At 37.0% G+C, this 144,179-nt stretch overlaps 6 protein-coding genes and 1 non-coding gene across 14 annotated transcripts; 4 read left to right on the top strand and 3 right to left on the bottom strand.

Annotated features, from left to right (window-relative positions):
* The first annotated feature begins 1,775 nt into the window (after positions 1 to 1,775).
* Positions 1,776 to 8,794, top strand: LOC114469314 (cathepsin L1-like). Its single transcript, XM_028456693.1, has 8 exons — positions 1,776 to 1,902; positions 2,618 to 2,752; positions 2,836 to 2,958; positions 3,671 to 3,823; positions 5,696 to 5,920; positions 6,647 to 6,815; positions 6,946 to 7,063; positions 8,376 to 8,794. Exons 2-8 carry the CDS (start codon positions 2,630 to 2,632, stop codon positions 8,473 to 8,475), a joined length of 1,011 nt encoding a protein of 336 aa, XP_028312494.1. The 5' UTR covers positions 1,776 to 1,902; positions 2,618 to 2,629; the 3' UTR covers positions 8,476 to 8,794.
* A 1,510-nt stretch (positions 8,795 to 10,304) lies between these two features.
* On the bottom strand, positions 10,305 to 23,898 carry fbp2 (fructose-1,6-bisphosphatase 2). The gene is made up of 7 exons (XM_028457949.1): positions 23,553 to 23,898; positions 21,931 to 22,093; positions 20,406 to 20,498; positions 19,175 to 19,315; positions 18,786 to 18,923; positions 14,268 to 14,387; positions 10,305 to 10,844 (listed from the first exon to the last, which is right to left on the bottom strand). The coding sequence occupies exons 1-7, from the start codon at positions 23,723 to 23,725 to the stop codon at positions 10,659 to 10,661; spliced, it is 1,014 nt and encodes a 337-aa protein (XP_028313750.1). The 5' UTR covers positions 23,726 to 23,898; the 3' UTR covers positions 10,305 to 10,658.
* Positions 23,899 to 25,216: 1,318 nt separating this feature from the next.
* LOC114470146 (fructose-1,6-bisphosphatase 1-like) lies at positions 25,217 to 34,903 on the bottom strand. Its single transcript, XM_028458159.1, has 7 exons — positions 34,581 to 34,903; positions 32,585 to 32,747; positions 32,212 to 32,304; positions 30,377 to 30,517; positions 30,139 to 30,276; positions 29,859 to 29,978; positions 25,217 to 26,576 (listed from the first exon to the last, which is right to left on the bottom strand). The coding sequence occupies exons 1-7, from the start codon at positions 34,748 to 34,750 to the stop codon at positions 26,385 to 26,387; spliced, it is 1,017 nt and encodes a 338-aa protein (XP_028313960.1). The 5' UTR covers positions 34,751 to 34,903; the 3' UTR covers positions 25,217 to 26,384.
* A 5,081-nt stretch (positions 34,904 to 39,984) lies between these two features.
* On the top strand, positions 39,985 to 98,620 carry kank1a (KN motif and ankyrin repeat domains 1a). Of its 7 annotated transcripts, XM_028456551.1 has the most exons (13): positions 68,765 to 68,830; positions 71,470 to 71,516; positions 74,100 to 74,224; positions 83,998 to 86,643; positions 88,323 to 88,451; positions 91,743 to 91,851; positions 91,975 to 92,193; positions 92,347 to 92,434; positions 93,410 to 93,629; positions 95,616 to 95,758; positions 96,635 to 96,835; positions 97,571 to 97,669; positions 97,781 to 98,620. In XM_028456551.1, exons 3-13 carry the CDS (start codon positions 74,188 to 74,190, stop codon positions 97,841 to 97,843), a joined length of 3,954 nt encoding a protein of 1,317 aa, XP_028312352.1. In that variant the 5' UTR covers positions 68,765 to 68,830; positions 71,470 to 71,516; positions 74,100 to 74,187; the 3' UTR covers positions 97,844 to 98,620. The 7 variants fall into 7 exon arrangements, with proteins under 7 accessions (XP_028312350.1, XP_028312356.1, XP_028312355.1 ...); XM_028456549.1 differs by lacking the exons at positions 68,765 to 68,830; positions 71,470 to 71,516 and adding an exon at positions 39,985 to 40,216; XM_028456555.1 differs by lacking the exons at positions 68,765 to 68,830; positions 71,470 to 71,516 and adding an exon at positions 49,908 to 49,927.
* Positions 98,621 to 100,247: 1,627 nt separating this feature from the next.
* Positions 100,248 to 106,711, bottom strand: LOC114469419 (cilia- and flagella-associated protein 157-like). The gene is made up of 7 exons (XM_028456927.1): positions 106,565 to 106,711; positions 104,866 to 105,137; positions 104,451 to 104,604; positions 102,574 to 102,841; positions 101,548 to 101,669; positions 100,580 to 100,730; positions 100,248 to 100,499 (listed from the first exon to the last, which is right to left on the bottom strand). The coding sequence occupies exons 1-7, from the start codon at positions 106,708 to 106,710 to the stop codon at positions 100,248 to 100,250; spliced, it is 1,365 nt and encodes a 454-aa protein (XP_028312728.1). The 5' UTR covers position 106,711.
* A 3,034-nt stretch (positions 106,712 to 109,745) lies between these two features.
* On the top strand, positions 109,746 to 142,728 carry dmrt1 (doublesex and mab-3 related transcription factor 1). 2 transcript variants are annotated; one of them, XM_028457415.1, is made up of 5 exons: positions 109,746 to 110,093; positions 112,091 to 112,256; positions 118,150 to 118,307; positions 127,303 to 127,474; positions 142,275 to 142,728. In XM_028457415.1, exons 1-5 carry the CDS (start codon positions 109,887 to 109,889, stop codon positions 142,424 to 142,426), a joined length of 855 nt encoding a protein of 284 aa, XP_028313216.1. In that variant the 5' UTR covers positions 109,746 to 109,886; the 3' UTR covers positions 142,427 to 142,728. The 2 variants fall into 2 exon arrangements, with proteins under 2 accessions (XP_028313216.1, XP_028313215.1); XM_028457414.1 differs by having other exon boundaries at positions 127,300 to 127,474.
* On the top strand, positions 115,807 to 115,878 carry trnac-gca (transfer RNA cysteine (anticodon GCA)). The gene has a single exon. It is a non-coding gene; the product is annotated as a tRNA-Cys (tRNA).
* Positions 142,729 to 144,179: the final 1,451 nt, after the last annotated feature.

The following is a 144,179-nucleotide window of genomic DNA, read 5'->3' as shown; positions in this document are numbered from 1 at the left end:
TAATTTATTTTTCTTTATTCTAGTTGATTGTTATTATTTAATGTTACACTATCTGAGAGAGCACAGGTCACCAAGACAAATTCCTCGTGTGTATTCATACACTCTTGGTCAATAAAGTTGATTCTGATTCTGATATTCTAACATTGTCTGTTTTTTTTTTTTTTTTCATAATTTACCAAATATGGAATCAGAGTGAAACAAGCTGATTTCTAGACAGACCCAGGCGCGCAAAAAAACACTTAAGTCCAGATGGGAGATTAGACCCCTAAAAGAGCATAGTTGAGGACCTGCCTTTTCCCCCTCTTCTTTCCTCCTGTTTTCCACTTCTCATCAGACATATGAGGGCGCCGCCCTTGTGGCGATCGACCCACAGTTCTCCCGCTCCCATCCTTCCATGTTATATGTGATTATCTTCTCACGTTTATTGGACGTAATGTAACTGAAAGGCAAATTTACCCTCGTGGGACGAATAAAGGTCGTCTTATCTTAACTGACCTAGATTTGAATTGTATGCCTGTTTCAATTTCATAAGTTTTAAATCGTAAATCTTATAAATCCACAAAATAAATAAAAGCAGATTGTGTTTGGTTGTCCAAAGTGTGCCACTTGTATTTAGTGAGATCCCTAACCCAGTGATGAGTCCACAAACTGCCTCAATAGAGAGCCTCATGGGGCCCTATGTGTTAACCTAGTGTGCATATAGCCAGAAACGGGCAGGAATAAAGGTGATGGTTGATTGTAATTAGGAATACAGTAAACTAATATCAATGTTAAGTCTGTGAACAGACGGTAAACACAACTTTGACCTGCTGACGTCTCAGGAAACAGTCGTACACAAACAGGTCAGCTTTAGTCAGCCTTTATCAATCACATGAGAGCACACACACACACACACACGCACACACACACACACACACACACACAATCTAACTAGTTTGTTCCAGTAGTAAAAACAGTAATCACACCTGATTATATTATGTTACATGTCCTTTTTTGTCCTTATCTCCACCTTAATACCACTGTTGTGTGGTTGTTTAACATCAGATACAGTACATTCTGATAGCAATAGATGGTCATTACTGTCTCTAACACATTTTGTTTGTTGTTATTGATTTACATTTAACACACATGATCTGTAACGGACTACAGAGTCTGACTCAGACCAGTTTGGAAGACAAATCTTTAGGGCTGATTGAGCTGCTTTGTTGAAGAATAACTTTATTTTGTTGAAACTTCCTTGTTCCCTAAAACACAAGGAAATAAAAAAAGAGCAAAGAATTGGACTTCGAAGCTAAAGAATGACATTTTCTAACAACCCAACAGGAATTATTAAACAGGGATTAAAATCAGTAACCCAATGGTATGACAATCAAAACTGGAGAAAAATAAAATGTCCCAAAAGTCTGGCAGAATAAATCTTCCATTGAAAACAAAGTATTGGTGGATGTTCAGAAGGAAAAAAAAAAGATAATATTTTTGTTTCCTGGTGTTACTTTGTTTTTGTTGCTTCATCTCAAAAGCTAAAAAGTGTAACAAATAAAACAATCTCAGTCGTCTTTTTAGTCAGGACCCTATTATGAACTAATATCTACCTTAACATCAGCTTAATATCTATCTAAGGGTCTTTAATAATACTAAATCAACAGATTCAATCATTTTAACACCTTTTTTTTTGTTTTTTTGCAACAATGGATCAACATACTTGTCCCCGAGGAAGAATCACGTGCTTCCCGGTGACGTCAAGTTATGTGGGCGGAATCCCAGTCGGGAAAAACAGGAATCTGACCAATCAGAGAGCCGTGTGGGAGGAGCCTCCTCCGCCACCCAGGCCTTTATAAACGTTATGAGAAGCGACTCCTGGACTGTTATTTTCCGTTTATCGCCTGAAGAACAAATTCAACAGTAAGTGAATTCGTTTCCAAAAGCTGTTGTGATTTAGGAAGAATGGAAATATTGTGTGTTTAAGTGTGCCTCGGTTTATCTGCTAATTTTTCGGCGGTTAACAATATACTTCAAATTTAATCTTTTCAATTGCAAAATGTGTTTGGTTTTATTATATTAAATATTTAGTCATTGCGTTTTTGGTCTGTTCGGTTGCTTTTTCCTCTTTTTTACTGAATCAACAGCCATTGTTACTGTCCTTCATGGGGGTTCACTGGCTCTCTGCTGAGACACGGATCCCGTGACTACGCAAACAAAAACAGGGTCGGGTTATTGTTGGGAACCGGTCGAGTTGGGAACCGGTCGAGTTTTCACTTGGAATAACAGCCACAAAATACAATATAAGTTTCCCCTTTTTCTGTCATGTGGACAACACATTATTATGTGTCTTTTCTGGTTGAATTCAGCATATATGGTATAGGTTTAAGGGGTCAGGAAGTGGGAATGACCGTACAGTAAAGAATGTGTTCTGCAGCGTCATTGCGAGTCTGGGTACAGCTTGTTCTCGGGAAGCATCGCGATAGCAGGACATTGATTGGCAAACAGAGAACATGTGATGTTTTTTTGTGTGTCATTTCTTACTTCTCTCTAAACATTTTTTTTATTTTATATTAATTAATTACTCTTTTTGACCTTGACTAATTTTTAGTGTGAATTCTGTTCTTTTTAACGATAGGAAGGCGTAGAAATGCTGTTAGCAGCTGTCCTAGCCGTCTGCCTGAGTGCTGCTCTCTCAGCACCGAGTGTGGACCCTCAACTGGACCAGCACTGGGAACTGTGGAAGGGTTGGCACAGCAGGAATTACCATGAGGTAAGTGTGTTTTTTTTTTTACACTGTGGAGTTTTTCAGCAGCTGTGTAGAAATAATCTAATGTGTGATTTGTGCACCTGTAGAAGGAGGAGGGATGGAGGAGAATGGTGTGGGAGAAGAACCTGAGGAAGATCGAACTGCACAACCTGGAGCACTCCATGGGCAAACACTCATACAGCCTGGGCATGAACCACTTTGGAGACATGGTGAGATTCAACCTCTTCTTCTTCCTGTTAAAATAATAATAATAATAATAATAACAATAATAATAATAAAAGGGCTTGGCTATAGACTGCCATTCTTTGCGTCTATTGACCAGTTTAGGTCACGTGTTATTGATAGTTGCTTCATATTTATTTTTAGCTACCCCGCTTACCCTTTTATTTTAACCCTAACCCAGGAAATACCCTAAAAAGTTCATTTTTAAAGGTGAAATTTGCTCTGTTAAATATGTTAAAATGAAAAAAAATATATATGTCAGAAGTGGGATTCGAACCCACGGCAGCGGAAAGAAGAATCCTTGAGTCAGGCGCCTTAGAGCACTCGGCCATCCTGACAGTGAAAACACAGGCACATTACGCTTATGTAGAAAAGGTCCGACGACATCATTGGGCGTACCCATATTCCCAGGGGTTATGGCTACGTTTAACGTATCTCTAGAGACTTTCTATAAAAAAAACATTAGTGTTAAATTCTTATTTGCAGAGGTGAAAGTAATGCATTACAAGTACTCGCGTTACTGTAATTGAGTTGCTTTTATGGGTACTTGTACTTTTTTGAGTATATTTCTAAATCAGTAATTTCACTTGTACATAAGTACATTTTATAAGACGGATTGTAGATGATATCAATCAAGTAGCAGTATTTTAGTAGGATGGATCACTATTTTTACACCTCTGCCTATTTGTTTCCCCACAGACTCACGAGGAGTTCAGGCAGGTGATGAACGGCTACAAACACAAAGCTCAGAGGAAGTTTAAGGGGTCTCTGTTCATGGAGCCAAACTTCATGGAGGCTCCAAGCTCTGTGGACTGGAGAGACCACGGCTATGTCACGCCCGTCAAAGACCAGGTGACTACGTGTGTTGGATCTCTCTGTTTGTTTTTGATGAGGAGTGCCAGTGTTGTGTGCAGGGAATCATAGGACAGGTTGTTTATTTGCTCTGTGGATGTTTCTGATTGGTGAAACTCAAGTCCTTCTCACAAACGTTTGGCAAAAAAACGTGTTTATCAGGAACTTTTTCTTCTGCCTTTGACTGTAGGTAACGGAAACATACAGTTTAACTGAAAGCCAATGAAAAATAGAAGTTGTAGTACTTTTTTCAATGAGGAAAAACATAATGTAACCTCAGCTGTTTGAGTCATTTGATAAACACCTCATAAATATTATTGCTGTGCATGTTTCTAAGCACAGAGGACTCGATCTACTCCAGTTAATGTTCAGCCCAGCCTGGCAGATAAGATGGAGGCTGTGGGGTGTTATCTGTGTGCAACACTACCCTCCCTGTCTGCGTGTAATGCTTGGTGTAACTGGAAACAGAGTGAAGCAATCATGCTCTAACGCATTAGGTCAAAGCACTGAAGTACAAAGGCTAAGCTGAAGTCAGACTAGTGAGTCCAATATCGTGTTCTTGCTGTATGTAGAACTAACTCATATTAGGTGAACATAATATCTACAATGTTCTACAATTGAATAAAAAATGAATTGGGGGAAGAAAAAAAAAATTGAATATGATATCCGATGTTTGTTTTCAGGCTGATATCGGACCGATATCAATATCGAATCGGGACACCCCTAGTTGTAAATCTTTGTCAGCGTTTTTTTCAACCTTGGGGTCGGGACCCATGTGGGGTCACCTGAAGTGTCTAGTAGTTGGTAAAAAAATAAAAAAGAACTTAGGTAAAACGGATTAAAATTCTATTTTAAAATTTTTTTGAACTATTATTTTTTTTTCAAATATACATCACACACAATAATTATCAAATAACTGTATCCTATACTTAAACATTCTCAAATATAAATGTAGTTCAAATAAAAAGCAGTATAAAATATGAGGTGCCGCACTAATCCTGGCTACTCTGTATATGTAACACACTTTAATAAACATGATCATGATCTAGAAGAAGAAAAAATGTCTCTGGGGTCACCGGACATTTGTCACGACCCGAAAAGGTTGGAAACCTCTGCTATATGTTATCTTTGTAAATGACCCTAAACAGATGCTCATAGTCTTGTATTAACACAAAGACCTTCTCGACATGCTTAATATTCATATTAGTCGTAAAAACAAGCTGAGAGCACGCTTTTTTTTTAAACTCCATTGATCGCAATTCCTGAGCCAGAAATAAATGACCCCACCCATAAACGTAACCTTCCTCTTGTTTAAGTGTGCTCATCATATTCGCACTAGTTATTAGGGTCTTATGATAGCCTTATATCAGAAAAAAAATGTAAATGTTTATGTTTTTATGCCTTGGCACTGACAGTTTTTATATAATTTCCATGACAATTACAATTACAAAACCAATTATCTGAACTTAATTACAACTCAATTATGATTTCAACAGCAACAGATTTTTACAATTATAATTGTCATATATTGTAATTAATTATAATTTATGTGATTACAATTATAATTGACTCTGATCTGCAGTGACCCAGTTGGAATTCCAATGACTCAGAAACCTGGTCCACTAAGCAGTGAGGAGCAACGTTATGATAAACCGCTGACTCAGGCACCTCAAAAACCTAAATAACACTGACTAACTGGTTAAATGTTGACCTATTTGATCCAACGCATAGGAAAATATAACAATGTGTCATAAGTCGGTCTAAAGTTTGCAGCTGAGGTTGATCCGTCACGGCTCAGGAATCAAACTGCTGATTGGACAGATTCCTGTGACTGGCGCTAACACATCCTTCCTCTCTCCGTGATGCATTCAGGGTCAGTGCGGCTCCTGCTGGGCGTTCAGCACCACCGGGGCTCTGGAGGGTCAGCACTTCAGGAAGACGGGCACGCTGGTGTCGCTGAGTGAGCAGAATCTGGTGGACTGTTCCCGGCCCGAGGGCAACGAGGGCTGCAACGGAGGTCTGATGGACCAGGCTTTCCAGTACGTGCAGGACAACAAGGGCCTGGACTCTGAGGATTCCTACCCGTACCTGGGAACGGTACGTACGCACCTTAAAGTGTTGATTCAGCACACATTTTAGGGCTTTTAACAGGGCTGGAGTCAAATACATGTTTTAGTTAGAATTACATTTTCATTACCCATGTTCAATTACAATTCAGTTATGATTACAGTGACTGGCATTTTTTCCAATTACAATTGTTTTTTTTTTTTTTGTCCTATAATTACATTAACCTTCCTTTTGTGTTAGCGTCTCTTATGATAACAGGTCCTAAATCAGCTGTAAAATACACTAAAAACAAATATTTATTTCTTATCTCTTGGTTACTTTGTTATGCTTCTTAATCAATGAAAATATAGGTTTTAATATTTATGGTGTGGGCGTCTGAGCCTTTCTTGTGTCAGTGTACCCCCTAGATTTGAATTTTTAAAATGGTAAAATGTGGGAAAGCTTGATATAAAAACATTTTTTGATCATTGTTTGCTACTTATGTGTGGAACTGTAACATGGTTCCCCAATTTAGTGATAAATATAATTGACAATTTTTTATAGAATTTTCATGGCAATTACAAAGTCTGAACTCAATTACAATTTATTTACGATTATGACAGCAACAGATTTTTAAAATTTTAATTACACCATAATTGTAATTAATTATAGAGTACGCGATTACAATTATAATTGACCCCAACCCTGGCTTTTAATTGCTGAAGTAATGTCTATTCGAGCCACTAAATACCCTCTGCCCTCGGTTTTGTCTTCCAGGACGACCAGCCGTGCCACTATGATCCAAAGTACAACGCTGCCAATGACACTGGTTTCGTGGACATTCCCAGTGGGAAGGAGCGTGCTCTGATGAAGGCAGTGGCTGCAGTGGGACCAGTGTCTGTCGCCATCGATGCTGGTCACGAGTCTTTCCAGTTTTATCAGTCAGGTCAGTGTTTGGCATTAGTTAAACTATCCATATAGTCTGAGATAAAGGACACACACACATCCTAAAGTGGACTTTAGTTTAAGAGAGGATTAGTTTGTTTATTCATGACTTTCATTTGTCTGCCTTGTAGGAATCTACTATGAGAAGGAATGCAGCAGTGACGAGCTGGACCATGGTGTGCTGCTGGTGGGTTACGGCTTTGATGGAGAAGACGTGGACGGCAAGAAATACTGGATCGTCAAGAACAGGTGAGTCCCCTAAAGAACCAGTTTGTGGAATCTTAAACATGCTTGGTATAACAAGGAGCCTAAATGTATGTTTCTGTCTTTAAGAGTGTTGTCAAATAGAACACTAGTTTCTTCAAGTTTGAAAATAAAACCACTTTATTTTAAATGGTGAAATGACTGTTGATGTTAGTTGGTTTCTGAGAAAACACATTTGCTTTGCCTCTCAGGGTGTAGACAGTCTAAACCAGGGGTTCTCAGTCCTTTTTTTTGCTTATTTTTCTGCAACTACACTAAACTTGCCATATTTTAATCTATTTTCATCAATTTTTTCTCGCCATATTTTTTTGTTACCTTTTAATGCATTTTTTTACTACATTAGCCCCATTTCTGCCACTTCTCCAGCAAATTTGAATGCCTTTTCTGCACATTTTTTCCACTTTTAAGACATTTTTGGCACTTATAAACCCTTTCCACCACCTTTTGCAAATTGTGCAAACACATTTTGTTTTAGCTTACACACTGAGCATACCCTGAATGCAAAAGGTGCAACAGTTTTTAATCAAAATGATCATCAGAAGTGCAAGTCACTAAACAATGTTGAACTTAAGGAATCTTAAAGTGCATAACATGACCATTTTCTTCTTCGTGGGTTCCTTGTAAGCAAGCAGCGCAAAGCACAGACATAAGATATGTAGACGCACTGCTATTGTGGGAGGCAGCAGTCGATGCGCCGTCTACATATATATGTCTATGGTGCAAAAGCCCACAGTACATCCTCCGCTACTTCCGTAGCAACTACAAGTGCTAAAATGCCAAAAATAACAATAAGCAGCCGCGCATTTGTGTGTTTTTTTTTTTTTTTTCCCAGCAAAGTTGTGGGAAAATTGCAATGCCGCACTGATTTTGTGGCGTTTGCTTGATTTTGTGTTAATAGTTGCGATCGCAACATGGTGAAATTCTGGAGGGACTGAATAATTAATCCTATGTTAATACTTTTTTTGTGGCTTGTGTTTGTGTAAATTGAAATGAATGAATGAATGTGATTGGATTAGAAATAGTCTTAATGATGTTTATTGGCTTCAAAACACCTGAATCGAGAGAAAAGCTTGTTCCAGGCTTTTGGCAGGTGGTGATGAAACCATTTCAAATTCTCACGTTAAAGTAGGATATCATTTGAAACATGCAGGGCTGCAGCCCTTGAGGATTTGAGTTTACAGCCTCAGCTTTTCAGATACAGGTTCAGGTGACTTTATTAGTCCCTAGATTTGTTTTGCAGTGAAAACAGAGGATGTCATCTGCATTGACATTAAATCTGATTTTTTTTGTGTTTCAGCTGGAGTGAGAAGTGGGGAGACAAAGGCTACATCCTCATGGCCAAGGACAGGAAGAACAACTGCGGCATCGCCACGGCAGCCAGCTACCCTCTGGTGTGATGTCTGAGCCACTCTAGTGTTTTTAATGCAACCCTTTGTGACGAAGACGACGACTGACTTCAGCCTGTGCAACACTGACAGAGATCCATCAGTGCATCAGCTGGGAACACTGTTTGTTTGCCATTTTTAGTTGTTTTTATTTTCATTTAGAGGAAAAACGAGCGATCATTTTCTGGCTGCTTTTATGCCACTGTGTCTTCTGTGGAAATTCAAAGACCTGAGCATTTTGTTGTTTGTAAATATGTGTATGCTACTTCAGTCATTGTAAATGAATGTTTTCTACTTTTACCTGTGATTGATTAAAAAGTGTCAAACACAGCTTTGGTGCCAGGTCTGATTATTATTATTTAAAATAAAAAAAAAAGCAAAAAAACATTTTCTATTACATTGCTACAGCGTTTTTTATGTACAAATATTTTCTTGCACAAAGTGTTCCACCTTCTCTACGTTGAAAAAATCAACATTGTTAAAGATAAACACAAAACCTCCATTTTCTGAGGGTAAAATCTTGTTGAAATGACTGGGAGTCACAACCAAAACAAAGATGAGTCGATCACATTTAATTTGAACTTTAATACCTGCCTTACTCTTCCCAGGTAACCTTTTTAAATACTAGTCTAATATATGCAGGCGGATATGTTTTTGCTCGGTCATCGTTGGTGTTTTCACAGTCACAGGAAGATGATTTGCATTCTGCTGCATGTGTGAAGCAAACAATCATTAATCATAACACTCCACCAAAACAAGCGTTATCATTCGGCTGAAAAGCTTCCAGAAAGTTTGTGTTTCCAAACTGTGTGATGTTTGAACAAAAATGTCTATTTATTTACGTTTTCAAAGTAGTTACCGGTAGTTAAACTGGTTTAATTTCCTAAATAATTAGCCAATAGCAGCCTTTCTGATCAATGTTAATGTGTGATTGCCACTTTTGGATCTTTTGTTCCATTTTTGACTGTATTTTATCAGACATATCGACAGTGTTTGCTTGAAGATTTCCAAAGCAGTATTGATATGATTCAGAATCCTTTCTTCATCCTTTGCTATCAAATACAACCACATTTCTGTTTGGTTTCATGTGTTTCTGTTGTGTAGTAGAACACAGTGAGGTTCATGATTGGCTGAACTCAGCTCAGAGGATTATTAATAGTAGAACAAAGGTGTTTATTCACGAGCAGAGTCGATCCTTTGACCCAAAATGACCCAGTCAGTCAGTGTGAGGCTAAGCCTGTTCACTCCACTGTTCTCTAAATGTGGTTTATAGGTGTGAACGTGTGGTGATCCAATAGTGTTGGTGTACGGTTTATAGTTTATTATCATGCATTAGTGTCAATAAAAGGTGGACAACATCATCACTGCTACAGCCAGTGGTTTCTAATGTTGGTGGTCTGAAGGATGATGGGAACATGTTGTACGATCATTTATAGAGGGCCACTTTTATCACAGTAGGGGCCACAAAAATGTGATTGCATTTAGAATATTGATAAATCTATACTATGACACTGAAAAGAAGGCTTTTTGTTGTTGTCGTTTTGTATTTTTTATAGAATCTTTGTTTTGCCGATTTTATGGAGTCATTTTGTATAATCTGTCATTCTGTGTGTTTTTGTTGTTTTTTGTGTTTATGATACATATTTTTGTTGCCATTTGTTGTTTTTGGAGTCATTTTGTGTATTTTTGTTCTGCTTTTGTGTCTTTTTTTGTCATTTTATGTATTTTTGCTGTGCTTTTGTGTATTTTTTGTCATCTTGTGTGTCTTTTGGTGTCATTTTGTGTATTTTGGTTGTTTTTTGTATTTTTGTTGCCATTTAGCACGTTTATCTGAATTTTTGTAGTCATGTATTTTTGAACTAATTTTGCATATTTTTGCTGTCATTTTGTGTATTTTTTTTTGTCATTTTGTATGTCTGTTGGAGTCATTTTGTGTATTTTTGTGCTGCAGATGTTTATATCATTGTGTGCAATTACTTTTAGTACCACAATAAACACACTGGGGCACCAGTTGCCCATTATTTGCTCTAATGAATCTTTTCGTTGTCAGTAAAGTGAGAGCAGCTTTACCAGTGTCACATTCCTGGTTTGGAAGCACAAAGTTGACCAAACGAATCTAACTCTGATCCTGAGATGCACATTATGAATGGATTATAATAGAACACTGGTGTCTTTTCGCCCAGTTTGTTGCAGCTTCATTGAAACTTCTTGACAAAGGAAATGTATTCATTGACGTCATCAGGTGAGCCGGCCACAAAGGGCACCCGCTGGTGCAGGGCCTCAGGCTGGATGTCCAGGATCCTTTGGGTGCCCGTGGTGGCGATGCCGCCTGCCTGCTCAATGACGAAGGCCACGGGGTTGCACTCGTAGAGCAGCCGCAGCTTCAATCCAGAGAGAAAAAGACAAAAGATTACACCAAAGACATATTTACCCTCTACTAAACCTATTGTTATTGTAATTACAAAAAAGTCATCCAGGTAAATCTGTCATTTGATGCCACACAGTTAAAAAGCCAAACATTTACTTTAATATACAGTATTTCATAATAATACAGTGATTCTTATATAACATCACCTTCCAATAATGAACCAAACATTCAAAAGAGCCAAAGTGAAAAAATAATTCCACTATAAATGAAAATATGGAGCAGTTTTTAGCTGAGATAATACAGAAAATGACAGCAGGGCAGCAAAAAGTGAAGAATAATCACTATTTTTAATGAAATTAAGACCAAATACACCCAAATAGATGAAAGAAAAAGTGCAATTTCTATTAAGCTCCAAATAAATTAATGAAAAGAGAGAAGTCACAACAAGAGAAAAAGGTTTTTAAGTTGTTGTTTTTTCCTCTGACCTGCTGAAAATCGGTGTGCAACATAATTTTGTTCCCAAACGCACACGTTGAGAACGTCTGTTGTAGTAGAAATATACAGTATTTTTAAAAAATCAAAATCCAATGTTATTTGCTTTGTAACAACATGGCTGTAGCGTACAACTTTCAGAAACTGTTGGTTTTATTCCAATAGGGCAGATATTTTCAGATACTTTTTTTTTTTTATTGAATTGAATATCTTTATATAAACTTGGAAGCTTAAACTTAACAATTGTTGCTTTTTTTGCTTGATTTTTGTTAAATTTATTAATTTATTTTTAGAAAAAAACATTTAATGAGTGAAAACAGAGGTGACCTGTTACAGGCAGACACATTTAAATCCTTTAGTTTCAGTTTTAACATCTGAAAATAACATTTACTTAGATTTATTCTTAAAGGGCCCATGTTACGCTAAATGAACTTTTCTGTGCTTTAAACATCATAAAGTGCTATTAGGGCTTCATACACATTGATTCCCTCAATCATTAGTTAGAGAATGATTTGCTCCTTTATTACTGCAGGGTGAGCTCAAACACTTCGCTCCAATTTGATGACGCGTTCCCACTTTGATGACGAATTTGACGCGGCACTGAGCTGGAGAAGCCACGCCTCCAGGAAGCTCTCTGCCGTGTTTGACATGTAAACAGACACGCCCACAAAAGTGAGCATGTCAGCGTCCTTTGCTCAGTGCTATGTATTTTCTCCAGTCTATGTATGTAGTCAGTGTCCCGTCTATAGACACGCCCACTCATGAATATGTATAAGTAGCCGCACATCAGCCTGTTTGTATAGAGTTGGTCAGAAAGTGACTTTTCAGAGGCTAAAACTCTGGAAAACAGGCGCTTTTGGGAAAATAAACCTCAAATACAATGTTTTTGGGGCTCTTAGAACAAATGGAGATGGGTGAAAAATAGCATGACATGGTACCTTTAAGTTGAAGGTCCTGGGTTCAAAGCCTGTGTTGGATATGTCGGCCCTTATGTGGCGTTTGCATGTTCTTCCCATGAGTGCACGGGGGTTTTCTGCTGGTACGTTGGGTTACTTAGAGTCTCTAGATTGTACGTAGGAGTGACTTTTATTTCCGTTTAAATGGAGACATTTGGAAGGGAAAATTGTTTTATTTGCGACTGAGAAACAGAAAGTTCAGCTTCACTTCTCCTTCCAACAGCAGATCTGACATCAGGCTGGGAGAATCACTTCCTGTATTTATGTTCATCACAATCCTGGTTTTAAGGGAGAGTTTGGTAAATGAAACAAGAAGTAGAGAGTTCCTGCTGTGAGCTACGACCAGCCATGATCATGAGGCAAATCCTTGATAAATAGGTCACTAAGGAAATCTTAGGAGGAAATGCAGATTATTTTCCCAACCAGTGACCCAGCGCTCAGGTTACACTGTTGTAAGATCCAGCGTGTTAAAGGTAAAGTCAGGACAGGACGAGGATATTATTAATAATAATAATAATAACCTGATTGTAGACTAACAGTAGGCAATGTAAAGCAAAAGGTTGTGAGTTCAAACCCTGTTTCTGTTTGTTCTTCCATAAATTTCCTCCTACAGTCAAATCGTAATAGTTGAAACGAGTTAAAGTTCTTCGTTCGTAACTTGGTTCGTTTTCAGAGAAGATGATTTTCTAATGTGAAGTTTGGTGGTTTGATTTCAGATGTTCCCACTTATCATGTCAGGGGTTTTAAAAAAGAAAAGGCTTTTTTGTTTGTTCGTTTCATTTTCCTCCACGTTGAAAAAAGAAAAAGATATGAATGAAAAGGAGCAGAAAGACATAAAAATGCCCTCCTTAAAAAAATAAATGACATTAAACAAAGTCAAGCTGCGACGCAGTCATTGTCAACAACACAGTTAGACTTTTGTCTCATGTCTCTTCCTCAACATAATACGTTTATTTTATGTGAAATATTTACACTATTCACCAAAAGAAAGAGAAGAAAAAAAAGGAGAAAAACAAAAACAAATCAAATCTCTAACATCTCATATTATTTATATTCAAATCTAATTTTCATATTTGTTTAACACTGCAGATTTGACGTGTTTCTTACATTTTAGGAGAGTTCCAAATTCCTGTCACAGTTTGTTCCATTGTTTTCCAGTTAAAGTTGTTTTTTTGAAGATATTTGTTCCTTTAAATAATTGTGACTTTCTCTTCCTTCAAACCTTTCGTGGATGTTCTTTGGCAATGTTTTTTTTATTGGTTTTATACAAAATCTGAGGAATATTACAATCAACGATATCATTAAATTTTAGTGACTTACATTTGATAATTTGCGGGTTTGATGGCTCTCTATGTCTAATGTTTATATATACTGTAGTTTTCAGAGCCCTTTTTTGTAACATGAACCGTTTTACTGGTCGAACCCCAAATTTACACACAGTAAGTTAAATATGGTACAATCATTGTGTTATAGAGTGAGTAGAGAAGATTGATTTAGATTTTATGTAATATTTACCCCTTTATACTGTATAATCTAGATGTAACTTCCATTTGAGGTCCTCATCAATGTCCATCCCATTTATTTTCATTGATACATGAACAGTGTTTCTTTTGTCATTGAATATTATATGTTTTGTTTTGTTTTGCTATTAATAGGGAGAGTACAATAATAAAATAATAATAATAATAATAATAATGTTCAAAACAAACTCCACTAAATGATTATGAATCTAATTGTTAAGTTTAAACAAAAAAAAATCAGGAATTCTTGCATATTGTCATATTTTGGTTATAAATACTGTTGAAAAGCCAGAAAAAAGCTTTAAAAAGGTTTCAGTGTATACAGACATTTTACAGTAAGTCCAACCCACCTGTTTGAAACAGTTTAAAATGTTGGCTTTATGGAATAAAATCAGTTTATTGTGAGGATGCCTCAATGGCAATTGTTATTTCTATTGTGCTGCTGGTATGACTGGTGAGACTGGTTACCTTCCCCTTTGGGCTCTTCTCATTGGCAGGATACATAAAGATTCCTCCATAGGCAATGGTGCGGTGAATATCTGACACCATGGAGCCAACATAGCGAGCTCCGTAAGGGGCGCCGCCATCCTGAGGGAAAAATAAGTGTTGTTACTGAGACAGATGAACTACAGCCTGGTTTACTTTCTACCATTTACTGTAAAGCAGTGATAGGAAGCTTTTATGACACCGAGGGCCAGAAAAAATGGATTGAGGGCCACTTTATCCTAATTCAAGTCAGTATTTAGAATGGTATTTTGTTTATTTTTGTTGACTTTAAGTATTTTCCTGTCATTTTGTGGATTTTTCTGTCATTTTGTGGATTTTTCTATTACTTCCGTGTCTTTATGGAGTCGTTCCCATATATTCATTCTAATTTTGTGCAATTTTTAAGTCATTTTATGTATTTTTGTTAACTTTGTATCATGTTGCTGTTTCATGGTGGTGTATTTTTCTTGGTGTGTATTTTTCCGTCATCTTTTGTATTTTGGGAGTCATTTTCTCAGTTTTTATGTCACTGTGTAATTTTCTATTAGTTTTGGAGAAATTTTGTATATTTTTTTGTTGTTTTGCGGATTTTTGAAGTGATTTTGTGTGGTTTTTCTGTGACTGTATTTTTCTATTCCTTCAGTGTCTTTATGGAGTCATTTTGCATGTTTTCATTGTAATTTTCTATCCCTTTAGTGTCTTTTCTGGAGATATTTTCAATATTTTTTGTTGTTGTTTTGTGCATTTTTGAAGACACTTTGTGTATTTGTGTGACTTTATGTCTTTTCTTCTCATTTCTGTGTAATTTTGTAAACATTTTGTAAACGTTTTTTGGAGTAATTTTGTGTATTTCTTTGTTGTTTTGTGCACTTTTCTTGACTGTGCATTTTTTTTTTTGACTGTGTATTTTGGGAATGATTTTGTAAATTTGTATGTCATTCTGCGTTTTTCTGTCACTGTGTATTTTTGTAATATTTTTGAGCTATTTTGTTGTTGTTTTGTACATTTTTGACGTTGTTTTGTCAGTTTTTCTTTTTGTGTGTTTTTGGATTCATTGTGTGAAATTCTCTGTCATTTTGTGTATTTTACTGACTTGTGTCTGTCTTACATTTTTTTGTGTTTTTAAAGCATTTTAGTTTTGTGGGCCACATAATTAGACTAAGGGTCGCTCGTGGCCCGAGGGCCACAGGTTGCCTACGCCTGGTTTAAAGCATTATGATGATTTGAAAGGACAGGCTGTTGTATGTGTTTGGTACTATTTGACTGAGTCATGGTGTGACTCAGGGAGCGAGGTGAAATACACAAAGGACAGAACACAATCCATCACTTACAGTAACAGTACGGGTACACACATTCCGTGCCCTGACACAGCAGGTAAAAGCTTTAAGGTCAAAGTTCCCTTGCTGAGATTACTGTAACATAGCCTGAATAAAACCTTAAGATTTATCATTATCCCATAGTTAGAAACATCCTAAACGTGTACATTTTTCAGTTGAATCTCTGAGTTCATGTTACATATAGTAACGGTAGTTTGTTCACATCAGTAAAGAACACAGTGGTGTTGTAATCCTCCCTGTTTCATGTTCAGACATTGGCAAAATGTGGCTCAGTCATGTGCCCTATTAGTCACACCATTGGGGTGTGTGTGTGTGTGTGCGTGTGTGACAACTTTGCTTGTCTGAGCTTAGATTTGTCAAATATTTAATCATACTGGGACAATCACACCCTGTTCCACTGTTTCAGTCACTCATAAATGTGCAATATTATATATATATATATATATATATATATATATTGTTATTGTTATTGTTATTGCTGCTCTAGTACTCTACTATTGTACATATTATTTCATTTTATTTATTTATTTCATTTCATATTTTTACTCGCTTATTGTGTTTTTATTTATTGGATACTCTTGCACCACCAGAGTTGTCCTTTAATTTTGTTGTACATTGTGTATGATGACAATAAAAGCCTTCTATTCTATTCTATTCTATTCTATTCTATTCTATTCTATTCTATTTTATTCTATTTTATTCTATTCTACAAGAATTTATAACCAGTTCAAAGAAAAAGAAAAAAAAAAGAAAAAGAAAGAAAGCGTTACCCGAAGACCAAAAACTATTTCATTTTTTATGATGAATTGATGGAAATAAATTCTAGTATGAATTATAAAATTATCAAATGTTTAGTTTCAGGTTTTATTAATCTATAATAATCTAAAAATCTCAGCATAATTTGATTTATTAGAATGTTGGTGTCATGGTTTGCATTAAAAAGAACCAGGGGGTTTGACTTCTGATTTTCTGATGTAGTTTGCATGTTCTCCTTGTGCCTGTGTAGATTTTCTCCAGATACTCTGGCTTTCTCTCAGTCTAATGAAAAAAACAAGAGTATTTGCAATGTTTGTGGAAGTCTCTCTTATATGAAATTCATTGTACTTCCAATCATCTAAACTTTATTGCCCCATGTTCCCCTTGTAGCTCATGTCATACATTATTTATTTGTGTCTAAAGGCTCATCTAAACTCTTTCCTGTGTCTGATCCAACATTAACCATGAATTTAGACCTTTTTTATTCATTTATTTCTGATGTTTTTGCTCGTTTTAGAATCTGAACTTCAATTTTTTGGTGTATTTTAAAAGAGTTGTGCCACAAATGATTATTGATGGATGAGAAAAAAAAAAGTCTGTGTGCATGTAAAAAAAGAATCTATAATGTTTCTGTTTACCTCCTGAGAGGTGTTCAAGTACCCAGTTTGGGAACCACTGATCTAAATGAAGTATGGACCAGCATGCCATTCACTTTGAAACAAGTTTAGCAGCTCATCATCATAATTGGTTCTTGCTTTCTTTGGCATAATGTGTTTACCAAGTTATTTATCACATTGCTAAGTTCTTCTGAATGTGTGACACAGCAGTAAAAAGAGGAAACCTCAGCAGGGCATCAGCTGATCTTCTGATGGTGGACAGGATGCCAACGAGTGTGTGGGGGTTTTTTGGCTGCAGGAGAAAAGCTGAGTGTGCGTATACAGACTTTAGTTTCCATATGATAACCCACTAACACAGGTGCTGCTCAGCTGACCTCCCCCTCCTCCTCCTCCTCCTGCAACTTTTATCGCAGCGGGGGCCACAAAAATGTGTTTGTTTGATCAGAGGGTCACATGATCAACATTCATGTCAGCGTTCAGAATAATGAGCGATCTGAGCATTAATACAGGAAAGAACAAAGAGTTTTTATAGTCATTTTGTGTGTTTTTCTGTCATTCTGTGCATGTTTGTTGTTGCCTTGCTCGTTTTGAGGCATTTTGTGTCTTTTTTTGTGTACAATATTAGTTTTTTGGAGTCATATTGTGTATTCGCGCTGCCATTTTGCTTGTGTGTTAGTACTGTGGGTTTGCGGGGTCATTTCTCGTGTTTTTCTTGTCTTTTGGTGTACTTTTGTTGTCGAGCAGTGTTTTTCCACCTTGGGATCGGGACCCTATGTGGGGTCGCTTGGACTTAAAATGAGGTGGCCTGAAATGTCGTGTAATTGTTTAAAAAATTAATTAATTACTGTTTAAAAATATGTTTTATTATTAGTATTAGTATCAATTATTAAATTAAAACAACATACTATCTTAAACAACTGTATTTCTATCCATTCATCCATTTTCTTACCTGCTTGTACCTTTTTTTCAGGTTCGCAGGGGTAATGTATAGCAGGGGTTCTCAACTGGTCACACCCTGGGACCCACATTTTGCCACGGTCATTACATCGCAACCTACTTTTTTTTTTTTTTTTAAACAAATCTATATATTTTCCTGTGCAACATGCATTTTACAGCATGCCTGTCAAAAGAAAAGTTTCTTTCAAAATAAAAGACAAGTCCAACATGCAACATTAAGTATTTATTTATATTTGACCAGCTGTCTGTGACCCACCCAGCACAGGTCCGCGACCCACTTTTGGGTCCCGACCCACCAGTTGAGAATCGCTGATGTATAGAACTGTAGAATACAATAGAATACTGTACAATACAGTATAGAACTGTATTCTATACTTTTACTTCTTAAAATGCAGTAAAGATATCTGAGCTTTCACAAGTTGTCAACCCTGGCTACTATTACTTTGTAATACAGTATGACAAACATGTTCTAGATCACTCAAATAATAATAATTCGAGAAAAAAGTGTGTTTACGGTTGCCAGAAGTTCTTGATCATCAAAATGGGGTCACAATCTAAAAAAGGTTGGCAACCACTGAGCTAGAGAGATGATTTTTTTCACTTCTCACACTTGATAAAATCAATTTAAAGTTCAATTCCACTTAACGATAAAAAAACATTTTTGTTCAGGAACAACCATATCCCACTTTTGAGGGGGTGGGTCATACATGGTTGCCTGAAAGGTCAACAACAATCTTTTTTTTTTTCAAGAATTGATCTCATGGTGTAGCTGAGGTTAGGTTTGATCAGTGATAAACCCACATGTGTGTGAAGGAGTTTTGTTGAGTTCTCACCTCGGGGTACTTCTTGTGTTTCAGATACTCGTTTATGGACGGATGGAAGTATTTGGCGTAGCCTTCGTTCAGACTGTAGATCTTTCCCTTCTTCTTGATCTTCACGTTCCTCTCAGTCAAGATGAACTCACCTATAGCCTGAAATTTAAAAAAAGCAAGTCAAAAATTCACAGATATGCAATATGTAAGCTTCATATGTGTGTTCTGTGCTCATATATAGAGCATTAAAGGCCTTCAGAGTATGAGAGGCTGTCTGTGGCCCATCATATGTGTTCTAATAACACATTTGGTGATAAGGAACCATAAATAAAAGGGAAATGGTCTTTAATATTCACATTTCCCACCTTGAGGGAGAGCGTAGCCATGTATGAGGACTGAGCAGTACTCACAGGGTCCAGCGTGAAGAAGTTGAGGCCTGCGCCGGTGCTGATGGCCACCAGACTAGCACTACCATACAGGGCATAACCTGCACACACTATGTTCTTGCCTGGCTGTAGAGCGTCCTGTTCTGTGGGTTCGTCCTCGGTTGTCTGAGCAATTACAGAAAACCACAAGGAAAACAAGTAAAGATATAATAAAACAATAAAGAAAGCTAAATAGAAAGGTCTAAAAAATATATACATGTGTCATATTTGTGAAAGAGAACACTCACATGATGATAAAAGTCCAATATGGATGCAAAAGTTCTAAAATTAGTTGTACTTTGTGACATTTAATATGTGATTTTCAAAGAAATTCAGAACAATATTAATCTAGTTCTTTTTGCCAAGCGTTTCTGAAACATTAAAGTCATAAAAACTGTGGCTGTTTCACTTTTGCTCTGTTCAAAGTTTGTATTTTACACTTTTCACTTTTATTACCATCACACAAAGCACATTATGTCTCTTTGTGTATGAAATGTGCTTCAGCACAAATGCATTTGCTTTGCTTGGGTGTGGAAACAGAAACCTTGACAGCAGTACCCTCCAGTGGTCATAAGTGGTTACTGCATGTCTAATATTTATATCTATTATATCAGAATCAACTTTAATGGCCATGTAATATTTGTTATACACACGAGGAATTGGACTTGGTGAACTGTGCTCTCTCTAACAATGTCAACATTAAATAAAAACAATCAGCTACAAAAAATATAAACAGTAGTTAAAGACTAATATGTGCAAAACTAATAATAATAATAATAATAATAATAATAATAATAAGAAGAAGAAGAAGAAGAAGAAGAAGAAGAAGAAGAAGAAGAAGAAGAAGAAGAAGAAGAAGAAGAAGAAGAAGAAGAAGAAGAAGAAGAAGAAGAAGAAGAAGAAGGAGAAGAAGAAGAAGATAATAGTGCAGTGATGAGTATTATTATTATATTACATTCCTAGAAAAAAGAAACATGATTTTGCTTCATAGGAAGCTAAATTTCAAATGTCAAATGTGTGATTTCTAAGACGGAGACTGTCATGTTGGTTGATTGGGAAAAATGGACAACACAAAATGGTCATCATGGACAAATCAGACTGACATTTTCCATTCCAAAGTCCATCGTTTTATTATTTTTGTTCTCAAAAACACACACTCACCCTTTAACTCTAAGCACTGTTTGTATGTGTGTGTACGCGCTGACATATTTCTCACCCGTTTGTAGATTGCAAATATGGTTCCAATGGAGGCCAAGCAGTCGATGTTACTGGAACCATCCAGAGGGTCAAAACAGACCACATACTTTCCCTGAGAGGGAGAAGACAGTTAGAAAATAACCTTGAGGCATAAAAGTTATAGTAGATACAGTGAATATAATAATGTCATCTGTAAAACATTCACTTCTTATGTTGATACCACTTTCCTCATGTCCTACCTCTTGTTTATGTATCTTAACGTGGTGCATGATAAAATGTGTGTTATCAAAATCTAATGAGCCGTTTCTGGCTATAGGCAGACTTGTGCTCCATTCACCAAAAGGTGGCTCCAAATCTAAGTTGTCAGTTTGGGAGGTAGATTGGTGTCTTTTTTATTCAATAAAAAAATAAAAAAAAATAAAATCACATTTTATCATCAAATGTAAGGGCTGTTAGTCAGGGTCAGAACTTTGCCCTCTATAGGACAGATTATGGATAGCTTCCTACCTAGAAAAGTACAGGTGTGGGTTATTAGGGCCTTTCTCTCTGAATCCTGGCTGCAGAGGTGTGCAGGTAAGGACGATTCTTGGAGAGGCAATGTCATGAATTCAGTTATTAAACAGCTATTCATATTTACAGTAGTTGTGCAGAAGTTCAGAGCTGACTGACCAGGCCTGAACTAAATGAAACACTGTGGTGAGGTAGGTTTCAGCATTGATTGTTGGTTGGTTTAAGGGAAAGGCCTTGGGTATGAAAGTAGAGATCTAATAACCATTTATCTATAGATCTAAAGAATGCAATTATTGGGGTCTCAAATATTTTTTTTTTTGCATTTAAACGAGTTTATTTTTTTATTTTTTTGTGATAGAAAAGTTGTTTTATTGAAGTCATTTGATTTTGATTGAAATGCTTTATTTACCTGCTCTTATGCCTAATACGCTTACAAAAAAAAGTAGAATATGAATATAATGAACTTCTACCAATAGCTGTGGATAAAATTTATAAGTTCATTTGGTCAAAATTGTTGGATAGTTTAAGAATAAAGTTTCTAGATACGTTAAACGTAGCCGTAGCCCCTGGGACTATGGCTACGTCTCCTGACCAAGGCGCCGCACTCAAGCATTCTTCCTTCCGCTAACATGGGTTCGGATCCAACTTTTGACACATATTTTTTAATTTTAACATTTAACACTGCAAATTCCACCTTTAAAAATACATATCTGACAAAAATAAACATTTTAGGTTTTTTCCTGTGTTAGGGCTAAAATAAAAGGGTTAGCGGGGTAGCTAAAATACAGCTGACGGAACTTAAAGTCACGTGGTGCACCTATCACGTGACCTAAACTGGCCAATGAAGGGTGCTGCATATGCATAGAGTGGTAGTCTATGAATTTAACGTATCCATTGCCTTTAAAGAATGTTCAAGTAAATTCTGAAGCCAAACCATCAGTTCAAACTGCGTTTGTTTTGTTCCTTAAATCATTGGATTCTACTTATTTCATGGTAAGGCTTTTGAGGAATGTTTACTAGTTTCCTGTCCTTACTCTCTTATCCTTTGGAGTGATGATGAGTTCTTTGTTCTCCTCTGAAACCATGCAGCAGGTGCTGTATGAGGCCCTCAGCAGGTTGATGACCAAGTCGTTGGAGAGCACATCTAGTTTCTTCACATCGTCCCCCGTCACATTGACGGAGCCGGCCAATCCCTGCCTGCATGGGCCCAACAGCAGCCAAATATCAGTCTATAATCAGGTGAATTTCATGCAAATGTTTCGTCCCACAATCAAAGAAAGAAGAGTTTTAATGGTGAAACTGGGTTTATTTAGTTTAAATCTGCTGTCATTCATCATTAATGCCAACCAGGAAAACTGCTTTAGAAACACCTGATGCAGCAGAAAAGCTTCTGTTGCTTGATGTTAAAAGTATCGTAGATACAGAAAATCGAGTAGATTTTTTTTTTAAGGTCGACATTTTAAGAAGGTAAATCAACATCTTATGATCTTACAATGAAATTTAAAGTTGGCATGAAAGAATATCAACAGTTAAACTAAAACTCTCTTTCAAACAGACATTCAGAGCCTAAATCTGAAGGAGTTTCCTTTTCCAAAACAGATACATTTCCTTTATTTGCAGTCATCCATCAATCTTCATGTCCTCTATCATCTATTCCCTGGAAAACTAACTTATTTTTCTTTTACCCATTAACACTGAGTAAAGAAGGTTTTACATCTTGGTGAAATTCTAGTTTGCATTGTTGTGTTCTCAAAGCCTAAACTTTGACTCACTGTCGTAACTCCCACGTAGAACAAATACCGTACATTTCTTCAAACATGGAACCAAAGGGGCAACTCTCCAAAGTTCAGTTCCCCACAAACAATAAGTTGCGTTTTTTGTACTTTTGGTCACAAAGCTTTATCGTACAATAGATAATATTCTAAACTGAGGTAAGCTGTGCAAACTTTAAACTGACTTTAAGATTAGGCTGTTGAAATGAACCTGCAAAAAAAGGTCAGCATCCAGTTTAGACTGGAGCTGTTTCATCTACTCTCAGCTAGGGGTGGGCATTGCAATGACACGATTTGCATGTCACAGTACGATATTTTCCGATACTAAACAATACAATACACATCGCAATATCATGACAAATTTCCCTTTTACAAGTACAAAATGCTATGAAATGGAATTTATTATTATTTTTTTAAACTTGCAAGAACAAGTAAATGGTACTGTAACTAAATAATGTCAAACAAGCGGAATGTTAATCAAACTGTCAAATTACATTTTTCAAAAAAAGTTCAACCTTTGCTTCTAATACAGATTCTGATTCTGTTATGTTTTTAAATTCTTAAAAGTCATGTTGGCGCAATTAATTGAGGTTTTCATTAAAACATGAATAAAAAATCTAATTTGACTTTTTTCTTTTGCATCGATACAATAATCGCGGGTGAAATATTGATTTATCGGTGAAAGGATTCTTTTCTTCTTACACAATCAATGCAGCTCTAGAGCCTGCACTGTATTAGTGTTAGAGATAGTGTGAAGGTATTGCATGCATTTATTTTACTAATCTCTCTTTGAGTTGCAGATAAAATCATACACACACACACACACACACACACACACACACACAGATCAGATGTGTCCAAGCCTTGAGTGGCTCAGTACTCACAGGTGGGCCAGACCAGCCTTCCTCACAGCAGAGGAAATGGCTTTGATGGCAGTCAGCATGGTGTTGATGAGCTGCGTCAGCTCGCCTGTTGCTCCTTTGGCCTGTCGACCCGTCTCCATGACGAACCGGGTCAGGGTCCATACGTCTGTGTCAAAGCCTGACTGATCAGTCATGTTTGGGCCTGCTCTGCTGGTTCTTCTCTGGTGGTGGTGGTGGTGTAGTGAGCTCAGCTGGTGTAGCAAACTGACAGTGAAGTCACATCCTTATCATTCCCAGAGCCATGAGGACAAGCCAGGGGATCTATTTGTGTGTGTGTGTGTGTGTGTGTGTGTGTTAGGAGTCCGGTGTCAGACTGGTAGTTTTAATTCTGCAGAGACTTTATAACAGTTCTTTCAGTGGAGTAGGTTGGTTGCTATGATGGATGGATGGACAACTGTTGTCACAGCAGGGCCACAAAAATGTGATGGTCTGATCCGAGGGCCACATTATCAACATTCATGCCATTAACAATGAATCTGAGCATTAACACAGGAAAGGGCTTTAAGTCATTATAGTTTTTAGTCATTTTGTATGTTTTTTGTAGTGATTTTGTGTATTTCTCAGGTCATTATGGGAATTTCTGCTGCCATTTTGTGTATTTTATGAGTCAGTTAATGTGTTTATGCTATTTATTGTGTTTTATTTGCATTTTGTTTATTGTTAATCTGGGCCTTTTTTTTTTAAATTCAGTATTTTTTTTGACATTTTCTGTAATTGTCGTTTTTTGAGTGCAGGTGGTTGTTTTGTGTATCTGATGTCCGTTTGTGTGTATTATGAGTATTTTTGGAATCTTTTTTTGTTGCTGCTTTGTGTATTTTGCTGCTGTTTTGTGTGTGTTTTTTTTTTTTTTTTTTTTTTTTGGAATTTATATAACTTCCAAATTCTTGAATTCCAATTTCTGGCAGATTTGTCTTGGGGGGCCCACACAGAATTAGACCAAGGGCCGCATGTGGCCCCTGGACCGCCAGTTGCCTATGTCTGCGATACAGTTATCCACCTTCAGGTTGGGTAACATAAGAGCTTCCTCAGAAATGCACCATGTTTGATATTGCACACAGCTTTCACACATCTGTGGCAACAGATGTTCCACCCAGCTTCATGTGAACATTACAGTGGCTACAACTATATCTTTAGATAGTATTCAAAAAAGATATTTATTTATTTATTTAGTTAAATAACTGCAAAAATCAGTGTTGTTCATTCAACGTGGTCGTTAAATGGATGAATTCAACATTAAATGTCATCAGGGCTCCATGAGCACCAGCTGACATTTAGCCTAAAGGTCAAGCACACACTGGACAAAGTATCCTGTTGCCTCTGCAGATGATGTGTCGTCAAATTAAAACACTCAAAACAACAACTTCACATATCATCTGAAGACATTTTATTTATCTTATCTCACTTGTTCACACTTATATCGAGAGCCAATAGCCATAACCCGAGAAAAAAAAAAGGTTTTCTGCTCACATTCCAGACTTTTAAGTCTATTTTATCATATGTATGCTTAATTCTGAGTTTGACATGCGAGAGGTAAACAAAAAGCAGTTTCTTATTCTCTTAAGTCTCCGAAAATGAGACAATTCTCCCCAAAACTCTAAAAAAAAAAATAATAATCTTGCCCCGTCTTTTTAATTCAGAATAATTTATTAAGACTTCATCATTCCAAACAGTCTTTATATCCTTCATCAAGTTATGTTGCATAGTAGCAGGAATTGTTTTCTCATCTTCAACATTCATTAATCTTCATTGTATATTTAAGGCACAGCTGAAAGTCGTCGTTTGTTCAAGTGCGGTTCTATCTTTGGTCACAGTAACAGTTAATGTGTGCATTTTAAAGACAACCGAGGTTTGAAATCACAGCTTTGAACCACCTGCGTTTCATTATAAAGGTTTACCTTAAAAAAAAAAAACGTGCTAAATGACTAGCCTACGGTTAGCTAACGTAGCGTAGCAAACTTTAATGGCCACGTCTCTTTTAAAAACAATTGGTTTATGGTTATAAAGATTAAAATATGTTTTAATTTGACAGCATAGATGTCTTCTTGCTCCAACACTACTAAATTTGATGAAATGTCATCGAGCAGCTCTGCGTTAATTCCGCTAATGAGCCTCCCAGGTGCGTAGGAGCAGGACGACAGCTGAAATAGTGGCTAATTGAACTGGGTTTGACACCTGTGAGTTAGCTTATGAAGCTAGCATTCTGAAACAAAACGCTAAAAAGGGTCATGGTGTCCACTCGCACTAGATTAATGTAAAAATGTAAGTTAAGGATAGCAAAATTTAGCACAAGTTTTCAACGCTGGCAGGTCCTAATCACTCATATTTAAGGAGTAAATTCACATTTAACTATAAAAGTAGTGGCTCTGTATTTGTCACTCAATCCACAGATTTGGACTAAATAATAGAATTTCTGGACTAAATAATACAATACAATACAATAATACAATCAAATATAATAGTTATTTTGGTCATGAGAATAAAGTGGAAGGCCTGTAGACACAGACTGCATGTTATTCCTGTAAATAAAGACATTTTAATGATGCCTAATCCTGGAGGGATTCAGTCCTTCATGTTTTTAAGCTCCTCGTGCTGAAACACACCTGACAGATGAATGACCGTTTTCACACAACACGCAGAGCAGAAAGACGAGTCATTAAAATCAGGTTTGTTTGGAGCTAAAAGGCTTTAAAAACAATGCAGGACCGCCGACCTTCACTCATACTATGACGTCTTCAATCTCAGGTGGTTGGAACATTTTAATGGAGGTGTTGAATGAGAGTGAAACGGTGTGGGTCACTTCTTGGCATGTTTCTGGCAGATGGCGACGTACTCCAGCACATCCTCACGGGAGCCCATGGCTACAGGGGTGCGCTGATGGATGCTGTTGGGCTGGATGTCCAGGAGGTTCTCGTAGCCGGTGGAGGCCAAGCCACCAGCCTGTTCTATGATGAACGCCATGGGGTTGCCTTCGTAAAGCAGTCGCAGCTTAAGACAAGAAAGAAGACCAATTATACACCAGACGTGGGCAACTGGCGGCCCCGGGGCCACATGCAGCAGTTGGTCTAATTCTGTGTGACCCCCAAGACAATTCCAACAAAAATTGTAATTCATGAAATTGGAAGCAATATGAAGCCCAACATAATACATGCAATAACTCCAAAAACACAAAGCAGCAGCAACAACAAAAACACAAAAAAGATTAAAAAAATACACACAACCATCTAAACGCACAAAACAACAATACAAATATAAAATGACACAAAAAAAACACGCAATGCTAACATTTACACAAAATGATAGAAAAAATACCCAAAATGACAAATACTAGAAAAAAATCCAAAAAGCCAAATTGACAAACAAAATGAAAATATAACATACAAGAAATAACAAAAACACATATGACATAAAATACACAAAGGAGGTATGTTACGAATCTAGATTACCTCTTATCGCGCTAACTTCCAGGATTAAATCAGTGTGTGCAGGACTACGAAGCTCGCTAACGTCTTACGAAGCTAAATCACCATGGAAACTTATGCTGAACGACTAGCCTGGTCACGTGCAAATGTTGCTCTGGCTAGGATTTTAACGAGCGTTAAAGTCCCGCCTCCTGACCAATCAGTTTTCTTAGAAAGCGAGCCGTGCAGTAAAAGGTGACGTGTGAACACGTCACTGTGTGGATCAGATGGCTGACAAATCAGATCCGCAATATTTAGACATCAATGCATTTACCGATGACACCCTTAAGTAAAGATATAGATTTATATCTGATGGACTGATCTACAATCAGCTGACAAAGCCTGTGTCTTGATCATATGCGGGATGGGTGAAGTCATATATTAATTCATTGAATTAATTCATATAAGACTTCACTCGTTCGGATCGAGACACAGGCTTTATCAGCTGACTGTGGATGCTTAAAAGTCACATTATTTATGCTATTAATTAGGGATGTAACGATTAATCGCAAGGCAGTTAAAAATCGATTCGTAGGTATCACGGTTGATATCGATTTTCTGAAAATTGAATCGCAGTACTTTTTTTATCCACAAGTGTAGGCGGTGGGCGGAGTCTGCTAATACTTTCTTTCTGGCCGCCTTCTACTCTTAAATATGTTAATAAATGATTCATTACCCCTTTAGCACCGAAAGAATATCTGTAATATTACTTGAATATCTGTAAAAGTCACGTTTTTCTATTAGCGCTGTCTGCTAGCATAGCTTCTCTTCTTCACTGCAAGATATCTGCATGCCAACCGACCACTGTGTTACCAGCGCCCTCTGCTGGTCCAAACAAATATGACGTAAATCAGTGTAATCACGGTTTTTTTTTTTAAAGTCCAATTGTTAAGGCACAAAATACATTTTCAGTTGCACTTTTAAAAAGAAAAAGAACTATTATGCAGTTTTGGATTGTTTATTATAGAACCAGAATTTAAATTAATAGGCTTCATTTCTATTATTCCTTTATTTATTTCATTCAAGATTTATTTTTAGTTAAATTGCATTGTTTTGAATAGTTTATCAACTTTTGACAATGAAATATAAAAGGAAAATAGTACAGTATTTTCTAGTTTTTTCCCAAAAAAAAATTTGTCTACATTCCCATTTTGTAAAATAAATCGTGAGAGAATCGTATCGTGAATCGAATCGTATCGGGAGTTGAGTGAATCGTTACATCCCTACTATTAATCCATTGGATGGGATGATGAATAATTTTACACATTAACAGTGTCAGCAGCTTCCTGCCTGTGTTCCTTCATTCCTGCCTTTTCTGTAACGACAGTGTTGTTGTTGTTCTGAATGATGGATTTTAATTTGAATCATTTTAAACTTAAGCAACACCTAACCGGTGAGGAGCAAGTTATGAAGTGAATCAGACCTGAGCAAGTATAAAAGCTCCGCCTCCTGCTGCGCAGCACTACTGTTGTTTTTCGTTGTCATCATGGATTTAAATTCATTATATTTATTCAAGATCATAAGCTGTTATTTACTCCATTGTAGTGATTGGTCAGACGCTGCAATCTCCACCCCTTTTATGTGAACGCACACGTACCCAGGCTGAAAACACTTAGTGTGTTATGATCAACCGTCGCAAAACGGCTTCTGTCTGACAGGGAATGTTTGGTTAGATGAAGCCTGCTAACGGACATTAATCCAGGATATAATTATCTAGATTCGTAGCAAAAGGCCAAAATGTCAGCGGAAATTCCAAAAATTACATAAATACACAAAATGACTAAAAACTACACACAAAGAAAACAAACAATGACAAAACCCTTTGTTCTCTCCTGTGTTAATGCTCAGATTTGGTTGTTATTTTTAATACTGGCATGAATGTTGATAATGTGGCCCTCAGATGAGACAATCATATTTTTGTGGCCCCCATTGTGATACTGATAAGAGTTGCCTATCCCTGTTTTACACAATCACTTCAGGCTCAAATTTTTCAAAAAATTAAAATGAAATCACTTAAATTGATCAATTTTTTGCAAAAGTAAACATCTTTAGTTTTAATTAAATTTACCATCCAATGTTTTCCCCTATTTCTTATTTGCACTGGTTGTGACGAGTCAAACGCTTTGTTGTATTTTAAAAACAATACAATGTTTCTTTTTACATAACAACCGTGCTGGCTTTAGTTAAGTCACATGTGGAGGTGATGAAACCAGATTGTGACACCATCACCACTTCCAGTGAGAACAAAAAAAAAAGAAAATGTGTTGCAGTTCAATGTAAATGGAAACTTGTTTATTTTAAACCACGACACTGCTCTGAATCCAGTCTGAGGATGAAAATAGTCCTGGAGTTTAATTTTCCACATTCATGACTTTAAAAGCAAAGGCATTCCTTGTATTTAGCAGGTTTAGTCAAATAAAATTAAGTGAGTTGGTAATAATATTGTAATATGAGAGCTCTGAAGAGGTTGGAATATAGCTTGTATGCAACAATTTTGAACCATTTTGTGAACATAAGCCATCAACACAATGAAAATTGCAGTGCTGATTGCTTAATATGTCATTTTCAAAAGATTTCCATTGAATTGCCAGTATTTGTAGAAATGTATTATTGCCAAACAATATCGGTCCTGTGACTGGTTGTCAACAGTGAAAAAGTCTGACCAACATTTTTCATTAAGTCATTCACAGTTAAAGTGCATTTCTTTAATTTTCTGTATTTCTTACTTCCCTAAAGTCAGAGAATCACTTCAGTTTTCAATGTTCTTTGTTTTTTATTTTGTCAGAACAGTTTAAATATAAGTGCTCACCTTTCCTTCAGGGTTCTTCAGATTTCCTGGGTATAAAAAGATTCCTCCGTACATCAGTGTTCGATGTACATCTGCAACCATAGAGCCCACATAGCGGGCGTTGTAAGGTGCGCTGCCATCCTATTACATATTAAAAAAAGATCAGATAATCCCTTCAGTTTTAATTGTTTGGTTAAATTGCAGTTAATAATGGATTATGTGTTCCTGCTTTTACATAAATAAATACCAATAGTTATAAAAGCAATGAAATAAAACCACTATGTCCTCCCGTGTTTGTTACCTGAGGGAACTTCTTCTTCTGCAGATACTCTGTGACAGCAGGATCAAAGTATTTTGCGTAACCTTCGTTCAGGCTGTAAATCTTTCCTCGTTCCTTAATCCTCACATTTTTATCCACCAGGATGAATTCACCGATCGCCTGACACAAACAAGACAAATAAAATATGTAGAGAGAGTTGTGAAGAGCTTCAGGAATGAATTTAGTACAAGGTTTTTCTGTTTCCCAGAAAGGTACTGACTGGGTCCAGCATAAAGCCATTGACTCCATTGCCGGTGGAGAGTACGATCAAAGTGGCGCTGCCGTAGAGGGCGTAGCCGGCAGCCACCAGGTTTCTCCCTGGCTGCAGAGCGTCTTTCTCACACGGCTCATCATCTGTGACCTGACAGAAAAAACACAAATGACTTTATTTTGCTGTTAGTGTAATGATATTGGAGGTGGACAGAACAATGGTCATGTACTATGCACTACCTTCTACTTTCACACTAGAGCCCGTTCAGCCACATCGGTTAATACAGTGTTTACATATAAACTTAGCATTGTGTTTACAGTTTGCCTTTTCTAATGAACTCAATGCGGTATCAGTGTAATCACTGATGTTTATTTATTTGTTTGTCAGAATTACGTCCAAAATAATGACAAATTTTTAACAAAAGATGGACCTTGTGTTGTGGAAGATGCCGTCAAATTCAGGAAAGGATTAATATATTGATTCCGGATCAGTTCATTAAATCAAAAAATGCCTGTCTCTCATCATTGGCGAAATGTCGAATCTTAATATCTCAGTTTGCAATTAGCAGTTACTGTATGTCGGGTTGGTTTTTCAAGTATCCCACTGAGTTTTGGATCAGTTTCAGATTGCACATTTCATCCTAATTTTTTGAAAAATTGGGGGGTATCCTTACATTTGTACCTACTGTATAATTATTAATTGTGATTAAAAATAAATAAATATTCTAAGCCTTTAAAGTGTGAATGATCATTGTACCATGATCAGGATCACTGATCCAGATAACTGCCAATATCTGGCAAGAAGGAGATTTGGAGCTTGGCAGAGGTTTGTTCTCTGTGTTTACAGTCCTCATGTGGATAGTGTTACTAGTTAAAACTCTTTATTTGAATTTTGTAGCTTTCTGCTCATTTGTCTTCAATCATATGCTGGTATTATGAGATGTCGTGTTCATGTACAGTAAATATTCTGTGTATATCAATGTTTATGTTTCATATATCGGCCGATATATCGGATATATTACTGTCGGCACCAAAAATGGAAAGGTTTGGACTAACCTAAAAAAATCATAGGTGACATAATTGCCGTTTGTTACTCGGGGTGTCCCGATCCACTACTGATATCGGATATCGGTCCGATATCAGCCAGAAAACGAATATCGGATTTTATCGGACTGCATCTAAACTCTCCAATATATATTATATTATATTTATTCAATTGTAGAATAATGAAGATATCATGTTGAAGGTTAAAATGTATGTAACTAATTGGTTAATAATAAATGGGTCAGTTTTTCTCATACCGACTATTGTTCTCTGTTTGAGTAACATCACTTGATCAAGCCTTTTCTAACATTCCACATGACAAAATAAGTAATTTTCTCGCTCTGTCTCTGTGTTTTAGCTTCATTTTTACTGTTGTTTTTATACTGTTTTAGCTTCAATTCTATTGTGGTTTTATACTATGTTGTTGTGGTTTTATCATGTACTGTTAAGTGACCTTGGGTGACCTGAAAGGCGCTGAATTTCAAATAAAATGTATTATTATTATTAATAAAAGTAAGCATGATTCATGCTGATGTAACATCGTATCGATATCGGTATCGGCCAATACACAAGGCTGCTTTATCGGTAGTAAAAAAAAGTTGTATCGGGACATCACTATTTGTTACAATGTTAAAAAATGAAAATAAATAGTTTACTGTCAAAAAAAAAAAAAAAAAAAAACTAAAAAAACAATAACTATAAAAAAAAAAGACAAACTGGATTCAGTGATGAAACAAAAACAGTGGCGTTATTGAGCCCTTCATTAAACTACCTTATGCAACATTAAAGCTTTGGTGTTACCTTTTTGTAAATAGCAAAGATGGTTCCAATGGAGACGAGACAGTCAATGTTGGAGGAGCCATCCAGAGGGTCAAAGCAGACTATGTATTTACCCTGTGGAAGGAAGAAAAAAGTCCATTACATTCAGGCAAACTTGTGATTTATGAATGCTAAAATCACCTCTGAATAAATAATACAATTTTGGATGCTGCCCTTAAACTGAGTCAGGCACAGAAACATTTTAAAACTGGATTATTTATTCTAATAAAGGGCATCTGTGATTAGAGTGGCTTCTTGCTTTTTTTCCACATAAATAAAAACAACTTCAGAAAAGTTTAGCTGCAGCAAATCTCTGTGATCTGATGTGGTTCTACCGTCCGTCCGTACTCCGTACCCTATTGTCTGGATCCACGATGATTGCCCGTTCATTCTCTTCCGACACCATCATACAGGATGTAAACGAGGACTTGATCATGTTGATAACCAGATCGTTGGATAGGATGTCAAGCTTCTTCACTTGGTCACCTGTCACATTAGTGCTGCCTGCGATGCCGTATCTGATAACAAACAGGAAAGAGGAACTCAGCATTTCAACAGTATTCAGTAAAATATGGATGTTTTCCAAAATATCAGTGCAAAATGCAGTAGATTAGAGCACAGTTCCAGCATTTAAAGGCTCAGTTGATGGGCATATCAGTGTGGCCAGTGTGCTTGCGATACCAAATATGAATTTGAATATTAGAAATAGGAAATTCCTTTATTAATCACATGTTTGCAACTTTGCATGTATGGCTTTCACTATTTCACAACATTGCTGCTGATTATAAAGACTTGAAATTGGTTTAGATTAATAAAAAAAAAAATGCATGGGTGTTTCACTGGTATGGTAAACTCTATTTGACCTTAAACAAATGTAAAAGGTGGATAAACTGTTTTGTTTTGCAAAGTCAATACTCTAAAAAGTCCCCAGGGCAAATACAGACAATAATACATTTTGGGCAAAATTACTCCCAAATATCTATAATACAGTATGTTAAATATTAAAGGTGGCACGATTTATCGTGCGACAAGATATTGCGATAGATGTCTCGTCAACGGTACGAGTGGTATCCCGGGGTGTGTATGTGCCAGATAAAAGAATATCCACACTATCTACTACACACTAGATTGTTATGGTTTGTTTTTATTCCTATTGAGTTGAAAAGGTCAAAGAGCAAATAAGTAAAGTAAAATAAAAATAAATTACCCATACTTATTTGGCCAAATATGATTTTATGGGTCTTTTTTCCTTTGCAAAAATATTCTATCATTATAGTGAACCCATCATCAACTATCGTATCATATCATTAACTCAGTGTATCATCCCATCCCTACTAAATATCTAAAGATGCAACTTGTGCATGACACTGCATTTTGGGCGTTGGCTGATGAATCAGGAAATTCTCAGATTAACATCTATTTTTACAATACATTTTTCTAGTGTAAAAAGTGACAGAATTGTTTTATTGCAAAGTCAATATTCAAAAATTTCCCAAGGGCAAAAACAGGTGACAATAGATTTTGGGCGAGATTACTCTTGGATATATTGTTCAAACATTTACATACAATACATATAGCAATTTATCGTGCGACAAGATATTACGATACTAAAACGTGTCAGATTATCTCTCTCTCTCTCTCTATATATATATATATATATACACTCACAGAGGTAAATAACACACCAGACCGTAATGGTTTGTTTTTAATTTTATATTCCTATGGATTTGAAAATGCCATACCGAGAGTAAGTATGTAAAATAAAATAAAAGCATAGTTATTTTACCAAATATATATATATATATATAGTCTTTTTTCCTTTGCAAAAGGTACTGTATTGTTATCGTGAGCCCATCATCATCTGTTGTATCAACTCAGTGTATCGTCCCACCGCTACTAAACTACCACAATCTAAATAAAAATGCAACTTATGCATGACACAGCATTTTGGAATATGGCTGATGGATCAGGAAACCAAAAAAAAAAAAAAAAAAAAAAAAACTGTCATCACCTTAAAAAGGTTTCAAAACGAGTTCTCATCAATGAACAGTATAGTTTATATTTAAAATACAAAAGCGTGCCTGTTCTCCAAGTTGCACACGGAACAAAGAATGTGTGAAAGATAAGTGGGAACAGGATCATGGTGTGGCATGTGTTTCCTGATGTGCGCCTGGAGAACCTGAATCTCCTGCTTTGCTGGTGGCGACGTGGATGCAGATGAGTGGATGCAGATGAGTGAGACTGCGTGTGTGCGGCTGGAACCGTGAAAGTTCTGACATAACAGAGTTAAATAAACCAATAAAGTGACGTTTCAAAGCAAACACTGTCAGTGGAAGTAGAGGCGAACTCACAGGTGAGCGATCCCAGCTTTACGCACGGCGCTGGAGATGGCTTTGATGGCCGTGCACATGGAGTTGAGCAGCGTGGTCAGCTCCCCGGTGCCCTTCGCCTTCCTGCCCTCGTGCATCACGAAGGTGGTCACCGTGACCACGTTGGTGTCGATGACTTCTCGCTCGGACATGGTGGCAGAGAGTCCTCCTGATGGAGATGGTGTGGGCTGGAAAGTCAAGGATTTATAAATCCGAGGAAACACGGAACTGAGTGTTGAAACGCACCAATCCACGCAGGGCGCAGAGAGGAGTGGCTCTGTGTGAGCACTGGACCGGGATGTGATGAAATGATAACGTTACCAACACTAGCGTGTGACCTGAACAAAGGGAGCTGCAGGAGCATTGGTTCATCGTGCGGTGGTGCAACACTGTGCGCGTGCACTTTTCAACAGGTTAGACAGAGATTGTGTAAAAACAGCCTGATATTCATTCACCAAAATCTGTTTCAATGCGTTTGGTTATTGGAAGGTCTGTTCAATTTAATGACAAAAAGTTATATATTTTTTATTTATTTCTATAATTTTTCATGTAGTGCATATGGAAGCCCGTTTCCGCCACTAAAAAAAATAAATAAAAATCACCAACAAAAGTCATAATTATGAGATAGAAAGTCATAATTATGAGATAGAAAGTCATAATTATGACTTTTCTTGGTGATTTTTTTTTTTTTTTTTTGTGGCGGAAACGGACTTCCATAAGTGCACCTGTGTCAAACTCGAGGCCTGGGGGCCAAATCCGGTCCTTCAGAGCATCCGATTCGGCCCGCAAGCAGGAGAAAGTGAAAATGACAGAGGAAAAACATGAATCATTGTGCAAATTACCAATTTACAATTCAGTTATAAATTGTTGTTGAAAGAACTCTAAATCTTTCTAAAATACTGCAGTTTTTCTCAAATTATTTCACCAAATCTCCCCAAATTAAATACAAATTTATATCCTGTTCCGTTCCCCCAGGCCCTAGCCTTTTTGGTGCCCTAGGCGAAATTACTTAAAGGCGCACTGTGTAACTTTTGGCCACAGCGCCACAACACTGTCGAAAAATCAACAGTCAGTCGGGCCAGCCTCCCTTGTCATTTGATTGTGTATGCAGACAGTAGTTGACCTGTACCTATGGGATAAGGATTGGCTCTGAGGGCTGGCTCGCGTCGTGGCTCCAGTCTATGGGCTGGAGTATGGACTGGAGGAGCAGCCGTCACCGCCGCCCTCCTCTCCCCGCCGCTGGAGGCCTGGCGCTCGGCCCTCCTCACCGTGTCGGTGGCACTCCCCCCCTACTCCCTGGCCTCGCTGCAGTCGTCGGTCCCCTTCGCCGAGGGTCCCGGCGGCGGCCGGAATGATCGGCGGATGGGTGACCTTGCGAATGCCGGTTTGCACGTCCCCTCTGACCCCCGGCAAAGGGAGCCGACAGCGGCGGCGAGGCCAGGGAGTAGGGGGGAAGCGCCACCAACGCGGCAAGGCGGCAAGGCACCGGGTCTCCGACGGTGGGGAGAAGAGTGCGGCGGTGGTGGCTGCTCTTCCAGCCCATATTACAGCCTATAGACTGTAGCCACGGCGCGAGCCCAGCCCTGAGAGCCAACCCTTATCCTAAAGTTACGGATCTCACATGACCTGGCCAAAGACGGTCCGTCTCTACAAAGTTACATGATCGGTATTTCAAGAGGGACGCCCCGCTCGCAGCATTGATACTGTCAAGCCCTGTTTATTGGCCTTAGGAATCATTTAAAATAACTCATATAGGTTAACTCTTTAGGTCAAAAAGTCTACCGTGTGCCTTTAATGCTAACCCTAATTTTAAAATTTAGAATAATGTACTATAATACAATACAACACCAATAGATATAGTGCAAATGTCTCGAGGGAACAATAACAAAAATGGGTCAAACTCCAACAGAAATGCAAAACAGTGCAATCAAAAGTTAAAATAAGATATAAAAGTTTCAGTACAAGGTAATTTCTACTTTCCTGTTTGGTTTTACTAGTCAGTAACACTAATCTTAAAACCATAGAACACAATGTGCAAACAACACAATAGAAGTATATAGAGTTGAACTACAATTAAAATAAAATAAATATGGGCAGAAAATTAGCAGGTATAGTTACAGATTTTTGTATTAATATTTAATTAAGAAAAAAACATGTACAGTGATTTTAAAGGGTGTGTTTCACGTTTATATAAATAAAACTGGGGGGTGCAAGTTGGTGCCCCTCCAGCAGATGGCGCCCTATGCGGCCGCCTGTGTTGCCTGTCGGGAAGACCGGCCCTGCGTTCCTCCTCCTGTCCACTAACCCCAACCAGTCGACGCAGATGGCTGCCACCTCTGAACCTGGTTCTGCTGGAGATTTCTTCTTGTTAAAAGAAAAACTAGTTTGAAAGGAGTTTTTTTTTTAACTTCCCACTGTCGCTTATGCTTGTTCATGTGGATTTGTTGGATTTTATTCCATTTTATTGCAAATTTTATATTTTGAAAGGGCTTTGAGATGACTTTTGTTGTAATTGGCGCAATATAAATAAAGTTGAATCGAATTGAAAGGAAAAATCAAAGGAAATTGAAGCATCTGTCATTTATTGTTCAGATATTGTTGTTGTCTTTCATTTTCTATCTATCTATCTATCTATCTATCTATCTATCTATCTATCTATAACCAACCAACCAACGAACCTATCCATCCAACAACCAGATCAATACAGGAAGATACAGCTGACTATTCATGTATTGACAATTTGTTTAGAAATTCCACGGTTTTTTTTGTCATAACTTTATGTTAGACACTAAACTTCCACCAGAGGGCGTCCTTTACCAATAAACCGATGTTGCCGTGTGGTTGCCATGTTGGCAGTGATCTGCGAAGAGAAATTGTTTATATATATATATATATATATATATATATATATATATATACATTTCTACACCATTAGCTATAGAATAACCTAAATGTCACACTGTATACACTGTTTTGTAGAGGTAGGAGAATATATTGTGCAACATTAAAACGTCACAAGATTTCTTGTTGAGAGTGTGAGTGATAATATTTTAATGTTTATTTTTTAATATACCATTTGAAACTTGAAAAGTTCAAACAGAATTGAGAGAGCAAAAATATTTGGTCTATAGGCCAGATATGCCAGGTGTCTATGGAAGACCAAACCTGCCAAAATTATAAATAAATAAATAAATGTGGAAATAAATAAACGTATAAATAAATACATGTTTAAATAAATAAAAGTAGAAATAAATAAATGTTGAAATAAATAAATGTTGAAATAAATTTAAGGTATTTATTTATTTATTTATTTATGTCTCATTTATTTACCAGTTTTTATTAATTTATTCACACATTTATTTATTTATTTGTTCATTCTTTCATTTATTTATTTCAATATTTATTCATACATTGTTTATTTATTTATTTATACTTTTGGCAGGTTTGATCCTCCAGTGGGTGTCAACCAAGAACAGACCAAATAATTATGGTGTCTTACTGCAGGGGTCCTCAAACTTTGTTGGCCTTCCTCTAACTTTTGAATAAAGTACCCGCCTTTACGTCCGACGAAGACATTTTGCTCAGAATTCTGTGAAAAAAACAAACCAAAGAGCATATTGATGGAATAAATGACTGATAGCACGTTTTAAAGAATCTCATTTTGTAAATAAGTGGAATGAAACAGTATTAGTGCCATCTAAGTGGGTTTATTTCTATAGTTTTTATCATTTACTGATGTGGGACCAAGACTGACCCTTGTATTTTCAGTTCATGTTCGAATGAAGATCATGTCTATCATAATCTTTTGTGTTTTTGGTGTCATTTTGTGTGTTTTGTCTGTTATTTTGATTATTCAGAATGTTTTTCTCTTATTTTGTGTGTTTTTGTTGTCATTTTTTGTATTTTTCTCTCATTTACTGTGTCTTTGTTGTTGCTTTGTGTGTTGAGGGTAATTTTTAGTATAATTATCAATTTTAACCAAAAGCAAACATTATAAAACCCCATATTTATAATGCTTTCATTTGTAATTTCTACAGTCTTTCTCTCAAATATCCCATGTAGGGCTATCATGTACCCCTACCCCTATTTGAGAAACACTGTCAAAACAAGCCCGAGCCCAAATGGGTTTCAAAATAACAGGCCTACTTTTGTAGCATCATCTGTGAGACGCTTTTTCATACCTATTTTTGTAAGAAAGCCAAAAGTGTTGGATCAGTGCCTGATGTGGACCACATCTTTATACTATAACTGTTTTTTTTTTGCGTCTTTTCAAATTATCGTAATGTATCGATCTAGTGAACTCAATATCGTGTATTGTATCGTGAATTTTATTGTCCGTCTCCCCACTGCTGTTCTGCATGTAGGGGAAATGGTAACGTAAGTATTGGAACAAACCACTGTGAGGCGTTTAGGAGTAGGGGTGAGTATTTGCAAGGATGTTGCAATACAATACGTACATATCACGATACAATATTATCAAGATGTCACGTCATATTGCGATATTCTACCCAGTTAATATCAAAATTAAAAGTAGAGATGAAAAATTAAGTGGCTGTATATGTTCATCAGAAGTTATTGATCATTCAGAGGTGAAATTGAGTGAAAACTATTTGCTTCAAAACATCCTATTTATTATTTATTATTAGTGTTTTTGCACATTTTCACTGAAAAAAAGAAAATGCAGTGTTACACGCTGCCATCATAAAATAAAGTTTCTTTTCACTGAAACTACTGCGTAGGAGTGTCAAAGTAACCATGACAACATAATGACGGCATTGTAACAACTGTAAAGTGAGAACATTAAGGATAAAGCACCCTGAGTTACTGACAATGAACGAAAATAAGAAAAAAATAATTTATCCTATTGTCTATTTAAACACTGATCTGAACAGATTAAATGTAAATAAAATGGCTGTGTAATGTCTCCAGCAGTAGAAAACACACACGTAAAAAATACATTAAGAAAAATGTTGATTAAATATCTGAAAAAAAAAATGTATTTAAAATCGACACCCAAAAAAATCGCGATATATTGTGAAATCGTTTTTTAAAATTAGGTTTAAACAGTACATGTTACATATGTAGCCTAAGTACCCTTTTATTTTCATTTTTGTAAATGTTCAAATTAATTAATTTTTTACGTAAATTCACCTCATTATAATTATGTTAATCTGACTTTTGCAAACTGAATTTATTAACAACGTTACAAAGGCCGCCAAGTAGTTTTCCTTGTGTTTTGACTCCGTTTCCTGGTTTGTCTGTGATTAAAGGAGCTAAAGCTGTCCCTCCTAAGCTCCGCCTCCCGCAGGTGAAGATCACCTGTGGTCGCTCCCACTTTCTCTCAAACTCACGCGCTCCACTCCGCTCCTACTGCGCATGTCTGCGGGCTGCCTGAGGCGGACTAGTACAAAGAGGCTGCTGGTGGCCGATGGTGGAGCGGGTGGACCCTGTGCTGTGCTTCGGCTCTACGTGTGTGTCCTCTCATTGAGAACTTTTTACACCTTATTCGCTTTCTATCTTCGGAGTTTTAACTCTTCGGGACAGTTTGAAGAGCGAAGAGGCAAAACAAGGCGGTCCAAAGTCCTGGAAGTGAGCAGGAGACACTGTCTGTGCGTCGGGTGAGTGCTTTAAACGCTTTAAAACTGCGCGAAACCTCATATTTATGGTAGTTTTTTGGTCCTCTTTGCACTTTGGATAGCTTCATTTTCCTTTTAACGCATGCACACGCATTCAGTTCGTTAACTTTAATAAGTTTAAGGTCCTAGTCCAGTCCCTGCATGGTGTGGGTCAGGTGGTGCTGCTACAGATCCCAGACTAGACAATCCCATGAAGCGCTGCTGCTTAATCTGGATTATGTTTAAAATCGTATGGTGTCTGTTGCACCTGCTCGTTTGTAGCGGATTTAATTTAAACAACAACAAAAAAAAAAACAATTTTCCTGAGGAGCTCTGATGCTGTCGTTCTGGTTGAATTTTGAGCTTGAACTGCAAGGAAATTAGGAAAAATGAGGAATAAAAGCCTTGGATAGTCGTGTCTACACCAGTGGTCACCAACAGGGTGTCCGCGGGCACCAGGTAGCCCTCATGGACCATGTAAGGGACCCTCAGGCCTGTTCTGGAGCTCTAGTCCTCAATGAGCTCCAACTAAAATCTGATTTACTTTCCAGGCTTCAAACTCAAAAAGATAAATCCAGATGACAGATGGAGTCATTCCCTTACTTTACTGTATTAAATTAATTAACCATCTTTAAATGTTTATTTTCCCTGAAACATTATGACATATGTTTTCAGGTGTCACATGTTTGGTATATGGGATTTGTGCTATGTTTTTAACAAAAATGCAAAGTGGATTTTTGTATAATAATACACAATGGTAAAATTGTACAAATATGTTGCATGTTTTAGGATTATTTAAAGTTGTTAGTTAGTAGCTAGTAAAATAGGAACATGATCATTTCCTGTGAAAGGTAATGGAAATGAAACAATTGCATAAATTAGGATAAATAAAGTGAAAAACCATGAAAATGTAGTATTTATTAGTAGTTCATAGTTTCAGAAAATGGTGACCTCAGACTGTAATTGTAATCCACACATTGTAATCTATCACCTCCTCTTCATCAGAATATTAACATAACTTGTTCTAAAATCAAGCCAAACACTTCAACCTGCCGCATGGTTGTAGGAAAGTGTTTTAGGGTCAGTGTGGTGGGGATCCAGACCTGGATGGTGGTCCTCATTGTTCCGCGGAAGAGTCTTGAGGTCAAACAGGGCCTTTCATCTTTATGAGCTCCTCACTCTTTCTACGTTTCTGTAGTGACAAAGCTCTGAATTGATATGTCAAAGGAGAATAATATGAGCTTTTGTGAAAGCAGGTTTAATGAAATTCTTCAGCTTCCAATTTGGGACCATTTGACACATCTCTGAATAGAGTTTTCTACACGTGCTTATAAGTAGAGATTAAATACAGCCATTTAGAGGGGGCTGGATTCATCCTGGAGGTTGGATACGTACAGAAATAAAACCCCACCAGATTTTCCTCCCAGGGTGAAGTAATTCAACATGAATAAAAAACATGTTGAGCAAAAGTGACAGGTGGATTTAGGTGAGGTGATAATTTAAAACTAAGATATCTCTGTTAAGGTCTTTTTATTTGGCAAAAAAAAAATATAATGATCAATTAGGGCTGCTCGATTATAGAAAAAATAACCATCACTATTATTTCAGTCAAAATTGAAATCACGATTATGTCAACCAAGATCTTACATGCACGTGCATTAAACAACTCAAAGTTAGTATTAATTAATAATTGTTTTTTTCTCGTGCATGCCAAGCTTTATTGCTTGTAAATATCTGAAATTGTGGAAGTTTGTTTTATTTAGCAAATAGAACAATTGTAAAATGTTGTTTTTATTTTTTGTTTTTTTAAATACATTTTTTTTTCTTGATCATGTTATTTTTGTAATTGAGTGTAACGACCAAAATCGTAATCGAATTTTGATTAATTGCACAGCCTTACGATATGTCTCAATATCTCACTGCGCGATTATCGTATCGATCTAAAAAATGTCCAAATCGATTTTTTAAATAATGTAAAAACAAACATTTTAATTGTGCTAACATACTTGCTTGGAAGTTGCGCTTTATTTTCATAAAACATATTGTTGTAGATGTATGTGGTTATTAATTTTTACGAACTTAGACTCAGAATCTGTTGTGGAAGCGAAAGTGAAAGTTTTTTGAAAAATTTATTTTGACAGTTTTATAAATATACCACTTTTTTTTTATATTTGTACTTGAATTACAGTTTGTTGCTATTTACTTGTTTTCGCAAGTAAAAAAAAAAAAAAAAATGAAATCAATTGTATTTCATACTAGAGGTGGGTTCCTCTGGGTACCTCACGATACGATATGGCGATACTGCGTTTATCGATATTTTGGTCAGAAATCAATCTACGATAATTTATGACACAACAACAAAAAAGATTAAGTGAAAAAATAAATTGTTTATTTTATATCTCTGAAAGACAATAAATTAAAAATTTGTCCTATGAACAGTGACACTATTTTAGTGCAACATTTCTTCGTAAATAAGTGTCAACATACCAATGTTAAAGAATAAGTATCTCCAATAGTGCTTTCTGTAAACAAAAAATAGGGTCTTTTTTTTTTTTTACCAGTTACACCATTATAGTGCAATATTCCAGTAAACAATATATTGGTTCCTTCAACAAACAGTGACAAAATTTCTGTGAAGACCTTCCTGCACATTTTTGTGACAAAGCAGAAAAGGTTTTGGAAAAAAAAGAAAAAGAAATTCCAAAAAAGAAAAAAATCGATACTAAGCTCGAGCATATCGTTATTCAATCGTGCGAAAAAATATTACAATATATTGCCGTATCGAGATATCGTCACTCTCATATTTCATACCATTTTGTACTTGTAAAAGTGAAATGTGTAACTATTGATATTGTGTTGTTTAGTATCAGGCTATATCATATCGCCTGATTCATCACTCCCCTAGTAACCTGGTGCGTTCAAAGTTTTTCCGTTATCACACTTTCCCTCTTTTTCAAAAACCCTTTTTACATTTTTTTTATACTACGCTAGTAGCATCTCACACTTTTCACTGTAAATCTCAAACTCCACAACTTGCCAGGCTCAAGATGCGACGTGACTCGCCCGGCGGTTATTCGTAATTTACCAGCGCCTGACAAGAAACACTATAAATCTTGTGGTGTACACCCATATTTGATTGAGCCCTTTAGGCCCTATTAATCTTCTTATAGCTTTAACGATATGCTCAGGCATGTTTGTGCTGTTTCCATCATGTTACAGTGTTTACCATACACACTGTTATGTCTCCAAGGTGTTTTCTGTCTTTCCTTGTCAGCACATTCATGGTTATCTATCTGTACGTCGGAACCTGTGATAATAATCTGCCAGTGTGCAGATAAATGGGCTTGACTTAAAAAAAAAAAAAGAAATGTAGTTAATGTGCCGTGTTATTTTTATACTTATTTATTAGTGACATTTTTTCTGAGTTGATATACAGTATATATTTTTTATTTATTTAAATAAATCTTGTTGTGTATACAGTTATAAAATCATCTATTGAGCTCATCTTCGTCATTAACCTCATGCTACAGAAAGTCTTTGGAAAACAATTAAAAAAATACCAAATTGAAAATAGCTAAACAGACTCGATAGGCCCTTCCTGTGATCATGGAAAAAAGACAGGAATTTATCTTGAAATGGAAATTTTTATGCACATTAGGCAGAAGTAGAACTGTGACACAGAACATACTTTCACATTTATGTTCTGGTTCAATATCATGCATACATACGCAATTTTAGATGTGTAAACGCGGTTAAATTACAGATATGAATTTATTTCTATGGTTTGAAGGTATAGCAAAGACACAAATGTCAAATCTTGCGAGACATAATGCCAGACTCTTGAAATGGAAATAGCTATAGGACACTGACTAAACTCTCACCTACATGTTTTGGGACGATCTTGCCCATTTTCATAAAATTTTCCTTGTAAAAAAAAAAAAAAAATATGAGGTGAAGGTTTGGTAAAGGTAGCAAATGGATAGACATGTCAAATCTCACTATGTAATCTGGTGTGATGTTCCTCCGTACATCTGATATGAAATCAATAACAATAGTTAATAGAGGTGGGAACCTCTGGGTACATCATGATACGATACACGATACAAAACTCACGATAACGATTGACAATACTGCGATTATCGATATATTGGTCAGAAATCAATCTACGATGATCTATGACATAAGAAAAAAAAGATTAAGTGAAAAAATACAATTTTTGTTTTATATCTCTGAAAGACAATAAATTAAAAGTGTGCTATGAACAGTGACACTATTTTAGTGCAACATTTCTGTAAATAAGTGTCAACATACCAATGTAAATGAATAAGTATCTCCAATAGTGTTTTCTGTAAATAAAAAAATAGGGTCTTTCTTACCAGTGACACCATTATAGTGCAATATTCCAGTAAACAATATATTAGTTCCTTCAACAAACAGTGACAAAATTTCTGTGAAGACCTTCCTGCACATTTTGGTGACAAAGCAGAAAAGATTTAAAAAGAAAAGAAAAAAATCAATACTGAGCGGGAGCATATCAATAATCGATCTTGTGGGAAAATATCGCGATATATCGCCGTGTTGAGATATCGTCACACTCGTAATAGTTAACTGAATTATCCCTTCAAAGCATGTTTGACATGATTTGGGGCAGTTGTAATTTTTCCTAACATGTCTGAGCTCTAACTCTGTTCACTCTGACTGAAACAGGCTTAACTCTTAAGTCTGTCCATTGTGCATGTCTTAGCGCAGCACATGTAACATTTCTCATCCGCTCTCCAGTTTCCCACCAACACATAAGCAGATCTGGAGGCGGTGCAGCCTGGTGTTGGTTGGTACAGCAGGCTTAAGCGTCCCTTGTGGGACCTATAGCTCCCTGTGGACATATGGCAGCGCTCTTTCAATTAACACCTTCGTGAGACTAGCGTTGTCCACACAAGATCAAAGCTGGACTTCCGCCGCTCACATGTGCCACCATCCATCCCTCCCTCCATCACTCCCTTCTCTGTTTGTTTGGAGAACACATCCACTACACAGGCCTGTGTGAACTTCATATCAACTCCTGCTTAGGCTGTCCTTTGCTTTGGGTGTTCAGTTCTTTAGCTTTGGTGGTTTCTCTGTAATTTTAACATTGAGTGGGGTGCTCACTTGTAATTTTCAGTTTGGTTTGAACATCTGTTCACACTTCAGTCTGTCCAGTTTGCCTCTTTTGTATATTTTAGAGCTGCAAATAGCATTTCTATGGCTGCAAAGGCATTCAGTTCTTTTGCAGGCTTTTTTGAAATATCCTTGAACATGTTACTTGACGCTTCTTCTTATGATTTGAGGCGAAGGGAGTTTTCACAGCTGCTCGTGTTCTAAAGTATGGGGTGAACACCCAAAGAACTGCATGGACTTCTTACCGTAGTTATTACCAGCTCAAACCTACTTGGAGTAGTAGATGCTCTGAAACTTATTTAGAAGACTGTGAGATTGGTTGGTGACATGGCATCTCCACACTTTCATAGGGCATCCATTTTCGGTCTTACACAATGTCCATGTCTGTTTCATTTCCATTTTATCATCTTTCCCTGTATAAATGACTTTACTGGCTATTAATCTTACCCATAACTGTACCAAAAGATAATAAAGCCAACTACTGGTATCATTTTTTACATTTGATTCACTTCAGAGAATTTAGAAAAACAGGACGATTCCCCTAAATCACACAAGATTAAATCATAAGAGCTACGTTAGCTACGCTGCTAGACCCTCAGCCACCAGTTTAATAGGAAATATACCATGAAAATGTGAGAAATGAACCCAAAGCATTATTTGTGAAAATTTTAGTCACCACCAGCTGGCGAATTACCCTCACATTTTGCACAAAATCTTGCTCGGCCATGTGATTGGAGGTGTAATGCTTCTGCCATGTTGTGTCATCAGGTAAACTCATCACTAGTTCAGATAATTTACCAACAGCTAAACCTGTCTATGTATCAGAGCCTTTTCAGATTTGAATTCAGTCATTATAATCTGCCCCGCTTGTTCATAACACATTGAAAACACACATCAGATGAACTTCAGCTCATCATTCATTTTCAATCACACAATAATGCGATCATTGATTGAACCTTAACACGTAGCGCAAGATTATGGGTGGGATTGAATATATTTGTTCGTCTATCAATGGAAAATAGCGTGTATGCGTGATATTGTCCCAAAACCTGCACAACAACCTGTCTTTTTCTGTTTCAGAACATGAATTTAGTTTTTTTCTGTCTGTTTTCTGTGATCACAGAAAATCAGAGGACCTATGCTGCTCTACGAATTCTTACAGTTGAGCCCGGGATCGTTACCATAAATGCCATGGCCACATAGGGGCACTGTGAGAGTCTTGGTGGTGGAAAGGCTTTGTATTGGCAAGAAAAATCTCACCCACTGACTAGCCAGTAACTATAACGTCATGCTAGCAGGTAGCGGTGTGCCAAAATATCGATACTACGATATATGGCAATATTTTATCTTGCCGTACGTTATCGATACACCGGCGCCAAATATCAATTTTTTTTTTATTATTGCAACATACAAGACATGTCGAAAACAATATATATATATATATATACACACACACACACACACACACACACATAATAGATATAATGCAGTACATACACTTTGCTTGGCTGTCATTCATGTGAAATTGATTGACAATGTTTTGTAATTCCTCTGACTGAAATGGATTCAGTGCAGACAATAATCGCAGAATCGTTGCATTGTGCATTATCGTGGGCAAAATATCGTGATAGTATCGTATCGTGCAGTACCTGGTGATACCCAGCTCTGCTAGCAGGTAGTAGTACACAGAAATACACAGTACTCTATGATTCCTGCACATTTGCATCACTAGCACCCTATGACATTGCATCCCAGTCACATTATTTAGTGATTTTGGAAAATTGAGAGAATGACTGTTTTTTTTTTTCTAAATCAATGATCAATCTTTAGTGATTTGTAAAATGTCACCTCTGAGACATCAGAGGAGTACCTCAATTATTACTGTCATTTTTCTTCCGGAATTCATTTATTCAAACTTCCTTTTTCTTTTGTAAGTGTTTAACTGCTGACTTTGTTTGTTTGCTAAATAGCTTTTCTCTTCCTTTGATAAGCAGATGTTTCTGTGTTGCTGATATAAGACTCAATGACCTTTTTTTTTTTTTTTTTTAGCCTTGAAGGCAGAGGTGAAGTCCTTTGTTTTGCTGAGCCCCTCCACCAAATAAAGGGAAATGCTTGTAAGATTGTCTGCATTTCTTATCAGGCTTCCATAAGACTAGACAAACGGATAAGAAAGCAGTCATTGGTGAAGCTCTCAAACAGTTAATGTAACACTGTCCTCAGGAGCACTTCTGACTGCTTGGATGTTTTGTTTGTGACCTGGGAAGCTTCTTGCTGTTCCACGTATAGGGAGTTCTTTTATTCCTTCACACATGCTTCAACTTGCAATAGATTTTTTTTTCACTGTTGGAAGAAGGAATGGACGTGAATAAGCAAAGCTGTTGCTCTGTGCACTGAGGATTAACCTCGGCTAAACCTTGAAGTGTGTTTCACAAAGATGTTTTGTTTCCTGGTATGTTAATCCCTTTCTTTCCGTGGCGCTCGTTCCGTCTTCTGTTTGCGGACGAGCAACAGGTATCATGCACTTTCCTTACTTCCATTTAACCTTCAATAGTTTTAAAAACAATGACTTTTCTCAAGATGATGAAAACAAAGTGCTAGTGTTACAGAAATTGAAGAAAACGAGTGCAGTTTTATTCATTTCTGTTAATTGTCAATCTAAAATAAAATATTTATTTAAGGGGTGTTCCAATGAAAGGATCACATGATGCGCAAAACCGCACTGAAGATTAAAATGATAGTGATGCCGCCACAAAAATAAATGATCGAAATTGAGAAAATAAAAGAACTTGAGAAATTTGTAGTCGTGTCTGATGGAATGTCTCCAGTTTGTTCAAAGAGACATTGCATTTGGATTAGCGCCCGACTGATTAATCATTGTGGTCGATTAATCGGGCCGATTTTAGCAATCGCCAATAATTAACATTGGTCAATAGTCACCCGATGAATTGGGGTATAATTTGTAACTGATATGTTCATTCTTTGGTTTTGTTTTACTGAATTTCCAAAACAAAATGGAAACACAAGAAAAACATAAACCAGATAAGCAGCGTGTTTCAGTTTTTAAAATTAGAATGAGAAAAGGCTTTAGTTTGCGTGATATTTATGCGGAAATTCATTATTTGAGGCGAAAAAATTAGTCAGTAATAAAGATACAAAATATAATCCATTAAAACTATGGGAACAGAGGTTGGAATGGTTGTTAATTAGTTAAATGGTTAGTGTACGGGGGGGGGGGGGGGTTTAGGGTTTGTGTTAGCAGGGGGCGAGTACAGAGTTCAGTGGGTTTGTTAAAGCATCTCATAGCTTGTGGCTGAAAACAGTTGATCAGTAAGGTACTACTGGCAGTAATAAATGCAATACCACATCTTTGTACCCGTAAAGTTTTACACTAGATTCACTAAAAGTTTTCTAATGGCACACAGTGGTTAGTCTGCGGAAGGTGATGCGTGCTAAAGGGAAGTGTTAAATTGTAGCTTATGGCTTATCCCAGCATGTCATTATCCCTTCAAATTACTTGTGAATGAAATGCGAGGGGAGGGAAAGAGGGAAGAGGCAAAGTTCCCGCCTGTTTTTAGTACGTCACGGTCACAGCAGAACGAGCTGGTGCTGAAGGAACTCGGAGTACAACTGTATCTGTGATAATCCCTCAGCTATGCAGACATGCACGGACTATGATTGTTTACATCAAGCATTCCATGGTGAAAGATTTTGGCTTCTAATTCCATTTAGTTGAAAATCAGGAAGAGCTTACCAGGTGTAAACAGTTTGTGCCTCCGGCTTTCTGTCTTCAAAGTTGCAATTTATGACTTTTTAATAGTTGATTGCTCACATTTTGAAAAACATTTTAATTGGTTTTAAATATCACAGTCAACATTGAAGTCTGCTTTTGTTTTGTTGCTCTTTTGTTTTCCACTTACAGCGAGTCTCTTTACACAGAAAAGCAGGGAATTGGCCACAGCAGGATTATAGTTGTCTAAGGTTTATTAATGCATGTGTGAGGTAAAGGGAGGCCCATGTGGTTCGATCTTACAGATAAACTACTGTCACCAAAGGCCCGAAGAAGCTCCTGCTTGTTTTAATAGAAAGGTGTTGATGTAGAATATCACAGTGCATTATTTAGCTTACTGTGGGTTGGAAAAGTTAGGGCAGTGCTTTGGCAATACCGGCACTGGTGATTGAGTGCAAATTCTGTGGATTAGTCAGGACAGCATTGGTTTGAATAACTAACTGGTTCTTCTTCAACAATGGGTGGAAAAAAAAACGACCCCCACGCGATTGTCAATCAACAAAAATAGCTCAGTTTGTCGCCACTGTTTATGGCTCAGAGAAACACCAAGGCCTCGACCTGCAAGTCACCGGGCAGCTCAGGTTACAGCCTCCCTCACTGCCCGCTATTGTCAGGTTACAATGTGCGTGCGTGCGTGTATGCGTGTTGGTTGTTTGCGCCGCTGCTCTGTCCGTGTGACGTCTTCATGATTTTCTGCTTACACTGGGTGTTGCATCGACGACAGCTGGGTGAAGTGCTTTCAAAGGAAAAGTCAACAGCATCGAAATGATGAGGCAGGTAAGCGAAACAAAAACAGCACATTTGCCATGTTGTCGATGATTTTTGAGTAGGATTAACTGAATTGTTGTTTCAGTTGATCCACATTTTTTGCAGAGCTGATGTTTTTAATTCTGGACAAAGTCTGTTTATTATTGGACATTTAAACCACCTCAGAAATGTGTTTTATTTTAAACACCTGTGGGCTGTGAGGTCATCAGGTGTGCCGTAAAAATTACTCAATTTCACTTGGACTACTTTCAGACAGCAGGTCTTAATACACAGTTCAGACTTTTTGTCAAAAAATAATTTATTTTGGTGTGCTCGTTCATATTTCACAATACATTGTTTTAAAAGATAATATTCTAATATTCCCTACTTCTAACCGGATGCCTCTCGGATTTTTAATTACTTGTTAAAGTTGATGTATATAACTCCTTTGAACCTGAGATATGGTAGAGATGGTATAAATGTGGGTGAGGGGGAGTCTGTTTTGTCTACAGCTGCTGCTCCTAAACATTCCAGGTTAAAGATCCAGTCAAAAGGCTGACCGGGGCTCCACCTTTTCGTCTGTCATCTGCAGCTGTTCAAAAGTGAATGTTTGAGGCCTTTATTTAACTGGAATGACTTATAATCCATGTCAGTGAGGGACTTCATAATGCCTTTTTTATGTGCTTTGAAATGTTTGAAGAAGACTGGATTATTAGTGATTTCCTGCATGATTTATTGGGAAATTGTGCACAATATACCGGTAAATATACTGTACATTTACATTTCATGTGTGAAGTTGCATTGAACCACAGCAGGATATGCAGATTTACGGACAGACTTGTTCTTACTTGTTTTATTAGTGAGGGTCACTATTGTTCTCTGCTTTTTTTTCTGTCTACAGTCTTTGTTAACTCATTCACACATTCACATTTGTCCAATTTTGACAAAGAAGCTATCAAAAAATTGAAAGTTCCTGAGATTTATGCAATCGCTTTTATAGTTTGTAACTTTCAAACTTTTTGACTTAATACATGTTTACTTTCCCATTAATTTCTACTGGAAATTTCAGCCTTTTCAACTTTTAAGCCCTTCATTCCCAGCCATTCTTCAACTGATTTTTTTTTTTTTTCTTTTTTTCCCCAGCTACTACCTTCAATCCATTTAAACCTTTTTCAATTTTTTTCAACTGTTTCACCTTTTTAAATTTCTACTTTTTTTCAACCTTTTTTTTTATACTTTTTCAACACATTTCAACCTTATTGCTAATGTTAAGCTAAAGTGTTACCCTTAGGCTAATGTTAACACTAGACTAATTCTAACATTGGGTTAATGTTAACGTTAATGCTAAGCTAAAACTAGCTAATGCAGTGCGACGAGAGCCAGCATCTGCATCCTCTCTTGCATTTTCTTCAGGAAATGCAAATATTCGAGTTATTATTATTGTTTAGGTTCCCAGAACCACGATGTCTCCCAGGCACCAGCAATCAGAAAATATCCTGTTGTAGTCAAGTTGGCATTTAGGCATTCTGATTTTAGTCAGGTGAAAAAATATATTTAAAAAAAGCTATAATAAAAAATAATGGTTGGAAATAACTTTTGGATTTCTCTTAAAGTTGCATACAAACTTTGTTTCTCCAACTTGTAGGCTCAAAGAAAAAAATCAATTGATCTAAAATTGGCACCAAATTGGAGACAGTATACTGCACAATAGTCATTCTACAATCAGCATAACTAAAGTGGCTTCACTCTGATGCTTCCTTTTTATGTCCCCCCTTACTCCCTTTCCGTTGTTTTTCCACCCCCATCCCCCCACTAGGGTATAACACTGCACTCTCTCTTTACTGTATATTTTCCCCTAGTTTAAAGTACAAAGGTAGGAGCTGACTTTCTGATTTTTTTTCTGTTTGGTGTAGAAATGTTTTGCTCTGGTTTTTAATTTAAAACTTCATTTTTCACTCTGAGGTCTTTCATAAAACCTGTTCATCTTGGAACGGCATCCCAACATCTTCCCGTAAAAGACCAGGCATTTCTCAGTAAACTGTTAAACTGCAGCAGTAAATGATTTCCTCTTCGAGGCTGAGTGGGGAAGTGTTTACAGTAGAGATTTGCTCCCTGGTGTGACCGTTGATCTTATCTCCGCTGGTTAAAGCTTCTGTGTGCATGAAGTCAGCACGAGGAAGCGTTTTAATGTGACGCTGCATTTTACTATCTCCGATTAATCAGCTCAGTCTCTTATACAGCACATAGTCACTGCAGAGATTTACTGAGTTTGTGACTTAAAATTATAAAATGTCTTAAGGAGTTACTTGAGCGACTTCGTGCCCTTTTGTTGTCAACTCAGTTTGACTATAATCGGAGGTCATCTTTGGTTTCAGTTTCCATACAGTCAAGGGCAGTTCACCATGGCGACGCTGCTCGCTCTATCCTTGAACTGTCCTACAGTGACCGGCAAGGGGTTTAGAGCACACTGTGGCTACATCTGGTGGGGATGGAGAATCACGATATTTTACCTGAGTAAAAGATACTGGATTCATGTTGAAATCAGATGTTTTCATAGTGTATATTTTTCAGTAGTAGTCAGTTTCCAATATGTATTTGACAGATTCGATTTTCAATATCAAACTATTCTGAAGGAAATAACGTGCAGCATTGTCATACAAACTACCGTATTGACCTATTTTTTTTTTATATATATATTACTCTGTGGGATTTCACAATAAAGTTCAGTTTTAAACGCATCAGATTCTGTTTTGTCTTTGTCCAGTTAAAGCCCTGGTGGGACGTTAAGTGGACAAGTATTTAAAAGGTCTGATCTATTAGCAACATTTTATAATGTACAGTAGATCTATTAGCAGTGCTTTAAAACTTGTGACTGATTAGTAATTGTAACCAGCTGCTTGTTTGATTAGTCATAGGGTTAAAGGACAAAATTGAGTTTAAGTGCACACTCGCACTAGGCAGGCATTCATGCTTCAGCACAGGCTGCTCAGATGCTGCTCTTAAAAAGCTAAAGTGCAGGCTCGGTTATCTATTATTTTAATCAATGTTTCTCTTAAAAGAATTATTGGCTTCAATGTTTAAGGTCTTGGTCAACAAAAATAATATAAAAAGCAAATATTGTATGGACTATCATTTGAGTAACTTTTGGATTTTAATCTCTTTTAATAACTGTAATGTTCTGATCACTTAATGCTGGAGTGAGTAAGTTGCAAGGATTTGTCAACAAGTAGGAAGTAATGTGAAATGTACATTATTAGAGCAATAAAACATGTAATAACACACATATTTAAGGCAGTTTGAAGATCTACATCTTGGAGGTTGTTCCTCTTCTTTGCTAATTGTTTGGATTGTATCCATTGAAAGTGGTCAAGGAAAAGTATAATTAAAGCTTTTAAGTAGGGATGTCTCGATACAACTTTTTCACTTCTGATACGATACTGCAGTATTGCAGCGTTGAGTACTGACCGATACCTATATCGATCCAATGTGATATCAACACCAATCATACATACTTTTATTACTTACTTTTTAGTGTGGAAGATAAGAAAAGGCTTGATCAAGTGATGTTACTCAAACAGAGAACAATAGTCAGCAACAGTAGATATGAGAAAAACTGACCCATTTATTATTAACCAATTGTATAAATACCTTCAACGTAATATCTACAGTATGAATAAATATAATATATATTGGAGATTTTAGATGTAGTCTATATATATATATATATATATATATATATATATATGTATATATGTATATATATATGTATATATATATATGTATATATATATAGTGAATGTTTTCAACAAAAAACAAATTGCAGAACTTTCAGTAAACACCTTCATCCAATTGCTCATAGATCAGATTTGCATAAAGTTTCTTTTCAAAGTAACATAATTTATTCCTAACAACCGTTATTGTTATTAGCTCTTTTCTCTCGCCATCCTTTCTATTTTTGCATATTTGTTGGCGTCTGCAGCCACACCTGCATGTGTTTTACCCTCCAGTGTAGCTGAAATAATAGCTGAGCACAGGACACAAGCTTGAGTCAATATTTGCTCGTGGATGAGGACTTTTGGCAGAAAGCCTGTCCTCCTGTGCGGTTTGTAATCAAGTCTGAGGACTTTTGAAGCCTGGTAACTTTAAGAATAGACAGGTTTGTCAATGCAGTGAAATATTGATCTTGTCACAGATAATTATGAGCAAACAGAGATGCTTCTTATCGGTTCATTGTTTAAAGCACAACAATGTAATACTCGTATGTAGGCGTGTCCTTCAGGTCAGTGAATTTCTGATGTTGAAGACAAGAAACGCCTGGATGTCTTTTCAATGATCTCACGCTAATTAGAGGTTGATTTTAATCCCTCAGCAATCTGGGACAAAGAAGCTTTCACTTTTCTTGGGCTTGACATTGCACTTTCTTTACATCCACAATTACTGAGTGATGGGAAACAGGAAACTGTGTTTTCTGAATGTAGTGGTGTATTATAATGTCTGAATGTGAAGATTATCGATAAGTAGCTGCCAAGCCTCCTTAACCCTCCCCAACCAGTGTTGATTGTGTTAATTGCAAAAAATATAAGGAGCAAACATGATGGGACAGGAGCTGGAGTAGGACCTCCAATTTTCTATTGATGTTTTCCCCAATTTCCTTTTATTAGCATTCCTCATTTGATGTCATTACGAGCCTTCCCCAAATTGTGCCAAAAATACTTAATGGGGCTGAATTAACGAGTTAATGATATAACTTTTCTATGATTACATTATATTTGCCATGTTTATCATTAGGGATGTCCCGAAACAACTTTTTCATTTCCGATATGATACCGATATTGCAGCATTGCGTATCGGCCAATACCAATATTGAGCCGATATATCAGCACAAATCATACATACTTTCAAAACAGAGGACAATAGTCAGCGACAGTAGGTTACTTTGTTGGAGTGTGAACCACAGTCAACCATGGATAAAAGCGCTGGAGCGGAAAATTTTATCGGTGAGCTTTAGAGATGTAACGATTAATCGTAAGGCAGTTAAAAAATCGATTCATAGGTACCACGGTTCACATCGATGCTCTGAAAATTGAATCGCAGTACTTTTTTTAAACAACAGAGGGCGCTATATATTTATCCTTCCAGAAGCGGACGTGACGGGTGGAATCTGCTACTATTTTCTTTCTGGCCACCATTTACTGTTAAACATGCTCATAAATGATTCTTTACTCCTTTAGCGCCAAAAGAATATCTGTAATATTACGTGAATATCTGTAATATTACGTGAATATCTGTAAAAGTCACGTTTTTCTATTAGCTATGTCTGCTAGCATAGCTTCTCTTCTTCACTGGTGGAATAACTGCATGCCAACCGACTACTGGGTTACCAGCGCCATCTGCTGGTCTAAACAAATATTTGACGTAAATACAGTAAAATGACTGTTTTTTTTTTTTTTTTTTTTTAAAGTCCAATTGTTAAGGCACAAAATACATTTTCAGTTGCACTTTTAAAAAGAAAAAGAACTATTATGCAGTTTTGAATTGTTTACTATAGAACCAGAATTTAAATTAATAGGTTTCTTCTTCATTTGTATTATTCTTTTATTTATTTTATTCAAGATTTATTTTTAGTTAAATTGCATCATTTTGAATTATTTATCAAGGAATTCTTTTGACAATGAAAAATAAAAGGAAAATAGTATAGTATTTTCCCCCAAAAAATAAAGTAATATTTTTCAGTCATTTGTCAACATTCCCATTTTGTAAAATAAATCGTGAGAAAATCGTATCGTGAACACAGTATCGTGAACCGAATCGTATCGGGAGTTGAGTGAATCGTTACATCATTATCAGGATCATTTTTTTTTAGTCCATATTGCCCATCCCTACTTTCTACGGTACTTTCATCGTCTGAATCATTCTCGAGGTGACGCAAAAAAATCCCCCCCAGCATTTTTAATCTCTTTTAGTGGAAGTGAAGTTCTTCCCAGCCAACAGAAGGCAGCCACAATGCCACACTGTTCCCAGTGGAATGTTGCTGCTATTGTGGGGTGTGGATGACTCCCACTGGGAAGACACCCACCACCCCTGCCCCCTCAGCTCTTCACCCAGCCAACACAATACAATGTGCCGCATTATACCTATAAAGGCATGCGTCTGTTTTCATAGCCTAAAGACCCTGTGCCCGCGAGTCGAGGCCAAAATAATGAAAAGGATGACACGGAAGTCATTAGTTAGTCCCACAGTTGTTCCAGCATCCTCTGATGATGCCTGGGAATGCAAAGGTTTTGTTTTCTCCCACACCGTGTTGATGGCCAACATTTGGTATTCAAACAAACTGATAATTGTTAGCAAACAGTGTTTGCCACCATTTTTTTATTTAATATGGGGTGTTGAAAAAAATCGACTCGACAATTTATCGTGATATTACATCTCATCAATTCAAAATGCATCCATATTGCTTCTTTTTTTTTTTAATTATTCTTTTTTTAACTTTTATTTAACCAGGAAAGTCTTTTACACTATAGGAGACATTGTAGCTGCACAAAGAAGTGCTAAAACCTGGACATGTTGACCAGCTTGTGTTTTTTAATAAAATCTAAAAAGAAAGTACTAACAATGCATTTATTTGTTGTTCTAATCATATACCTCAGTTAAGTTGCACTAAAGTCAAAGTTAGTTTAAAAGCGACAGACAGATTGTCTGTTGTTTTATATTTTAAGTTGTTGGCACATGGCATGTTAAAACCAATATTTTGAGTGTAAAATATGCCAATAAAATATATTTCATACATAATGTTATCATGAAGGTGTACATATTTACAGATTAGTTGTTAAGTCATATATAAAAAATAGCAATAATCGCCTACTTTAATATTGCATTGTATTGGGATAGGAATTGTATCGCCAGATGCCAGGCAATACACACCTCATATTAAATATATTCCAAATTATTAGGTGATAAACGAACTACATTCAATTAAATGTATTTTTGTTTATTTATTTATTAAAACCATAGACATTTTAAGCATTCATTTATTTCCCTTTTCATAAAAAAAACAATCCATGTTGAGATTATTGTGTGTTGGTAACCAAAATAAATTAAATAAATAATACAAATTAATTAAATAATAATAAATATGCAGGGTTGGATGGTTAAATAAGTGGTGTTGATTTACCCAATTTTTGCATCACACAATCCTTGGATGTATTTATTTTTATGGCAAAATATTATTGACATGGTACCTTTCACAATTAATAATCTCAAACCTATCACAAAAAAAATCAATACACAATTAAACAATTTGGAAAATCTAAAGTTGCTCTGGTAAGTTTCTTGTTTTCATTCTGGTGAAGAGCTGTAATGATGCTACTCTTCTTCTCAAACTCCCATTGAGCCAACCCACCATTTGCTGTTTTTAATGACTTCCTGAAGCTGTTGAGGTTTACAGTACGAGGGCACCGACACTCTTTGTTGTTTTTAGTTAGCGGAAACGGCCCATGTGTGTCACAGACTGGGTGTTGAAGGACACGCCCCTCAGAATGAGAATGTGTGATTGGTTTTTGTTCCATGGTGTTCCTCTTACCAAACACAAAAAGTGTTCTTTTTTTAATTTTAAGTTAGCGTCAAACTGTTTTTATCTGAAAGTGTGACTGTATGATCCAACTAAAGAGAAGCAGATTGTTTCATTATAATAATACAGCTATTGTTGAATGGATTATATTGGACAAAATGGTCCTCAGCCTCTTTTCTGTGAGGAAATCCACCACCGTTTAATTTTGTTCATATCTTTGAGTTTACTGCATAAGTGCAGAAATGTGGACAAAATGACTGAAGGCTACTTACGTACGGCTTAGTCTTATTTTGTATTCGTATAAACAGGGAATGAAATGACTGAAAAGCAGTTATACAAATATCTGGAAACCAAATGAAATGACTGCTTTTTAAACACTTGCAACAGGTACAACTTTAAAGCACTGAAAGTTCTTCTGACGTCTTCCTCTTTTATAAAATGAGGTTTTGAATCTTGCGGGATTTCCTTGAAAGCACCACTGGTGTCCGCATCTTTAATGTCTGTTTATCTGTGTTTATCCTGCAGCTCTGCTCTTTGCATGCTAATCAAAAGCTAAATGACCTAAAGTTTTCAGCAGCTGTATTAAAGGAAATGCTTTAGTCCATCACAGTGGGATTTCTACAGCATAATCTGCACCACATTTCTGTACAATCATCATTTGTTTGAAGTAAACTGACATCCTGCACTTGCTTCTGTTGCGGTTCAGACGCTGTCTGGCATTTCTTTGGCTGGAGGTGGAGGAATGCTAAAGTTATGCTTAATAGAGCTTGTTTCTTTGACATTTTAACCACAAAGATGTTGCAATTACACCTGTGTACTCCTGTATATAAATAAAATTAGACAAAATAATTTTAGGATTGATTTCTACTGCAATATATGACTAATGCAGGATTTTTATGAAAAAAATTGATGTGCTACTACTGTACATTTCTTAGATTTATTCCAAACATTAGGTCAGGGAAAAGGCTTACTTGACATTAAAGTGGTGAAAGTGCATGCATACGTTTATTTTACTGTTTTATCACTCTATTTGACCTTTTCTGAAACTTTACTCTATTTGGTGCACAGTTTAAAGTTTTGTCTGGTCTTTTCTGTGATGTTTAGACCTGGTATTTCCTGGTCCACATCCTCCTGAGAATAAATTAGACTTTGTATTTGGGGCATGAAGTGGACAGCTTTCAGCAGCATCAATGCTAACAGAGGAGGAATAAAAAAAAAAAAGAGTCCCGTCTCATCTCTGCTGTCATTTCCCTGAAACCCTCCCCTTTTCCTCCCCCGTATGGCCCCTTTTTTCAGCCCCTCTAAGAGTGGAACAAATCATTTAGCTAATGGGATTAGTCTTTATTCTCTCGCTTCCTTCGATGGCCTTTCTTTTCACAGTCCATCCTTGAGTTTATTTTTTTTCTTCTAATTTGTTTAAAAAGCACGAGTGGCTCTGAAGTGTGAGTTAATGAGTTTTGAGCTTTAGGCATTCTTTATTAACCGTATATTATTCATTTTATGATATTTAAGCTGCAAAATGTAGCCTTCAAAAATACTTATTTCTGTGCAAACAATAGGACCATAAAACAAGGTACTTCCTCTTCCCTACTGTAGATTAGCATGCTTCATATCCCAAAGCCAAATGGCCAATGGCACTGAAGCCTGTTAATCAAGACTAACTGCTGATGTCACCACATTAAGCAGTTATAGCCCTGACCTCTCGCCGTAAACAAAGACGCCAGCTGAGAGCACGCAGGGACAATGACAAAAGACGGCCAGCGTCGGGGGCCAGCTGGAGATGAGACGCCACAGATGGACATGAATATACTTTACGTTCCATTTAAACACAGTATACAAGAAGAAGCTTGCCATTAAAGCAACAGCTGCACTTGTTGTGGATGAGGACCCTGCAGATTTAATGAGACTACTGCAGGTAAATCATCATCATCAATGGATTGCTACTGCAGTTATGCATTTGACTTTTCTCAGCACCGTGCTTCCCCCTGGGGTATGTCTGCATGATTGCAGCTTGGGTACTATCACAGCAGAGGGGATTAAAATGCTCCAGGACCAGGGGTGTCTAAACTCTGGCCTGGAAGGCAACAGTCCTGCCACTGCAGGCTTTATTGCTGAAGGCCAATAGAAGACACCTGGTCTGAGTGGGAAACTTGCAGATATTTAAGGATTACATTTTTTTCATCATCATTTTTCACAAAGAACATAAAGAACAAAATGTGTGCCTCAGGGCCAGCAGCATGCTATAGTTATAATCAATAGATACATTTATCTTCAATGGTGAATTAATTAATTTAATTTTGAGGAATCAGCACAAAGCCACCACATTTACTGTAACAGTAAGAATATTTTTCAAACTTTGAGAATCATCCTATTACACCTTTTTAGAGAATAGAAGCAGACATAAGTCTCAGCAAGTATTTCTGAAGAATTTGGGTGAGAATTTGCATGTCTTAGTTTTTTTTTCTTCCAAATATTTATGCATCCAAGTTTTGAAAAATAAACCAGATACAATAACTACCTATTATTATTATTATTATTATGTTATTATTATATCTACCTTATTTGTAATATTTAATATACATTTTTTTTAAAAATCACTACGTGACGGCATTAAAAACGTCACCAGTGTTTCCAGTCTGTGATTTTCCTTCAGTTCCAGTATAAAAACAGCTTCCTTCCTGTTCTTCTTTCCCCTTAAGAACATAAACAATTTCTAAGGAAGTGTGTAGTGGTCTCACACTTAAGTCTTTTTCTTGTTGGTAAACTTATCACTTTCTAGCTAACTAGCGGTATCTAGCTAACGCCAAAGAGTGAAAAGGAGACTCCGCGGCTCCATTAACACTAATTAAATATTGAATCAAGTCTTTTTCTTCAGTTTAATTGAGTTGTTTCAGGCCTTAATCCTAGGTTGTCTTAAATTTGTTTGACATCATTCTGAATTCTTCTTTAGAGAGATTTCCCTTTTAATAACTTTAAAGAAAACTTTCTTCAGTAATTCAAGGACTAATATGAGAGAAACCCTTTCCCGATGTTTCTGTGATGTATCTCTAAATATCTCGTATGTTATAATATTCACTGCCTTGTCTTTACATCTTGGTGATAACGTTGAACGATTTTCATCATTGTGGTTGACTGCCCTCTTTTAAATGCTAAACTATTTAATTTTTCAATTAGGACGTTTCTAAAACATGGCGTCTGCTGAGGTTGCATTGAAAGAATCATAATTTAGCAGGTGTCTGTTGTTTCCAGCAGGTGGACTATAGCACAGCTTGACCTGCAGCTTCAAGCCATGGAGATGAAAAGATCTCACAAGGGAGTTGTAATTGATTTTAGCATTGGAGGGTGAATTGGTTTTTGGTTCTTGGGGCTAACGTGCATAAATTGTAGAAAAGGGGTGGTTAAAGGACAAAAATATAGACATCCCCATACTTTTTCTGCTGGATTTGGTGCTGTGTTGCTCATTCTAGATACAACTACTAAAGAAAAGATTGTTGGTTAAAGTAGGCTAAAGTACTAAAGTAAAGGTTGTGCAGCTGTAGTCAAAATGATCTTTTACACCAAAACACACAAAAAAAGCCTTTAAACTTTCTTTTTTCTTTGATCCACATAGCCTGGGCACTATATTTTCTAGGAACAGATACTAGAGTCATAATCTGTAAATGCCAGTGTTGCTGTGTCCTTGCACAACGCTACATTAGGACATGGATGCAACAGCACCATGTTTTATGTATATGCTCCAATGAACTACACACCACCTCCTTCTCCTGGCAGCCTGTCAATGTTGTGAGTCGTAATTGGTTTACTCACTCAAGCATTTAAAGAAGCCAAAACAAAAAAAGGTTTAAAACATCATACTGGGCTCCATCAACATGCACACACAGACTTTGTTTGACATGTTAAATAATGTTTTTATGTTTTGAGATGCCAGCTTTGAGGTCTGTCTTCTGCTTCTTTTCCTCTTCGTCTTGTCATCACGTTAATTAGCCTGTTCTTCATTGTCTGGCTGTCGTTGGCAGCGTTGCTTCTCACTGGTTGGTCCTCCAAAAGGTCACCAGTGTGGGCTCGCTTGGCACAAAAGCAAACACAGGGGCACTTAGGATGGGGGAATTTCTCACACAATGCCTCTTTCAGTGAACTGACAACACAAGGAAAAGCCTTTGAGTTGGAAAGCTCTCGACAGAAATCATTTGACTGTTGGTGTGTTTGATGAACTGTGACCGCAGGGGAAATTATGCTCCATTTTATGTCACGACCTTGAAAGGAATCAGACATTAAATCCATCAAATTGCTGAATGCACGAGACTCTTATGCAGCAAAAGTGTTTGTATCAAAAGTTATATGTGCATTGATTAGAACAATTTATTTTAGGATTATTTTGTTTCAAAAATGTAAACAAACTGATTCTCTGCACCGGAAACTTTTAAAATGCTTGTTCATGTGGCTCTTGTTGGGTTCTTTTTTTCTTACTATGGACTTTATATCTTAAGTGCACAGAGATGACTTTGTTGTAATTTGCGCTATATAAATAAAGTTGAGTTAAAATGTGATGGAAATAATCCATATCTTGTTAAATTATTGTGAATCTGAGCTTATTTCTGTATTGTTTTTTTTAGCAAATTGACCAGTTAATGCAAAGTTATGGAAAATAACAAAGCCGCAAAATGCCGCAACTTTTGCCGTAGTTTTTTGAAAAAACTGCTGCAAAATCAGACATTTTAGGCTGCAACAATCATCAAAATTGGCCGTGAAATCTCTCTAGGAACTGACTATTTGTCTTCAATCCAGATGTAGAACTTAACTCCACTGGCTTCACAGCTAATGAAGGTAAACAATGAGTGGAGCTCTACAGTGGAATGAGGGAGTGAGTCTGTGTCTGATGTGGTGCTGTGTTCACATGCCCGTAGCTCACTACGCCTCGGTGACTCCACTCGAGAACTAAACAAACACGTGGCTCCAGCCTGTCCTTTGGTCTAAAGCAGGCGGGTCAAAGAAGGGCATGTGTGGGACGGTGGGGGTACATGGACACAAATGTTGGGGAGGAATAGTCGAAACCCAACCAATGGGAAAGAGTGATCAGAGGAATGAATAAAGAAATGATTGTTTGTGCTGTGATTGATGCCAGTCTGACAAAGATGAAATGATAAAACATTGACAAGAGGAGGAGAAAACCACCATGAGTGCTGCTTTGGCTTTTGACTCATTTACCAATTGAATTTCAAACATTAAGTCTCATTTTAAAAGAATATTCTCTTCCCCCCTTTCTTCTGTCTTACAATAGTTCGGTCCTCTGTCAGTGTATGTGAGAGAATGAAAAAACACCAACCTCAAAACAAGCGATATATTGGATCATCATTTTTTTTACTGCTGCCTTTCAACAAAATAAAAGCCTTATTAGTAGTGTGAGACCTAAGCATTCCAAATTAGAAACAGGGTTTAGATTCCTGGATGTGAAAGAAAAGTAACTTGTAATAGATGTTTTTAATAATTCTGTTTATTGTTCCCTGTCGCTTAAGGATGATCGTAACATACACACACACACAAATGCAATTTATTTCTTTTTCACTTTCAAGCCCTCTAGCTGCTATATAAATTAAGCTAAATCTTGACTTGAATGAAACATGGTCATTTTTTTTATTGTATGAGGGACTAAAACTCAAGCTCCCAATTATTTTCCCCTAGGGGGCAGTGTTGTCAACTTAGATTTACTATGTATAATTGTGATGGGAACTCTAAATATCTACTTCATGCTTAATAGAGAGTTATTGATTGATCATCTGTCTGCACTAATGGTATAATGTAATACTGCCACATAGTTAAAATGATTGTAAAAGTAATCAAAGCAATCTTACAGCTCATTAGTGTTGATGTAATGACCAGCGATACCACAAATGAACTGGTGTGGTGTTAAATTGAATTACAAGCACTCAGGCCTGACAGGCTGGAGGACTGAGGTTTGAATCCCCTAAGCTGACTGCAGTACATTTGTTCATGAGGTTGTTTTATTGTTTCCGAAAAGTCTAAAAATATATCCATGTGTTTATCAGTCAGGATGTTTGGTATTTCATTGAATGCAAACAACGAAAAGATCTTAGTGGCAAACCTATTGGTTGCACACTCAGTGAGCTTTGATCAGCTTGAATACATCCATCTAAAAAAAAAAAAAAAAATTGACACCAACAAAGCTGTTTTTCTGGGGCAGAAGTGAGCAATGCAAAAGGATTGTGGGATGTGGGTTTATCCCAGGCTGGAATATCTAACAGCCAGAAGATGATTGAATACATTCAAGATGTGAAGCAATTCACAGAAAAGAACAACCAAATATTTGTTCAGTGATTCACAGGAAAGATGGATGTCTGTTCATGTTACAATGCAAACGTTTTGAATTATACAACCTAAACAAGCGCTCCTCAAATTCTGATATTAATACATATTTTTTTTATTTTTGATTCAAAACAATAAATAAGGATGAATCAAAACAAACCTATAACCAATGACAGGAGTAGACATTTTGTGCTGTCCAGTTATTGATTATGGAAAGGTAATTACAAAGTGAAAAGACCACTCTGTCTCTTCGTGTCCTGCTGTTCTTCAGAGCTGCCAGGGTTCATGTCTTTCCCACCATCTGTCTGTTAAGTACAGAGTAAGCTGCTGAAAGCCCTGAAATCATCATTTGGTAGAAGAAAACCACTTAAATTACTGTCCTCTGCTTCTTCTCCGACTCTGAGGTTTACATATTTTGAAAATCCCTTTCCCACATATCCAAAATGTTTTCACTGGGAGTGTATTTTAGCTGGATTTGAATCTATTGGCATGTGTTACGCAGATGTATCGGTCTGACACTATAATTTCAAATTCCTCATATAAAGCTAAAAGGTTTTGTGAACAAAAACCCAGAATCTGAGGTCAGTGAGGATGATTTTGTTTGTTTTCTCTGTGATTGCTGCATTGGAAAGAATTTGGAAGTGATGACTTGTTGGATGATAATTAAAGCACAATTTATAGATTCAGTGCACCGGCATTAAAGTCCCTGTGTCACCATGTCTGACATCATATTGTTCACGATCATCTTATTATATGAAGAGAGTCATTGCAAATATCTGGTAAGATGAGTGCCACACGATGCACAATTTGCTAGATATTGTTAAATAAACGTTAAAATTCATGCTATCTGCCTTTAAAGTAAAAAACAAACATTAAAAACGCTTCATATGTCGATGGAAAGCAGTAAATTAGAGCGGGTGTGAATGGATGTTTGAAGAAACCCACTAGGGCTGTACTCAACCAAGGAAATGGTTGGACGACCAAGACTATGGCACACGTAGTCGACCAAAAAAAAAAAAAAGAGAATGAATGAGAAGGTGCAGTGGAGGACAAGGAGAAAGAAGAAGAGACGAATATTTTGTTTTCGCTTTTTGTGGTGCCGATTTGCTTTTAAACACAGACCATTTATGATATGAACCTTATTCAAGCTTTGACCAGAACTCGACAAAGCAAAACTGAAACATACATGTCAGACAGACATTAGGTATTTACAGTGGAGCAAAAAAGTATTCAGTTAGCCACCAATTGTGCAAGTACTCCCACTTAAAAAAGATGAGAGGCCTGTAATTTTCATCATAGACATACCTCAACTATGACAGACAAAATGAGAGAAAAAAAATCCAGAAAATCACATTGTAGGATTTTTAATGAATTAATTGGTAAATCCTTTGGTAAAATAAGTATTTGGTCACCTACAAACAAGCAAGATTTCTGACTCTCACAGACTTGTAACTTTTTCTTTAAGAGGCTCCTCTGTCCTCCACTCGTTACCTCTATTACCGTCAAAATAAGGATGTGGTGTTTTTAAAACTTCAGGATTGTTATTCATCTGTTGCCTTACTTTCTATAATCACAGCACTGCTTCGCAGAGCATAATAATAATGATAATAATAACCTTTTATTTGTATTGCACTTCACATTTAAACATTCTCAAAGTGCCACAGAGCAGAAAACATTAATAAATGACGAAAGCACAATTTTAAAAGTTTTATTGACAAAGTTGATTGGCTTTCACTTGCTGTGTAGCCAATCACTGAGGGCTGTAGGCGGAACCTTGTTACAGTCGAGTGGTGACTTCAGGCAGAAAGAGACAACTGTATAGGAGCCAAAGGAACACATTTTAAAACAAACTTATTTTATCAGCGTTTGGTGGAAAACACGACTGATGCCCATTATTGTAAAAATATAATCGGCCGTGACGATTATTGGTCGATCGTTTACTCTGTCCACTGCTGACATTGTCCCACACCCTTTTTCATCACAGTCTCCTTAAGATGTGAGAGTTCAGTTCCAACATGCCAACAGCCTCTGCTGAAATTTCATTTAGGAATTCACTCTGGAGGCCCAGAGAGTTGACAATCGTAGTGTTTGGATACACTTTGTGCTCTCATTGTTACCTTATGTTCTGTTTTTCTTGGTTTTCTGACTTTTTATTACAGTAAAATAAATTAATGTATGAGCTTCAGCAGTCTAAAAATGTAGACTTGAGCTGTCGAAGGGCATTCGATTGAGGGTTTAATTTTCCCAACGCATATTTAATGTCCCAAAAATCATGCTACAAATGCTTCATTGACAAAAATTGAGTTCAATCTTTGTTAATAATTACATTTTTCTATGCTTCAGAAGTGACCAATGGCGAAAATGCATGATAAATTTAGGTGAGGGTAAATTCTTACAACCGTTTCAGGAAGTTAATTCAGTGATTTTCGTCCATTTTCCCTTATCACTGAATCTAGTCTACTGTCGAAGTGTCCCCACAAATTATCATTTGAGTAATATTTTTGGTTGATTACTCAACTCTTAACCGTTAATTCCTTACCTATTTTTTTAAATTAATTAAAAAAAAATGTTTTTGCTTTTGTATAAATTTACCTTAAAAGGTAACATTACCCCAACCCCACTTTTGTCTGCTGAATACATATGTATTTGGGTCTTAAAGATGCAGTCTGCAACTCTTATAAAAGTGACTTTTTTGTCATATTTGCGAAAGCTGTCACTATGTAAGGACAGCTTTACATAAAACTAGTAGTTTGTGTGAAAAAAACAGACTCATTGAGTCCCCCCTCCTGTTCTTGCAGCCTTTGGCAGATTGCCAGAATGCACCGCAACCGAGCAAAAAGAACCAATCAGAGCCAGGATTGTGTTTGATGGGCTGTCTCACAGCTGTTGCTCACAGGCCCTGCCCCTTTCCCGGGGCTGTAGCACCGTCTTTTTTACACTGTATGGTCTAGAGGAGTAGAACATGGAATTAGTGTAACAACAAGCAGAAGTCACCAATTGTTACACTAGAACTCTGTAGTGCATGTGTTGTTCACGTGCACGCAGCAGCCTCCATGTGGCTGCTGTAAGTGACACCGTGTTGTTGCTGTTGCTGCTGAGGTGTGTGCACATTGATAGAGAGAAGCGCTGCAGTAATATGCTTTTAACAAACCATGTTAAATTACTGTGATGTTGCTGTCTGGCTAACGTTAGCTTGTTAGCTCCTCTGAGGGAGGGACTTTGGAAAGTTTGGGGGCAGGGCAAGAGAGCAGCGGGGAGAGAGGGATCTGAGAGTCGCGGACTGCACCTTAAGTAGTGCTGTTGATTGATCCTGGTCCAATGCTTAAGATTTTAGTAAAATTGTTTTAATTTTGCATATTTAGTTCTAAAATGTCAGACTTGGTGGCCTCTAAGGGTTGAATTCCGGCTATTTCAGTTGAATTTTGCTATTGGCTGAGACGGATTCTGGTGAACATCGTTGGCTCCGCCCCTCCTATAAAAGGAGGAGGGAGGAGGGTTTTCCTTTGGTCGATTCCATGATTCTGTCCGCTATTTTAACGCGGATTTTATAGGGTCCTAATATAGTGTTTGTGGGGCTGTGTGCTTATGCTTTTAGGCTGTGTATTGTATGTAGTAGTTGAGCAGGCAGTGGTCTATCATTGTCAGCACTGACCAGCTGCCTGAGTGGGGGTGTCTCAGGAGCCCCGCCCACAATCAAGGCATTTTTTGAATTTCCCTCCTAGTGGCAGGTCATCAGACAGCAGGGGTTTAGTTACTCTTGAAATAGAGACCTTTTTTAAACAACCATTAAAAAATGAGATGTAAATTGGGAATAAAATTGCCCTAAATTATTTGACCCTTGACCAGTGGCTTATGGTGAACAAACCAATTTGGTCAATGGAGAAAGCCCAGTGTTGCAGCGTAAAGTTGAACATTGTCTTTGGTTTTGACATTTCTGGGACAAATGAATAAAATTTGAGAATGTCTAATAGTTTATTATAAAGCTTAGTAATTGTAAAAATGTTTGATAGTAATCACAGTAATGATTTTACACATTAGAAATATTTAAAAATTAAATACATAAACCGAACACATTCGGTAGAAACATTCATTTGTGTCTGTCTTGCATCGCAGTAAATTATTTAGTTCAGGTTACCTCCGACACGCACACCTCTGTGTGTGGAACCTGACCCGTGTTGTTGTAAATTAGCTGGAACGCACCTGCACCTCGTCATACCTCTGCAGACTAAAAGCTACACGTGTGTGTTTCCTTTTTATGTAACGGCTGAGGAGGAACCAAACAAGTCGTTCTGGTTTGTGTAAAACGTCTTTTTGTTGTCATTGTTTGCTGCTTGCGTTGTGTAAAGGTCCAGATCAGCTTATGAGTGCGTTGATACTGAGCAGTGGTAAGTTCTTTGACTTATTAGCTATTGTTAGAGTTGGTGTTTGTGTCTGTGATGGACTGCTGACTTGTCCAGGGTGTTCCCTGTCTTGTGCACTGAGAAAGCTGCAATATTTCCATTACAGCAGAACCTTGATCATAAAAAGTTGAGATGGACGATGGATGCATGGTAAAGTTCTGTAATTTTCCATTCAATTCTTCTGAATGAAGGGATTCCATATTAAATGAATGGTCTTGGTTATTACGGCTTGTTACGATACTCTTGACTTGATCACTACTCATTCTGTCAATCAACTTCTTTTTTTTGCAATGGTGCAGGCTAACTGCACTACTTAATTCACCAAAAATCCTTTCCATGACGCAGCACTGTTTGGCTCATTAGCCCCTTATCCAATAGACAGTGTGTGAGTAAGAATGACTGAAACCACATTAGACCCTCGTACGTTTTGACCTGGAGGCCCAGCAGTGGGGCCGCGCCTCCTCAAACAGCCTGAAAGTGACCGGCTCCTCTTATAGTGTGCAGATAGCTGGGCTGTCATATGAGGATTGTCTAATCTTAGCTGTGAAACCCATCCCTCTGCTCAAAGGGCTGATGGGTAAAGGCTGGCGTCAGTGGCTTGCAGACTGGGTTGTGGCAAGAAGCTAGAATGAGAGTTACAGGTAAGCACCGTAACTTGTTGGTGTGAGACTGTGTGACAGATGCTGCTGGCCTTTACCTGCAGCGTTTCAGTGCTATACCACTACACATAAAGATTTAAAGGTCCATGCTTGAGAAGTGAACTGTCAGTGCAAGGATTTTATGTTTAATGGTTTTAGAAATGAAATCAAAAAGAATGTTATTGACAACTGACAATCTTTTATTCGGGTGTATTTGGAAACATTTATTTCAGGCCAAATGGAACAAATTTAACGTTCTGCCGTTTGCATGTGACTAGAGTCCTTTTGCACTATACTATGGGTCGATCTGATTCAGGAGCATTCATACTAGTCTCAGTGAGGTAAATAAACCTTGTCGGTGTATTCCTCAGGCTGCCTTCACACCAAGATATTCCTGGACTTGGGCCAAATGTTTAAGGAACAGTTGATCATTTTATCACTTTGATATGGCTTGGTTTGGGTCAACTTTGGGCACTTTTTGTTGCTTTCCAATTGACAGTGAAACCCCTGTCACTTACAGAGCTGTTTATTTTTATGCACTGTAATTTAGAGCAGTAGTTCTAAAAATGTTTTGGCTCAAGTAGTACCCCCTTTTTCTTATTTCTGAATCCCTGTACCCCCTTCGTCCGACTACAACATTTTCCTCATAAAACTATTTAAAAGGGACATGTTATACCCGTTTTTTCCCCTTTTAAAACCGTTCCCTGTGGTCTAAAAGACATATCTGTGCTGGGGTTTGGTCAAAACATAACATGAATCAAGCAGAAGGTGAGGTTTAAGATCCGGTATAGAACAGCTCTTTCAGAGCGCTCCATTTCCTCCTCCCCCTGCCCCTCTCTTCCGCGGGGTGTCCCAAAAAGAGTTATGAGGTTATGGAAACAGTCCGGGGTGAAGTATTTCCCAACTACAGAGGGGACATTGCCATTAAAAATAAAACAGTGTCTTTGGCAGCTAGAGTTCGAAGCAAAGCCTGATTCAACTTGTGATGTCACAAACTCAGAAAACAGACTACAAACAAAGGACGAGATGGATTTATTCCACATTTTGTGTGCCGGTGGACACTCAAGTTACCTCATGTGTTCAAAAATACTGCAAAAGTGGATTTTGCATCATTATGTCCCCTTTAAAAACAACTATAGAGCATAATGAAGTGGAATGAAACAGTATTTAGTGCAGTGGTTCCCAGCCTTTTTTGGATTGTGAACCCATTTTGATATAAAGAATTTCTGGCGACCCCAAAGATATTTATTTCTAGAATTGTTTTTTGATCATGTTTGAGCTCATATATATATATATATATATATATTACTAAAATTTAGTTGAACTAAGTATATTCATTAAGTAAAAGTATAGAAATACAATTAAGATTGCTTTAATTGAAATATTATATAATATAATAATATATAATATATTTAGTAATAATTAAAAAAGATTCAAAAATCTTTTTATTTTTCAGAAAATACAGGCGACCCCACATGGGGTTTCGACCCCAAGGTTGAAAAACCCTGATTTAGTGGCTCCTGAATAGATTTATTGCGATAGTTTTTAATCATTTCCGGTCATTTCAAGCCTCTCTCTCTCTCTCTCTCTCTCTCTCTCTCTCTCTCTCTCTCTCTCTCTCTCTCTCTCTCTCTCTCTCTCTCTCTCTCTCTCTCTCTCTCTCTCTCTCTCTCTCTCTCTCTCTCTCTCCTCTCTCTCTCTCTCTCTCTCTCTCTCTCTCTCTCTCTCTCTCCCAATTACCCCTTGTAGTGCCATTTTGTACCCCCATTTGAGAAACACTGATTTAGATTGCTTAGATATTTTATGGCCTTTTGTTTTACACTTGGCCGAAAGAAAGACTCTCTCCTCTGGAATTTGTTTGCATGTTCACACCGGCCCAAAAGAGTCAACTTTCCTAGCAAACAAATCTCAGATAGGTTGAAACACTTTGGGTTTTACTTTTGTGAAGACGCCCTTAGTTTTGCATGAATCATCACATCTTTTAGTTCCAGCCAGATTAATTTTCTCTTCTTTTTCAACAGTATGTTAAGTTGAGGTTTTTGTTTATTCAGACGAGGTTTTTTATTAAGTTTTATGTCATGTTTTGACTGTCAACTGCCAGTCTCTCACTGGAACTATTACATGGCAGTCAAGTGAAACTTCAAAGAAACCATCAAAGGCGATCAGCAGAACTCCTCAGACGAAGACTGACAGTCCCAAAATGTCTGGAGAAAAACTTTTCCTGTAAAACCTTGTCTGAATAAACTATACCTCAACTTAACATTCCATCACATCTTTTGTCTACAGTCCAATTTATCTTGTCATCACTCTTCAGGATGTAGACATATGGTAGTTATGGTTATGATCACATAAAGATGATGCAGGGACATATGGGTAAGGTATGCGATACTTTCATATTAAAACAGAAGTTTGTTGGTCCTGCAACCAAAGGATAGTGGTTTCCCTCTTTGCCCTGAAACCAGAATAATGTCCTGTATCTTGTGGAAGAAATGGGTATTACAAGACCGATTATAACAGGCTTTGCCTTCGTGTAATGTCAACAAATGTTTTGTTTTCTCACTATAAGAACCAAAAGTTTGGATCCGATCACTGTCGTCAGTTTGCCAGTGTTGATTCTTAGGTTTTCCTGCTCCTTCCTGCAGGTTCACACTCTGGCAGCTCATGGAACAGGACACTTGGGAGATGTTGGGTCAGTCCAATGTGGTTTTATTGCAATGTGTGTGCATGGAGTTGGTAAAATGAGCTGCTCCTCGAGCTTTATTAAACAACCTGAGCCCTTATTTCCACACAGTTGCATGCAAGCTTTTAATTTGCTGTGCACATATAGGTGTGTGCTCGCTTACATTTGATATTTACAGTGTTCATACTTTAAAGTCCTCTGAACATTCTGAAGCTTAATGTAAAGCAGCTGAAGGAGATCATGTGCGACTCCCAGAGATGGGCTGGGATGTTTTTCTTTGTGTGGTTTGCATGTTCTCCTTGTTAATGCACATTTCTCTCAATACTTTAGTTTTCTCCCACAGTTTAAAAATAAGTACACAAGTTGATTAAGTCTCTATTTTTGCAGTTGGAGATTGTCCGTGTCGTCCTGTCCAGATGTAGCTGTGCTAATCACTAGCAGACAATGTTGTTTACGATTTCTGAATCTTGGAAGTATCTTTGGTCTGGTGTTTTGCTTCTGGGGGATCATGTAGCAGCTAGGGTACTATTTTGTTGCCATCTATTGGGATGTCCTTTCTGTTAAAGAAGTGCACAGAAGTGAAGAAATTAATCTTTTACTGCATTAGACGTGTTGTGGTCTGAGATCAGCGCCGTTTGTTTTAGTGCTGGAAAAGTGAAAGTCACGTGTGCTCTGCGATGCCTGCTCAGGCCTCTCAGTATCTAATCTATTATTGTTCCTGGAGATGAGGGACAGTCGGGGCTTGGGTGACATTGTTGTGCCTTGTTTTCTAGGTTTGTGTTGTAAACATGTGTTGCAGTGGAGATAAGGCTGCTCTGCAATGAAGATACTGACAGAGGTGCTTCTCCACATGTTGTATCTTTTGGATAACAGACATTAAGCTTAAAACAAAAGAGTTGTTCCTTTATATGCCTTTTCAGGTGGCTTGTAATGTAGTAAACTTGGCCTGTTTAGGTTTAATCTTTTTTACGCTCTGGTGGTAAGATTTACCTAGAATGTAAAGTTTGTTTTCAACGTGTTGCATTGTATTGAGGAGCTACTTAAAAGTGTTAATGTAGCAGAATGTGACTCGTTTTCATGCTAGGGATATTATCTTTAATATTTATGTGAAGATTGGAGAAATAAAAATAAGAAAAAATCTGTTAAATTTAATTTCAAAAATCAATTCACGGAATTTGACTTTAAACAATAGCCAACTACTTATTATTTATGATGTGAAACTGTTGTATCAGTTCCTGTTGCAGGGAAGAAGATTTCTTAAAAAAAACTATTATTAAAATATTAAAGGGATGAGAATTTTGCTTAATATTGGAATATGTGCCTAAGTCCTGGTGTGTTGTTTACAGGTTGAGAGGAAAGATTTGTGTTAAAGCCCAATGATTCAATCTACTTTAAACTAATAGTGGTTAATGTCCCTCACCTTGTTGTATTTTCTTAGTGAAATCCCTGCCCAATGCCTCAGTCTTTACCCCAAGTTTAACTTAGGGCTGCTCGATTATAGACAAAATAATAATCACAGTTTTTTTAGTCATAATTGAAATCACGATTATTCAAACGATTTTTCGTCAACCAAAAAGTTATTTATATTTTGTACAAAAAACCCAAAAATAATATTCTTTAAACATAAATAAAATTCTTCACACTAAAATCAAGTATGTCAAACACTTCTTGCATGTGATGTGTCTTTGCTCTAGATCTTCATCATCAAACCCAAAGTGTTCCTATAGAAGAGAATTTCTCCTGCCATGTTTCAAGACGACTAGCAACAACTTTCCTTATGTTGACCTGCAGGCTCGCTTTGGCTTTGAGAGGGGCGGGGCAGAGGGGAGGAGCTTGCATATGCGAGGATTAAACAACTCAAAGTTAGTATTAATAACATGTGTGTGCCAAGCTTTATTATTTGTAGATGTTTGAATTAATGGGTTTGTTTTATTTAGCAAATAAAACATACAGTAAGTAAAAAATAAAATAAAAAATAATTATTTTCAGTTATAATAGCCAGCTGCATTAAATTGTTCCTTTAGGTGTGTATGGACGCTCAATCATGGATGCAAATGATTTAGTGGCTAAAGAAAGTCTTCATCATTTCATATTGTTTTATCCTGGACAACAAAAGTAATTATGGTGCTGACACAGACAGAATACAGTCATTAGGATATTCATTTCCTGTCAACTGGGAGACTTCCAACAAACATGTTTTTTTTATGCCAAAGTACTGAGGAAACAAGAAGAGAACATGAAAACGTGTTCAAACATGCTCAGAAAGACATGACCATGAGTGGAATTGAACCCTTGTCTTCATGTTGAGGCCCGATGTTGCTAAACTCTGGACCCTACTTTACCTTTTAATGGCTGTAAATGTTGAACTATTTGAAGATAACAAACAAATGGGAAATCTTTTGCATACTCTTCTACTGTCGGTGTAGTGAAACCTGTGCAATGAACATGCAAACTCGGCACAGGAAGATGGGGGTGTGGCCTCTGGACTATGTGCACAGTTTTTGACTTGTGTTGTTTGACTTATTGTTATTTTCCTGTCCTCGTCTGTAACTGGAATTGTGAGTAAAATGCTGTCTTTGTGTTGTGTTCCAGCCTGCAGGTTGCATGACGTTCTGGACTTGATGCATGGCATTTGCATGACTGAGTCTTGTAGTGGGACCCAGAGCACACAGCTGCAGCCATGGCTCAAACCATGCACGTGAATGGCAGTGGCCCAGGTAATATTCACATTTGCTTTTATTTATTTCTGTCATACACCATTTTAAAGAAGTCTCTAGCCTGAGTCGCCCTGATTTTGTTGCATAAGTTGGAGATGGATGGATTTCAAAATGTCAAAATATTCCTGACTTGGTCTTATGAGCTTATATATAGAAATATCTGTCTAAATAAAGTTGAGCTAGGGAAGATAAACCCAGACTAAATTAAGATGAGGCGTTCACTTTGATGCATTATCGTTAAGTATCTGTTCCATCTTTAGCCAAATCGTTTGCACTTGATATTTCACTGTAGCACCAATTAGCAAACATTGGTTTATTCCAAATCATTGCATTATTGGTGCAACCAGGGATGTGTAGGAATAACAGAAATAGTTCTCCTTGACTTTTTGGTAAGATCAGTGAAGTTCAGTGATCATGTGGTGCACGAGTAGAAAAGATTTCCACGCTTTGGCGCTGAAAAAAACACTGTTGGCTGAGCTTTGAACATACACCTGCAGAGAATTCACATTCCTGCTTTGCTTAACAGCAGAGTGTGAATCTTCTTACTTCCAAATTTTCTCAGGAATGTGTAGCATGCGGGACAGTTGCTCGTGGACACACGTACCTCGTCCTGAATGTTGGAAATGCCACCGCTAGGAAATGAAATGATAGGTTAGAGAAAATGGGCGGATCCACTTCTAGAGCAACAGCACAGTGTAGGGGTTTTGTTTTTCTGTGATATTAAAAACTACTGTTATAATCTATCAATTGTAACTTTTTAAATAAAAACACAGGGTTTGGCTAACGTGCGTCAACGCTGAATGTATATTAAAAAAATGCTTTTGGTCTCCTGGAGCAGTTAGGACCAGTCTGTACTGTTAAATCTCCAAAGATCAGTCTTTCTGCCAGTGTTTCTCAAATGGGGGTATGTGTACCCCTAGGGGTATATAATGGCACTACAGGAGGTACTTGAGAGAGAGAGGGAGAGGAAAATTAACAAATGAAAGCAATAAAATAATGGGGTTTTAATGTTTATTTTTAGTTAAAGATGATAATCATACTTAACATTACCAGCAGCCTACAAAACGACAGCAAAAACACACAAAATAAGAGAAAAATATACTGAATAATAAAAAGAATTGACAACAAAATCCACAAAATGACACCATAAACACACACGCTAAGAGAAAAATATGTACAACTACCAGCAACACACGAAACGACAACAAATGCACACTAATTGAGAGAAAAACGCATGAGATAAGAAACAACCAAACGACACCAAAAACACACATTGAGATAGAATAATATAAAGTATACCAACACACAAAAATGACAACAAAAACACACAAAATTAGAGAAAAATATACTGATTGACAGACAGAACGACAACAAAATACACAAAATGACACCAAAAACACTCAAAATGATGATTGAAGTGATCTTGATTAGAACAGGAACTGAAAATACAAAGGTCAGTTTTGGTCCCACATCAGGAGGGCGATAACTGGAAATGACAAAAACTGAAGAATGAAATCTATTCATGAGGCACTAAATACTGTTTCATTCACTTATTTCCAAAATGAGATTCTTTAAAATGTGTGTTATCACTCATTCATTCCAGCATTATCCTCTATATTAGTTGTTTTTCACAGAATTCTGAGCAAAATGTTGTGGTTGGACAAAAGGGGTACTGTACTTGGATTCAAAAGTAAGAGAAAGGGGGTACTTGAGCCAAAATAGTTTGACAACCACTGATCTATGCTATGTTAAGTACCTACTCAATACTTACTATAGCTCTCCATTTAAAATTCTCTCAATCCAACCAACTCACCACAGATTACAGATTTGACAGGTGCTAGTTTTTAGATTAGGGGCGGAGCCAACAGTGGTGGTTCGTGACGTAAGAAGCCATTCAAATGTCATCGGCCTTCATCTCAGCCAATAGCAAAATGTGAGTGTAATAGCTGTGTTTCAACCCATTTAGGGCAACCGTACTGTATGCTGTGTACTGTATACTGTACTAAATGCCAAATTGAAATACTTTAATTGTAGTCCAACTCAACATTATTGTCAATCAACAGCACTACCTCATGACCAAATACAACAACAGCAATAAATGTAGTTTTGACCTTTAGTTACTCTAAAACTATTTTGCTAACAAAAATGCTGTACAACTATCGGTACAAAGCAAGAAAAACAATGTGTTTCTGGTTGGTTGACTTTCATAAAGGTGAACGGTGTCTAACCATGAACTAAGCTTTCAGTTCATCATCTTATGAAATTTATGTGCAAATAGAAACTGAAGAAAATAACAGTTTTATTTTGTATTTAACATTTTTGTTTTGATAAAAAAAACCGTTGCTACCAAATTCCCATTGATTCTAATAAATAATTCCCATGAAAAGTTTTAATTTTTCAATATTCACCAAATTCTTGAACTAACATTCCCGTGGAAATTCACTGGAATTGTTCTGCCCTTTTGCGATCCTAGTAGTAGTTAATACTCTAATACTTGCAATGACATGTGAACACGGATTTGTTTCTGATGAAATGTTGAGTACTTGGTAATCCTGAATGATTAATTGCAATTGCGATATTATCGCGATATCATAAAATTCGATTTTCTAATCGCAAAGGCTGCAATTTTTTTTATTTTTTGTTTTTTTAGTAATAATTAAATTTAAGTTTGTTTGGAGTTTGTTTTACCTAAAAAACGTCCAATTTGTTAAAGCAGATATTAGTTCTCCTTACTTTTTCTGCACTTTAGTATGTGTGATGTTACTGACTGGATATTAGTAAGCTTTAGTTTTATTTTTTATATCCGTTTATTTTATTTATTTATAGACTGTCCTGTCCATGTTTACATGTTTCATGAAACGTGAAGTTGGTTAGATATGTTGAAGAGGTAAAGCCACAGATTTGTTTGCTTTGTTGTTGTAATCTGTGCTTTAAAAATGATATTTTATATTTATTTGAAGTTTAAATAAATTGTGTTGTAAAAACTTGTTTTTTTTAAATGTATGTTTTTAAACCGAAATAAAAGCGTTCATTCATTCATTCAAATAAATCTGAAATTTTTTATTATGAAACAGATTGATTTATTGACAAGAGGCCCTTGAATAAATAATCGTATATTAAATCGCAATATTGAGGAAAAAAATCGCAATTAGATTTTTTTCCAAAATCGTTCAGCCCTAGTACTTGTCCGTCCATCTATGACCTGACATGACTCCACCAATCAAGTGTTTGCTTCCTTGCATTTACAGACTTTCTAAAGAGGTTTTGTTTCTTATGCATTCTTTGGTACCAGTCACTCGTCCATCGTTAGAGTGCATTCACTGTGAGGTTATAATGGTGTGTGTTAAAGTGGTGAAGCACAATGTTTCTTTCAGCTGTTCCTTTACTGTTGCAGAAGCTTTTTGTTTGAACATAAATGCATTTTAAATTGCATGATTGACTTTATATGTCGTCTAAAGGGACAAATAATGTTGAAGTATTTTAGTGTAAATAGTTTTATGGGTTGAGGCAGTAAACACAGTAAACAGGTAATGTACATTTTTTTGTAATTCAAACCTTGTTGGGTTTTTTTTCCCACTGTGAGGCAAACTCGTGCTCTACAACTCAAACTTATTTGTGTTTTATTGTTGTTATATTGTAGTTGACATTACGTTGAGATGTAATTAGGCCTTTTCAGTCGTTGATAAAGACATACAGTACTCCATGTCTTGGCTGTGTTTTTTTTTTACTACTTACAGGGGAAGCCCAGGCATTTCCTTCGTCTGCTCTGTCGTGTACAACGCTGAGCTGTTAGATCTGGCAGCAGAGTCTGGCACTGTCCTGTGACTTTCTAGAAATGTCAGCCCAGCCTCTGTGGGATGAATGTGCCTTAGTTATGCTTCCAGAGTTTGTTTTTGTGCGGATGTGTCTCTGTGTGCAGAGCAAAACGTCGACTCTATTTTCCTTAAGAGTAATTAGACTCACAGGCAGAGTCAGGAAATACCAGGCTGCTTGAATAAGAAAGGGTGGGGGGGGTGTGTGTGTGTGTGTGTGTGTGTGTGTTACACACATTTTAGTTTTGTAATTGATGAAACATAAAGCTGGAAACATGGACAATTTGGGAATTCTTAGAGTCCCGTTCAGTGGCAGATGTTATGTTATTAAGTAGTATTGTCGATCTGCGTGTAGAGTGATTATAGTGCATGTGATTTGTGTTGATATAAGCTGTGCTGCAAATCTGGGAAAAAGTTCTAGAAATCGATCTAGATAATATCTTTTAGAGTCCCAATCCGATATTGATATCTGGTATCGATCCAATATTAGCCAGAAAATGAATATTGGATTTTATCGGACTGCATCTAAAATATTTGATATAAGTCTTTTGGATTTATTTTTTCAATATCTTCTATTTTATTTTTTCATTTCTTTCAGTCAGAATATCCTTATTTTAAAAGGTTAATTATATGTAATCCATTGGTTTATAATAAATGGGTCATTTTTTTTTTAAATAATCAAGCCTTTTTTAACATTCCACACTACAAAATAATTAATAAAAGTATGTATGATTTGTGCTGTTATTGTATCTATCGGTATCGGCCAGTACTGAAGGCTGCAATATTGGTATCGTATTGGAAGTGAAAAAGTTGTATCGGGACATCCCTATTTAAGAGTGTCTGAAATATGTATGTTTTTTTTGTTTATATTTCCGCTATTAGTTAGACTACATTAAGGTTCAACACGGACAAAAAAATTCGTCTTACATTTTGCATCTTGGCTTAATTAAGAGATGAGGATTGAATGTCTATTGCAAACATAGGCAACTGGCGGTCATAGGGCCACATGCGGCCCTCGGCTTAATTTTATGTGGCCCCCCCGAAGTAAACACTCAAATTGACTTCAAAAACACATAAAAGGACAACAAAAATATACAAAAACCACTCAAAATACACAAAACAGAAATATACAAAAACACAAAACAACAAAATGTCAAAAAATAACCAAAACACGTCAAACATACATGAAATAACAATAAAATATCAAAAATTACGTCATAAATAAAATGTATAGAAAAAATACACCAAAGGAGAAAAAAATACACTAAATGACCAACAACAGCAACACATGGTTCCTAAAACATATAAAACTAGAGCACTCGGAGAGCGCAGACCTCCACCTAGTACACACGATGCACTTCCTTATTACTACTAGATTACCCATAATCCACCACGCTTAAATGCACAGCTATTTATTGGTATTCTCTCATTTTTTCGCAATCCAGAACATCACCAAAATTGAATCACCTTTTCCTAGGTCCCATTATCAACCTTTCCTGAAAATTTCATCTTCAAGTTATATGGCTAACAGACAGATAAACGCAGGGTAAAACATAACCTTCCGCTCTGCGCTCGGCGGAGGTAAAACCCACAAAATGAGAGAAAAATACATTTACACTAAACGACAAAAACGAACAAAACGGCAACAAAAACACAAACCCTTTGTTTTATTCTGTGTTAAAGCATAGTTCAGTCATATTATTCTATATATATATGTTGACATGAATGTTGATTATGTGGCCCTCGGATCAGACAATCATATTTTGTGTGTTCAAACTCAAAGTTGCCCATATCCAGTCTATTGGATAAAACAGATGGAGCTGCATGATGCTAAGGTGGAAACAAACCTTTAAGAAGTCTTAGAACGAAGAAATATTAAATGTCTCAACCACTAGCTGAGCATTTATATCCTCACATTTGTCCAATTACCAAGCACCTATTTTTGCTTTATTACCTAAGGTCTTTAACTTAACTTATAGTATAAACTAACTATTGTGTTATGGTAAGTAGAAGGGTAACTTCTCTCGTTGTTAATCTTAGTTGAAACTGTCTGATGTGTTAATCCAGACTTCAAGAAGCACAGACCTTTTGAAAAAACACACTGCCAAAAGTGAAATCTTAAGATAAAATATTTCAAATTTTAATCGATATATACTCAATTCTTTGCCTGATAGGATTTTTCCTATCACCAGTTAGTTTTACTCTATTATATCCTTAATTTTACTTAAAATAAGCAGAACAAGTAAAATTGAAGTAAAAAACCAACTTAAGTCTAAGATATTTCGTCTAACATGTCACTTTTTGCAGTGCATTTTTTTCTATATTTGTAATTAAGCACTGTGCTGTGTTGGCCTTTTTGAACGTCTTCATTTGTAATGCTTTCATTATGGTGTTTTTGTGAAGCGAATAGGTGTATAAATAGCCAAATGTTGTTAAAGGTAGGTGTGAATGTCTGGGTGAGTTGTTTAGTTTTCCTTATTGGAAAAAGTGTGGATTAGAGTGAAACACTCTGTGTTCTGGTTGAATACCAAACCAAGGACAGACAGATTTAGACCAGTAGCCTCGTTTAGTCTGTCTGCAAGAGTTAGGGTTACTGCCGAAGGGAAAAGGCTTTTGTCAGCTCTAAATTTAAACTTTCACACAGTCGGTGCAGAGAAAGCAAAGCTTCTAGCATATTTTTCCTCTGAGGTGTAACATTCAGGGCCTGAGTCCATATCCAGAACAAAGGAGACAGAGCTCACTGGCTGAAAATATCTGAAAGCACACACACAGGGGAAAGTGTACACCCCACAGTTTAAAGTTTAAAATATAAAAGGAAGCCAGAGTGTTTTTGGAACTCAGCCACTATGCCAGAGGTGGGGCAACTTTTATTACAGCGGGGGCCACAAAAATGTGCCTGCCTGATTCAAGGGACACATTTTTTTTAATTCATGTCAGCATTTAGATATGATAATAATAATAATGACCAATCTGAGGATAAATACAGGAAAGAACAATCGTTTTTGTGTGTTTTTGTTGCCATTGTGCTAAGGGTGTTCCGATCCGGTATTTTCGATATCAACAAAAATAAAAATGGATCAGCTGATATCGGCCTGCATCTAAAGTTTTCGTCAAATACAAGCACTGTGATAAAAGCAGTTTATTCCAGACCCGCTCCAGCTCTTCTTTAGAGCAGCTGATAGAACTAGATACTGACCGTAAAGAAATAACTCACTTTGTATGTTTTTGGAGTCATTCTGTATGTCTTTTGTCATCATTTTGTATGTTTTTGGAGTCATTTTGTGTTTTTGTTGCCATTTTGCTCATCTTTCTCTCAATTTGTATGTTTTTGTCATTTTCTATATTTTACTCTCATTTTCTGTATTATTGGGTTCATCTCTTTATGTTTTTGTCATTTTGCATGTTTTTGGAGTCAATTTGTGCACAAAATTAGGCCAAGGGCCCGCCAGTTGTAAATGTCTGCACTAAGCACTAAAACTCTAATTTACCAAGCAAACCGTCCAGTGCAGTCTGCTTGCTTAAAGTTCACGTCCTTTAACAGATAACAAAACCTTAGTTTAATCAAAAGACAAACATAACCCTACAGAGGAGTGCAGTGCTCTTTAACTGTGATGTAATCCTCTTCTAACTGACGATGTCCAAGTTAACCATGATCAGATCAGAGCTCACGGCTCCCGTCAGTGTGGCTGCAGTGGGACGTACCTCTGTCATCTCATGTTGGTGAGGTCATTGCTCAGCTGTTGGGGTCTCTGCTGTACCATGGAGGAGCCTGTTACTCCTCTGTAAGGGGGGTTAGTGTGGCTGATCTGCACATGGAGTCCCATGAAGCGTAGGATTGTGTAGGCTGCTGGAAAAGAGAAAACAGGAAAGGATTTTTTGGGGCGTTGCAGCTAAAAACACAAGCAGGGCTTTATATCAAGAAGGAACTCTCCTAGAGTGAAGGAAATCTTTGATTGTGGCTGTATCGACTGAAGATTTTTGCAAACCAACTTGTAGCTTTTTTTACAGTTTAGAATTTATTTTTAATTGGGAAAGTGTGCAATTTTTTTCCCAGGTATTAAGCCTTGCACCTACCGGCTTCCTGCAGAGGTAGCAAAAGTAGTAGTCTTCAGTACTCAAGTAAAAGTATAGATAATTGAATTAAAAATTACTCTGCTAAAAAATTAGGGCTGGTAGAAAACTGGTACATGGAAATAAATTAAATATGTTACTGTTTATGACCACCTGGATAATTTAGCACTCATTATAGATACAATTTGCAAATAAAATGTTTCAAGAAAAAAAATGCAATTGCTCAATTAAACCCACATTTTTAATGTTAACCATAAAACTAAGGGACCTGCTTAACAGAAAAAAGCTTAAACTACGAAAATTTTTCATTTAGCCTCAAGAAAATCATGTTCTCCAAGTTTCTGGAATGGTGACGTGCCCTTTTTGGTTTGAAAATAAGTCTGGCTGTGCTGAAAAGCCTTTCACAAGCCGCTGTGGCGGTTATTGGTTTGCGTCTTTTTACGTTGTGACGTATGTAGACTTTACCATCAACACAAAAAGTCTTTAAGCTCTAATTAAACTGGCTTCTATGAACCTCAGCCTTAACCATGATGAATAATAACAGAAGATGCCACTTATATTCATTGTTTTTCTAAAAAAGACTGTTTTGTTAGCTATGGCACATCTAAAAGAACTAAAAAGTATCTCCGTCCAATCAAAAGTTAGTCCCATTAAGGTGAATTTGATTGTCTGCACCCACACTAGAAACTGTGTCTCGGGTTTAAACCAGATAGTAAACATTTGACAAGTACATCAGCTCAGCTATTTGTCTCCGCAACAGACTCCTACTGTGCAGAGTTCACACACCACTCCACTGTTAACAGGACACTGGTAGGGAAGCGCCCGGCTCAAAGCCACACAGGATTGGATGAAGCAGCCGTCCAATAGTGAAGCAGAACAGTGCTGCCCTCAGTTCACACCAATAGTGTAACTTTTTTCCCTGCCTTTTTGGAGAGAGGATTGAGAAACGTTGCAGAGTTTGGAGAAACAACACTTTAAAGAGTTTTGGATCACTCAGTCCACTGGAGAACGCAGTGAGGACGGGGCAGTAAAGGGAAGAGAGTACTGTTGCTGTGTCTGTGAGGTGAGTGGAGCAACAAGGCAGAGACTGTTTAGCCACAGGCTTAGTCTTGTAATTCCCTCCACTACTGCAGCTGAAAAGGATTGACAGCAGAAGTTCAGCAGGCAGGAGAGGACGAGCTGTGCTGTTTATTTCAAGCCTCTCTATGCTTGGACACTGAGTTCCTAACATACCAAGAACAGGAGACACTTTTGAGGCAACTTGTAGTGAAAGCATTTGCCTGGAAAGCTGCAGACTCTTAAATCTGACGGAGGGAATCTCAGCCGAATTAGTGAAATTTGTTTTTTGGTCATGCAGTTTTAATTGATCTATAATTCTGTCTTCAAAACAATGTGTTCAGGCTCTATCGAATGTTGTCACAAAAATGGATTTTGGACCAAAAAATATTGACATTCTCTGCTGTCTGGCTCTCTGAGCCCTTTGGAACTTGTCTTATCCATGCTGCGTAATCATCAGGCTGTTTATCTGCATGACCTTTTTTGTTTCACACACTGTCGGGGATCTTCGCCATTAAATTCAACATTTGTTGCGGTGATTCTTGATATTCTTTCGTAGCCTTGCATAGTAGGATTGCACATAGTTTTCCACTGACTCAAAGGCATCACTTGCCAATGGAATTATGACGAGCTTTTCTAGAAGAGACTCCAGCAACGTGCTACTTGTTCATACTTGTCCTCTTAAATTATGGCCGAGTGCCCAGAAAAACATGCACGTCACACACAACACACTGCATTGATTCTAAAGAATCTATTTAAGATTAAAAAAAAAAATGCCATCTCAGAGTCTCATCTCTGAAAACCATTAATAAAACTTTTTTGTTTCTTTTTCAGAAAGAGGACAAAGATGCCCAAGCACAGGAGACGAGAAGGACTCTGTGGCTCCTTACTATGTTGAAACTCCCTATGGTTACCAGCTAGACTTGGACTTCCTCAAATATGTTGATGACATTGAAAGGGGCAACACCATTAAAAAGCTGAGTATTCAGAGGAAACCCAAACTGGCCAGACCACTGCCACGGAGCAGCACTGGTGGGGCCAGCACTCAGGCTGAATGGACCTCCACAGACTCCCTGTCCTCCTCCAACAGCGACGACAAGCATTCTCCAGTTTTCTATTCCTGCAGGCCTCAGGCCACTGTTCCGCTGACCCCCACCCTCTCCCGGGCGTCCTGTGAGGGACCGCAGTCCTACTCGAGCATTACGGAGCAGAAGCAGCTCCTTCCACCTCCCTCCCCCAGGTTTACCCCTCGTCACAACCCCCTGGTGGAGAAGACCCTCATGGAGACCCGGCGCCGACTTGAGCAGGAGCGTCTGCTCATTCAGCCGTTCAGTGAACCTCCAATCCCCCGCCGCCGCCTTGCCAGCTTTGGTGGACTTGGCTCAAACAGCTCTTTGTCTTCATATTCAGGCTCAGTGGCTCCAAGTCAGATATCTCCAAGCACCCATCAGCCTCTCCCTATCAATGGACACCTCCCTAATGGAGAATATACCTCGTTCTACCTTCCGTCGGTGGGCAGCTCCATCCGTCACAGCCCCATGAGCTCAGGAGTGACCACTCCTGTGACAAATGTCAGCCCCTTACACCTGCAACAGATTCGGGAGCAGATGGTTGTAGCCCTGAAAAAGCTGAAAGAGCTTGAAGAGCAGGTGAAAACCATTCCTATCTTACAAGTAAAGATTGCTGTACTGCAGGAGGAAAAGAGACAGCTCGCTGCTCAGTCCAAAAATCCAGGTCTTTCCAGCTTTCGGAAACGCTCCTACAGTGTAGGCAGTGCTGACCAAATGGAAAATACAGGGCCCATCCCAAAAGAACCTGAGCTGCAGATTTTGGAGCCGGAAGCTCAGGAACAAAGTGCTCAAAGACTGGAGGAGTTTCGACGCCTGGCTGCTGAGGTCCAGGCGCTTGAAAGGACGAGCCAAGACACAAACCTAAAATTAACATCACCTCAGAACCAAGTGCAGAACCAAGCCCACCAGAAGTCCATTGGAATAATTACAGATGAAAATATGAACAGTCTTCCTTTAAATCAAAGCACATTGCAAAAGCAAAGCAACTCCCAGGATTTGGCTGTTGCAACGGAGCAGCTGGAAACCAGGAGTTTAGCAGTTGGAGTAACTGAGGCCATGCTGGGCATGACCTCTGAAGCTGAGAAGGAGATTGACCTCCAGCAGCAGACCATCGAAGCACTGAAAGACAAAATTTACCGGCTGGAGGTTCAGCTTAAAGAAACAACTCATCAGATGGAGATGAGTAAGCTCAAACTGGAGCTCCAAGCAGCTGGTGGATCGAGCAAGAAGAAATCTGACAAAGGCTTGATGGTCAGGCCAGAGATGTACAATGCCTGCGTGGAGGCCAAAGTTGAGACCCGCAGCCAGAGCGTCGGCGGAGATCCAGAATTCAGCCATGCAAGTACAACTGAGCTTTTGCAGAGCCACAGTGTAGGAGTGTCATGTCAACCCTGTGTGCAGAGCATCGCCATTGGACCAGAAATCCCAATGGAACAGTGGGTTGTGCATGAGCGTGTAAAGGTGCACGATCAGTGTGTGGGGAGGTGGAGTGAGACTCGCCATCAGCAGGTGGGGGTAGAGTTGGAAACGTGCGAGGCTGGGGTCAACACAGAGGAGTCATTGGTCACATTGCCATGTGCTAAACCAATGACGGAGCTGAGCAAAGACTCCAGGTCTGTGGGATGTGGGGACTGTTCTATAGAAGTGATAGTTAGTCCCATTAAGACGCTGGTTTCAAAAGGAACTGACCCTGAGCCAGTGAATAAGGTGGACTGTGGAATCATGGCTGCTCCTGACTTAGCAACTCAACAGACAAACACTGTGACACAAGTGACCAATCAGGCCACCAATACAGCAGTGGCTACCTATACAGACTCATTTACAGACATGGTCCAGATGACCTGTGACAGGCATACCAACACGGTTAGTGTTGAAACCAGGACAGTTGGTGCTGGAGAGGGACTAGTCAAAGACATCCACTCGACAGCAAGAACTCGGTCAGTCGCCGTCGGAACCGTTACAGAGATGGACTCATGTCTGAGTAAACAACTAACGACTAAAACCAAAGAGTGTGGGGTGGGACCCGTCGGCATCCACGAGAACTTTTTGGTCGGCCTGAAAACTAGAAACATAGCTTGTGGGCCATCGGGGCCGACTGATTGCGTGACGGGAGGTAGCCCAGATACTGTGGAGGTACAATGTGAGGCTGCACCACTACAGGTGCAGCAGCCAGGGGGAGCCGGACTGGACCATTACATCGAAAGGGTGCAGAAGCTACTCCAGGAGCAACAGATGTTGCTGACGGAGAACTACAGCGAGCTGGCCGAGGCCTTCGGACAGCCACAGTCCCAGTTTGGCTCCATTAACAGTCAACTCGTGAGCACGCTATCCTCCATCAACACCGTCATGAAGTATGGAAGTAGTGAGGACATCCTGAAGCTGGAGGCAGACTGCATCAACTCCAACAAAGGTAAGGGGATGGTTTTTAAATTAAAGTATATGCCCTAAATGCCAAGTAAAAAAGAAAATAATTTGTGGGGTGGTTTTTACGTCATAATTCTGCATTTACAGTGAAAACTTTAGGAAAAAACAAGCAACCAATAAACTTATATAACTGCTATATTATTAAAAACAACTCCAAAAAGTTCTAAAACCTTGCAATTTCTTAAAACTATTCCACAAAATGTCCCAAATTAAATAAATATTGCTCACAACATCAAGGAAAAATTGACGTGAAGATCTTACAAGAACTGATATGTCTCTTCTTGTTGAATGTTGTTGGTGCATTACATACATTACATATCATTTATACATGGAAGCGCAAACTGGGGCAGAATAATATTGAAATGTTGTTTTTTCAGCCCTCAATCTGTGGCCCACTTGAGATAAAACTAGCTTGTATTTTCCCCTGACCTACTAATGAATTTGACTCCACTGATTAAAAACTCATCTCCCACCCTTTTCACGATAAACGTGTTTCTACATTGGTATTTCTGTATGTTGAGAACAATCCAACCCAACACACTGGGAGTCATCTTTCCCACAGCCACTGGTTGGGCTTGGAGCTTTCACACATGCTCTAATGGGATCCCTGATGGGATCAGACAGGATGAAGTTATCTCTGACCCTGAGAAATGTGGCAGGGGGCTTTGGACATGAACCAACAGTGAGTTCACTGCTGTCAGGAGCCAATCACATTGCAGCGATCAACCAGTCACTTGTTGTTTTTCTAGCAGCCTGTCCTGCCCGCTCAGTGCTGATTCATGACTGCCCCGAGTTGCATAACAAGTGTTGACGGAAACAAGCTGAGATGATTGTGCAGTGATGCATTAAAGCCTAGTTATGGTCCATTTATTGGGCCCCAGTTTCCCCAAACCAGTGACTGTACAATGTTGTTTGCTGCTGTATGAAACCACTATTTTTAGAAACTCTAGAAAGAGGCTTGTTTGGACTGTTGGGGAGTTAATTCTTTCTTTGCCGTTTGCATGATAAAGTATTGTGGTAATATATTTTTTTTATTTTTCTGTGTGTTGTAGCAGCTCATTCTCAGTGCATTGTCTGAGCAGAACTTTATTCTGAAACGGTGTCCAAGATCTTTCAAGTGAATCTGGTTTTTGCATTGTTTTCATACCGCTTTAATTCCTCCTGGAGAAAAACCCAAATACTGTTCTGCTGCTCTGGCGTGCAGATGCTGAATAAAGGTTAATCCTCCACATGTGCTGGTCCATATGTTTGTCTGACATCGTAAAAGTTTTCATCCGTTTCCAACATCTGTTAAACAGAAGAGTTGATGATCGTCTTTCATACGTCTGATAGTATGTAGAGGTCAAACATGCCTGTGGTTGAGTTCACCTGGGGATCAGGTCATGTAGTGATCAGTTTCTGACCTTAAAAAAACTAGCAGTGGAATATGTGGCTTTTGTTAAATATTCTGCTGAACAAAAGGTGTACAATAACTTTTGAACATTCTGTGCATGACAACATTAAGGCTACATCTTTTTTATAGTCTAAAAAATGACAGCTTACTTTTCTTGCCCTTATTTCCTGTTTTAGAATGATTCTGGTTGTATCTTTTTCAACACCACTTGTCTTGTGCTCCAACCCAGTATTTCCCTCTTTTTTTTTATAACTACTCACTCTTCTTTGCAGAGAGCGTTCAGCAGCTGCAGTCAGTTTGGACCGAGCGGTCTCCGAGCGGACAGACAGATAAACCTGATCCCATCAGTGCAGCAGAGCAGAAGAGTCGCATGGACCTGCAGATGTCCACAGCGCTACATGGTACAACTACCTGTACACACACATGCACACTTGCAACAAACTTCAACAGAGCGTCAGTATTTTAGATGTTGGCAACACTCAGGGTTGGAAACAACCCAGTATTTTTAAAAGTAATTGTGGGAGAATGTGAAGCTTGAACTGGTCAGTACAGATCAGGTTTACATTTATATCAGCTGGATCCAAAGAAAGCTTGGTTGCCTTAAGAACTTGTGTGTGTGTGTGTGTGTGTGTGTGTATATATATATATATATATAAAGGGGCGCAGTTTGGGTCTGATCATCAGATAAGATCAGCCTGTGTTTCCTTTATTTTTATATATTATTTAGGACAGTGTTTTCCAAACTTTATTGCCCCACGTACCCCTTAGCTCATGTTATACATTATTTATTTGTGTCTGCGGGCTCGTCTAAACTCTTTTCTTTTTCTAATCCAACATTAACCTTGAATTTAGGCCTTTTTATTCGATTATTTCTGATGTTTTTGCTTGTTTTAGAATCTGAACTTCAATTTTGGTGCATTTTAAAGAGTTGTGCCACAAATTATTATTGATGGATGAGAAAAATTTCTGTGTGCATGTAAAAATAATCTATGTTAAAAAAAATGTACTAAAAAATGTTTCTGCTTGGCTCCTGAGATGTGTTCAAGTATCCCTACGGGTAGACGTACCCCAGTTTGGGAACCACTGATCTAGGAGAACATTTGTTCATTATTAACAGTGCTCAAGTTTTTTTGTTTTGTTAAATCAATACTGTTTCCCTCTAATGAAAGTGATGCTGCCAACTACAACTAAATATAAATCTTAAATGTCTTTTTTTGATTTTTTGAAAAAAGTTGATGTTTGTCAACTGTTTCAAATTACCTCTCCATAATTTGACACCAGCTTTGTAGCTATTCTCTGGGTCTCCACGGTCATGAAATTCCTGGAAAAGTTTTGGAATTTGAAAACTGATTTTCCAGTCTTAAAAAGTCATGGAATATTTGAACTGTTTTGGAAATATTGCCTGTTTTATTTTAATGTTTAAAATGTTCAACCCCAAAGATGTTACGTGATATCTCAAAGTGAAAGTGCTGCATACTTCAGCTGGCGTACGCTAAAAACCAGGAAATGCATACGCAAAAAAAAAAGATCTTAGTACTTCAGAACTAAGTCATGGAAATTTGGTAAAACATTTTGGAAAAGTTCTTGTTGTGCCAGGATCCACCACGTTGATTTCTGCTGTAATAAACCAAGCGTTTGCCTGAGGGGCTGCGTTAAACATTCCAGATACATCTGAACTTTAACCATGAACCAAAAGTGACTTGTTCACATTGAGCTTTCTATTGTGTGGAAGAGGAAGCGGTTTCCCTGTGCTGATGTAGTAGTGGTTTAAAAAAAATAAAACAAACAGGTAAAAAAATGGTACCTGATAAGTTTCCTTCTGATGAGTTTAAATATAAGTCGGGTCAGAATGAGCAGCGAGCAGACGTGATATTGACGAGCTCAGCTGATCGCCTCCAGAAACACCTGCTGTGACATGGCCGTCGTCATGCCCTGCTCCGTTCTATTCCCGCTCGTGCTCCCGCCTGTCATAACAAAAGAAGCGTGCTAACTGACACACACGCCTGCATGTGCACGTGACTACACGCACGTCTGTGCATGAGCCTCTTCCTCAGGCCTGCAGCGGTTAAAGAGGCCTCTCAGCAGGGACGGGCCTGGCAGATGTGCTGAGAGTTGGAGCTGCTGCTACTGGTATGTGAGGGTTTGGAAGCCTCTACTTAACATTACTGAGATACTTCAGGCTTTAGAGGCAGCTTCCACGACTTCACTGAGGAACAGGACAATCGCTTAATGGCTGCGTCTTCCTGTGCCAGAGACCTTAAACCAAGCATTCAGGCATTATCCACTGATTGTGATCAACCGACTGAGCACGGTAGTGAGGCCGTGGGAAACAACGGAGGGTGCAGGAGGCATTGTGGAAGGGTTTTGTGATGTAAAACGTTGCCAAAAAATACATATAAATAATATAAAACGAGGCAAGGAAAGATTAGCAGGATATCATGTTACAAAGGTTGACTAGACGATGTCCTAATGTTCTATTTTTATACAAATAAAACAAAGTTGGTTAGAATGTTATGATCAATTGATGTGTTGTTAATAGACTTCAGTCACCGGTATGGAATGTATACATTTGATATTAGTGATATCAACCACAGTGAAACTCTACTAGTACTCAAACAACTCAATTTTGGCTTACAAGTGTGTGAATAGACTAAATAGTAAAGAAAAAAGTGTTTAGACCTTGCTTTTTTCTTTTTAGCCTTGTCTGCACATGCTGTCCAAGGTCAACACTATATGTAGTGCAATATTTTCACAACAGCAATGCATGTTTTGTTATTGCAATTAAATAAATACATTTATTTTATTGCATATTTGTGACAGTGACCAGTCCTCCCTAAGGAGGGATAAGAGACACTTTATTACAGGGAGAATATAAACCTTGCTATATTTGTGTTACTAATAGTAATACTAGTAAAGCTTTGAGTTTTTACTCGTAACATATTTAAGTCTAGTAGTGCAGGATTTTGTTATACAAGTAAGGTTTACTGATGCACTAGTGGACCAAAAGCCTTTAAACAAAAACAAACTAGGAAACTAGTACTTATGTTGGGACATTTTGAGTGTACTAGCTGTACTAGTAAACCAAAAAAAATAAACAAGTAGTATTAGTAGACTGTTTTAGTCTACTAGTGGTAATGTAAATTAAGAGGGATTGTAACTAAATCCAGCACTCTCATTGATTGTAATATTTTCGAAAAGCCAATAGCTAAATTAGCTTTTTCCTGCCCCCTTATTAGCATATAGTGATTACGTGAAGTACTAGTGACACCTTTAGTCTCACTAGTAAAGTGTACTCACATGTGACACTAGTAAACCAAAATTGACTACATGTGCTCCAAATTAAAGCTGCACTACCTGAATCTTGAACCATGACAGAGGAGCATAGCTGAATTTAAACCGTAAATCCCGCCCCCCACTCTGATAATCCCTCCCAGTCTCCTCCTCTGGATGTGCACGAAGTCGTGCACGAGCGCTGAATGTGCACACGCATAGGTTGACAATCTGAAGTTGCATCCAAGCATCTCCAAGTTCGTATTTTGGTGCCGAAAATAAATGTCATCGTCACGGTTACGTGTTGCGCTTCACTATATATCGCGGCAGCCAATGAGGAGGCTCCTGAGAGTAACTGTGAGGTTCTTTACCAACAAACACAGTCTGCTGATCTAAGTCGTGCTGACTTGTTTGTTGTTCAGGTGAGCCCTGCAATCAGAACACTCTAAAGTCCATCATGAAGAAGAAAGACGGGCGATCCGACTCCAACGGAACCAAGAAGAACCTACAGTTTGTGGGCGTGAACGGAGGGTGAGTGAGAACACTTATAGTGCTTGACTGGGCTCCAAACGTAAGGCAGGTTTAAAAAAATGCTGCGGTATTTTTGTCATTTTGCCAAATTGTTGTGCTCTTTGTGGCCACCTGCTGACTCAGGTATGAGACTACATCGAGCGACGACTCCAGCTCAGAGGACAGCAGCTCCTCTGGGTCTGAGGAGGAGGACGAGGAGGAAGAGGGGGAGTATGAAGGAAGAGAGGGATGTGAGAGGAAGGAGGAAACGAGCAGCAGGGAGGAGTTCCAGCCTGAAGGAGCCGAGGATGTGGATAAGAGAGACGAAGAGGAAAACTCTGAGAGGCAGGCGGTTAGAGAGAGGTGAGACAGACGGGCGGTTGTTTTTAACTGACCGGCCTTAATGAGTCGGCCCTTAGAGTCCACAGGAGCACAAAACAGCATTGAAATAGCTTCTGAAACGATTGTTTATTGTTTATGCATGTGTTAATAGTATCCTCTGGTCTCTGTGTAAAGGTATGAGCTCAGTGAGAAGATGCTGGCCGCCTGCAATGTGCTCAAAACTCACCTCAGTGATCCCAAAGCAGTGAGCAGCAAAGACCTGGTGAGTATCTATGGGTTCTTTGCTGTGTGGAACATTAGCCATAATTACATGATGTTTTTCAATTTGGTATTAGTTATTCCAAATTAAAGTGTTCTGCTTTGGGTTTACATGGAAATAGTAATTCCGAATAGAGGTTTACATGGAAAACGGGTTTATTCGGCTATATTTAATTCCAGGTCTGGGGGTTGGGAAGGGTTCTGATTGGACTGGGGGAACCTTTTCTTTTCGGCTACAACATAGAAGACCACAAAATAAGTTCTATTTTCACTTTTATTTAGATTTTAGTTATTGCAACAGCTCGACAATAACACTTGGTTCTGCTTTTGTCCGCTGAGGAGGAGAAGGGAGACAAACAACCGTACTTTAGCCAATCAAAGCCAGCGGTTCGTGCAACGGCTGCCCTATCTCTGCTATACAGGATGTTGAGTGAAAGAAGAACTTTCAGACTACCTACGCATCATTAGTGAAGCATGGTGTCCTGCTGCAGGACTTAATGTCCTCCAACGATGCCTGTTTCGTTTGCCGGTGTCAGTGTGTGTGTAATAAGTACGTGTGAATGTCCACATGTTTATACTTCTGTCCATCCACTCTTTTCATTATATCCATGTCTTAATAAAACAGTGGTCTCTCCATGTGGCCATCTTGGATTATGTCATCACCAGCGCATCGTCGCGACTGGCCGAGCATGCCCGGAACGCCCAGAATTAACTTAAAGTGGAAATAAACAATTACAAGATTGAGGAATTATTGAATTCAGTATTAAAATCAAAATAAAGCAGCCACTTAATTTGGATTTAAGTCTAAATCGGAATGGTCATTTTGATTTGAAATTAAGTGTTTACAAGGTCAGTTGAATTTTTGTTCTGAATTAAAGGGGAAATAAAGCTCTCATGTAAACATGGCCATTGAGGTGATTTTAGGACACATTTACACTGTGTGTGGACTTAAACATGTGATCCCTCCCTGTCCCAACAGAGAGCCTGTCTAAACACAGTCCAACACGAGTGGTTCCGTATCTCCAGCCAGAAAGCCGCCCTGGCCCTCATGGTGGACGACTATCTCAGGGCCTTCAGAGAAGTCTCTCCTGACATACTGCGTCACATCGTCAACATGGCCGACGGCAACGGCAACACGGCGCTGCACTACAGCGTGTCCCACTCCAACTTCCAGGTGGTGAAGAAGCTGCTGGATGCAGGTGAGCAGTGCAGAGAGCTCTGAATGGTTCAAGAAAACTCCATTAGCTTTTTAGAAATTCAACTCGCAACAGCTTCACCTTGTTCCAGGGTTGGTGGTGGCGTAACGGTTAAGGTAGTGGGTTTGTGATCCTTTCTAATCCAACCTGGACCATCACGGTGGGATGTTGAGCAAGTCCCTTAACCCTAACTACTCGTGTTAAACGTTGCTTTGGATAAAAGCGTCTGATAAATGACTCTCAATTCTGTCGAGTTGCTTCTGCCAAGATGGTTATATTTATAATGTGTTTTTTTAATTAGTTAACAGGATTATGTCAAAATTACAGAACTGGTTTTGACAAAAAATTTTAACCAAAGATAGACCTTAAGCCATTGGAAGATTGCATTACATTTTTGAGGGGATCCGGATCAATATAATGTTCTTCAATGGTTTGAAAAATCGATAAATCCCTATCTGACATCATTGGTGAAACTTTAAAAATCTTGTTTTTGATCGATCTTTATGAAATTTGACTTTGTAATGTTGGGTTAGTTCCTCAATTACCCAACCAAGGTTTATCTGGATCACATCCGTCTGTAATTTTTCAAACAAAATGGATGTGCCCATGCATTTGGACCTACTGTATCATTATTATTAATGGGGATAGAAATTCCAGATAACTGCCAATATCTGTCATAGAGAATTTTTTGTGCTTGGCGGAGGTTTGCACTCTTGTTTTGTTTTGCCATTCTTGGAATATAAAATATCATATGAAAAGGGATTAAAGAAACTTTAAAGGTAGGAAATAAATCTCTATCAATAATTGACAATTTGTAGGTTTTTCTATATATATATCTATGTTTTTTAATGGTTTTGGGGATTGGACTTGAAATCACCAGTTGTCCTACCAAATGTTGATAAATGATCAAAAGTTGCTCACGTAGATGCAATACTAAACAAGTTTCAGTTGTTGTTCTATCCCTGAGGCAGAGTTAAATCCACCCTCAGCTCTCCTGGATGATACCTCTCTATGCTGAGCTCTGTGAAGGCTCCATAGACTGAGGTGAGGTCCTGACCACACGCTGCTCTAAAAGCCTTTTGTCTCCTCCTCCCATTGTGTCATCGTCCTGCTCCATCGTAGCCTTTTGTCCAACGCTGGCCCCGTCGCTCTGGGCCTCCCTGCTCTTCACTGCCATCCATCCTCTGATGTCTCCACGATGTTTCTGAGGCACTGAACTGGCTACTTGTTTATGGTTGGAAAGCAGTGGTTCTCAGACTTTTTTTTGGCTCAAATATCCCCTTTTTTTTTAACTTCTGAATCCAAGTACCTCCTTCATCCGACTACAAAGTTTTGCTTAGAAAACTATTTAAAAACAATTATATAGAGCATTATGATGGAGTGAATGAATGATAACACACATTTTAAACTGTCATTTTGTAAATAAGTTTTTTGGATTGTGACCCCATTTTGATATCAAGAATTTTTAGACATTTTTTCTTGAATTAGTTTTTGATCATGTTTGAGCTTAGATTTTATTTAGTTTTTCTGCATTTTAGTTGAACTAGATTTATATTTCACAAAGTTAAATTATAGAAATACAATTGTTTAAGATTGTGTGGTGTTTTAATAAAAAAAGAAAAGAGCAATAATTTCAAAATTTCAAAAATCCATTCAAATTTTTCAGAAATTTCGAACCCCATTTAAACTCTAGGAGACACCACATTGGGTTCTGACCCCAAGGTGGAAAAACATCTCACGCCTGGTGTGGGACCAAGACTCTGACACATTATTAGATAATTTTACTCTCTCTCAAATACAACCTGTAGTGCCATAGTACGTACACGTACCCCCATTTGAGAAACACTGTTGTAAAGGATCAACTGTTCACGGTGCACACAATGTCAGGACTTTGAATGTAGCGTCACAACCCAGGAACCAGTCCATGGTGAGCCAGAGACGAGGAGGATAAGCCACCACAGTGACCTTTTGACCCGGTGTGTGTTTCAGACGTGTGTAACGTGAACCAGCAGAACAAGGCGGGATACACACCCATCATGCTGGCGGCGCTGGCAGCCGTGGAGACCATCAGGGACATGAGCATCGTGGAGGAGCTCTTTAGCAAAGGCGACGTCAACGCAAGAGCTAGTCAGGTCAGGGGTCAGAGGTCATGGACACAGCAGGCACACATCAGAGTAAAAAAAGAGATAAATGACCTGGTAAAGTTAAAAAAAAAAAAAAAAAATAGTGCTTCAGTGACACCAAGTGGTCAACGTGAATAACTGTCAGCTGCTTTTATGGCCAAATTGTCTACCAGTTTTAGTTGTAACATTAAGACTGACTAGCAGGGGTTGAGTCAATGACATTTTTCAATTACAATTACTTCTTCAATTATCTGTGTTAGATTACAGCTCGATTACGATTGTTTACCAGCAATTCTTTTTTCCAATTACAACTAAAATTAGAATTGTTTTCCACCTTAAAGTCAATTACAAGTATGTTCTCAATTAATAAAGTTCAATTACAATGAATCACAATTACTGAGCCTTTAGTAATAAATAAGCCCATAAAACCTAACCTTCCTCTTGTGTTAGCTTTCTGTTAGCATCTCTTATGATGTCCTAAATTAGCTGTAAAATACACTAAAAATATTATTTATTTAATTAGTTTTTACCTACCAAGTTAGGCTTCCTTATCCATGAAAATATTGGTATTAATGACTTGATATGAAACATATTTTAACTATGTATGTGTAAGCCATAGAACTGTAACATGGTTCCCAGGTTTTGTGTTTAATTAAATTGCAATTGACAGTTTTTGTAGAATTTCCATGCCAATTACAAAATCAATTATCTGAATTCAATCATGATTCAGTTATGATTACATCACCACCAGATTGTAATTAATTATCAATTACCCAATCACAATTATATTTGACCCCAGCCCTGCTGACTAGACACTACAGTGGGCTGAAATGTTAAAGAGGGATATGTGAAGGTGAACTGGTGTCCCTCACTGTGGTGTCCCAGGCTGGTCAGACGGGGCTGATGCTGGCCGTCAGCCATGGGCGGATGGACATGGTGAGGGCCCTGCTGGCCCACCAGGCCGACGTCAACGTGCAGGACGACGAGGGCTCCACGGCTCTCATGTGTGCCAGTGAACACGGCCACGTGGAGATCGTCAAGCTGCTGCTGGCTCAGCCCGGCTGTGACGCCACGCTCAGTGACAGCGTGAGTAACGCATCAACACAGTAGGAGGAGCCATCGTCACCACAGAGAGATTCACGCTTCCTTGTTAGCATTTTTATCTAGATTATAAAGAAATATTGATCTGTGCTACTATTTACTTTGGATCATGGTAAGAGTGTGTGTGTGCTACAGCAGGGGTCACACAGATGTGATTATCTGATTAGAGGGCTTTATTATCAACATTTATGTTATTTACAATGATGACTAATCTGAACATTAACACAGGAAAGAACAAAGGGTTTGTGTGTTTTTGTTGTCAGTTTGCATATGTGTTTTTAATTTTGTGTCTTATGAAAGTCATTTTTTCTGTTTTTGTTCTACTTTCTTATTGATTTGTTTTTTTTTTGTCATTTTGTGTATATTTATCATTTTGTGTAATTTGAAGCGTTTTTGTTGTGTTTTTGAAATCATTTTGTTCATATTTCTAATTTTTTGTGTTTTTTGAATAATTTTTGGGCTTTGTTATTTTTTGTGCATGTTTTTAAAATCATTTTTGTTTGTTTTTTTGAAAAAAAAATTTTTTTCGTTATTTTGTTTATTGTTCTCTTTAATTTGTAGAGTCATTTTTATGTGATTGTGCATTTGTTGAATTTTGTGTTTTTGTTGTCAGCCTATGTAGTGGAGCCTTAAAATAGATTGAAAATGACTATCTGTATACTTTTCTAAACTAATTTTTGTGAGTTCTGTAATATTAATGGTTTTCTCCTGTTTTTCCAGGATGAGAGTAACGCTCTGTCCATCGCTCTGGAAGCAGGACACAAAGACATTGCTGTGCTGCTTTATGCTCACGTTAACTTCTCCAAACCACAGTCACCAGTAAGAACCTGCCTCATGTTTCTAATCCAACACTGACCTGTGATTTCTCATTTAAAATAAATCATTTGATGATTATTCAGTGGATTAATATTCAATTTTTTTGTTTTCCAGGGAACGCCTCGACTGGGCAGGAAAACCTCTCCCAGCCCAACCCGCAGGGGTATATTTGATTAGAAGCTCCGCCCCCTGCCACAAACCCTGTGCTGCTATCTAGTTCCTCGCTGCCTTCCTCACAGCTAATGAGGAACTCAACAAACCAATGAGATGTGTATTTATCTCCTTCTTTATGGAAAGCCCATCTCCATGGAGAGCCCAAAGTGTCTTTGAATAGTGAATGTAAGCAGCTGCTGCCTCCAGTCGTCAACGCCATCACAGAGAAGGGTGTATTTTTTTTTTTTTCTCAGCATTTTAAACATTGCTTTTTTTCCTGAAGTTTCCTTTTTCATTCTCAGCTCAGTGTTGATCATTTATGAGCACCGAAACCTCTGTATTGTGATTTATTGCACAATGCAGCACTCTTCATGTTTCATGTATGTATGTATGTATATAAGTGTCTGTGTGTGGCTAACCTGTAAATCCCAACCTCACCAGTGAGCGCCCGTATCTTCACTTTATTATTATGTCAGGATGAGTGAATCAGTGAATAAACAATGTTAGACTGGAGAACTTGTACTTTTATATAAATCCTTTGTACCTATTTAAAAAAAAAAAAGCTAAATCACAGTATTTTCATTATTTCCTATGACTACTTACTGATCCATTACGTTCTATATTTATCATAGTCAGATATATATATATATATATTTCACTACACAGGCTGTGTCTCCTTTGTGTCAGTGCATCCTGCTTCTTCCTCTCTCCCATGTAACGTTTCGTCTTCATCAAATATGAGCTGAAGTGCCTGAAACGTTACCGTGCAACACTAAACGGTTATTAAAGATCTCAAATCATCTTCGTCTCTGGTCTGCTTTTCTGCATCCATCACATGGTACGCTACATTATCTGATCTGTTGATTCTTCTAACAAACTTTATTTGTATTTGTGCTCATTAAGATCATGGAAGCAGTGGAATTTTTCTTTTTTTTATTTTTAAAACTACACCTGTATTCAGAATATGATGGTGGACTGTAGGAGATCTCATCAAACATCACATTCAGGGAGAACATGCAAGCTCCGTAAACGATCACAATGGAACAAACCGTTATGTTGATAATTATACTGCGACGCAAACAACATGACTGGATTCATCAGAGTACACAGTAGGTGTAAAGTTGTGAACCAGAAAAGCCGCTCCCAGTATTTTATATTGGCTAAAATGTAATCATATGTCAGCCATTGTTTAGCTCAGTTAAAAGAAAATATGTCTGAAGCCTCATAAATCAGTAATGTATAGATATTACAGGCCTGTACTATGTAGCTGGATAACTATATCTGTCCATTAGCGGGCTTCACCTAACCATTCTGTTACACAGCATCTGTACCACGAAGCAGGATATCAACACGTTTGTTCACTTAAGCAAGATTTCAGCCTGGCTTCGTGTGCACTCCTGTGACGGGTGGAGGTGGCACCGTCAGACCAATCACAATCACGGAGAAACTGTTTAGAGCAACTTACGTCACATTTGAGGAATCGTTTAAAAATATGAATAAATAAAATGAATTCAAATCCATAATTCAGACCACAGACAATACTGCTGCTGCAAGTACTAAACTGTCACTATAGCATATGTATGAAAGAATGAATGACTTATTCCATTCGTGCATACGAAGAGCGTCCAACACAGGCTTCATCAGCTGACTGTAGATCAGTCCATCAGATGTAAATGTATATCTTTCCTAAAAGATGTCATCGCTACATGAAACGATTGCATTTATCCATTAATAAAATTTACTTCACAAACACAACTGTCAAAATTGTGCACCAACCAGGTTCTTTTAACAATGGGCAGGTTATTTTCTAAGAGAACTGATCGGTCAGGAGGCGGGACTTTTGTACTTGTGCAGATCTTATCCACTGGTCCCAGCCAGGTAAGCTGTTCAGACTAAGTTACCATGGTGATTTGGCGCGGTAAGAAGTTAGCCAGTGTCATAGTACAGGACGCCACGAATAAATCCCGCAAGTCAGTGCGATAAGAGGAAAATCCAGCTTCATAGTACAGGCCTTTGATGCTAAAATCAAAGGCTGGGACGGACACTGCACAGCTTCAGCATCCTCACATACTATGATTGGACAATCCATGAGCAGCAAATAACTGATGAATAATGGACGATTAGACCAGTTGTCATCGGTCCAGTGTTGGATGGAAGAACACAAGCACATCTTTCTAAAACTTTAAGGATGGATCTGAACATGTGCAGAAACTAAGCTTCACACACACAAAAAAATGATGGTGCATCTTCAATTTAAAGCATTTTGTGAATCAAGTCCACATCTTGATATAGTTGTAAGATCTTTTGAAAAAATGTTTTGCAAAAACTAAAGAGGGTATTACAACTTTGAAGGTATTAAAATATCACACAACCATGAAAGGATATTAAGGGATTTAAACTGAAAACTAAAGGTTAAGTTGGATCACATTTAAATAAAGTCATTCTGTAAGTCATCCTTTAGTTTGGCTCCTGGTTGTGATTTTCCAACACTGTGGTGCTTTGGGTGAGTTAGGGCTTCTTCCTCTGGCTGCTCAGGGATCCTGTTCCCGTCCTTAAAACTACGTGTGTGTGTTTGGGTGCTGCTGCGTATCCGTGTGTTTACGACGACCAACAGATTCAGCATCATCTTCCTCCATCGCACGAAGCAGTCCAGCTCTGACTCCTGCTCACTTGGAGCCTCCTGCAGAAGAAGCAAACAGGAAGGATGACATCATGACATCCAGTCAGAGGCTGGACGTGAACATCATCTGAATGTTTTACCTTCACGGCCTGTTGGAGGATGAGCATGGCTTCCTGCAGGATGCTCTTCATGTGGCTCCTTCTCCTCTTTTCCTCCTGTAGTTCCTCCTGCAGACGACGCTCCTCTGCCCTGCTGCTGCTGCACTGCTGCTGTAGGGAGACCAGCTCCTGACTGGGAAGAGAAGACAATGTTTAGCTCTACATTTAATATATGTTACATCAGACATGGGCAACTGGCTGCCCTCAGTCTAATTTTGTAAATGTACAAAATCACGTCAAAAGCATCCGAAATTACAGAAATGGACAAAAAAAAAAAAAAAAAAAGGAGAACAAAAACACACAAAACAATAAAGTACACAAAAGAATTTCAAAAAAACATAAAATGACTCCAAACACACGCAAAATAACAATAAATAAGTAAAAAAAAACACACAAAATCACTCCAAATGCAACAAAATGACCACAAAAATGCACAAAAAGCACCACAAAAACACACAAAACTATTTTTAAAAGTACAGGAAGGAATCAAGAACAGAATTACCACAAAAAAAAAATCAAAACAAAAAAATTGCATAAAACAATAAAAATATACAGAATGACAACAATAATACACAAAGTGACTGAGTAATGACTCAAACAATTTGATCCTGTTCATATAATTGGAATTTTACATTTACTCTTTAAATTATAGCATTTGAAAGCTGTGTATTGTAAGTTTTTATTTTAATTTAATGTGCACAAGCGATAATGCATTCTATGTGTTGGAGGTATTTAATACACTTTGAACTCACTTATTAATACTGAGCAATTAAACTGTACACTAATGCAAATACATACTGTATGTGTACATTCATAAGTCTTATTATGGCTTGTGAATTGTTTCTGTGTAACGTTATTTATATTTATCGCACAGACCTTGAGGAAAATCCTAATATATATATTCTTTTTATTTTTTTAATGTACCAAACACAAATGGGAATGTCTCTGACCTGATCTTCTTCATCTCTGTGGAGAGACTTGAACGTTCACTTTGGAGCTGATGGAGTTGCTGCTGCCACTGTTTCTGCTCTGCTTGAAGCTTCTGACACTTTTCTGTGAGATGTTCCACCACCTGGAGAAAAGATATGGCACAGGACCTTTGTGAAACCATACAAAGAAAGTTCAAAATGAAATCAACAATCATCCAGGACATCTATACGATGGTTGACTTACTAACTAAAGCTTAAAGGACATATGACAAGAAGAGGCAGTAGTGAACTGGTAACAAAGAAGCAAAGCCAACAATGAACTGGATCAGTGAGAATGAAAGGAAAATGCACCCAGGAAATGTTTAGCCTTTGGGTTTTTTCTACTTTACTTTGTTATATTTGCAAGTTGTTTGTATGTTATAAGTTGCAAATAAAATAAAAAAATCAGCAATTAGCTTTTGGAAATCTCTTTTGATTACATGCTCCAAACATGTCCAATATATATATATATATATATATGTGTGTGTGTTTTTTTCAGGTAGCTATATAGGAGGATAACCTATAAAGTAGGGGTGTGCCAAAATATCGGTACAACAATATATGGCAAGGTTTTACATATATATATATATATATATATATATATATATATATACTAGAACTTTGTAGTGCATGTGTTGTTCATGTGCACGCAGTAGCCTCCGTGTGGGCTGCTGTAAGTGACACTGTGTTGTTGCTGCTGCTGCTGAGGTGTGTGCAAATAGAGAGAGAAGCGCTGTAGTAACATGCTTTTAATAGAGCATGTTATATTGCTGTGATGTTGCTGTCTGGCTAACGTTAGCTTGTTAGCTCCTCTGAGGGAGGGACTTTGGAAAGTTTGGAGTCAAGGCAAGAGAGCAGCGGGGAGGGAGGGAGGGGGAGAGAGGGATCAGAGAGTCTCACCACAGATTTGTTTTAAAATGTTTCAAAACTATGGAATCTATTCTGCTTCTCCATCCAATGCAAATATATTTAGTTTCTAAAACCACATCCTAACAGTGTTTCCTTCACCTTCTTTCTGACACAGCTTGTACGTGATGTCTCCCGTAGTGTTTGCTCCAGTATGTCCACACTCAGGCTGAGATGACTCTTCTGTTCCCTCAGAGACTCGTTCTCTCCAGTGAGAACCTGAACGTGCTGGGAAAGCTGGTTCATACGAGTCTTCAGCTCCACGTTCTCCTGCAGGGTTACCTTAGTGGTCTGTGGAACTTTCTGATGGACCTGCAGCTGCACCTCAGCCTCCATAGAAGCTACGTGGTTCTCCATCTCCTTCTGTTGACTTTAAAACAGGAACATGAGGAGAAACACTATAGAGGGGATTTATTTTTGGTCAATGAAAAAAGATATTAAAAAAAAAACTAAACAAAACAATAAGTAGTTATCTGATTTTCATTTGAAAATTTAGATTGAAATTCATGGCATTCTTCATTTTAAGGACAAGAAGGGTTAAACGGGCCGATGGCGCACTATGGCAGCCTCGCTTCATCAGTCTGCCCCAGGGCAGCTGTGGCTACAATAGTAGTTTACCACCACTAAGTGTGGAGTGGAAGAATAATGCCTTAATTCTGTAAAGTACTTTGAGTGCTATGATATGCACACACAGCTGCTCCTGTGTGTGTCTCTGCTTGTGTATTGGTTGAGGTTACAAGGGCCGGGGTCAATTAGCATATGTGCGAAACATTTAGGTTCAACATTTAGATTTAGATTTAACATTTAATATTTAGATTTAGATTTAACATTTAGATTTAGATTGAACATTTAGATTTAGATTGAACATTTAGATTTAGATTGAACATTTAACATTTAGATATAAGATTAAGCATTTAGATATGATATATAACATTTATATTTATATTTAAGCATTTAGATTTAACATTTAGATTTAGATTGAACATTTAACATTTAGATATAAGATTAAGCATTTACACATGATATATAATATTTAGATTTAGATTTAACATTTAGATATAAGATTAAGCATTTATATATGATATATAACATTTATATTTAGATTTAAACATTTAGATTTTACATAAAATATTTAGATTTAGATTTAAACATTTCAATTTATATTTAATATTTAGATTTAGATTTAACATTTAGATATAAGATTTAGGATTTAGATATGATATATAACATTTAGATTTAGATTAAATATTTATACTTAGATTTAACATTTAGATTTAAGATACAACATTTAGATTTAGATTAAATATTTAGATATAGATTTAACATTTAGATATAACATATACCATTTAGATTTTGATTTAAATATTTAGATTTAACACTTTTTTTTTTTTTACCTCTATATATGTGGTTAAATGTTGTGTTAAATGTAGGAAAATGTGCTAAATATGAGAAAAGTGAGATAAATAATGAAAATGTGTTAGCCAGAACTTTTAGACTATATTTTTACACTTGGCACACCATATGCTCTATACCTAGTTTTCAACCTTGTTTATGTAATAAGATGGGTATTTTCACCGCTATGACATCCCTTAGGGGTCAGTATGTGACTCTGAACCTTTCTATAGCTTCAGCATTAATGAGAACTGTAATGCCAAACCTTTTTTATTCAATTCATAATACACACCCATATTTGTTGTTTGTTGCGTGTGCGTGTCAGATCTATCCTGTGTCTAGGATTTACTGTATATTTGGCTAACATTTTGACTATCATAGCATTTTGGCTTTTTGGGAATTTTCAGAGTTCTACCAAATTGTATTGTTGGCTGGAATAAAGGTGAACCTTGTTTTAAACTTAGGGAGTTGAAACACCCTGCGATCTGTCTACATGTGTGTCCCCTGTTTGTAAAACACTTGATCAGAAATACTGGCCCTGATATGGTTGATGCAGTGATATCTTACAGTCAATGACTAGACTTTACCTCCTCTTCTCCATCAGAGCTTTAATCTCCAGGCTGTGAATATCATCTCGGTGTTCCTCCTTCTGACAGGACAGTCGCTTCTCCAGAAACTCAATCCTGGTCATTAACGTCTCTTTCTGCTCCTGAAACTCCTTCAGACTGTTGAGCCTCTCCACTGCAATCAGGGACACGTGAACACACATGATATACTCCCATATACAGACCTTTTCAAAAAAAATTAAAATATCATGGAAAAAAATGAACACTTGAAATCGTTTAAATTGTGAGCCCTGAATCTATAATCTATGACAGTTGAACTTTTTGAATGGAATTATGGAAATAAAACAACTTTTCCATGATATTCTAATTTTTTGGAACGGGCCTGTACACTATAAAAAATGGATTTTCTTATTAGTGAAATAGGATAAAGTCGTACCCAGTGACGTGTTTTCTAGTGTGAGTGTGTTGATGGTGTCTTGGAGCTGCTGTGTGAGCTGACTGTGCTGCAGCTGCAGGGATTCAGTGTTCTGTTGTGTCGTCTGATGCTGATGCTGCAGTCGCTCTGAGAGCTCGTCCGCTTCTGCCTCCTTCTCAGCCAGAGAGTGCTTCAGATAGTCAACCACGTCCATCTTCTCACTCTGCAGGGCACTGTGCTGAGTCATCAAGTCTTTGTTGTGACTTTCTAATTCGTCACATCTCAGTTGATAACTGACGGAGAAAAAAAATGGAAAAACAATCAGTTTATCTTTATCATCTTGTCTGTTTATCTTGCATCTAAGATACCAGCTGAAAGCAGTAATTCACAACCAGGGGTAGGCGTACCTAGGGCTGGGCGATATGAACCTAAACTCATATCTCTATATTTTTTTTCCCCAAAATGATGATATACAATATAAATCTCAATCATTTTAATTTAAATGAAGTCTGATCACAAAGACAATTCTGGGATAAATTTGCTGATGCAATATGCCAAACAAGCTCATTTATTAGCAAACAGTTGCACAATATGTGCCACATTAGTCTTTTTCTCCTGTATGGGACAGCACGTGTGAGTGAGTTCTATAGAGTGGCTTGTTTAGGGGAAAGGTCTGGGTTAGGACACACTCAGAAATTCCAATAATTGTGCTTTTTTTATGCTGTTCTGAGAAGTAGTGAAAGCAGAGACTCATAAAACAAGTATTTTGATACAAAATAAGCCATAAAAAAATATGTTTTTTTAATATAGGTGACATTGTAATAATCTGGATATATATACTATATATAGCCCAGCCCTAGGCGTACCTCTTGGCTAGCAATTTTTTAATATAATAATATGAATTAATAAATGAATAAAAATAATATGTATTCATTATTTATGGATGGTCATTAAGAACCTAATAATAATGTAAATATTATGTATTAGTGAAACACCTTTTGTTTTGCAAACAAATAAACAAATAACATATGTATGAATTTAAAGAAAATACATAGGAAAACATAAATACACAAAAATGAGTCCAAAAACACACAAAATGACAGAAAAATACACAAATGAACAAGTAAAAAATAAAAAAAAAATCTAAGAATTACTTCAAAAACCTAAAATTATAATAAAAATGCACACAAATGAATCCAAAAACGCACTAAATGACAGAAGAACATATACTGTATATAAAAACAAAAACACACAAAACGACCCCTTTATTAATGCTCATATTGGTCATTCATCTTAATACTGACGTGAATGTTGATCACGTGGCCCTCAGATCAGACAATCACATTTTTTTTTGTGGCCCCCATTGTGATCCCGTTCTCTGCTGTATAATCAATGTTCACCATTAATATATATTATAAAATGCAACAAAACAGCAAAGCACTACAAAGTTACAAAATGACACTCAACAAACTCCCATTTAACATATAATGTCAGCCACTAAGAATGGAATTTCACTTTAGGATTCTTTTAATTATTATTAAGTAGCTTAAATGTAAATAAGCACTAAATATAATACACTTAATTTTGATGTCAGTAAAAAAAAAAAAAAAAAAAAAAAAAAAAATTTAAAAAAAAAGTCTAAATATATCCTTTAACAACGTCACGTGTCCACACTTCAGTGTTTAATTTTATAAAATAAAAATAAAATAATAAATCCTACCTGTCCAACTGATCGCTTAAATGTCTAATTTGAATCAGGTATAAATCTCTCTCCTTCTCGACAGCACCAGGCTCAGAGGTCGCGTTGTTTGGTTTTTTTGAAAAGCTTTTATTTTGTTCTGCTTTCTTTTCTTTCTTTTTCGGCATTTTATTGACGGTCTGAAGTTTCCCTGAAATCCTTCGTCCCGCGGGTGGAGTGAAGAAACTCTGCGTTGCTAGGTTACGTTGCCTGCAGGGACTTCTGGGAAATGAAGTTTTGCACTGACACTCAAATAGGACATTTAAAGTGAACGATGACATCTCATCTATAGAATACATCACACATTATATTTAACAAATATCTTAAACAACCAGGGACTTCTATATATTTTCAGCTTGGTTTAGACCAATGGTTGCCAAACATGGGTACGTGTACCCCTAGGGGCACGGGAGAACACATTACATTGGGTACATGGACAGATTTAACAATTAATATGAAAAGAATCTGGAAATGTTTGTAGTTCTTTTTTTTTTTCACCACAAACTAACAGTAGAATTGCTCAATTATTATTATATTTTCTTGTAATTTATTGAACTGTTGATGATATTTGATCACATTTCTGACAATAGGAGACAATAATTTTACAAAGGAGACTCTATTTCTCTACTATATTCCACTCATTGTTTTTATTTAATCTTTAGAGAACCAATGTTTGAGGTTTTTGAGCGCCTACTGTTCCAAAAATGAAAATGTATATGAAATTATAGTTAGGGTACTTATATGAAGAGGCGGGTACACATGATTTGACAAAAATGCAAAGGGGGTACAAAAAAGATTGGGAACCATTGGTTTAGACTACTTTGAAGTTTATTAAATCACAAAATACCAGATTACGTTAAACGCTTCCTTTATTTAGCGTTATTAACACATTTCATTAAAATGTCAAAAATAATGAATAAAAAACCAACAGGTTCTTATACATTTGACAATTTAATGTTCTATTATTTATGTATTTATTTATTTTAAAGTGGTAGAGATATGATATCTCTCTTTTTTTTTTAATAAACAAAGATCATTTGCTCTTTGACTCAATGTCTAATTTCTAAACTTTGAGTTGAGAGACTTTAAAAAAAAACCTAATGCTCATGTTATTAAGATGAGGTAGAAATTAAAGAGTACCAGGAGATAAATTCACACAAACAAAGGGAGAACATGCAAACTCCATACAGAATGCAGGTCTCAACACAGAATATTGTAATATCAGGACAGTCGGAAACAGGCTATAGTTTTATTAGGACCAGGGGTCCTCAACCTTGGGGTAGAGACCCCATTTGGTGTCACCAGACACACTGAGAGGGGGTTGCAAGATGCCTTTAAAGATCTACGTATATTTTTGAACAGTTTTTGCTTATTTTTGCCCTTTTTTTGCCACAAGATCAAACTTGCTATATTTTAACCAATTTTCATCAGTTTTTCTTATATTTTTTACTATATTACTCCCATTTCTGCCACTTCTCCATATAATTTCAATCCCTTTTCTGCACATTTTTTTCCCCTGTCAATACATTTGTGACACTTATTAATCCTTTCCACCACTTTTCCCACCTAATGTCATATATGTTGCCCCATTATCACTTTTAATCTCTTTTTTACCACATTTCATGCTTATTTTTTGCCAATTTAACCATATCCACGATTTGTCGATGCAAATGAGTTTAAACTAATTGTTCCCACTAATTGTTCCAATACAGGGTTCTACATAAACTAGAAAACTAGAATTTGGTCGCTCCCTTTATTTTGTGAGGTGTACAGCATAGCCATGCATGCTAATGAATAATTGACTCAAGATATGATATTTGCAAAATGTTTTAATGTTTTAGTGTCAATATTGAGTTTTTCTGCAACAAGCAGTGGCTCATGCATTTGTTTTATTTGTGTGCACGTGTGGCTAAGTTTTGGTTCAGTGTACAGTCATGGTTAAAGTCTATGGATATTGTTTTGTGAATCACACCACAGGATATTTTATGTGTTTTTGAAGGTAAATGTATATACTTTTTGAATATGATTATCCTGCTGGGTAAAATGTCTATTTTTAAAGCTAAAACTATATCAAATGTATGTATAAAGCACAGTAACAATAGAGTTTATCATCATAGAACAGTGGACCATCATTTAGCTCAGAATTAGAATCAGAATCAGAAATGTTTTAATGGCCAAGTACAGTTTTTTAGGACAGTACAAGGAATTTGACTTGGTAGTCGGTGCGCGAAACAAAAAACAAAGAAAACAAAGAACAAAGAAACAAGCCAGCAATAATAATAATAATAATAATAATAATAATAATAATAATAATAATAATAATAATAATAATAATAATAATAATAATAATAAATATAAAGGATGAGGGATAAATAAAGGATAGATAGCGAATAAAGGATAAATAGGATAAATATAAATATATATAGCTGACTTTATAGAGCTTTTATTCCCCCTTATAGATGTTCTCCAATGATGGATGGTTGGATGGATGGATGGATGGATGGATGGGGAGGAGCCTGTCACATAATTCCAGTTACACAGCAGAAAATACAACATATATCAAGATGATGGGCTTTTCACTATATTTCATGCTAATTTTTGCCAATTTAACCACATTCATGATTTGCCATGTTCATTTTTTTTTTTTTTGCCATTTTAAAATATTTGTTTTTTTAAATATTGACACTTTGAACCCTTTTATTTTACCACTTTTTTTCCCTCACTCATCTTTGGCCACTCTAATTTGTAACTTTTAACCGATTTCTGTGGTTTTTAAAAATCCCATTTCACCACCTTTTCCACCATTTTTAACCAGGATTTACATTTTTAAGATGACTATATATATGACTATATGTGGCACAAGTAATAACAAACTATATTTAGAAAAGAAATAACTGTGGTCATTATTATCACATATTCATAGAACAATGGACCATCATTTTGCTGACTTTATGGATGGGCTCCAAAAATGTCTCCCCTTTATTCCCCCTTATAGGAGGCCCTGTCTCCACGTGACTGTTCTTCAATGATGGATGTTTGGATGGATGGATGTATGGATGGATGGGGAGGACACTGTCACATATTTCTACTAGTAGAGCAGAAAGTACATGTATAAAGCTGATAGGCGGTATACTGTAAGTGTTCTCCCACACAGGCTGGAGCAGCAGGGGCCTGCCCAAGGCTCCTCCACTGTCTCCACTGGTTCAGATAAAGTGTGTCTCACTGCGATTGAACCGTCAGTCGTCCTTGGACAGTCCAGAGCATCACATCTCTCTACATCTCCATCTGAACCCATTGACTCGCTATGAACAAGAAGAGGACAAAAAAGCAGGATTCCCCTCTTTCTGCGACCGAAGGCCTCAGGTCCCCGAGGAGTCCCAAGTGTTCACGTTGCAGGAACCACGGATACGTGTCCATTCTGAAGGGCCACAAAAGATACTGCAACTGGAAGGAGTGCCAGTGCGATAAGTGTAAACTTATATCCGAGCGGCAGCGTGTCATGGCGGCGCAGGTACAACAACGTACACACATTACATTTAACTGTAGCTATAGCTGTGTTTTCACCTACCTCCCTAGCTATGAGCTGCCCATTGTAAAGTCGCAACTTTTCGCAACATTTAGCGGCAAGCCACATTTAAAAACGTATGTGAATTTTTCCATGTTACTTTTGACCAAATTCACAACATTATTTGTGATTTTTTTTCCTCATAAAACATAATGTCAATGTTAAATTTAAATGTTAAATCTAAACGTAAAATACAAATGTTAAATGTTCAAACTAAATCTATTTCGTCTATCTTTTATTTTGATACTTCTGGTGAATTTAACATATGAGCTACTTGTACTTTGAGTTTCACCTGTGACATTTAGATTTAACATTTAGATTTAGATTAACATTTAGATTTATATTTAACTTTTAAAATTTACATTTACAGTTACATTTAACATTTATATTTAAATGTAACATTGATTGATTGATATAATTGAATTTCGAACATGAACACAACAGCAGTGTATCTACCACAATGAAAAAAATTATGATAATAATAATTTTAAAAAAAATAATGACTCAAACAAAGCAAAGAGAGAACAAATGGTAACAAAATCCTGCTCGTGAAGCCTGTACGTGTTCAAAAAGGACATAAAAACATTTAGATTTAACATTTAGATTAAAATTTAACATTGACATTCTATTTTATGAGAAAAGTAAATATCACACATTTCACAAATATTGCTGTAAATCTAGTTTAAAGTAGCATGAAAAAAAGAATCACATACGTTTTTTAAATGTGGTTTGTTGCTAAATGTAATGCACAAAGTTGCTGTTTATTTTAGCATGTGCAACTTTACAATCGCCGTCTTATAGTTAGTATGTGTTTGTTTACTTTAATGCATACACTTGTTCCAACTATTTAAGTTTTTAATATTAAGGCTAAAGTGTTTCTTAAATTGACTAAAGGCCTGCAATGTTTGTTTAAAATGACCCAAATATAGGGATATTAATAAGAAGATTAAAATAGTTTAATGAAGAGAGTATTATTATTATTTTTAGATTAGATTCAATACGTTACTTTATTAATCCATCAAAGGGAAAATGTCCTTGTTATAGCAGAAAACAGCAAAATATATACAATATATCCTGTGAAAAAAGGAGACTTATCTCAATTCTACAAGTACAGAAAATTTGAGAACGTGTAGGTTTATAAACAATTTGTGTGTTGGTTGTCGATAGTCATTTTGGTTTATGTGCTTAAAAAAAAAAAAAAAAAAAAGTGTACTACATATTACAGCAGCAGCACAATCATTTTACACATATCAAACAAGGCAAAAAAACAAAAAAGGCACTGGAACATTTGAAACAGTCTAAGTAATATTTAACAGAAAATGATATCAGTTGGATGGGAAAAAAAAAAAACAGTACCTGTAAATATACATATAAAATAAAGATGTAGTACGAGAAGGTTTTGCATGAAATCATAGAAAATATTGCACATGATAAGAACAGTTTTTGTATGAAAAAATAAAAAAATCTGTGCACAGTGGAAGTGGACGTAGTCGTAGAGTTACGTTGTTACTTTCCATCTTAAATGGTTAACAAACATGTTAAGATAACGGAATGTTTTCTTTTATTTTTTATTTAAAAGTGGACATATTACTTGGATGAATAAACAAATCACTGCTATAAACTGTTTAACTGCTAACTGTAGTAAATATAAATAACATCAAAGTGTTTGTTGGTGTAAAAGTTGCTCCAATTGATTTTCTATAAAACAATGGTTGACAAACTTTCTTCGATAAACATCCAAAAATGAGTTTTTGGTGAATTCTTGTGACAAAATCTTACAATCGCTCTGATACAGAGCATAAAAACATTCATTTAAATATTTAATATGGATCAATTTCAAGTCATACGTGTCACACACAGTCATAAACCTTGAGATATTTGAATTTTTGTGAATACATTTATTTTATAAATGCATGTTTATAATTGACCTTCTCCTTTCCGAGGTGGCCTTGAGGAGACAGCATGCCTATGAGGAGGAGTTTGGGATTATCAGTCCATTAGCTCTCTCTGGTCCAGAAGTCATCATTAAGAATGAAGATGTAGGGGACTGTCTCTACTCTGCAGAGGGAAGATCCTCCAACCCAAACAGTCCTTCTCTTCCTGTCTCTGGTAATGTATTTTCATTTATTATCTATACTCTCACCTCTAAACCCCTCCACAGCACATGTGGCATTTCTTTATTGTACCATAATATCCTGAAACCTATAGGTTCCAGTCAGGGGTATACTGGGACAAAAACTCAGCCCTGACATATAGTCTAGTCCAGTCCACTACATTATCAGTGGCCGTTATTAGGTCAGTGATGCTCAACATGTGGCTCATTGTTTTCATTTTTATTATTATTCCTCCAGAAAACCGTAAAAGGAGGAACATTTTTAACCCATTTTACCTATTTCCTTTGTTGCATTTTTTGCACCTTTTGACACTTTTTCCAGACCTTAGCTCCCCTTTGCTCATCATTACCCTTTTTTCATATTTTTTTGTCCCTTTTAGCAAGTTCTTTTTGACACTTTTATCAATTTTTTGTCCTTTCTTTCATTTTTTTGGCCACTTTTCATCCAAATAAGCTAACTTTTACCCAATAATTCCCTTGTTTCCTATATTTCCTGACATTTTGCCTCTTTTTGTTTCACATTTTTGCCCTTTTTCACTATTGTCTGCCACATTTTGCACCCGAAAGCTACCCTTTAGCCATTACATACCACCTGGTTCCTCTTCATTTGTCCATTTTTTTTGGCCACTCGACTGCTTTTGGAACATTTTCGTCGCTTTTAACTCTTTTCTTGCCACGTTTTTGCCACTTTCGGACCATTTTTTGCCACCTGTTAATATCTCTGTGTCTACTCGCTTGTCAAAAAAAAAAAACATAGAGAACTGGACTGACCCACTTTGGGTCGACAGCCCACCGGGCGTCCACAGATGGCCAGTCCACCCTGGTTCCAGTGTATTTTTGGGTCAGAAGAAGCCCGATTTCACCTTTCCGCCCATAGCAGACGCACCCATTTTATTAACATTTATTATAGCAATGCCTATGGTTTAATATAATTTAAATCTGCTATACAGTACTCCTGGCAGATGATTTACCTTTCTACGATAGTCATTGTTTTCCGTATTTTAACAGCCTTTCCGCCTCTGATAATCTGGTTTTACGTTACAATAACAGTCTTCATAACCTTTTAAAAAAATGTTACGCCTTAAAGTAAATCCCAACCTGTCGCCATTCACCCTCCCCTCACCCTGGTTCACTCCCATTCTCAGGCAGTTCAAAGCAGAAGCATGCCAACTGGAAGGCCACTACATAAACACTGGTCTTACTGTGCACAAGGAAATGTACGACAACCATTATCTCTCATTAGAAGGAGTGTAATCATCTCACTAAATCACCTACTAATTCATTCTCCTGTAGGAGACTCAAAGGCCTTGTGCTGTCACTGTAAGCTTTTCTGTTTCCTTTCCTTTACTGGATATTAAACTTCCTGAAATAGTACCAAACATGCTGAAGAGAGTCAACGACTGTTACTGGTTTTACATTTTATCTGCGTCAGATGATTTACAAAAACAGAAAGTCACACAAGAAAAACACAGTGTATTCCTCCTAACCTCTGCAACACTGACACTTTTACGATTAAAATCTAAACACAAAACCAATCTTTTTCAACTGGTTTACTCCCTCTGACCAACTGCACTATACTTTATATTTGTCCACATTCTTGTCATTGCAAATGTTATGCATTTATTGTATGTTTTTAACTTGTTTTAACCTTGCTGCGTGGTACTCTAAATAAAATGAATTATTATTAGGTTCGTAGCTTCTACGCGTTCTTCTTTTCCTGAGGATAACTTTTTATTTTTTTTATTTTTATTTTTTTTCCTTTGTCTGCACATGCTGTTGAAGGTTTACACTTCAAGAAGTGCAATCTTTTAACAGCAATGCATATTTTGTTATTGCAATTAAATAAATTTATTTATTTCATTGCATAATTGTGACCATCACCAGCCCTCCCTAGGGAAGGGTAAGAAATACTTTATTAAAGGGAGGATGTAAAAAAGAGAGGGCAGTGTTACACCAGGGTGAGGGGGGTGGGGGGGGGTGGGGAAGTTAACAGGGAAGAGGGATACAAGATAGGAAATGGAATGGGTGGGGAGTAGTCGATAGGTTTCAAGTGATGCGATGTGAAATTGTGGTTGTGTATATTGTGCTTATTGTTGTGTTATCAAGCCAGTTTGGTGACCAGTGTGCGGCTTAGGAATAATGGTGGTGGCTGTGAACAGAGGAAGAAGTGAGTGGAAATTCCATAAAACAGGTATTTGGGAACAACGTGTCTATGGTTGAGCCCAGTATGAGTGTTATCCCACAGCCCAAGGCTGAGGATAACTTTAAAATTGGTGCCGCAGCAAAGCTTCTAAATTACAAAACTTAGAAAATTGATATTAAATCAACCATATGTGCTACAGATTTGCAACTTTCCCCAAAATGTAGCCCCAATGCACTAATTACATTTTTAAACATACATTTTTCACTTATGGAGCCAATAAATATTGTTTAAAAACAAATGATCAACATTTCCAATCTGTCTGTATGAAATGTATGTTTCTTTGGATTTTTGTCTTAACAATATTTTTGACAGCCGAAATCTGCCTTTACATGCGAACAGCTGCTGCCTTGTTTTGCTTAAAATTGCCTGGCCCCGACCATTGCTGCGCAGCATTTGTATTTGCATTTGTGATAAACAGATTGAACAAATGCTGCTTGCACTGCATTAGTAAATCTGTTGAATGAATCACTCACATTTGACACTACATATATTTATATACATTGTGAATAATTTGAAACATGTTTGAGCATACATGTGTTTGAGTGACATGTAGCATATTTGGTTTCTAAGTGCTCTAAGTAGAGAAATAATGATAAGGAAATTACTGTTTTTCCATTCAAAAAAACAAAAACGTGATTTTGACGTGTACAAAATCTATCAAAACTGAACCGTTCAATAATAGTTAAGATTTCATACTTAATAGTTTTTACAGTCTGTCTGCATAAAAGTACACTGATTCAGTAATTTACCGGACTTTTATTGTGAAATGCAATCCAAAGGAACTAGTATGACGTACAAAGATGGCGGCTAAAGTCGAGGTGAGAGGTGCAGGTTGTGTTTTTACGGCAGTACATTTAATAAACTGCACGACTCAGCCATTAGCCATTGTTAAAGAATGAATCTGGACCTGGTTTAATATTACAAAACTCAAGATTCCCAAAATAGCGACTTTAATTTATCCATGCGTTTGCGGAGTCCTAACAATGCAAGTAGACGGGGAGTTTCCACGCTTTGACCGACGCTTAATGTTCCTCTGCACCCCGAGTAAAAAAAAAAAAACACAACTAACTAAAACACACACCAGACTTTAAACTGGATTTTATTAACAAGTCCTGGTGCTTGTACAAATTGAACTTTCAATCCAGTCATTGTTTTCATAACCGTTTGTTTCTGTGGTATTGTTCCCGGCCCATGCCGTGCTGTATATGAAGCGCACCCCTGGCTGTAGCGCTGGTAGCTATAAAATACGACTTGTCATTACTAATATTGGCGACATCTAAGTAAAACGGTTACTATATCATATTATAGGATTATTATGATAATATATGACGTGATTTTTCAACGGGGGTATAGCTCAGTGGTAGAGCATTTGACTGCAGATCAAGAGGTCTCCGGTTCAAATCCGGATGCCCCCTGTTTTTCTTTCTATCTTTTCTCTGTTTTAGTTTGACAAGACTGTTAATCAGATGTTTATTAAACAATTACTTCAATCATTTTAGAGGGAAATTACTTTTGTTACAGTGGCTCCAAGTAAGAAACTATAACAAAGGTGAAACACGAGATATCGGACCCCCATACTTCATTAAAAGTAAACATAGAGACCAAAAACAATGATTATATTAACAGAAGAATAGGGTGTAAATATAAATACGGACTGAATACAGATACAAATACAAAATAAAAGGATTCCAACAATATGAATTCACTCTGAGGCAGTAGTTATTTCCAAAAACTATATTATACAGATATAGTTATAAGATATCAAGTCTTATTTTTTTCCCACCCATGATATAAAGGATTTCTATGACAACTAAATAGTTTCTGTTGATTCTGTTTTATCCACGTGTTTTTAACCAGATTTTATTACAGACTTTAATACACAAAAAAGCTTTGGAATACTGTAGGCAGAGGCACAGCCATGCAGGAGTGTGACATGTCCATATTAAATACAATTAACACAATTTAAATGAAACACACTGCCTATAATATTTAATAAACTAATGGGAACTAAAGGTGCAATATTACCACTTATTTGTGTTTCACTCATCTCAGCCTTGAAGAAGAATTTATTGAAAAGAAGGAGATGTACGTTCTTAGCGAAAAGGCAATATTCTTGGTGAGTCAGATAACAAACCAAAGGTTGCAAGTAATGGCCCTGGTCAAGGCTGCTAATCTAACCAGGATTGTTGGCTTCTGAACAGAAAGAACACTGAGGAGGGAAAAGGAGGAGAGCACTCAGTGTCCCTGTTGACAAAACGCGTGGGACAAAAAATGTACATTATTATTATTATTTCTATTATTATCTCGGGGGGCTTTTTCTGCACACAGTGTCTTCACAAACCTAAGATCATGAACCGCCTGCCAAGAATGCAACCTTCCTGATAAGATCATTTGCAACAAAGACTGTAATTATAATGTAATGACTTAATTCAGACAGTTCAATAAGTTCCAAATGCAGCTGTCACCTGTAGATGGTGCTATTGGTCATCTTTAGAGTTTAGTTTCTGTGGAAGGGTCTGGACAGCGCCCACCTCATTTTCTCAATTAATATGACTTTTATTTTTAAATGTATTTCTGCAACAGCACAAAGCTTTCTAGATAATAGTGATAATGATAACAACAAAAAAAGTAATTATTCATACAAGTCTGACTGAGATCTGTTTATAAGTTATAAGCTTACATTTACACAGTCAGATTGACTTAATTAGTGTCATTAATAAAGCTGCGGCAGGTACATTGTGAAGACGTACCTGCACATTTTAGTGACAAAGTAGGAAAGGTTTAAAATAAAAAACAAATAAATAAAAATCGATAGCGCGAGCATATAAAAATATAGCGATATATTGCCGTATCAAGATATCGTCACACTCCTAATTTTAATTTATTTTCATCGCTTTTTCTTGCCATATTTTGGCTCCTTTTAATAAATTTTTGCTACATTACAGAAATTACATTTCCTGCCACTTCTCCATCAAATTTCATTGCCTTTTTCTACTCTTTTTTGGCACTTATAAACCCTTTCCACCACTTTTCCCACCTAAGATTGCATATGTTGACTTATTATTGTCACTTTTAACCTATTTCCACCATATTTCATGCTTATTTTTGCCAATTTAACCACATTCACGTTTTGTCATGCCCATTTTTTTTTTTTTTTTTTTTGCCAGTTTAAACAAATTGTGTCAATATTGACACTTTCAATGCTTTTTTAACACTTTTTCTGTCCTTTTTGGCCACTGTAATGTGCAACATTGAACCAATTTCTGTGGTTTTTAAAATCCACCTTTTCCACCATTTTTGGTCACTTTTAACCCATTTTATTTCTGACTAAAACAATGACTGTTCTTCAATGTCTGTGTTCAATCACCTTCAGGTACAGTGGGGGTCCCTGGTCTCTGGCACCTTTATTTTAGGGGGTCGCGAGGTTAAAAGGTTGAGAACCACTGTGTTTATGGGACTCCACATCCCACAATGCAGTGCGTGAAAATATTAACAAACGCAATGTTTCAGGTGGAAATAAAAACAAAAAAACTTTTTTCCTATATTTTTGGAGTAAATGGTGTTTGATTCAATCATACAATATTATTTTATCCTATTAAAAATTATTGGGGAAAGCAGTTGACTTATGAAGCAAAAATTATGTCATACTTAAGCATAAATATATTTGTTATGTTTTTTAAATGTAGGGAGCCGTTCTGCATCTTCCTCCAGCACATCAGCTGCTACCAGGGCTTACACTGAGGGAACGTCTGACCTGCTGCTGGAAAGCCCCTGTTACAACTTCAGACCACCTTCCTGCTACTCCACCTACTATGGAAACCTTTACAACTACCAACAGTACCAGGTGAGTCCTCTGCTGTTTCATTTATACCAATAATAACACGGAATGTAAGTCTATTTACATGGCAATATGTGTGTTTTGGTCATTGGATTTTCCATTAAGAAAAGGAATTATTTATTTTTTTTTAATAATTTTGAATAATTTGAAATCAAAAAACAGAAGAAGACAGAAACAGGGAAAAAAAGTCATTTTTTTCATATTGTGTGACCAGAAGTTGCTATTTTCAAAATAAGAGCACATTTGAGAACATTGCTGCAACATGAAAGTATGATGTTCTCCTACTTATGTGCTTTTTAATGGCACGAGCCTCTGTTATGTTGTTAATAATTTAAAGCCATTATGTGTGTAACACTACCCCCTACAGGTAGCTAAAAGTATCGACTGTCTGCCTTCTGTTTTAATGTCACAAAGCTTTAAAACAAGTGAGAAAATGTCAAATAAACACAATTTACTGTCATTTGTAGCCCTAAATGTTAAAGGAACGATCTATTCAACTTAAATATTTAAGATCTTTGTAGTAGAAATTAACTTAAAGAGCATCTGTACAAGCCGAGTTTGATATAAAATGTGTTTAAAGGGGACATATTATGCTAAATCCAATTTTTTAGCCCTTAAATACATTTTGCTGTATATTTACAGTGTTTAGAAGTACAGAAAAGTTCAAATTAGTCTCTTCAGGTGCTCCGTTGATATCTTTATATTCTGTTTTGGTCATATTTTTCAATCTGTTTCGATTTTTCTATTCTCTATTACGTTTTTTGAACAATAACGTCACAGTATTTGCAGCGGAACTGCCAAATTAGTACATCGACTCCAGGCCCAACACTTTGAACAATCCACCATTTTTATTTCTCGCTTTTATTTTTTGTCCAAGCTCCAGGATGCTGAAGTTACGAGAGGATAAGTCAAAATGTTTGGTTGTTGGATGTAGTAACCCACACGCTTCATTACACCGTCTCCCAGCATCAGAACCTTTTCAAAGTACCTGGTTGAGTTTTATTTTTTATGGAAATGTACCCACATCTGTGGGTAAGGTCATTTTTGTGTGCGCAAAGCACTTCAAGGATGACTGCTTCAGCAACCTCCGCCAGTATAAAGAAGGATTTGCTGAAAGACTTTGTCTGATTGAGGGTTCAATTCCTTCTATCTTTGGAGACGATGAACAGAGCACTTCGGTAAGCTGTGAATAACGCTAAAAAGTGTGATGATAAGACGTCCCTGTCATTGTTTTGTTAGCATTAGGAGTTGCACCGTCTTCATATGTTAGCGCTGTGTGCTGGTTTTAGATCCTTGATGATATGGCCTACGTGATTTAATTTAAGTCTAAAGTTTTCATTAGTCATTTCATTTTGCCATTTTTGTCTCTGAAAAGACTGTATTAAAATGCCTTTCATGACGTTAGCTTGGCGCTAGCGTTAGCTCAGTGCTTGTGTTAGCTCAGTGCTTGTGTTAGCTCACTTGTTAGGGTTTTGCAGGTTCATCATCTTCCTTTTCATCTCGCTCCGCCTGGTCCGACTCTGGCTTGAACATGTAAGACTGGATGGACAAGTCTTCTGTTGTTGACGTTTTGTAAATAACGTGTGAATAAACATTTTCTGCGCCGCTACATAATCGTATCTCTTCTGTCAAACTACAAAAATGGCCGAACAGGGTGGAGTTGAACCGAGTGTCACCTCTGCAACCTGGAGAGGGGGCGGGGTATGAAGTGTTTCATTTGCATTTAAAGAGACCACACCAAAACGAGTTGCTCTAAGAAGCACATCAGAAAAGGGGCCTGTGGAGCTATAATAATGAGGAATTCAGACCACAACTGTATGACCATATTGACCACAACTGTATGATTTATATGTAAAAAAAGGAAGGAATTAAAAGCATGATATGTCTCCTTTAATGTATTACCAATAAACAAAATATGTGCACATTTATTAAAAATAAAATAAATCACTCTTTTGCACAATTTTATAGCCATTGAGACAGCCATCACACCTCATATGACATGAATTGAGCAGTGCGTCATGTCCAGTATCCATATACTGTATATGTAAATAATGTTTGTTTTATTGGTACTTTGGTCCATATCTGTAGTTATACAATTTTGTAATTTATTCATTTTATTTTATTCATTTAGCATTTTATTTGAACAAAAATGTAAAAATAAATATGAATTTGAAAGATGTCCAAAGATCAGTTTGAAAAGGAGCAGGAAGAAGTATTAACTTGTTAAGCCCCACCCCCTTATCACCAAACGCTCACTGTTACTTCCTGTACATAATGAATGGATTTAATATATAATAAGTATTGATATATAATCCAATAAACAGTGTATAATTATACGATATACATCATCAACTTTATTACAATACACATAATGCCAATTACTTATACATCATAGTTATAAAAATGTATATAACCACCCTTATAAATATATTACATCATTTCATTACAGATATACATACATATTAATTATCAGTGGATTTTATGAGCATAGTATAATATACATGACAATAATTAGTTGCCCTCAATGCGATATATAATTTCACTTAAAGTTACTAATGAATTATTAACAGATAATTGTTATGATGGTATATATTCAAACTATAGATATATTTCCAAGATTTACATTGTACATGATAATTAATGACAATTAGCATGTTTAATAATCATCCAACTATTTTCCTCGTTGTACCTATTGAATTAATGGTTTTTATATGTGCTTTTGAAGTCATTTATATTAATAATTTGTAATTATACGACATGAATACTACTTTTATTTTGTTTATTTGACAGAACCCACCACACCCCCAAGCTATGGCTCAAATTAGAACCACTGCTTTAATGTGAATAATAATGAATTTTACCTGTTTATAGACTTGTGATAAGAATAGAAGATTAAGAGTTAATATTAGATTTGTACTTTTCTTAACTATGTGTTATTCTGTATGTGATATTTGATTTTAGAGATCACCTATAGGAGGTCCCAGTGTCTGTTTCTATTCACACTGGATATGTTGGGATGTATCTGTGTTGTGTCAAATGAGACGACGTTATGCATGAAGCAGATTAGATCTGTAACTCTCCACTGAGCTCTGATGAGGTAGTTTGTTTTATGAACAATATTTGGCACTCCCCCACCTGGACCTGCGCCTCTCCACAGTTTCCCCAGTAGCAACATTCTGTTTTTGGGGTCACTGCCTCTGCTAACCTGCCGCTGCACAGCAGAGCCTGAATTGCAAAGGTTAATGGTATTGTCTGTCGGCAGAGGAGCAAAACCTCCACGCTTCACTGATCCAAGCAGAAAGTGAGCACATTAATGCTAATCAGTTAGCGCTCAGTTAGCATAATTCAGCCATCCCACTTTGTGATTTATGGTATTTGCAGCAAAGTTGTCAAGTTGAGAGGGCTACGTGCTACGGATATTCAAATACAGAGAGCACATGTTTGGTATTTGCACGAAAAAGTTTTATTTTTTCATTTTTTTATAAATGAGCATGAGGGAGATTTTGGATGTTGAATACTATATTGAAATCTACTTAATTATTTCATTTCATTATTTTATTGTAAAAAAATAATAATAATAATGTAATTTATTTATTTGGATTGCCAATAATCACTACCATAAGTCTTCCTGGGGTCCAACATTACATTATAATGGTCAATTTAAAGAAAAAACAATAAAACACACCAAAATCAAAAACAATATAAAATAAATTATCAATGAGTCAACAGCAATAAAACCAATAACAAAAAGCATTTACAAAATATTTTAAAAGAAAGTCTGTAAATCATTCAATGTACTTCCACATGGTTAATAATGGCATGTCAACATATCCTATTACCTTTGGATTTTGACATATTTTAAAGCCAGCAACACGAGTTTCCTAGGTCAGTTTATTTAAAACGTTTCAAAGCCAACACAAAATTATGAAATTAAAAACTGTCATAATGAGACACAAATTAAAATTGGAGCTCGGTGAGAAACTGTGGAGATAGCACTTTGATTTTTGGTTTTACTTGTTCTCAGGTGGAAGTAGAAAGAGTTGCTTCACTTTTGAAAGTCAGTATTTTGGTAATATTTTAAACTGACACATCAAAAAAAATCAAGTTAATGAGTTAATTTTGCGAGTTCTTCACATTACTTACTTCTATGACCAATCTGAGCGTTTTTATAGTAATTTTGTGTTTTTTTTGGTCATTCTGTGCATATTTGTTGTTGTCTTGCACGTTATGTGGCAGTTTGTGCATTTTTGTTGTCCTTTTGTGTATTTTTCCTGTGGAATGTATGTTTTTTGGAGCCATATTATGTTTTTGTGCTGTCATTTTGCATTTTTTGGAGTAATTTTTGTGTATTTCTGTTGTTGTTTTGCTTGATTCTTAGTATTGTGCATTTGCATTTGTCATTTTTTTGTGTTTTTCTTGGCTTTTTTGTGTTCTTTTGTTGTCTTTTTCTGGAATTTTGTATATTTTTTTCCAGTCATTTTGTATATTACTGTTGTCGTTCATTTTTGTAATAGTTTTGTGTTTGTTGAGTATTTTCTGTGTTTTTCTTTTCTTGTAATTCTTTGTATTTTTACTGTATTCTTTCTTTTGTTTTGTGTGTCTTTTGGGGGCCGCTTAAAGTTAGAGCGAGGTCTGCATGTGGCCCCCGGCTCATGCCTGTCCCAGGCCATTGTTTTCATCTCAGTTTTATGATAAACCTCTATTTTATCTCAGGGTACACTAAATTACTTCTTCTTATGTAAACAAATGCACAGACCAGTGTTTTTAAAGCTTAATCCAGTAACTACAGCCGTGTTCCACTGTGGCAGATTGAGATTAAATATTTAAATGTTGACTTTGGTCTAAAGAAATGTGACTTTTCTTAATAAATCTGGCTAATCTTGTGCAAACAGTTGTCATAACAAAGTGTTCTTCCCATTTCACACCAAACTAAATCTAGAGGAAACAGTGTGGTCTTTATCAAGTCTTTATCTACCTGCTTCTAATCTCTGCTCTGCTTCACGCAGCTGCACCGTGATAATACATGGGTTATGGTGAGCTACCACACAGATAAAAGACAGGCCCTCACAGGGGGGTAAGGAAAGCCCTCCCAGAAGTGAACACATTTGTATCTGAGATCAAGTCAAAGAAGTTGATTGTCATGTAAAGAATTGATGGTAATTCAATAAATTGAGTTCTAAAATGTATTTGTTTCGAGCAGGGACAAAAAAGGAACAAAAAAACCTCTTTGTGTTCAAGGAAAGTCCAACAGAGAAAACAATCAAAGATGTTTAAAATGATATATACCATCCATGTACAATATTAATTGCAATAATTTGTTTGCTGGAAAAGAAGTGGAAAGAAGAAAGACTTGAATCCCAACCCCCCTTTTCTTAATTTTGCAATTTTATCATATTGCTTCATCGTCTATTTGGACCTATATAAATATACAAATAAATACTAAACAGAATAGGAAAAGCTGACTAACTAATAATCAGTAAGATATACAAGAATACAATGCAAAATACCAACAATTCACAGATAAAGACAAGATTAGCCATAGATGTAATAGGACTAATAGTTAGATTAAGCCACACCCAGGGCTCTTTTCCAGAATTTGGTCACACCTTTTTGTGTAGAGTATAGTCATGCATGCTAATGAATAGTTGACTTAACTGGCGTACCGTAGTTTTGTATGAAGTAAAGATTAACAATGACTCAAGAGATATTTGCTAAATGTTTTCAGGTTTTAGTGACAATATTAAGTTTTTCTGCAACAAGCAGTGGCTGAAACAACAGGTCATTTATTTTATATAATTCTAAAAGAAGATGTAACAATTTAAAAAAAAAAAAACAGCAAAGCATAACAACAGGTTACATGTATTCTGTTTTTTTTATTTTGCAGAAATGTTGTACTTGACTTAACTTAACAGTAGCATAACCAACTTTATTTATTGTTTTTTATTTATTCAGTTTATTTCCGACATGGTTACATTCACTTTTTTTTTTTTTTACATTTTTTTTTTTTTTTGTACATGCCGAAAAAGGAGACGAGAGTTTGCTTATCTGGGTCCCGTCCCCTGTTTTACCATCGCAAATTTACATGGGGTCTGCAACCTTTACTCTACAAGGAACCATGTAGCCTCATCTCACCTGGATTAAAGTCCTCCTGGAGCCGAAAAAATACCTTCTCAATGAAGACAATACAGTGTATTAAATTATATACAGTTAAAATTATTTAGAATAATGTTTGATTTAATTTGATTTATATTGATCATGTAAATGGCAACTTAAAAATAGTTCAAAATAATATAAATTGACATCAAGAATTAAAACAGCATCTTCATCTTCAAATTCTTACACATCTCAGTTTACATGAACACAATGTTATATAAAGAAGATTCTTTTCGTGAATGTATTTGAAAGGCTATTTGATAACACATGATCATGTGGTCAACACATGCTAATTGCTCATTTCTTGCCACACATAAAGCATGCATATTTAACCGACACATGTTTTTTTCTTTCTCATTTCTGGCACAAATTAGTAACAAGTTCATCTTTAGACGGATCATCTAAAGTGCATTCGTGTGATGGGTTGTGTACGTATTGCTTTGAACACAGTTTGTCTGTCCATCTTTGTATTTGCTATGATGATGCTAGCTGGTGTGGCTCTGCTGCGTGGTCACAAGGCTTCCATCAGCAAAGCATAAAACTTTCTTTTTCGTGAGCAACTTTAAAAGGGCCAGTTTGGCTGGTGTTCTGTGCATCCTGGAAACCACAAGCTTAGTGCACTTTCAAGGCTGCACCTCAATCTCTATTGTATTTTTCATGGCCTAATACAAGAGCTGAGTGTAGCTTAAATAACAGTTTATAAAGCTGTCGCAGAACTGATGGGGCGGACAATACGGGTGACATATTACAGGCTGACAGGAATCAAATTCCATAAAAATGAAATTGAAAACCCTCAGTGAGGCGGCCTTGCTGCTGAGTAGACGGCTCGTTTTAAAGTTTGCAGAGGACTAGGGAGGGAGCTGCGTGTTGCAGCCACACAGCGGTGAACACAAACACCATCAATTCATGCCACATAGATTTAAAACCATTTTTCTTGCTGTCATTTAAGCTGTTGCATTTAAAGTTACTGATCTACGATATCATATATCACTTGGTTTATTTAGATGAAGTTAGTAATTTAGTAACGCTAAATTTTTTTCCACTCAGCATTAAGTATAGGTATCGTTTTTCCAGTGTTTGGTGTCTTTTTTCCAGCCATATAACCCAATGCAACAGCGCCTGTAATTAGTTGCCATAAAACAACCCTTTTTTTTTTTTTCACAATTAGAAACTCGGAAAAAGTTTTTTTTTTCTTTTTTTTTTTTTATTATTGTGAATAGTTTTTATACATCCTAAATGTTATATACAGTATTTGTTGAAAAATCTGTAATTCGTGTGAGCTTTCATTGTTTTATTCCTACTAAATCTCAAAAATCTATTTTGTTTTTGTGTTTTTGTGTTTTTCTTTATTTTAAAAATCATATTACACTGGTAGAATATGTAATAAATAGAAAAAAAAAACTGCCAATTATTGGAAATCTAAAGTGTTCTGGAAAACAGGGTAAGCACTTCCTCATAGGGCATTTACTAATCATTTCATAGACAAAATAAGCAAAAAAAAAAAAAAAAAAGGCCGGCGATGTTAATATTACATGTGTTAAATGGTTAAACCTTAGCATTAGTAGTAATTAGTTTGTTCTATGGAAGTTCATTCAAAAGATCTATGTTTTAGGTTATTGTATCTACGCCAAGCGCAGAGCAGAAAGTTATGTTAGCAAGATAACTTGAAAAGTTATGAACGGATTTGGATAAAATTTTCAGGAAAATTGATAAACAGAACAAGGAACAGGTGATTAAATTTTGGTAATGTTCTAGGTACCCTAAGAATGTATATATATATGTCAATGTTGACAGGTAGTCATGGTAATCCTGAGTTCTGGAGCATGTTAATTGAGCTTGAGCTGCTTGGCGGAGGTCTGCACTCTCCGAGTGCTTTTCTAGTTAAAATTGAAATGCAAAATGTATAAAATTATGCATTCTGGCCATTTCATATTTTTCTATTGTATTGGCAAATTTATCATCATTACTATAACAGAGCAACTCTGACTCCATATGGCAGTGACTCCTCTATATGTAGGGCCCCTGATTTTCCGTGATCGCGGAAAGGACGGAAAAAACGGAATTCACGTTCTGAAACTGAAAAATCAGCCTCTCTCCAACTTTGTATTTAAAATAAGGCCCCAACATGACACATGTATGTTCTGGCACTATATCACTCATTTACAAGCTAATCTTCACCAAAAACAGGTGATTGAGTATCTAAAAAGTGCGACAACTATGTCCAAATTCGCGCACAATCCCATTCAAAAGAGAGACTACTGATACCAGACTGTGGCTTAAAATCTCATTTCCTTCTAAAGTCCTTGGGGAGAGGGGTTAAGTTACTATATATACTGTGCAAGTCATGTACATTCTACCGGTTAAAAAACTGAAATAAAATTACGATCATTATATATATCTCTCTAATGAAACAAGGAAGTTTTGCATGTGTGCGTGCGTGTGTGTTTGTGAAGCGAATTTCTCTTTATTTTTCTTAATACATTTTTGTATTTTTGTTGTTTTATAGATTTCTGGCTATTTTTGTAGTCATTTTGTGAGTGGTTTTGATTATTTTAGGCTGTTTTATGTATGTATTTTACTGTCATTTTGTGTCTTTTTTTTGTGTTTACCAGTTGCACGTCTGCACTAGACCAAATGTAATTAATGCCCCCCCCCCACAATTGGGTTTATTGTAAAGTTGGTCTTAAATTGAATTACAAATAGCAATATAAAGTCTTAAAAGCATAGGAACCGTGTTTAGCATTTCAAGCACTTTGTGCAACAGAATGTTCTGATCAGTTTGCACTGACCAGAAGATTCCCATTGTTTATCTTCTAAAGTGAATGTGTGTGTGTTTTGTAACCAGCAGATGCCTCACGGAGATGGCCGTCTGCCCAGCCACAACGTGTCCCCTCAGTACCGCGTGCACTCCTACTACCCAGCTACCCCCTACCTGACCCAGGGCCTGAGCTCCACAGCCTGTGTGCCACCTTGCTTCAGCATGGACGACCCCAGCAGCTGCTCTGAGACACTAGCAGCCTGTGAGTGTCACACAAACGCTTTGCACTGCACACCTCACAGGCCCCATAAATTTTTAGCCCGACTTTATCAGCGGTACATCAGAGGGAGGTTTGCACTCGCAGCCAGAGGAGCATAAAATTACTCTTTCCACCTTTAATGGCTGTTTTTTTACTTCTTCTGCAGGTGAAGTTAAAGTGTTGCATTGTAGTTTGAGCAAAGTTTGATTTAACTGCACCAAATTGAAGCGTTTTAGGGTCTGTTGGGGACATCCTCATGAGTTAAACGAACATAAAAACAAACTTTGAATCCTGGCATTTATTGAGCATTTCTAAACTTTACCTTTTCCCACTATCAAGTTTATCATACCTGACTTACAATACCACATTTCTGCATGAGTTTTTCTTTAAAAAAGTATTTTTTTAATACAAAAAGTGAAAATGGAATGAAAAAAATCCTTTGGCAAAGGTTGTTACGTGAAACAAACCACTGGTGTTAATCACTCCCACATCCATCGCTGGTACTTTTATCTACACATGACTTTCACCTGCCTGTTTGTGGTGAGGGACCCACATCAGCCCCCTGCTGAGAATCACTATGCTCCATTACAATAGAACAACACTCTCAGTAGGTGGTCCCCACTCAGATCTCAACCACAGCCAAGAAAACTGCGTAAATCGGCTGCAGTTTTGTGTTTGCACAATTTTCTTTGGAGAATTAAAGAAGAATTATACTGTTTTGAACATTGTTGGTACACACATTCTGACTTAGAGTGAATAAACTCGTGCTGGCTTTGTAAAAAGTGGGCCAAGATATTTGAGTTTAGTGAGAATGGCTGTTATCAAGAAAAGTAGAGGAAATGAGTTTTGTTACAGACTCAAGGCCAAGAATGTAAGCCTGTTACATGGTGATTACATGGCCTTGGCTAAACTTTAATACATTTTATCAAAGCAGTAGCATTTGCTGGAGACACATTCAGTAGTCTTTTCTTGTAAAAGGGTTTTTTTTTAATTTTTTTTGTATCATTACTATCATATCAGTTTAAACATTGAGTTTTTCACAATTGTTTCCTGATGACGATATTTATTATTTCGTAATGCATTTATATCAATGTCACACATGCAGAATTAGAACGAGCACCTCTGCTAAAGTATGTGCAACAAAGTTATGGCATAGTGCTTATAATGGCCTATAGTTCATGTTTTGAGAGCTAATAATGTGTAAAAAAAAAAAGGGATTTCTGGGTGTCTGTAGGGTTTGAAAGCAAGAATTCATAACTGCATCCAGTTTGAAATGAAGGCTGGTCCACCAATGAGCTTAGAGCAGTGGTTCCCAAACAGGGGTACGTGTATCCCTGGGGGTACAGGACAACAATGCAGGGGGTACTCGGAAAGATTTAATGAATTTAAAAATAATCAGGAAATGTTCCTAGTTAATTTTTTAGGTTATTTTTTGGACAAATTCACCACAAATGAACATTTCTATTGCTCAACAAAATACTATATTTTCTTGTAATTTATTGAAACTAGATTTTTTTATGCTGTAGAGGCCATTTTATTACACTTAAAAATTGTAGACAATAATGAACTACATTTTACAAAGGAAATGGTATTTACTTAGTATTGACATAATCACATAAAAGTTTGTAGATTAAGCCTCAGGGAACCAATGTTTGAGACACAGTTAGGGGTTTAGGAGAGAAAGCATATTCAATTATGGTGAGGGTACTTATGATAATAAGAGGGAGTAACCATGATTTGTCAAAAATTCAAAGGGGGTACACGGGGCAAAAAAGATTGGGAACCACTGGCTTAGAGGACACTATAGACCCCTTACTTGTGATGTGGCTGGAGGCAAAAACAGGAAATGCCGCTGGCTAAAGCATATATATATATATATATATATATATATATATATATATATATATATATATATATATATATATATATATATATATATATATTCTGTAAACACTAGATGATGCAAGCAGGATTTGCCAGCGTATCTCAACGGCGGCCATCTTACCTCAGACTACTGACGTTTTGACATTCTGACCACAATTATCAGCTTAAACAAAAATACCCTTAACTCGATGAAATATTGACGGATTTACAAACGGTTTACCTTATTACAAACCTTATTATACGTAGATATGACATGGGATGCTTGCACACGTTGAAATTGCTGCTTGCCGTTGAAAATTGGTTGAAAATTTAGCAAGTTAGTGTTAAACAGTACATGCACCATTGACATTGATGTAATGAGAGGGGCCAGATGTCTGAGGTAAGATGGCCGCCACGTTGCTACGTCGCTCCCCGTTGTCTAACAGCGTGGGTAAGTCATCTAGTGTTTATATATATCTTTGGCCCCGCCCCGCCCAACAAAATACGTCACAATGTTTACAATCAAAGGGTCTATAACTTGCCACGTAAAAAAAAAAAAAAAAAAAAACAGTTTGGATGAAAGAGCGAAACGTTCAATTGTGTGATTGTTTACATGTCGTGATGCCTTCAGGCGTAATGGAAAAGTCTAAGACCCGGCTCAAAAGGCTGCAAACCTCAGAGCAACAGGACTGCTAAAGATTTTGAGGACAGTAAAATCAAATTTTATTTTGCTGCTTTGGTTGTCCATATATCCAGTGGTGCATACTAGACATAAAAACAAGTTTAATATATTCAGCCAATAAAGTTAATGGTTAAGGCTAAATAGATTTCCTAAATTCCTCCAGTCAATAAAGATGGAGAGCAGACTGATAGAGAGAGAGACTTTAGTTTAAATGCAGTCAGTCATTATAAATGACATTGATTTGTTGAGATTACCTCCAGGTAGCCCTCATGGACCATGTTAGGGGCCTTCAGGAGCTCTAGTCACCAATGAGCTTCATCTAAAATCTGATTTACGTTCCAGGATTCAAACTCACAAATATACATAGTCATTAAATACTGCTGCACAAGACAAAGTCTTACTTTTAAATGAACCATCTTTGTTTATTTTCACTGAAACATTGAGACAAATGTTTTTAAATGTTGCAGATTCAGTGTATGGTCAGTGGTATGTTATTTATTAGAGGTGTCCCGATCCAACATTGATATCGGATATCGGTCCGATATCAGTCAGAAATCTCGGATTTTATCGGACTACATCTAAAATCTCCGATCTATATTCTATATATTTATTCAATTGTAGAATACTGTAGATATTATGTTGAATGTTAAAAGTTATGTAACCAATTGGTTAATGATAAATGGGTCAGTTTTCCTCAAACCTACTGTGGCTGACTATTGTTTAACATCACTTGCTCAAGCCTTTTCTAACATTCCACACTACATAATAAGTAATAAAAGTATGTATGATTTGTGCTGATATTGTATCGGATCGATATCGACCAACACTCAAGGCTGCAATATCTGTATCGTATCGCAAGTGATGAAGTTGTTTCGGGACATCTCTATTATTTATAATATGATATACAGTAGACATATATATATATATATATATATATATATATATATATATTAAATGCAAGGTGGATTTTTGTAAAAAAGGACATATTTGTTACATTTTACAAAAATGATATGTTATACTATTAGTTAAAAGTTGTTTTTTTTAGCTAAGAAAATAGGAAGATGATAACTTTCCATGACATGTAATGAAAATGAAACAATTGCATAAATTAGGAGAAATAAACTTAAACATGTCCTACTTTTTTAAGTTACTGCTTCCTTATTATCTTACCCTCTAATTAAAGTGAAACCATGAACATTTGGTATTCAGCAAGTTTTTTTTTTCTTTTACACTTTGTCTGCACATGCTGTCAAACGTCAACACTACAGGAAGTGCAATCTTTTAAAGACGGCAATGCATGTTTTCCTATTGCAATTAAATAAACGAATTAATTTTATTGTATAACTGTGACCATCACCAGCCCTCCCTAAGGACGGATAAGAAACACTTTAATAGAGGGAGAATATAAGGAGGGAGGGCAGTGTTACACATAGGTGAGAAGGAAGGGAACAGGGAAGAGGGAGTCAGGGTCGGACAATGGAAAGGGTGGGGAAGAGTTGACTGTTTTAAAGTGAGAGTGAGATGTGATGTTATAGAAGTAATAATGGTGGTGGCTGTGAACAGAGGGAAGTGCTTTTCTAACTGGTGGCCCTTTGTACTATTCACTACCTATGAAGTAGCTCACAGTTTCAGAAAGGTTGGCGACCATCGTTTAGATGTTACTTCTGAAAATAGTGAGTTTCAATGGAGTTGGAGAAGTTATTTAATTCAGGCTGAAAGTGACTTAAGAAAACGCGCTATGCTTGAAAACGCTTTGTATCATCACTCTGGTGTGTGAAGAAAAACTAGCTTCATTCTCTCTCTCTCTCCCTCTCATTGCTTCTTTTCTTTTCTAACCTGGCTGCCAAACAGCGCTCTGTATGATTTATCTCCCTCCCAGGATAGGGCTAATCATTTGACCAAATACAGAGATCCAAATAACCTTCAGGAGTGCCATGTTGTCCTTCCCCCCCTCCCTCCCCCCCCCTCCCTCTCCTTCCTCTGCCCTCCCCTTCTCCACAGGCTTCGCTGTCTCCGCAAAATTGCCTTCTGGAGTTAGTGAGCAGGAACAGTTAAGATTTACAAACAATGATGAAGCTTGTCATACGTCTTTCTCCATCCGTCACGGCGGCCCAGGCGGAGCTGTGGGTTTAGCTGTCCCGGTGTTCTTCATAAAAGCCAGCTCGCTGTGAAATACGCCCCCGACCGGGCCTGTTTACGGCCCCGCGCTCGTCAGCAGCCCCACGGCCGTAAATCGCTGAGCGGGAGGTGACGGCGCAGTCCATCAAACACTCCCACCTCCCTGCCTTCCCAACACCTCACAGCCATCCCTTTTCAGATAAATATATACACACTGTATATAAATATAAATATATGAGCCAGAGTTTCATTACGGGCACATTTGGGATGTTGAAAAACATGGAATTTAAAGGTTGCAGTCAGGGTTGGGGTCAATGACATTATTTAATTACAATTACACATTCAATTATCCATGTTCAGTTACAAATCAATTACGATTACGCCGACCGACATTTTTTCCAATTACAACTAAAAGTACAATTATAATTTTTCCCCTGAAAGTCAATTAAAATAATGTTCTCAATTACTAAGGTTCATTTAAAATGAATCACAATTACTGAGCCTGAAATAAATAACCTCATAAAACGTAAGCTTCCTCTTGTGTTAGCTTAAAATACACTAAAAATGATGATTGTTTTTTTTTTTATCTACCTTGTTAGGCTTTTTTATCCATGAAAATGTCGGTATTAATATTTTTGGTGTGGACGTATAGTTTTTCTGTCAGTTATTTAAATCTTATAATATGTAGCAGGAAAACTTGATATGAAACATATTTGAGTGACCTGTTTTGGTCACCTGGTTAGGCTTCCTAATCAATGAAAATATTGGTATTAATATTTTTAGTGTGGTCTGTCAGTGTACCCCTAGATTTAATGTTTTTTTTTTAATGGTAAAATGGTCCTCAAGTGAGCTGACAGGTGAATTTGATATGAAAGATATTTTAATAATTGTTATCTACGTACTGTATGTGTCAGCCATAGAACTGTAACATGGTTCCCCAGTTTTGCGTTTTAATGAAATTGTATTTGACAATTTTGACATAATTTCCATGCCAATTACAATCACCAAGTGAATCATCTGAACCCAATAACAATTCAATTATGATTACATCAGCAATATGTTTCTTTTGATATGATTATGATTAATTATCAATTCCGTCGTTACAATTATGATTGACCCCAACCCTGGCTGCAGTAGCTCACTTAATCCTCCATGTGGTCGCGTGCTGTAGGAGCAGCATAGCAGAAGTTCTGAATTCTTCCTCGTTTTTGTTCAACATGGGGTTGAATAATGAAGGTCTTTCCACTGCGTTACTCTTTCTGTGGTAACGGAGTGGAGTGGACAACATGAAGGTGGGTCACAGTCATCACACACTGAGGTACAACGCAGTGGTTCCTGTTGTAATGACTTTATTGCCTTTTCAAAAATTGACGTCCAAAAGTTTTTCTTGGGTTTCCGTGGATACGGTTGATGATAACAGAGTGGAAAGAAAAAAGGAAAGTGCTGAAAATCGTCAGTCGAAACTGCACTACAGAAATCTAGCAGACTTGGGATTTTTCTGCTTTATTAAGCAATACTAGGGTGTCCCGATCCGATATTGATAGCGGATATCGGTCCGATATCAGCCAGAAAACAAATGTCGGATTTCATTGGGCTACATCTAAAATCACCGATATCGTAACCAATATAATAATTAATTTTTACATTTATTTTATTCAATTGTAGAGTACTGTAGATATTATGTTGAAGATTATTATGCATTATCGGTATCGGATAGGAAATGAAAAAGTTGTATCAGGACATCCCTAAGCAGTACACACATTTTTTCCTGAAAACACTGTGTTATGGGGGCGTGGACATGTTTTTTCCAAAATGTGCTCCTTATGAAAATTTTGCCCATATAGCCTATATATATATATATATATATATATATATATATATATATATATATATATATATACTTCTTTATCAAGAATACGCCGCTCACTGTTTATGTTCTATGGGCTTTTTGCCATTGTCTAGACATTCCTTCTTCATTCCCAACTAGTCAAAGTTTGCAAGCTGTCAACACAGCAACTTTCCTTTACTCATACTTCTTACTTTTTAATTTTGTGACTGCCAGATTTATACGAAAGTCAAACCTTGGCGATCGAGCGGCGCTCCGCCCGCTATCTGTTTGTCTGTTTGGTTATATTGGTGTCAGCACCGAGTCTACAGTCATTTAAATGCAAATCAGATTGTTGAGGGATTGTAGATGTTAATCCTGCTAATCGATAGACCTGTGTGAGCCCATTAAGTTAGAAATCCATTACTATCTTTCTAGATGATATTCTATTGATTTTTCCCACTCCGATCCATACTGTACTGTACACCAAAGTGAGTTACTGCGTATGAAGTCTGTCGTTTCACATCGAGTGCCTTCTCAGTGGGCGAAAAAGGCAAGAAAAAAAGCTAGAGATCGGTGTCACTAAGTTTCTTTGTTTCGTGTGTAAAATGGGCTTTACCTACGTTCAGATCTTATTACCTCACGCCCACACCATCGCTCTTGGTCGCTCCCACACTCCTCCTCACACAAACTCCACACTCATTTTAAAGGTGTCAGGAAGCCTCTCGGTCTTTTGGATTTATCTGGGCTGAAACAAACCTCAAACCCAAGGGGTGACCTTTTCACAGCAATGCTGTTTCATGACATGTAGCAGCCAAAGTTCATTTTTATGGTCACCTCCATACACATTACCCAGGCAATCGCTCTCTGCAGTCTATATTCTCGATGTGGCTTCATAACCTTAGAGCAGAGGCGTCAAATTAATCTTAGCGCAGGGGCTGCCGACGTCTCAGTTTGATCTGACGTGGGCTGCACCGGAAAAATAAGAACATTTTTTTAAAGTTATAATCGCATCCAAATGAATACTTTCCAGAGATTTAAACTCCTTCACAGATAATTTTTGCCTAATGATCAATGTCAACAATGTCATTTTTACTGCATTCAAATGCAATTGGATGCTCTTTTGCAGGCTTTTTTTAAATTATTTTTTTAATGGCTGCCATAAAGAAACAAGCGTGCTATTACACTGAGAAGGAAAGACACAAACAGGGTCTCTCTGCAGATAATGATTATATTAGCAACTTTAAAAATACTTTATTTATTACAGGCTTTTTTCATATATTTTATGAATTCCACTCAGGTTTACCATTTGTATTGTTACATAACTAATGGTGATTGTTGCCACTGTGAGAAATAACTGTTAACACACAAAAAAAAAGACACTTTAAAATTGTACAAAAAATGTTGCACCGAGGATAAAACAAAAAGTGGAAATTAACAAAATAAATTGCTTTAAAAAGTAAAATAAATTATATTAATGTCATATTCTGTAGATTTTTTGTTTTATTTAAAAAATATATTAGGTTTTTTTTTTTAATTGATTATGACCTTAGCACATTTATGCGTCTTTTTTACTCTTACATGAATACTTTTTTAGATGCATACTACAGTGTTCTTTAACTTTTAAACATTGATTTTCTTAAATATGCTCTCCTGCAGAAAGAAAGTGAAAATCAATGCAGAAAACTTGTATAAATGCAAAGCCCTTGTATTTGGTGATTTTTTTTTTTTGGAAACAGTAGCAGGGATTGATGTGCAGCGTCAGTCCCAGCAGAGAGAGATCGTCATCCACACCGCGTGTGCTGCTAAGTGCCCGTGTAACGCTCGAGGGCCGAGGGATGGGCTAAATATGTGAGCGTAATTGTCTGTTGGGAGCACAGGAATCACTGTGATGTGTTGTACAACAGCCCCATTAACACAAGCCTGGGGCTGTGGAGACGCTAAATGACCAGGGCTGTGGAAGTTATGTCTGCTTCGTCTCACTCACACACACACGCACACACACACACACACACACACACACACACACACACACACACACACACACACACACACACACACACACACACACACACACGCAGACGCACACAGAGGTCTTCATTTTTCAAATCACTTTAGTTTTATCTGAAATAAGTAAAGATTTGGTCATTTATATTATACATGTGAGTGTCTATAATAATACTGTGGTATAAAGGATTAGTAGTGACAGTACTGAGGGAGGCCTGTGCCCTGTTTACTCCAGGAAGTAGGGTCACTTTCTTTAGTACCTCCACCAAGGAAGTAATATTTTCACCAGCGTTTATTTGTTTTTTTGTTTGTCTGTTAGCATGATTACATCAAACGTTCCTAACAGATGTTGACATCATTTTTAACCAAAGAAGGACCAAACGTCATGGAAGATTCCATACAATTTTAGAGGGGATTCAGATCAAAATACTGATTCTGGATCAGTTTTAAAAAAATCAAAGAATCCCTATCGCTCATTATTGCAAAATTCTTAATTGACTGATCTTTATGAAAATTGACACTCACGTTACCCTATTTACCCCACTGAGTTTTATACGGATCAGATCTTGATTGGGCATTTCATCGCCATTTTTCCCCCAAAAAAAATGGTCATTTGGTCCTACTATATCATTATTAATGGGAATATACATTTCTTACAAGCCTTTAAAGTGTGAATGATTTTTTTGTGTTTCTTTACCAGAAATGTTAGAGACTAAATGGTTTGATGTCATTTTTGTTAAACTGTTTTCTCTTGTTATGACGTCACTCCGATTTTAAGGCTGTTTCCGTTTGTCTACAAATGCATCACACTAGAGTTGAAATATTATGTTAGAATTTTGACAGTGACATGTAAAAATATAATGCTCTGTGAGGTTATTTTAAGATTGTGGTCTGGTTCAGAGTTGAATTTTAAAAGGTTGGGCCTTATTTATCTTTGTTTTACAATTATTTGATTTAATCCAGCTGTGCTAAGTAGCTGAAAATATAGACTGTTTAACTTTGGAAACTTATGGAAGGATTGTCTTTTGTTATTTCTGTAAATGATATAAAGTCAGATCTACCAACCAGCTAAAAATAAGTAACCGATAGCAAAATATTGGGTTTGTCAGATACTTTAGTCTTAAAGATCTAGATTGTCGGCAGCTTCCTGAAACAGCTCCCCAACTTAGATAAACATGTTTGGCAGATTTACCTCCACCAAGAGACATCCTCATTTTCATAGCCATAAATTTCTCTCTTCTTGTGTCCTTTACTCTGGCATTTTTCTTACCCTGTCGAATCCCAATGAAATTCTTGTTTGAAACCCAGTGATGGAAAAGTCCTGCAGATATCGATTGGTTTGCCTTCGCTCATTATTGCATATCCATACGTCTTGGATAGATCATGCTAGAAAGGCCAGCGATGGACTGACAAGTCATTTTGCGAGCTGATGAGGCACAGTAGCCGAAACGGAGATTTAGCATAGCGTGTCACGCCTCTGTGGCAGTCACCCTTACCGTGGACAGATTGGTTAACAATGCAGGAGCAAAGGGTCCTCTGTGCTTAATTAGCCTTTGACCCCAGCACTTGATGGCTTCTGTTAGCTTGTGTTAGCCTTCTTCTCACTTCAGCTCGAGTGCAAACCAAAGATGAACTTTTGGGTGTTTTTTGGAAGCCTTTGGAATGACAGTAGAAGAGACTGAACCCCTTTGAAGAAATTCTGTTTGCTGTGCTTTATTTTGATGAGAACACCAGGAAATATGGGGAGATATACCATTTAATGATATAACGAAAACCTCCAAAAATTTTGTAAGAGGTGCTTTTTGGAGTTCTGTGATTGAAACGTCAAAAAGATCTTTGGTCTGTTCTACCAAAGTTAAAATATTCTTCATTTTTAGTTGCTTAAAATCCTTGTCAAACATGTGTAGATGAAGATACTGTATTTGTTCAGAGGTGACCCCTTCAGACTTTTATCTAGAATGAACTGTTTTTCTTGTGAGGGAAGCTTAGGTTTTTAAACGTGGAATGTGAAGGTCCAGGTTGAACATGGCTGTGGTGTTATGAACATCCACCATTCAGTGTTCAGTATTTAAAGCCTGCTCGCCTCTCTGCTCTTTGACTGACTTTTCTGGGCCATTAAGTCCTGCTGCCAGTCTGATGAGGAGCCAGACGCTCATATCATTTCCAAGGAGGCGTGTCCGTCCCCGCACAAGGGTCATCCTTAGTTGGACACATATGGGACCCTCTCAAACCGGCCAGGGACAATTTTTTTTTTCGACACAGATCGTATCCTTTTAATGGGAGCCATTTAATCCCAGGTCAACCTTGTCATGTGACAGGCAACTTTTCATTCCTCGGATTGAACTTTTGTTCTCCTTTATATCTGCTCCCTTGACATGCCAACAAAAAAAAACAGAGACTCCCAAACAGTTGGTCATTTTAGGCTGATTGGGCATGCAGTGCACGAGTGTCACATTACAGTTTTTTTTTGCAATAGTGTTAGGAAATAAAAAGACATACAATTACTTTAAAAACACACAAAACAACAGAAAATACACAAAATTACTCAAAAAATGCACAAAATGGCTCCGAAAATAATTATTAATCATAATTTTGTGGCCCTGACTGGGACAAAAGTTGCACATCTCGGATTTAGAGGATGTTTCTTTTCATATTCAAAATCTGTCCCATACAAGTATCATCTATTGTCTTCTCTATAGATTTTAAAGTAAATCCCCTCCCTCTATCATTCATTTAAACCTTGAGTGATAAGTCTTATCTACCCTCATGATGCCCGTGTACTGGGGATGAGTGCAGGGAATGAAACCCACAGATCACAGCTTATCCTCACTGGATCAGAGCGAGTTTCCACCTCCTCTCACATCTGGGCCTGTGCTTCCCACTTTGGCAGCCGCAGAAACGACTGTACCGTCTTTGACACCCGCCTGCCCTCCCTCCTTTTACAAACAGGACAAGTGGGAGTTTTTTTTTTTTTTTTTAAAAAAGCTTCCTTTTGTTATTCCACACAAAGACTGTGTAATAGTTTGGAAATCTTATATCGAGTGCTGAGTGACAGAGGAAAGGGCAAAAGTTCATTCTGGAAAACCAACTCTCTTTCAACAGCCTAAGCAGGTAAAGCCGTGTTTTTACAAACAGGAGCCTGAAGTTGAGAAAAGAACCGATGTGGTGCTTTGAGCTCTTACAGAGGATTTTAAGAAAGAAAAAAAAACTGTTTGAGTAGCAAACTTTCAAGGTTTTTGTTATTTGAGGGAATTGACTGTGCTCTATCAATACTTCCATATGAATAGATGTGCTTTGTTCATCATCTCATTATCTTTGCACCAAGAAGGTCAGTGGTTCAAACCCCGGTGTGGTTGCTTGAGTCCTTTTTGTGTGGAGTTTGCATGATCTCCCCATGCTTGTGTTGGTTTTTCTTTAGGGTGCTGTTGTATCTCATTTTTAGCTACGCTTCTTTTACTTTGAAGAGACCAAATAGCTGCTGGAAGACGACAATGTTTATCAGATAAGTCCATAGTGTCGGTAACATACATCAATACACTGAAGAGCATTTGGTCGAAAAAGATGTAAAAAGGTTGAAATTGTTGCTACGAGCTCCACTGTTTGATGAGATTGTCGAAAAAACTTTCAGCAAAGTCACGGCGATGGCTACGTGGAAAGTTTTTACTTGATTCCGATATCATGGAAAATACCTGGAACAAACTAGAACAAAAAGGGTTTTAAGTGAATCACTGTCCGCGGACAAGTTGGCCCGTTTCCAGACAAGTGTGCACGCTCACTGCAGTGTTTGCTCGCGTCTTTACAACATAAGGTTTCAGTCGGCTTGTTTCGGCCACTAAAAGTATTTGGCCAAAAAATGGCCCAAAAACGCATTTTTGGTTTTCGGCCAAAACTTTTTGGTGGCCAGAGTTTTGTTGCATCACTAGTGAAAACGAAGGACTTCAATGTCTCCGTCTACGGACTTCCACATGCCACAATGTGTGTAAATGTCAACAGAGTGTTTACAGTGGACATGAAAACAAACTTCTTAACAGCAAGTTCAACCTTTTACATCGTTTTTCCGCGTAAATGATCTTCAGTTTATTGATTTATAAGATCTATAATAATAATTTATTGAAATTTTTTTTTTTAAATTAATCTCCAGCAGTTTTAAAATTAGATTAGGTCCTGTATTTTTTTCTTTATCGTTTTTTGATATTTTTTCTCTTCTTTTGAGAAAGGGTTTGAGAGTTGAAAACAATAGTCGGTGTTGGATACTTGTTGCCAACCTTTTCTTATCAGTGTTCTGGGAAACATCAGATAATTACAGCCTGAAATATGTCAAAAATTGCTGAATAAGCATGTCTGACTCCCAGCCCTTCGCGCTGATAATGGTGCGGTAAAGACAGCAGCTGATAACACGGCAACAGTCAAGCGTCAGGAAATATTTGATTTGTTTAACTGTATCTTGTGTCATTACCAGCTGTTCGGGGGCTAATTGAGAGCAAAGGCTTTTGTGCTGTTTCAGCAACATTGGCATCAATCTGTATTAAAGAGGCGAGCTGGGACGGATGCAGCATCAAACACGTGTACTACACTGTGTCGTGATTTAACATCCACTCTGGAACTAACACGTCCAGTTGCTCTCAGCCTTTAATTACATCATAGATTTCCTGCTGATGAACAGGCAGGGAATTAACAGTGATGGGGCTAATTCACAACTCCACGCTCCCCCACCCACTCACTGTTATTGCTGTACAAGAACGCTGCTTAAAAGAAAAGAGACAAGCAGGCTGCACTTAGCTACACAAACATTAGTATTAACGATTGGGCTGCCAGTTCAGAAGTGGTGACAAACTGCAGACTAGCACAAACTGGAGTCCAAAACCAATCGAGAAGTTAATGAGGAGAGAAATTGCTCCTCTCTACTTGCAAAGCTCTGCTGAAGAATGAAGGAAAGAGAGGAAGAGAGACATCTCAAGTGCACCTACATTTACTGCTCTTAGTGCTTTCAATTGGATGCATTTGTATCTCATGACAAAATATTTTAATCCACATTCATTTAAGGATCTGTTTTGTTCATTTCAGTTGCTAAAATAACCAAAGTGACACCACAGCTCTTCTAAATGAAGGAAAAATGTGTCTCAATTAGAAGATGTGTTAATTTTTTGCAGCACCACTGGGCAGTAATGTAAATAAAATCCCATATTCAATTTTAATTTAGATTCAAATTCAATAAACTGTTCAGAGTGTAAAAACATGTTTTATTTGTGTGAGAGCTAGATTTTATGTCTCAATAAAGACTATACGATATACAGTATCACCATATTTGTGCCCATGGTAACAAAATTATCATGATACAGCGATTCTGCGATAATCGATATATCACAGGAAATTTCATCCACGATACATCACGATATCTGTGTCACTGAAGAAATTCAGAGTTTATCGACGACACTGAATCTATTTCACAGGAATTACAGCCAATTAAAATAAAGTGTGTACTGCACAGTGGCACACACACACACACAGCACCCCATACACACGCAAGCACACCATACACCCCCCCCCCACACACACACACACACAGTTTATCTCATTGTACTGTGTATCATGTATATATTCATGTATGTATGTATATATATATATATATATATATATATATATATATATATATATATATATATATATATATATATATATATATATATACGTGTATAGTTTTCGTCATGTCTTGTTGCAATATAATAAATAAATACATCGATATTTGGCACCAGTGAATCGATAATGTACTGTAAGACAAAACCTCGCCATAGTTTTATAATATATTGATGACAAAAATTTGTTTTTTTTCTAAAATGGGTTTATTTGGTTCGGCTTCTATTAGCAGTAATGTTTGATGGAATTTAAAAACAAGTTATAATAAAAATGTCAATAAATAACTAATGTATTTGGATATTTGTAACTCAATTATATGCATTGTGTCTTTTTCCACACTTAGAAATTTGAGTGACGTTTGTCATGCAGTTGTGACTCATTACACCCTCTTGTGTAGATAAATGGTATTGCAACGTTTAACAGCTTTCTTCACTTTACATGTTTTCTATTAAATTTAGTCTATGTAAAAAATAAAAGAATTTGCGTATTTTGAGGATTTGGATGTTGTGTAATGAAACCTTACTGCCTGTCATGCTGTGACACGAGCACTGATGAGCACAAAATGATGACAAACGATCCGTTTTCTCTCCAAATGTTTACATTTCACCTCTGCTCCTAATCGGCACACCTGCACAGTGGATCTCTGATCAGGCCTTTCTCCCTCATCTTCTCAGCGTACTTACTGAGTGCCAGCAGCAGCAGTGACTCCGCCCACCCCTACCGCTCATTCAGCACCGTGGCGAACGCCGACAACAAGGCGGAGTACGAAGCCGGCAGCAGAATCACCCGCTTCATGGTTGACTCCATCGACGGAAACAACAAATGAGGCTCTGCTGTGGGATGACAAGAGCCTAAAAGTTTTGTGATGATTACACAATTATTCTTCTTTGCAAATATGTCAAGGTTCAATAATGTTAGAGGCTATTTTTGTATTTGCCTGATAGATTTTTTTTACAGATTTATATATACGCTTCTGAAATCAAGCTAATACTAGTACATGCAATTCAAATGACGTGATTTCAACATTTTTCAACCACTTTATGACTCTTGATTTTAAGGTATTTGTTAATTTTGTTCTATCGTGATTAAAAAAATTCAAAACATTTTATTTTATGTATATATATTGATAATTATGGGAATATTTGATTCTGATTCTGAGCAGAAATAAATTGTTTTTTTTAATGACATACACATAGAAACTGTCCTCTGATTTTTCTTTTTTGCCTTTTAAGTGTTACTGTATGCTTAATAAAAGTTCACGTAATAATTCCAGTAAGTGTATTTTTTTTTTTTTAAATAATACTGTATGTAAGGTTTCATTTATTCAGACAACTTTTTTTTCAGGAAATGAGATCTCCTGACATGTTTCGACTGCCATCTGCCAGTCTTCCTCAGAGGCATCTAGTGATTGCTTTGACATACGTGGGAAGAAGTTGTCTGAATAAATGAAACCTTACATATTAATAGAAGTTAAGTCCTAACGGTAACACACATAACAGTGTCACTGAGTCTGTCAGTTTAGTATTAATCAACACTTTATCCATTGCTGTGCTTTAAAGCAGTGGTTCTCAAGCCTTTTCTCAAGTACCCCCTTTTCTCCTTTCTGAATCCATGTACCCCCTTTGACTGCTTAGAAAACTGTTTAAAAACAACTATAGAGCATAATGATGGTATGAACACACATTTTAAAGAATCTAACTGTGTAAACAAGTGGAAAGAAGCAGTATTTAGTGCAGTGGTTCCCAACTGTTTTTAGATCATGACCCCATTTTGATACCAAGAAGTTCTGGTGACCCCGAAGACATTTTTTTCCTAGAATTAGTTTTTGATCATGTTTGAGCTCAGATTTACTTATTTTATTTTATTTTTTACTGCATTTGAGTTGCATTTGATTCACAAATTGAAAGTATAGAAATACAGTTGTTTAAGATTGTTGTTTTCATTAAAAAAAAAAAGAGGAATAATCACAAAATTTTAATAGTCGATTTAAATTTTTCAAAAGTTTCAGACGACCCCACATGGGGTTCTGACCCCAAGATTTAAAAACCCTTGATTTAGTGGATCCTGAATAGATTTATTTCTATTTTTATTTATTTTTATTTTTTTCCATATTTTTGGGTGTGGTACCAAGACTGACTATTTATCTTTATTTTGTTAATTTTCTTTCTCTCTCTCTCTCAAATACCCCCTTTAGTGCCATCGCGTACCCCCATTTGAGAACCTCTGCTCTATACGACACTTCTCTTTTCAGAAAATATTAGTATTACATAGCCTTAAATATTTACAGCAATCATAATATTGAGTTGTTTTATGTTTGGGAAGAAATATTAGAGCTTTAAACTTGTAAGTCATTTTAAAATCAAGCCAAAGTTAAAATATTTACGATGCTCAGGGGGTTTATTCAGTATTTATTTATATTTTAGACTTTTATGGAAATAAAAAAGTTGCTTAAAGATTTGGTAAAGTCTGCCTCTCACGCCCTGTCAAAACAATCTTTTAATATATATATTTACTTTTTGAAATGATTTTGTGTTTTTCATTTTTTCACGTTACACATTCACAATGTTAATTACAGAACA

This window comes from Gouania willdenowi, chromosome 9 (assembly GCF_900634775.1).
Source record: "Gouania willdenowi chromosome 9, fGouWil2.1, whole genome shotgun sequence".
Classification (NCBI taxonomy): Eukaryota; Metazoa; Chordata; class Actinopteri; order Blenniiformes; family Gobiesocidae; genus Gouania; species Gouania willdenowi.
This window is presented reverse-complemented; position numbering and strand designations above follow the sequence as displayed.

Bases quoted from the DNA above. Each gene is read 5' to 3' on its own strand.
- LOC114469419 (XM_028456927.1), bottom strand. From the start codon at position 106,710: ATGCCGAAAAAGAAAGAAAAGAAAGCAGAACAAAATAAAAGCTTTTCA. The intron at 104,605-104,865 runs GTACGACTTTAT...CCCTGATTGCAG, and splicing joins ACTAGAAAACACGTCACTGG to TGGAGAGGCTCAACAGTCTG. The intron at 102,842-104,450 runs GTAAAGTCTAGT...CCTGTTTTAAAG, and splicing joins GCTCTGATGGAGAAGAGGAG to TCAACAGAAGGAGATGGAGA.
- LOC114470146 (XM_028458159.1), bottom strand. From the start codon at position 34,750: ATGTCCGAGCGAGAAGTCATCGACACCAACGTGGTCACGGTGACCACC. The intron at 32,305-32,584 runs GTACGGAGTACG...TTCCTTCCACAG, and splicing joins TCGTGGATCCAGACAATAGG to GGTAAATACATAGTCTGCTT. The intron at 30,277-30,376 runs GTCAGTACCTTT...TGTTTGTGTCAG, and splicing joins ATGGCTTTATGCTGGACCCA to GCGATCGGTGAATTCATCCT.
- kank1a (XM_028456549.1), top strand. From the start codon at position 74,188: ATGGCTCAAACCATGCACGTGAATGGCAGTGGCCCAG. The intron at 74,225-83,997 runs GTAATATTCACA...TTTCTTTTTCAG, and splicing joins CGTGAATGGCAGTGGCCCAG to AAAGAGGACAAAGATGCCCA. The intron at 92,435-93,409 runs GTGAGTATCTAT...CTGTCCCAACAG, and splicing joins CAGTGAGCAGCAAAGACCTG to AGAGCCTGTCTAAACACAGT.
- dmrt1 (XM_028457414.1), top strand. From the start codon at position 109,887: ATGAACAAGAAGAGGACAAAAAAGCAGGATTCCCCTCTTTCTGCGACC. The intron at 112,257-118,149 runs GTAATGTATTTT...TTTTAAATGTAG, and splicing joins TCCTTCTCTTCCTGTCTCTG to GGAGCCGTTCTGCATCTTCC. The intron at 118,308-127,299 runs GTGAGTCCTCTG...TTTTGTAACCAG, and splicing joins ACAACTACCAACAGTACCAG to CAGATGCCTCACGGAGATGG.
- LOC114469314 (XM_028456693.1), top strand. From the start codon at position 2,630: ATGCTGTTAGCAGCTGTCCTAGCCGTCTGCCTGAGTGCTGCTCTCTCA. The intron at 3,824-5,695 runs GTGACTACGTGT...TGATGCATTCAG, and splicing joins TCACGCCCGTCAAAGACCAG to GGTCAGTGCGGCTCCTGCTG. The intron at 7,064-8,375 runs GTGAGTCCCCTA...TTTGTGTTTCAG, and splicing joins TACTGGATCGTCAAGAACAG to CTGGAGTGAGAAGTGGGGAG.
- fbp2 (XM_028457949.1), bottom strand. From the start codon at position 23,725: ATGACTGATCAGTCAGGCTTTGACACAGACGTATGGACCCTGACCCGG. The intron at 20,499-21,930 runs GTAAGGACAGGA...TCTCCCTCTCAG, and splicing joins TCACTCCAAAGGATAAGAGA to GGAAAGTATGTGGTCTGTTT. The intron at 19,316-20,405 runs GTGAGAAATATG...GTAATTGCTCAG, and splicing joins TATTTGCAATCTACAAACGG to ACAACCGAGGACGAACCCAC.